The sequence below is a fragment of the Lasioglossum baleicum genome, chromosome 8 (assembly GCF_051020765.1).
Source record: "Lasioglossum baleicum chromosome 8, iyLasBale1, whole genome shotgun sequence".
NCBI lineage: Eukaryota > Metazoa > Arthropoda > Insecta > Hymenoptera > Halictidae > Lasioglossum > Lasioglossum baleicum.
In genome coordinates, this window is record NC_134936.1 from 14,783,216 (window position 1) to 14,927,394 (window position 144,179).

A 144,179-nucleotide genomic window follows, 5' to 3' on the forward strand; every position below is an offset into this window, starting at 1 on the left:
ATCTCTTCTTTTGCTGCCGGCTACCGTGACGGTGAACCAGGTAATCATTATGCTTTGCTAGTTTATTGGTAGTTACGTGTCTGCTTGGTCGTGTAACGCGACGTTCATGAGGGAATTTGTCGTTTAGAGGAGCCGTGATCGCGATTTGTTGCCGATAATTTGATCAAAATTAGGGCCTGAGAAATTCGGGTCACAGAAAATCGGATCTGGAGAAATTAGAACTCTAGTGAACCAGGATTTTGGAATGTAGGACCTTGTAGATTTAGCTCTCAACTTCGGTAGGTATTAAGTTGATATTAACTCTCAAATTAGGACGATATTGAAGCGGGAAATTTGAAATTAATTCTGTATCCCGATTTGTGGACTGAATTAGGACCTTGCAGAGTTATCGTCCTGAAAAATCATGCCGTCGACAAAATTGAACTCTACATAATTATCACGATATTCGAGCTCCGGATAGAATTCGAAATTCAATTTATTTTCAACGAACGCAACAACGTTTGTGCACAAGCAAATATCATCGCGAGCAATTAAATCGGGCGATTGGGTCGCATATATGTGCACCTCCGATATTTAATGTCAAAGCACACAAGGAATTCGATTAAAATGATTTGCTCAGTTCCGATTTCCAACAGATAAAGCTGAGCACACAATGTATTATTGTCGGTTGAAGCTGTTTATATTCGCGTTTCCACGCAGTCGTAAATAGACAAGTTTCTTGTTTAAACGTTCGCGAGTAGAATCACCGCGATATATAATCGCCGTTCAGATATCTACAATGAAAAACACTTCGCGGAAATTTTGGTATGCAGCAGATAACGGGAAGCCGTGATTTTTCGATCACTGGAGACTAGACGAACCGTGGTTATGCAATCGTTTAAACAGCAGTCTTCTCTCGCTCCTAAGCGTATCATGTAAACGCTCGAACACCGGGTAACGATCGATTTTAAGGAAAAAGAGAAACGCGGAAAGACGAGCGGGTCGAGCGATCGTCCAAGAGAGCGTTGTTTCGCGACGCTTCTTATCGCGTGAGAACACGTCGACTGGACTCGACCATTCACCATCGACGACACTAGCAGACACAACATTAAATGCATCTTCTAAACGATTTTCTCTGACCCTGCTTCTTAAAGTGCGACCTGAAAAATTAACTCTTTCTGCCTCTACATCGAGCCAGATTGATTTTCACATAAATAGTTATCATTAGACTGCGGACCTTTATGCAAAATAAAAATTGTCTACATTTTCTTTTATACCAGCTCTTTGTTTCCGTGAACGTAGAAGTCCGCCGTTTATTTTCCTGGAACACCGTATTCAACAGTATTTACGTAATCACAAATGATATATCTGCAGAACTGTCTCTTATTTTTTTAACTTCCACGGTCAAACGCAGTGGCAAGGCCGCTCATCGTCGACGTCTCCGTAAATTTCTCTTAAAATGTGCAAAAGTGAGGACAGAGTTTCGGTGTCATTGTTGCTTTCTGCTTTTTAAGCGTTCCCAAAACCGGCGAAGACGACGCTCTCGTGGCCGTATTTCGAGAAGCATGTTGAGTGAAGGGAGAGAAAGGTGGAATGTTTAAATTGGTGGATCTTGAATAGATAACGACTCTATCGTGTTCTAGAAAATCAGACCACGAAGCTGCCACACCGAATGTCGATCTATTCTTAACCTGCTATCTCGATAACACCGTGTACTTGACATTTTGTCGCGCAATTTGCGCAACGATTGCGTTTTTACGGCCGGTAGCCTCGATAACGGCGGCGTCAACGATCACGAAATAAAAATTTAATTGCACAGCATTCCTCTAGCGGAAGCGTCGGTCGATTATGTATGCAAATGCGATCTCGTTCTCGTATTATGGTCGAATCTTCTTCAAGAACCGTGATACATATCGGCGAGTGTGGAGGAACGAAATCGGAACAGAGTTCGCACAGTCAGGTCACGCGTGCTTTTGTAATTCTAATCGTCGGAATTTCTAAACCGTTTCATTCCGACCGATTTTACTTGCCAAGTCGGGCGACGCGACTCTGATCTCGAATCGCGATTCGCGATTCGCGTCTGGCCTAAATCGAGTCGAAACGTAATACGACGTAAGAGGAACTCGAGGGACGTTCAAACATCTGAAAGACATCCCCCTTTGCGCAACGTTTCTCCATCGAAAAGAGAAGCGTAGTTACCTATCGTGCCCGTTGATATGCGAATATTATAATCGGCGAATATGCATGCGAACTTATCGCTTCGAACGATGGACATTGTGCTGTCTGTTAAAATTCCGGACGCAGAGACCGGCCGGCCACTCGGTTCCCCATCGTTGTTTCTATTGTTTTGAAACCGTGCTCTCCCCGCAAGTGTTTCAACCGCGAACAGCTTCATTGCATAATCCGAATTGATACGCTCGACACCGAGTCGGATAACGACACAACTTTATCCGATATCACTGCGGTTTAAAAAAACCAGCTGACGAACTAATACAGACTGCTAATACAGACGAACTAATACAGATTGCTCTCTGTGATCCGTCAACAACCATTTGAAGAGCTACTCGAAAGACAATCCGGCTTCGAACGATCACGGTGTCGAAACCAAGTTACCCCCAATCTCTCTTAACAATGCAATGCAATTATTCCATAATGTTTAAAACCTATGATTCATAGCTGAAGATTTCCCAAGAAATTCTTGAAGAGCAGCAACCGTTTCAATCGAGTTGGCCCGAAGAACACCCGTTGTGTAAAACAAGATTTCCAAGTTGCCTTTTAGGCAAATGTGTAAAACGAATGTACAGATACCAAGAACAAATTCGTGTGGACATTTTCGTTGTTGCCATCAACGCGAACTCGAGCCTTGAACTCGCAGACACTTTATCGCATCAGTCATTCCCCGAGTCATGCTTCCGCGAAGACACCTCGCGTGCATTAACCGCTCATAGCATTAGCAAATTCAATCGGCAGGCATAATTAATCATCTGCGACGAGTCAACAGCAAGTACTTATCGCACAAAAATCTCAAAATCACCCAGATTTTTAACACATTCTTTTCCCTGGTGAATTGTTAAAGTGTGAAAGTGTTAATCCTTTGAGGAGGGGTGTCGTCACGCGAGCGAGATCAATTCCAAGAGTTTCGAACAAATAATTTAATCGTCACGGTAATAAAAGATTAGTATATATATATTTCAATGTTTTCACACAGAACCGAAGACTTTGATATAATAATCAACATCCCGAGGAAAATCTGAGGAAGATCTTTATCGCCTGCACTTGGAGATGTTGGGGAGTGGCTTGTTCTTGCAATTCTTCAGCCAGCCGTTCCAGGCCTTGAATCCCTCCCTCTCCATGATGGTTTTGGCGCAGACTATATCGTCCTGGATGTCATCGTCGGCGAAGCTCTCGCAGCGTTTGTTGCAGATGCCTCCTGCGTGTCCTCTGGAGCACCATTTCGCGCTGTTGATTTGGAAGACGCCGAAGCTGAAGCTGGAAGCTGTCTTCGGGCCAGTGATCAGTCTGGTGTTCATGCCGCTCTCGCTCTGCATCAGGCAGACCCAGGTGCTAACGAAGGTCCTGGAGATGCCAGCTCTTTGCAGCTCGTGCGTCGCTTCGCAATCCGTCAGGATCCTACCATGCACCTCTCCGAGAAACGACAGTGCTGCCATTGCAGTCGTGATCAGCCAAAACGTCTTCATTTTCTCTCGGACGGTTCTTCGTTGTCGATTGACACGGCGAGGCTTCGCGTCTTACTGTTGCGGCACACAATCGCGACGTGTGTTCACGATTATACATATGTGACGTTTTTCTTTGCCTCCTGGCGTCGTCGCACTGCACGCCGCGCGATAACCTCGAGTGGCTAATTATTATCGTTCTGCTTGGAGGAAGCACTGCCGCTTCGATATGGTCCCTCTTTTTCGACTGCAGCTTTCTGTAAGATCTTTCGAAGGTCGATCTTATCGCCGGACATCGTTCTCGGGATACTAGAAACAACGATTATCTCAAGAGCAGCGGTATCTCTCGAAAAATGATAATGATCTGTTGAAGAACGTGGGAGTGATTTTAGATGTTGCCTGTGGCTTGGGGCCGCTGCGGATCTTGAATTTTCGAGGGAGGAGAATTTGTATTGTTAATCGTTGATGCCTTAACTATGTTTTGCGATTGTTGAACTTACCTTGTCAGCTATGGTGTAGGAGGATGAGGAGTAACAAACGTCCTTGAATGAAATCGCGCCGATGGAGGATTTCTTTTGGCCGAGAAAACGTCCTACCAGATAGAATCAGATCAAATATAAATACTAATTTCCCAGCAGTAAAAAAACACCCTCCGCATCTCGAAAGAGAATTTAGCAGAACTCAATAAAATTTAGAGGATCATTCTGGTAAAAATAGGATATATTTTTATGTAAAAACATACGAAAATAGAAACTCATACATATGAATGCCATGGCTAAGAGAATCGTTTGCATAGAAATTCACAGTAACCGGGTGTAAAATCGCACCATCATCGTCGTGATCATCACCATCATCCGTGCTCGAGATCGCATTCCTATCGGAAACAGTTGGAAATATTAGGCAGGGGTTTGTTCTTGCATTTCTTCAGCCATCCGTTCCACGCTTTGAATCCCTCGCGAGCGTAGATCATCTTAGCGCAGGTGATATCGTCTTGGATATCATCGTTCGCAAAATCCTCGCAGCGTTTGTTGCAGATGCCTCCGGTGTGTCCTCTGGAGCACCATTTAGCGCTGTTGATCTGGAAGACTCCGTAACTATAGCTGGAGGCTGTGTATGGTCCGGTAACAAGCTGGGTGTTCAATCCGCTCTCGTTCTCCATCAGACAGATCCAGTTGCTGATCAGACTCCTCGAAATTCCGGCTCTTTGCAGTTCCCTGACAGCATCGCACTCTTCCAGGATTTTACCCTCGATCGGAGCTGTCGTTAAAAGGACCGTCAGCCCTAGCAGGACCAATAGAGGTCTCATTTTGTTCCTCTGCTAGATCTGTCACGCCAAAAATGAGAGACGCGAACGATTATCGAACAGAACACGCGTTCGCGTCGAATAGTTGCGAAATACGAGTTGTGACTTGCTTGGTCGGAGTCCGACACGATTGTGGCGAACGATATGCACCGACCTTGAGCTTGAGCGATAAATTATGACTTCCTACGAGTCGTAGTTGGTCACGGGTCTGACCATTCACGCCTCTCACGTTCCTTCGTTTGCTTCAATCGGAGCTTTGAACGTGCTGCGACGCGTTCAATAGAAAAGAAGCAAAGAGAAGCACGATGCTCTTCCCTTCAATGCCGATTGCAGCTAATCTCGGATCTACTCTCTTCGTGTCGGGGATTTTCCGAAAAGGAAAGAAAGAGGATCGACGTCGAGGAAAGATTCGCTGGAATATCGGTTAATTGCGATCATCGATTAATTGGCGAGTTTCGACACGATCCTTAAAGGGACCTTGAGCCAGGACCGTATAAGCTGAAGACACTTTCTACTGAGAGAAATATGGCGAACACTCGCACAGGTGGATTTATGAAGTGTGCCCATAAGAGTGTTCTGTTTAATACATGCTAATAGTGTTTGCTGGAAAACGGCCTGCTGGGACTGTTTTCGGCGAAAGAACAGCGAGGAAGATGGCGGCTCGAATCGGTTGATGAGCATTAGAGGACGCGTTTGTACCGAGACGCAGCAATTGACGCAACGCGATTATTCAATAGAGAAATTTTATTTGGAATTCGATGAAATGTCGAAGCATCTCGGCGAGCGAGAATTGCATAAACGATTATGCAAGTGGATGGTGCTCGAGCGCCGGATTTTCACAACTGGTCGCGTGTAGGTACAAATAGGTACGATAAAATAGGCAGTACATAAAATTCACAAATAAAAGTCTATACAAGGCACGATAATATCACATGTACTTACACAACTGATTCAGCGGAACGTTCTTAGAACGTATTGGCATCTCGAATCGTCTTGTTCGTGATTCTCTCGCGCAGAAACTTTTTTTTACCATTATGTTTTCCCTGGCAAAATCGGAAATACCGCGAGAGAGATGAACACGCGCGCGACTATAGTAATCGATAAAAATTAATAATGCACTTTTCATCGCGTGCACGAAGTGCACTATTCCTCGTGCGAATAATGCCGAAATCATTAACACACGGAAGATCAACGAAATCTTGTACGCTAACAGTCGCAGATTCGTAGCTTACAATTTTACAGTAACATAGTTTGCGGTCTGTTTGACCGGTACAGCTGGTTTCCATTACGAGCGTGATCACGTTCTTAAACTTCTACAGCAATGGCTTTGGTGAATTCATGTCACTCTTAAATATCCGGTACTCGAAGTACCACAATCACACTGTGTATGTACAAATGTTCCAAGTCTTCAAAAATGTTTATGCACTCGGAAATCGCAATTCCTTCCTTATCGACGGGAGTAACGACGGCCACTGTCAGCCATTTCCTCAACCGGCAGAATTCGTCAAATTCGCTCTTTTCGCTTTGGCGAATCGCAGGATGCCAGGATTCTGGTAGATCATTTTAGCTAGGGTCTCCATCCCTGCGTAAGTGTCAGCCTTGGTGCCCAAGCACATTAACAATTGCACGTCCGAAAGGTCCTTGCTGCATTCCACGTCGTGATACACGTGAACAAGTCCCCTGTCGGCAGCCCTGAAGATCTTGATGCTAGACTTCACGGTTTTCTCGAAGAAGTCCACGTCCTCCTTGCCCCAACCTCGAATGGACAGATCAAAGCCACCTACAGCTCGATAGTCCTGTTTGTACAGCGAGACTATACCAAAACCGAACTGCCTCCAGTAACCGAAAGTCTCGTCGATAGCAAACGCGTCTCGTCCCTGTCCACCTACGATTTTCGGATCGTACTGACTAAACACCACGGGGAAATAGATCTGTTTGCCTAAAAGAGTGTTCGTCTTTATCCTATACAGCGCGGGCTCGGTGAAAACGATATCTACATCAACGAAGAACATCAGATCGTCGTTATTCAACTTCGACGTTGCTAAATCGAGCGCTCTCGCCCTGGAAAACGATCCTGAAGCAGGCAGAATATCGATCCTTGTGCTCCTATACTTGTACTTGAGTTGCTCGATCATGTCTATCGTTTTATTGAAGGAGTTTTCGGTTTTGTGTTGATAGAGGACGACCAGCAGAGCTGTCCTCTGGTCGCTGGTCAAGCAGACGTCTTCGTAATTTTGTAGAAACCTTTGGAACACCTCGTACCTGCCGGCCAAGGGAAGAACGAAGTGGATCGGCTTGCTCCTGACCGGATCTTCCTCCTCGGAGTTGAAATTCAGGTTCAGGAAACCACCGCGGAATATGCTCTGCAGCGGCTTGTCGTTTTCTCGATGTCTCTTAGTCTCATCCACCTCCTCCCCGTCTACTGTTTCCCGTATTTCCAGTCCTGGAAGCGGAAAAAGAGAAATGAGAGTGTGTTATCGGTCGTTTCACAACGATTCGGAAACGATTTCTGCGAAGCAACAATTTCAGAGATTCAGGAAGTATGGTTTTGGTGTGAAATGGTACCGGTGAAGTGCTGGTGGAGGTAGACGTGTCTCCTGACTGGCAGCGTGACCTTTCGACCCCGGTACTTCCGGTACACCAGTAGAAGATCCAGTATCGTGTCAGCGCCATAAGAATCCACCCGTCTGTACCCGTATAGGGCCGACCTTTCCTCGACGACGCGGCCACGCTGCCGCGAGCACGCGTTTATGGAGGCCATTACTTCGCGCGTGATGTCCTCCAGACCCTCCTTTATGTCGCTGTGGATCCTCCTACGGGGATTCGAATCCGCTAAACTGTATTCCGACCGGGAGAGAAAATCCCAGGGAATTACGTCGCGGCTGGTCGACGGCTTGAACGATCGCAGGCCTGTCGGAACACCTGCGGCAATGCATTCTAATTATTTCCAGTGTCGATTTCGTCTTTAACACTACGTTTACGGAGCTTTAGAAATAACTATTTCACTTTATTTTATAAACATAACAAGAATGTGTCTACCCAAATTTTTAACCATTTTCCCAATAATGTATACCCCAAGAAACTAATTTGGTGAATAATTCCTCGGGGAAGGAATCTTTACGATCTTAATAATCGTAGATTAAGAATATTAGAAGCCGTCATTTTGGTAGGTCCCGTAAACCGAGTGTTAATATCGCGTCGCACTGGCTATAATACGCTAAGCACGCCAGTCAATTTGAAGACGATTCTATTGGACCAGCGAAACGATTTCTATTTGCCACGATAAAAGTTTGAATTCTCGACGATTTTTCTGAAGGGTGCCGGATCGCATTAGAAAATGTAGAGAACCGTGAAAGGATATAATATTCGACCGTTTCGCGACGGATATAACGCGGTGAACCACTTTATCCACTGATCGCGCTATTACATGTCAAGAGCGATCACGGTGTTAACTGCAGAAAATGGAAATGAGTCGAATCACGATCGAAATTCCGATCGTAACCGTTGATGGGCTGAAACGAATCGTCTCGTGTATGCGCGTCGTTTCAGCGCCGCTTAGTCGGTCCAGCTCGATCAATTCGCACGAGTTAATCATTTTAAGTGGCTCTATTAATAACGCACATCCACGGAAACGCGATTGTTCTTGAAACCGACGACGATGTCCCAGTGACATCCCACCGCAGACGTCTGCGTTATTTGACAGCGATTCGCAAGGACGAGATTAACCTGCTTTCTATCGATTCCGCTAATTCTTTTTTTTCCTGCTGGATAAAAGAGCGTATTAATTGCCAGCTATGCGAACAATTTTATGTAATTGGCTCACTCAATCTACAGAATTTGCTCAATCTACTGGCACCAATCGGCAGAACCGTTTCATTTTTTTCTTCAGTCTCTCTAGTATATTCTTAATAATCTCATTCAGTTGAAAGTAATCGCCTAAATGCGTAAAATCCACACAGTCTAATATAATTCCTGTGAATAGTGTCTTGCAAGTAGATTTCGAAAGAATAATTGTTAGAATGATTCTGCAGAACCAATTGACAATTACCCAATATTTCCGTATCCCCGGGGTACTCCATCGAATGAGGATCAACCGGAAACAGCGGCACGCTGTCAGCTATTTCAAAGCTTTTCAAGTTCTCGGTAGCCATGCCCAGCTGCTTCGCCATGGTGTAAATGTCTTTGTGGAGATTCAGCCTTTCCTGTTGCAAGTCCTGTATACGAAGAGCCTGCAATGGAAATATCACCTATTGCGCCACACCGATAGAAGTTGATTGCAGGTAATATTACGTCAAGTGGTTACCTACCCTCATGTAATTGTGCAGACGGTACATATGCGGCGGGCTTTTGACAGGATGCAAAGTAATAGCACGATGTACTTCTTTTTTCTTTAGGTTTCCGGTGAACGCCCGTGCCCCGCTGCTGTTGTGATAGAGAATGGACTGCATCTGCAACAGTGAAAGCATCCGATGCATGCTCGTATCGCCGGCATGCAATTAAGACTAAGAAGACGGACATTAATGACCATTAGATTGCGACATCCTCATCGAATCCGTTCCCCTGCGCGTATTTAATTAAAATGCAGTCTGATTCATATTCTTTATTAGGCTTCCAATTGCAGAAACGTTTCCCACCGTCGAATTAATTCGTTACGAACGAGTACAGCGAAATATTTATAGTTCTATCGAAAGCTTCCTCTATCTGTTATGTGCCTTCTCATTTCTCAATAATGCAAAGATGGGCGTTTACAAGGCGTAATTTGTAAACGTAGCTATTTTCATAAAGCTGCGACAGCTACGCGTTGCCGCTCGTAAACGCCTCGTAAACGTAAATATAGGATTTTTGAGGGCGATATTAGATTGATCTTTTATCTAGCGCTTTTGACTACTGAAAACCCCATCTTTGCATTATTGAGAAATTAGAAGGCGTATCCCGCATCCTTGCAATCCTGAAAACGAGTCTACCCCCTTTAAGCCTTAAACAGTTAGAAGCGCAGGTTGGTGCGACGTGACAGATTTAAATACGCGGGCTACACATCTGCATGGTATACGGGGTACGTTATCATCGAGTTAACCCGGAAGGTACAATGCACAGATGAGGATGTTAGTCGTTAAGTACAAGCGAATAGTACCCTGCTAACCCAATGACCAGGTCGAGTGATTCTTCTCCATCTTGACACTCGGCGTTCCGTGGTAGAACGGTTAGGCAGCAGCAATTTGCAGCACGAAGTGCATGAATCTACGTATAGACCTCCTTGGAATAATTTAATCGAACTGCACGCCGGTGTGCGCTCAATGTTGCGCGACGGTGCACGCTCGCTATTATGTCACATTGCCGGCGACGCGACGCGACGGCGTGGCCCGAAACACGATCCAATCAAAAGGATTGTTGTGGATTGAGGAAATCCTAATAAAACCGGGCCAGAACGATAAAAAAAAACGGAGAAAAAAAGTTGAGCCACGAATAGGCGAATCGTAGCCAAGGATTTCGTAGATAATGAGGAAAAGAGAGCGCGTCGATCGAACGTGAACGCCAAAAGTGAATGTGGTTGCACTTCGGTTGCACCGAAGTGTCTTGCACCGCGTGCATCCTATTGAAACGGCACCCGTTTGAAAGGTAAAACGCACGGCGGAGGATGTCACTCGTTAGATACGAACAAATCGTACCCTGCTAACCTACTGCCACTCCATTCATTCCCGTCTTGACACTCGACGTAAGGTCGAAACACTTAATAGCTACCGGTGCGACGCTCAACGTGGAACGCAACATAGAAATTATTGTAGTATTGTAGTGTTTGCTCGCGATTTTTCGCATACTTCCCGTGTATCGTCTGATCGTTCAACGTATCAGCTTTTACGATTCCCTTATCGGCTTGCGACATCGTGAATGCGTTCTACCGTGATCTAACCGCATGATGTTCACGAGATCGAGACGATCCGGTACGGAACACACGGACGAGCACCGCACGTTTTCGATTACAGACAGAGTAAATCGCAAAAAGAAACCGCCGCGCCGCGCCGCGCCGAGGGAAATGCTCGCATGGGATACGAGCAAGCGAGATGCAACGCTCCTGGAACGATTGTGTGTAACTGGAGAACACCACACCCACTTGGTCTCACGGCTTGATTAACACCCGTTCTGTCGGGGCCGGTGTTTCACCAAGATGCGTCTACGCGTTCCTGATAGCAATAATTATCGGACGTACGCGGGCAGGAAGTTCATACTTTAACCTTAACTCCGGTTCTGTTTGCGCCAATTGCCGTCTGTCAAGGCTCGCCTGGGTGTACCGCTCGCGAAATTTTCATAGTTCCACGCGACATTCCTTTATAGCGTCAGGTACGCTTTAGACAAATTCCTTGAAAAATCATAACGATCCTTGACAGAACAATTTTCCGGTCACTTTCCGTTCTAGCGGCTCGAACATGTCCCAGATTATTCGAATTAATAGTTCCACGAACCATGCACGGATTAGACTACAACACGGTGCTGCGAAAGGCATCTCTAGGTGCGGTTTAACAGGATCCCAGCTGTTTAATCGTGGAAATATCAAACAGCTTCAGCAGAAAGTTCAGGATGAGTCAGCAAACCACAGGAGCGTGTGGCGTGTTAATTAGCCAAACGGTTTTCGACTGACAATGAGCGTCTATTCATACGCGAGGCGTTAAACTCGAAAACATCCTCAGGAAAAAAATGAGCAAAACGATAGTAAGGAACGAAGATTGCTTATTTGTACGCGATGTATATGTAGTAGGATTCCTCGACGAGTCACCGTTACCCGGAACGGAGATTCCTCCGATGCATCGCTCATCAGGTAACTAGTACGTGTAGAAAGCGGTAACGCGTACGTGTTGCGTTCTGTGGGATAGCCCGGCGTTCTAATGAACCGTGAGCTTGTGTCGATCAACAAATTACACGTGCTGTGTAACTTACGCGACTGTGTGTGCACATGAAACGAAGAGAGACGAGAGAGAGAGAGAAAGAGAAAAACGGATGGGGAGAGAACGAGACGGTAAAGGAGGACGAGCGAAAATAGATTTAATGTTATGTGAACGGCAGCGGGACACGCGAAGCAGCTGGACAATGTAGGGACACGTCCGTGGAAAGAATAGATCTACGAAATAAGTTTGACGAGAGCGAATCTGAAAGAGTTTACTTCGGTACTCTCGTCTAATTTCCTCTCGTGTATTCTCATTCCCCTCTCATTCGTTTCTTTTTTAGTATTGATATCGAAAGCCTCATTCTTCGTGAACATTCCAAAGAAAATTTCATTAAAATATTTGAATAAGTATGGAAGTTGCAGAACTGAATGTAACCGAGTGCACCATCGAGCGAAGAATTCGAGATACGGTACTAGCACCACACCTGGATACACTATGTAAATACATATGAATACGAACTCATAAAAGGAAAGAAGAAACAAAGACGACAAAGATCACGTTGCAGCAAGAGTCCTGTATGGGCCAATAATTGTTTCACAGTCTTTTGCAGATGTTTTAAGTCATACATTTGTGCAAATCATACTGTAAAGTTGTTTATCTTGAATCTACACGTTTAAGCACAGCGTGCCATTGTGTTTAGCTACCTAAAAGCGACCATTAATTTTACCTATCCAAAGAATCGTGTAAAAATCGTTTAGAGATCCTCCGAGTCATATCCTGCGTACAGTAAAACATGACTTTGAAGTCTGTATATCTTGGAAAAACTACACTGTTAAACACAACGTGCCATTGTGTTTAGCAGTAACCATTGATCTCCCGCGCCTCCTGAACCCAGCAAAGCTAACATGCACTAATTGATAAGAGGGTGTTACCTCGTAGCTCCAGGTGCAAGGTATGCCAGCGTACTTCTGCACGCACCTCCCCAGCTCGACATCCTCGTGCGTGGTGTACAGATGTCTCAGGCAGTATTTGATGTGCGGCACAATCCTCCTCAAGGTCTCCCTGGAGAGAATAACGCCAGGCCCACCCATACAGAAATTCTCATCGTACTCCAAGGACAATAAACCGAATTCCTCCGAGTTCCCTCTGCCAGCTTGACCAATGTACATGGCTCTCCTCGAGTTGACGGATCGCAAAAGTTCCTCCAGACGATCTGTCCTCACGTAAACATCGTCGTCGGCCCTGAGGAACCACTCGAAACGATCGCCGAAATTGTTCCACATGTACTGGAGCATCATGAACGACTTCTTCTGGGGCGGATAGGTGTCGTCGACTCGCGGCAGGGCCACCAAAGGCAAATCAGGACAGTTCTCCGGAACCGTGGAGCTCTCCGACGAGAAAAAGGCGATTTTACCTGGAAGATCCTTACCCCACGTCTCGTACACGGCCTTGGCTCTCGTGTCGAGGTACTTGCTAGCTGTCATCACGCCCACGAATACCAGGCTCGACGATGAACTGTTTATCTGCTCCTCGTCCGTCAGCCTAAGAATGTTTCCCGTCGATGATGGCCTCGCGACGATACGTGGCCCAGCCATCGAAGATACGTAAACGTTGATCCGTTGCTGATGGCTGGACGACAGGATCCGGAAACTTTGGATCAGGAAACCTAGGAGAAGGCCCACTATCAGGCCCAGAACGGCGCTGGCCAATCCACGTCGTTTACGCATCACTGGGTGATACGTCACCTCCTCCATTGGTACTCTTCCGGGGTCCCTGGACCACCGGCTGGGTTCATCGCCATCTTTCTAACGATCGCCGCCGTCGTCTTTAACGATTCTATTGTGCTAATTCGCGAAATTCCCGGGAATTCGACCGGGCCCATTGCTCCCTCTGGAAATGAGCGCGGGCTCCGATTAGACCTGCAGACCAGAAACGTCGTGCTTTAATTATATTATTTCTCACTGGACGAAAAGGTGTTGGTACGAGAAGTTTTGTACCGGTCCAAAAATTAGGGAAATTATTCTCGTTTTATAACTATAGGTTTATTAGAATCAAATTGCTGAAGGTCTTCTAAACGCAACCATAAAAATGCTTGAACTGTTCCCGGCTAATATAATAGTACATCCATTGTGCAGATACCATAATGTCTTCTACTATACGTGGATCATAAAATATTCTCAATAAGCCATTGTGGTGCCACGGCTGGTGGCAAGCGAAAAGGCTCAGGAAAGTCGACTATTATTTTAAAGAGTTTCTTGGCTCGACAGAGAAGGTACACCGTCTTGACCGAGTTGGGTCCCCAAAGCGACGACTCCACTCAAGCCTCCACTGGACCTTGATCCAAGGTTGTTTGCCGTTTAAAATACAAACTTTGATTGTGTGTTTTTCGTCGTTCCTCGGCAAGACTACAAAGAGGATCGTTGTTTGTCCAGTCATTTGCGAGGGAGTTGACTGAATCGGACGAGTCCCGGTTGCGTTTTATCAGCGACAGATTTATATTTGCTTATGACGTAAAACAGGAATATTGATCGTGGCTAGAACTTACATCGAATCCTATCGGTAGTCCCGGCGACTGCATTCTGCGGAGCTTACTGGGAAACTGTCCGCGTATTTTCGAACAGCTGGCGTGTCTATCGTACATCTTAATCTGAAAGGAACACAGATAGTGTTTGATAATGAAGTAAGCTGACCGACGACAAAAATTATTACGATCAATATGTGTGAGTGGCTCCAGGAAAGGCTTAAGGTCGCACACGTGCTAAAAACTGAAAGTACGTCACCGATTAACATTCGGCGTGGATTTGTTCTTCGTCGACTCGTCGAACGTTTATTTCGCAATCGATAAATTGACGCGTCACGATTTGAATTCAACAGACGCATCCTCAGTGATGCGTATTGTTCAATTATCGATCGCGATGATCGAAATGTTCGCCATGTCGTACAATAAAACTGATTCAATTCAGGCTATTTAACAGCGTATCCACGTGGTTGTCATGCTTATTGACTCGACGTGCTTTTTATTTTCCATGCGGTTGATAATTAGACTGCCGATCTTTGTGCGAAATAATAATGTTCTGCACCGATTACAAAGAAATGAAATATCTATTAGTAGCATTAAATTCCTTTTATCTCTCGACTGTTTTATATGATATTTCACCTAATCATTTACACCAGTAATACTTCAAATCCGCAGTCTATCGATAACACGCACAAAGCCGCCTCAGAAAGTCTCAGGTTCGAAAGGCACAATGCTGTTTGTATGTACGTACATATGTACAATATTCGTAAGCAACAACCCAACACGCCGTTATAAGACGTTCTCGGTGAATTAAGCGTGCGGTTACTGTTACCTTCGCAAATTAGACGGAGGAATGCGTATAGTACACGTGCTGCTAACCAGGGGCATTACCCAATTGTTCCAAACTGTGTGCTGAGGCGCGCACAATGAACAATATTCTGTACCTTTCCTTCCAGATGCATTTATGCATCGTTCACACTAAATTACCGCTTTACACCTCTACGAGTTATTCTATAATTATATTATTAAATTTATAAAGACCCGTTCGTGGGAAGCGATTGAATATTGTTCAAGCTCGTATTGCGATCAAAAGATCGCAAAAGATCGCTCCGTTCTTGCTTTTACAATACATTCCAATATTGGAGCACATATTGTTGTAAAAATTCTTCAACATCTAAATTCACAAATACTTCCGTGGGAAATGAATGAACATATTAAATTACAAGAAAAAAAAACGGTAAAATATAAAGTACTGTTTAGTCTTCGATATTAGAAACTAAGCTCACCTTCGAAAAACAAATACAGGCAGCTAGAATGCAGCTGCTTACCGAATATTTTTCTGTGGGTCCTAGCTCGAGGCGATGTTTCATTAAGATTCCGCGCGTACTAATTCCTCGGCGACGCGACGTAATTAATTGAAGTGTACTCGCAAGCTCTCGAACGATACTTCGAATACTCGACGGTCGTTATCTCGTCCATTAGAGGAGCTACTTAAATTTTTTCCTCGTTCAAAGTTCTAACCGGGGAAACTCTTCTAGGAATTTTAGTGGAAGTCTCGTGGATGGTATCTGGCCGACAATAATGCAAGAAAAGGACTGTTCCCGAGTCCGAGGGATGTTCGGAGTCCTTTTGGGGCCGGTTGGCCGAATATTTATTCCCTAAATCGGCGTAGACAAAGGGACGGAATTGTCCCTTGGCGAAACCGGTTCTCTGCCGGCTGATGTACATATCCGAATGCGGGCAGTCATCGAATCTCGGGGCTGGCATAATTTATACAATCGCCGATTAAAAGAAACGATGCGCACAGATTTCAAGAATAAACTCAGACGCACCGGTAAAAGTTAATTGCAATAATTAGAAGGTTAACGCTCTCGTTAACTGTAAATTAATGATCGCGGCCGATTGTAAGACCTCTGATGGTCATCCATGATTGTTTCTAGCCGCAACACATACGCGCGTTTCCGTTCTCACAATCGCGGCAGGATTACGCGCTACAGAAAGAACCGGAGATTCCGTTAATACGATTTATCGTGGCCTCGAAGGAACGAAAGCATGTCGAAAGGCAATCCGTAAATATAGTGTTTCTTCGCGTCCACAATCTTATCGGTGCGGTAGAAAAGATTAGTCGGAAATATTATAGTATGTCGCGGAGAAGATAAATCACAGAAAAATACGAAACTACGCTCTCCTGGAAGTTCGATTTCGCTTGATGAAAATTGCAATACTATCGACCACATATATCCTTTGCAAAACTTTGTTCCGATACCGTTACAGACGCGTTCCGTGAATCGCTGTCGCTATCGGCGACCGGTGTCGTTGACGACAATCGCAATTACACGGCTCGAATCCACGAAATCTCTGTTGTTGATCCCGTTAAAGGATAGGATACGGAGTGACGCGCCACGGACGAGGACGTGGACGAAAGACGGGAGAACCGGTTTCAGCCGAAAGTCAGTTCCAGATCGCTAGTTCCCGCATTCACCGTCTAGTTCATTACTGTGAAGAAGACGGGAACGAGCTGGCGACAATGAGTCGCGATCCGAGTTCGTCGACTCATTGAACTCTATCGAAAATTCTGTTCACGCTCTGAACAACCTCTACAAATGGCCCCACGCTTCCCACAGTTATCTGTAGAACCCTGAAGAGCATTACTTTGGAAGGAGCATGAAGCTATATCGACCCTTACAATACCCATTTTGAAATTCTACGAGGAAACTTAGCATCACACAAAATTTCTATCCAAATGAATCACCAACGGATGACACGAGCCAGTGACAATGAGCTTGACTCTATTCGAGTTCGTTGACTCATTGAACCTCTTCCAAAAATTCTCTTCGAACCAAGAACTTTGACAATGATCTAACACTTCCCAGAACCTCTCAGACTAGTCTAACAAGCTGGAAAGACTGTGAATGAATTTCGGACAAGAATAAAATGACTTCAACCCATAGGCTAGCCATTTTGAAAATTTCACGAAGGACCTTACCATAAAATTGAAACAAAAGAGGCAAACAGAACTGTCACACCTGCCGGAACTTTACAGAGTAAACCTTTATTGATTTGTAGGAAGAGTCTGAATTTAAGATTCTCCGAAGGGTCCTACATTCGAAAAATTTGAATGCAGGAAACGACTCGGAAGAAAGCCTCTCTTTCCTCTCGCAATAACAAGCAGGTTCTTCGGGACCCATTGTGGTTATCGACAGGCATTAGCGAGTCGGACTGACCTGACCGGCAGAGACCCGGCCATTAGGAGCTGTTACGAGGAACGAGGTCCCCGCTAATTGTTCCCACAGACAGATCTAGGCAGGATCATCGTGGCCAATGGCACGTTAACGGGGCAGATTTGTCGCGGTCGTGACTCGACTCGAAGACAAATCTTGTTGTTCAATCAACCGGTAGGAATCTCGAGTCATCGACAACTTCTGGCTTGAACACGGTCTTATAAGCAACTCACGGGTTTAGACAAGGATAACTAACCAACCTCGTCGTGCAACGACTTAAACAATGTTTCCTTTGTGTGTCCACTGTATTCCCAATTTGAGCACTTACTTGGAACATAACAAATTTCAGGATCCACTGGATCACGCGTTGTTCACTAGTGGAAACCTCGCTGAATCCACCCACGAGATTCCGATCCGAAGGTCACTGTTCGCACAAGAACGGTGTTCCACTAACGACTTCGAATACACCGGTTTAATTAGCGAACGGCCGAGGTAGGTATGAAAAGGTGATTCAGCGAGTTGCAGACTCCGAGATTGCTTTTCGGGATTCCACGTGGTCTATCCGGCGCCGAAAAAAGCCCCGGCTAGGCCCAGCTGAGTCCCCCGCGGCATCACAGGCCCATCAGTTTAGAGGATCGCAGGTCCAGTTTAGAGGATCGGACGAGAGAAACGTGTAGAGGCTCCAAGCTACAGAATGGCACCGACCGCGGACGTGTTGCGAGCAGGATGTCGGGACAGCGACTGAACGAGAAGAGACCGAGACCGAGCTGAGCCGGCAGTCAGGCCTGCTAGTAGTCAGGCAGCCGAGCAAGCAGTCAGCCAGGCAGCCTGTGATCGGCTCGCCTGATCGGTCTATACTAAACTCCCTCGACACGTCCGCGTCCACGTCCACATCGGCCACGGGCACACGAATCCTCTCGGTCTCGTGTCCGAAGCCAACGGACACACGCGCATCCTACGTCCCTCTGCTCCTGACCTCGGCAACCTTCGACACCCTTAAACCTTTCCCTTCCCCTCCTTTTTGCTTCCCCATAAGGCCAAGGATTGGTTTTGACCACGCGGAGGTCGACAGATTCCTTGAGATTTCCAGATGCACGTGCGCACATCTACGAATAAGAAGAAAGCTTATGCAAGAACCTACGGTATCCCCTAACCGTGTTTCTTCATGGTCTTTCAGCGCGTCCGGAATCTCGACAGATGGGCAACTTGCTTATGCCAGCACGCACGATTAGCAGTGCCCATCGTAGCCTGAAATTATTAGGCTCGCCGCTGCGCTGAAGAGATCATCGTGGACGCTTCGGTGCTTGCTGGCTGGGATCCCCCGATTGTTTTTTTAATCAGTTTAATACTTGGTTTGCTGGAAATGTTTGTTTCCTACTATTATCTTCGTTGTTGGAATGTCTTATCAAGTGCATTTTCTCTTTTCTCAAGCATCACAGGAAAAGGTGAGACTCGTGCTATTATATCATAATCCGTGGAATCTGTTGATAAAATCACTGATCCCGTTCCTCGGTGACCAACAAATTAAATATACTCTAGCTATTCGAATACTACTTCCCCGAAGTCGAGATTCTATTTTTATTTCACTATAGATTATCGATACAGACCCGATTACCTAAATTTTGGAGCGGGACCCGCGATCGAACGTGCGCGAGGTCTAAGTTTAGAACTCGTGACCCTCTAAAAATATTCTTATCTTTCGGAACACTGTCGGGAGACTGGCGGAATAAGCGGCTGACTCCATTAAAATTCATTCATCTATCGTATAACTATAATATAAGAAGACGCCCTCGGACGCCGTCTTTGTCAATAGCAGATCATGCGGGAAACAACAGCCTCGCCTTCGAATGAGTTCCCGGTATTCTCTCCAGGCAATTGCTTCCGATATCGTGTCTATTCCGAATCGTTTTGCACGGATAGCACACAGCTGATCTCGCTACATTTCGTCTTCGTTCTCTCCGAGCTTTCTGTTTGTCGGTCGCGTGATATAGTCGGCGCACACGTGTTTACTCGAGCAAAAGCGAGAACGAAGCAAGATGTGTGTACCTACACGGGCAGATCTCTTGTTAGCGTGTTGTGTAACGCGTCGCGTGCAGTGAGCGTTCAAGAAACACCTACGGGAGATCGCGTGTGCTCTCTGCAAAATGTGCAACTGCATGTGCAAGGCGTAGGAGAGAATTCGCTCGTTGAACAAAACGGGCTGGTTGGTAAGAACAGCCGAAGCTGACACACTATAGCCCGGCGTCCGTAAAGCAGGAACTTCCGTCGAAACAGAAGTGAATTGAACTACCTTTACGCTTCGTGAATTTCATATTATCCCTCGTTCGACACGCTCGATCCTTGCCCGACCGGAACGATCGGATTAAGACGACCGGCGACGTAGGTGTGCTCGAAAACCATCGGAAAGATCTGAATCGTTGACCGTGGATCGAGACTTTACAGATTACTCGGTAAGCGGTCGAAGATCGTTGGAAACAGGCCAAATCTTCTTGGTTACAAATATTCAACTTGCCTGTGATTGGTGACTGAGATTTTTAGTCTATTAAATTTTTATAAATCATCCGATACCGTGGCAAAGTACGCGGATTTAGAGCAATTCCGTGGATCATTCACCTCCAGCTGGAGATTTTTCGCAATTTCCTGTAGTAGGATTGCAGGTCGATCGTACAGGAAGTCTTTTTTGGCCCGCTTACGCGTTGGTCCGACGAAATTGATTCATCTGGACGGCTGAATGACTCAAAGGGGGAAACGCGCTCATAACGGGCCTGGTTAAATGATTATATTTTTAGCCCACGTGGAAATCCAGCGGCCGGAAAGCCGCAGACGCAGACGAACCGATCCCTGGAATCCTACACATGTGATAGCTTAGGTTTTTGGGACATCTTTATGCACGATACCACGCGAACGGCTCGGCTCGGGTTTACAGCTTCCCGGGAACATGGTGATCCCTAACACATGGGGCAACAGACAGATAGAAGAGAATTGTCTGGACGTATGGTGCAGCGATTAGGAACAGTCCCTTGTTGTTTGTGCGTCGTTGTGTTCGTTGTGTTTTTAGAATCTAGAAATTCGGAAAGGTTTGTCGCGTCGGATCTTTGTTGCGTTTAGACTTTAGAGCATGGAATTCTATTGTTGTTGAACTTTTACGAATTTTGGAACACGACGTCGCACGTGTTCCGTAGAAATTCTGAAATTCGACGTCGAAAATGTTCACACATGCGGTATCGCATTATCTCGGCTTTATCAGATAAGAGAGCTGACCTCTGCGTAGCTCGAATATAAGAAAGCGAAAAACACGAGGGAAACGTTATGGCGTTAAAATTATCAGTTGTTTTTCTCGGTGCTTCGTCACGTTTCCTCTGTTATTGTTTAAAGTGTTTAATAGCGCAAGCATGACACACGCGTAACGTTTCACGCGATATTAGCGACGCTCCGGAACGTTGTTAATTAAATTTTTGCGACAAGAATGTATCAAATTACGCGGACTTTATGCTCGCATCGTTCTGCACGAGTGCCTTATGAAATTATTACCGGTAGAGAGACTAATGTATTGCACAATGCGGCGGTTCTTATGCATTATGCAACGGCTGCGAGATTGCGTTCCGTTCAAGAAGAAAATCGTTCCACTCTTAATAAAAAGAAAGATTAGCGAGAGGCGTGACACGCTTCTCACCTATCGTAAGATTATTTCTCGCATTATCGAGAAAATAATCATCTAATTGATGGTATGAGATTACACGGGATTCAAACATTGCCGCCAATCCGAGATCAAAATGGCGGGAATCAGCTATGTGACGACAGATCGTTGAACCCATATGCACTACTGCATTCAATTAATATATTAATTCTATCGTGTTCCCGATCATTTTCTCCATATTACGATTCAAAAATTATTGTCAACCATCTCAATAATCATTTATTTAAAGTTTCAGATCAATGAAAGTAGGTAATGTTATCCTCAGGGCCGTCTCAACGCGAGGCTTATTAATGATGCATCAAAAATCGAATCGTGTGAATTATGCATCTCGCTAGCCAATGAGTCGTTGGTCAAAATAAAGTTTCCAATTTTCCAGAATCTATACCATTCAAATAAAGATGAAACTAAATTCTGCAGTTCGTAGGCGGTATTAAAAACAAAACTGGGTAATATTTAATGCAATTAAAATGATTATATATTATTTAATTGGTATTGATCAATTGTGATTTGTTGCAATGAATTCTTTTATAACTCAGGCACCGATGAAGCCAGCAATTTACCGGCGAACGATGAATATTTTAAATTCAACTATCAGGGACTAAAGAAAAATAATAATTAAAATTATATATAGATTAAATGAATTGTGACTTTTTCCAATAAACTTACCAATGAAATTCTTATCAATGAATCAAGGAAATAGAAATACGAATCGGTGGATGCCGCGCCGGATTGCGATTAAAAATGACCATGAACTGATAGTTTCCGGCGCGGCGCGACAGTTCGTAGAGGGCGCATAGCTTCGGTAAGTTCGCACCTGAGGCGCGACAGTCGACGGTTGCTGATTTGACTCGGTGGTCTGGCGGAAGTGACGCGATTCGCTTCGTTACGTTTACATTCTGTTCTCGACGTCGCGTTCATTGTGGGGAGCCATTACCCTCGTCCGCGCTAAGCATCGTGCCATATTCCCGTTCGCGCCCTTATACTAACAACATTCTCGTAGTTTTAAGTGAAATATTATGAGAGTGAAGACCGAAATGGACGACGACGAAAAGGGGTGAGTAAGAAAACAAGAAAAACGGCGGCTTTTACGCGTGATACTGTTGGGATCGGGACGCGTACACGGCCCGACGGCTCATATTGCGTGGGATCTCCATTTGCGCGTCGCGCTCCGTACGCATCTCTTCTCCACAAACATTAATTCGCGATCGATCCTGTGCGAAATCATGGCTGTTTGACGACCGGAGACGTCATCGGGCTCTCGCGTTCCTCCCGAGGCATCCTCGAGGCCAACCTTTCTTCCCCCCGCTGACCGACAGAACAGTTTCGATGTTGGTAGTTTTTCTCGCGTCGGGGGGAATTATATCTCAGCATCGTGAATACTACCTTCCAACACTTTCAAAACCGGGCCTCCGCTTCAAACAATCGGAACCGCATTGTTAACAAACTCGATCCGCTCGAGAACGCCTCATAATTATATTCTTATACCTTATTATTTTAATAATAACAACTTCCGAACGGGATCAAGAGTTTTGGTCCAACGGTTCTTGCAGTTCTACATCTCCAACTAGAGCCCTCCTTTGGAAACCCCTCAAAACTAATTCACACTCCTAATTATTCACTGACGCCGGCTCCTCTCCTTTACCCGGCACGATTACTTTTTCTCATAGGCGAAACCGTACGTTTACAATTCACCTTCTGCTTAAATGCCATCTGTGATTTTTCCCACCTTCTAATTATCGAGTCTCTCTCTCGCTCTCTCTCCCTCCCCCCTCAAATTCTAATAGTAAACCCAAGCGAAGCTATCTACCCCTTGCACTCTGATTTTTCATGCATCCAAGATGCCTAGATCTTCGTAGAAAATAGAAAAGTAATCATATATACTGTATACAAAACAAAATGGCATTTTATTTCGATTCAAAGGAGATTGATAACCATTCACGAGGCTGAATTGGCATTATAGCGCGAGGGGTTGTAAAATCTTTAGGGGCGACTATAGCTGCGTTTAGTGTAAAGCGTTCGGCCGATGTTGGCAGACTATAGTCACTTGTACGAAGGCAAGGGTTAACTCAGCGTTATGTCGATGATTTCGCGGATTTTCCGTGTATCGTCGCTGCGCGAAAGTACACTGCCGCCTCGCGTTACATCCTTCGGTTCTAGATCCCCTATTTTTATGCTCTATATCCTGAACAACGTTTTCGTGTTCTCTCTCGTCGTTGTGCTTTTCCTCGCATACGCTCGGCTAACCAAGAATATTATGCGGCCTGCTGGGCTTTACCTCAGTCATTTTAACGGTACTCGAATAATAGATCGTTCCTATTAATTGGCGTTATTTTTTTTTATGCATTGGTAGCTCGAAATTAAATTATAAAATTAGACTTTTCACTTAGGTAGTAATTAGAATCAATGTTTGTATTTATGGTCACTGTGCGAATTTCATTTCTAAAGTAATACTAATTATGTAATCTCGTTGTTTCTCCTCTGTTGCTGCAGAAAGTTGTTCGTGGGTGGTTTGTCTTGGGAGACAACACAGGAAAATCTACAACGCTACTTTGGCCGTTACGGCGAAGTAATCGACTGCGTTGTTATGAAAAATAGCGAGTCCGGACGCAGTCGTGGCTTTGGTTTTGTAACATTCAGCGATCCGGCTAATGTCCCTTTGGTTCTCCAGAATGGACCTCATCAACTCGACGGGCGTACTGTGAGTATAGCTCTTGGTAGAAGGAAGTTTTCTAGCTTGTTTCATTTGGGATGTATATCGATGCATTGATTTGAATGATTTTGTTCGCAGATCGACCCAAAACCTTGTAACCCACGCACTCAACAGAAGCCAAAACGTAGCGGAGGCTTTCCAAAAGTCTTCCTTGGTGGTTTACCAAGTAACGTGACAGAGACGGATCTGAGATCTTTCTTTAATCGTTTTGGCAAGGTCATGGAAGTGGTGATAATGTATGACCAGGAGAAAAAGAAATCAAGAGGTGAGTAAGCTGCACTAATTATCTCTACATATTTATATTACTGCATTGTTTTGTGTAGTTCCTATACGAGTCGAATAAACAGGACATTAATCATTCTATATTATTTTTTGACTCTTGTGGAAGCTATAAAAAATAATGTGGCACAAAAATGGAAAGTAGTCTACTTTTATCATCTTGTTTATTGCGTGACCAAAATTACAGTCAGAATTCTTGAAATAAATTTTTTTATACAGATAACACTGTTATATATCGGTAAATAAATATGTATATTAAAAAAATATTCTGTGTATAAAATGAACGGTGGTGTTTTTGATAACGACAAATAAAAATCAAAAATTCTGACTTGAATGCAGCACACCCATTTGAAGTACAATCTCAAAATTTTGTCCAGTTCTTAATTAAAAAATAATGCATACATATAGGACTAGCAAATAATTACTTAAAAGTTAATCACAGTTCTATGCTTAAGCCAGTCAATAATAAACGGTCATTGAACTTCCCCTGCTTGATTACCCCTTACTCCTTTTTTTTTAATGACCCTGCTCTTGCTTCCTTTGATAATTATAATTAATACATCCTGATTCATACTTTTCTTAATTAATATTGTTTATTTTCGATATGTGTATATGCATATGTATATATACGCATATATATGTATATACATACACATATATTTACGAAATACTTTAAGCTCCTATCCACAAACTGAAACTTATATGCATTATACTTATATAGTTATTTATATAGTGTTTTTATCCTATTTTGCTACACTTAATAATTCGCCTTGTCTTACCTTAAAAAGAAGTTAAGATAATTATTTATGTTACATTAAATTACATTTAAATGTATTTACACATAATGTGATTTTGGCTAAGTTTTTATTAAGAATAGGTTATTAAGTACATAAGTTAAATGTACATAACATAAGTTGAAGTTAAGCTATTAGTAAGATACGTTGTACGTCCTATTTTTTATTAAATTATATCCACCTATATTTGACTTGTTCCACTGGATGATAAGATCAATTACTTATATTTATCATTAACCGGCATATGTTATATAAAGAATTAATCTTAAATATTAGTATACAATTTATAACTAAAATAAAACTTAGGGTATCATTAATTTCTATGGCTTTTTAGTATAGAATAATTTTTGCCTTAACATTGGTGTCCTTGTGGTTAAACAATTTAGTAAATACGAGATACACGATTATATATCTTTCTTTCTTCTTTAAATATTTACTCATTTTTGGTGGCTGCATTCAAGAAGTTAATGTGTTCTCATAGCTCAAGTGAATTTTCGTTTTTACGCATCTTATGATTTTTTTTAACAGTGTGGATTGCTTTGTATATTAATCTTTCACTACCATAACTAGAAAAAATATATTCTCTTCGGAGGATAAAAACATCGTCGAGACGACACACAGCTCGACAAAAATCTCTGCGATTTTCGATTTACGTACGATCGATCCTTTTAGTTTTAGCCAGAAAAAAATATACTCTATCAAAAAGAAAAGCTTCTTCAAAACAGCCATCATAAATTTTATAGATTAAGTACATTAAGCTTTATGTGCACATATAAGATGGATAGTATTGATAAGTATCTTGGAAACTTCTAGAGGATGCATGTTTTTAATCGATATTAAAATTGTAATATTAAATTATTTATACACTCAAAAATACTCCAAATTAAGTCTAGTCACACGTTATATCATTAACATAGCAGAAGTAATTAGATATAATGGACTAGTTGAAAACGGAATTGTACGAACAAGCTGTAATCTTCACAAAAAATTTCGAACGGGTACATAAAAATGAGAACAAAAGAGTAAAAAGATAAAAGGTGTATTTGTTGTGTAAATATATGGGGCAAATTTTTGATATACTATCACGTTTGGACGGCAGGATTTGGCTTTCTCAGCTTCGAGGATGAAGATGCTGTGGACCGGTGTGTCGCCGAGCATTTCGTCAACTTGAATGGAAAACAGGTATAGCATACCTACACACTAGCATATATTATATATTTATATATAAATAACTTCTACAATATAATATACATAATATCCCTAGAATAATGTAACGTAAAATAATAATAAGTACGATCGTTAGCATAATCTAATTTAATTACATACTCTTACATAGTCGTAACTATTAATCTTAGTTATAGTACTTATTTTATTTTACACTATATATATATATATATATACAATATTTTTTCGTACTATGTTAAACGCTAAACAACTGTACGCTTAGTTACTATGTAAGTATCAGTTAAACAAAAAGAAAAAGATCCAGAAAATCGATAAACCAAAAGAAAAAATTTACACGATGCGAAGAAAAACGATTCGAGAACTGAAAAATTTAGCATATACATATATCTAGCGTATTTATGTAAGACTTGGCGAGTTTTCTAAAAGAAAAAGCTTCGATCATTGTATATGAAATTAAGGCAACAGGTGGGATGATTTCGATTCTATCTGTTGCATTATCTCGGAGGCCTGTGTCAATTGGCGAGAAACGATTTTTATAATTCGGTTCGGGTTTTCTTCTGGTTGCAGGTTGAGATTAAGCGTGCGGAGCCGCGTGACTCTTCCAGTAAGATGAATGACAGTCATCAAGGACAATGGGGTCCGCCTCAACCAGGTGGACCTCCGATGGGAATGGCGGGAAATATGGGACCCATGGGCGGGCCCAATGGGCAAATGGGTGGACCGATGATGGGAGGCCCGATGGGACCACCGGGAAACATGATGCAGCAGTACCAGAGCTGGGGAACAAGTCCTCAGACGGGTGGATATGCCGGATATACCACTCAGTACAATTCTCAGGGCTGGGGCGCGCCTCCCGGACCTCCCCAGCAGCAACAGATTCCACCACCCCCTCATCATCAATGGGGTAGCAGTTACAACGTTCAGCCTGCAGCAGCTACTCAAGGTTACGGCAGCTATGGTGAGTTCCCCAAAGAATCTTCTCATCTAGCGAAGACATTTCAACTAAGTTCGACTCCATAGACGATTCAGACTATTCGACAGAATCGGAGGAATTAATTAACTACTTAATACCACGACATAGAACATCAAAGATGTTGAATAGAAATTTCTTGTACTGTCCGCGGCTGAGAAGAATAAAAGTCATTCGATTCATTGACATTGTCACCTCGACCGCTAGCTAAATTATGCGTATCTATTTCGGAATTTCCTACAACATCATATAATTCTAAATTTCATGGCTCACGAGTTTCTTCCAGCTGCCTTCTTTACAGCCACCGACAGTACATTACCATCGAGTTGCTCTCAAAAAGTTAGCGTTTCGCAACTCGTTGTTTCCGTTTTCGTTTGTTATTTAAGGACAACACACGATAAGGTCATAGTTATAAAGATTAACAATAACTTTGATCCTGTCCTCTCCCCCTCCATCCTCCTTGGAGATGTTAGGAGAAGAAAGAGAAAGATATGAACACGAGAAATGATTAAAAAGAAAAAAAGAAAACAAATGCCTATAGAACGCGAGATTAATTATCTTTATTTCGATGCCCCCTGGAGGTTACTCACCATGGAAAGAGAATACGTTAGGACAGTCATGAACGAATATCTTGGATTGATTGTGTCGGTTCGGATTCTCATTTAATTGCTTGTTGATACATGTACATATGTATGTATCTTTTCGCGTGTTCACCGTCGCGAATTGCGTTTCAACTTGTACCGTAATCATCTCCCATTATTAGCGGGATAGAACGAATTCGAGTCGACGCTTCCGAAACAATTCGACCTCGTGATCATGCTCTTTTTTCCTATACACAGTTTGCGCTCGATCCTCCTTCTCAGAGTATCAAGCCCAAACAAATTCGTGAGACAAAAAAAGATGTGAAATGAAAACGTGTAGGAACTAGAGATCGCGGTTTTGAACGTGCAGTAAAATACACGTGTACACGTGGTACGTGAACCGTGTATGTAGTACGAATTCAAGGATCCGTGAACACGGATCTGCGACTACGAATCCGTGTCAAAAACAATAACGCCTCGCAAGGAGACTGCCCTTGCCCTCACGGATTTAGTTGAGATTTTACAGAGTTCTAGATCTCGTTCCCCTGATTACGAAAATACCCCATTATAGGGGCAGACACTCGATAGTTTTCGAAATATTTGCAATTAAAGTTTCATAACCTGTAAAATATTAGTTTAGTTCAGTGTATTAGCAAGCAGTGGTGTGGCGTATCGGCAGCGAGCTGAACTTCTACGCCGTAAGCCTCGGGGTCGATCCCCTTCGTGGTAATGTAAACAAATTTTTTTTTACATGTCAAAATGCATAAAGAAAATACAAGAAAGTAAATGTTTCTGCAATGAAACTGTATTAATTCGATGCGCAAGATGCTTTTGTACATTATGTTTTCCTTGCTTTTACGATAAGTACCATTGTATTTGATTTCTATATTTATTCTACGTAACGTATATTTTTTAGGTATGATTTATTTATTTTTCAGGTATGATTATACAATTATACAAACTATGGGAAGCAAGATAGCAAGCCACATTAACAACCCCTCTGTTTACTACTTATTGAGCTTTTTCTATTATCTATTTTGTATTTTCGTATTTTGTATTTTTCTATCATATTTCTTGCATTTATTGTATTTTGTATTGTACATTTTATATTCATTGCATTCTATGTCAAGTATTTTGTATTTGTATTTATATATCTCGGTTGTTCATTCTGTTCTTAATTATTTTAATATTATTATTGTTTTATAAAAAATTACTATCTTTTCTGTATGCAGTAATAGATCTAGTGTCTCTTCTATAAAATAGTAAGTATCATTGTCAATTAGCCCTTTAGCGAATAAAAATATTATTAATAACAATATTATTTAAAATTTATTTAGCATTGAAAATGCATTTTGACATGTAAAAAGAAAAACTTTTTTAAAGTATTTTTCAGCTCGCTGCCGATACGCCACACCACTGCCTGCTAATAAACTGAACCAAACTAATATTTTACAGGTTATGAAACTTTAATTGCAAATATCTCGAAAACCATTGAGTGTCTGTCGTGATCAGGGGAACGAGATCTATAACTCTGTAAAATCTCAACTAAATCCGTGAGGGCAAGTCTGTGCAGCCTCCTTGTCACTTGTCGGACTCGAACGTGCCGACCGGATCCGTGTACACGGATTCGTATTCGCAGATCCGTATTCACGCGTTCGTGGATCCGTGTACACGGATTTGTGTTCTCGGATCCTTAAATTCTTACTACACAGTTCACGTACCACATGTAATTATATACACGTGAAATAGGGATCTCTAGTAGGAAGATTGCCATTAGCAAAATTAACCAAATTCAAGTGCCAAGACTGCAACGAGCGAGCAAGCTTTAGTTGTTCCTTTAAATTTTCGCCTTCATCACCCTTTATGAGAGAGCGAGAGCGAGAGCAAGAGAGTGAGAGAGAACCCGATATCATTCCATTATTGTATCGATTTTCACATTTTTTCAGAAGAGAAGAATCCGGGAGGTAAGTTCTCACCATTAGCGATCGAAAAAAGAAAACGCTTTGGAGTCTGTTGCTTAAAGTTCGCATCTTTTTTACAGCAATTAATTACGGTCGCCGACAGATTGTGGCGATCCGTTGGTATTTTGAGCATTTTCTTTGAAGTCTCATGATTCCATTAAAACACCGCTTATCGGTGCATGCTTGGCACTGAAGTGGTTGACCAAGTAGACTACGTTCGTTCTGCTGCCGGCGCCTCCGATTCGATCAGATTATTGGACACAGTGAAATTGCAACTGTTCGAGCCAATATGATGGCTAACTTTTATAGGATTTTTGTAGTTTGCCGAGGGTAGATTGTAGGTTCGTTAAGGAAGAGGGGAGTGCAGCAGAGTGAACGTAGCCTGAGAAAACTGCATAAGAAGACGTCGGTGGTCGGTGACACGTGTTTTGTGTGGTTGATGATCGCAGGTGGGCCGGCGGCGGCCGCTTCAGGGGGCTACGGGCCCACGGCGGGTACTGGCGGGGCTGCGGGGGGCGGGCCCGGGGGTTCCTGGAACTCCTGGAACATGCCACAGAATGGGCCACCTCCAGGGACCCAGCCACCACCTCAGCCCCCTCAGCCCAACTCCTCGCAGCCCAACTCCAACTCGAACCCCTCTGGCCCGCAGGGTGAGTCTTCAAGCTCAGTCAATCAACGTCTTTCCTCTTTCCACCCTTTCGCATCGTACAGCTCCAGTACCAACTATTTGACTATAGCTAAAGCCATCTACTGTTTCCTTTTCTATTTCTGTCTGTTTAGTTTAGTACGCTGACCCACCCTCAGGTTCTCCTCTTTTTCCTTCTCGACTGGAAAAAGACGACTGCCACCCTCCCTCTCTTTTCAATGTCGATCTCGAAGAACTCGGTCTTTTCTTTCCTTTTTGTCGTTGTTAACCATTTAACCGTTTTATACTTTAACCCTCTATGGCTCCGTGGAACTTCGGAGTCGTATACTGACATGTCAGTATTTTCGATTCTTATGTCTAGCTTCGGTGTGTGACAAGAGTGTCTTGTTCTTTTGTGTGTCTCCTTTTTAACCAATGGATCAATGTTATGCATCGCTGTTGTCGATACTTGTTTTGTACACGTTGTGTATTCGTTGTTTATTCATTTGTATATAGATAGATGATGATATTTGCTGTTTTCATGTTGCAGAAAGATGTTTATATTCGTGACAAAAATTCGGGGGTATAGGGGCTATAGAGGGTTAATGTTGAAACCGCGCGCACCCGTGTGCTCATTTTTAAACGTTGACGAGTTCACTCGACGAAATACATATATTTGCTGTGAAATTGAAAAAAGTAACAAAATGAAAGTAAGAAAATTCTTCTAGTCGGTGTATTGAATTTAAAAAAATTTTAATTTGGTTAATTCGTAAGATCGAAAGGGTTAATGCAACCTTTGCCAGTGTCAAGCCTCCCGGGTCGTGCCTAATCGTTTGTGTCTAATTGGGTTTGCGGAAACGCAAGAGCTTGTATGCATTGGGGTCGGAAGAACACGAAAGCATTGTACTGTGATCAACGAGTAAATTAATTAATTATTTATTTTTAAACGAATCAATTGTTCGATCCCTTGCGGCGATGTTATATCCCGTGATCCCGGAAGCTTCCCTCTGTTTCTCCATTTGTTTTTGTGGATTTGTTGGTTCGCTTTTTGGGCCGAAGGCATGCGTGATCGTGTACGAGCAGCCACGAAATATCGTAATCGAAATTAAAATGAGAGCGTTTATTAGAAAGACACGATATGATTGCGATGACCCTATAGACTACGTAATAGTGAACCCTTTGATTATTTTTAGAGCTACGCTTGTCCATAGTATTTACGCTTTTCTCATTGTTAGCCGGCAACAGTAGTAATCGTCCAAATTTATCGCACCTCCTCATTCATCATTTCACTGTTTAATTTTGATGTACTTGTTTCAACTCTTCCATTTTTTGTTTTGTGAACCAATACAAGTATTTTCTTTCTACTTATGTTGGTTGTTTGTTTTTACTCAAATATAGTACCTCCTAGATAGAAATAGTTGATTACTGATTGGCGCCTTATATAATTAGACATAGAGTAGTAGGTATTTGGAGAAACTAGTTTGGTATAATTACAATTTGTTTGTGTTGCTCGAATCGGACGATATATCTAAATTCCTCATTTTTTGTTCTCAATTGATTAGCGATTCGCAAGTAAAGTATGATGGAACAATCCTACTCTCGCTCCTTTCATTTCCTGTATTGCCTACCAAGCAGAGTTAGGCGACGGATTCATGTCTATTTTCTTTTTTAATAAACACATTCTACCGTTCTGATTTATTCATTCTACAAAAAACATGTTTCAACAATAGACATCGATTCGTGCGCCGTAGAATCCTGAGATCAGTATAACGTCTGCGCTCCACTTTCTCCGCGCGCGCGCGCGCGACTAGTTCTTTCTCTCGAACTCCTTTACGAAATTACATTTACAAGAATGGCGTCGGCTTTGTGAATGTCCATTTAATATACTCCACGCCAGAGAGCGAAAGCAGAACACGCTTGAAACGTGGTCTGTACTGGTCTCAAGGTTTTATATAAATACAACTACGCCATCTACAAAGAGACACTAACATATTCAACCGAATGATTGATGCCGGAGATACATTTTTAATTGCTATGTGATTGAACTCTCTGTTCGTGCGACAGCAACGTTCACTTCTCCGTATAATCATTCTGAATTAATATATATATATATATATATATATATATATATATATATATAAACTCACTGTACTAAAATTCTTAATTTTCTATTAATTCTATTGATTAGAGCAAATGCAAGCATAGTGACGGGGATAAGAGCTTTTAATTGCGGCTATTAATTATTCAGTGGTACAGTTTATACCGCATATTGATTTTTACAGTAAAGAATAACAAAAAAATTGACACCCAAAATTTTGTATTGGATGACATATTCAACAAGCTAGAGACAATATATCGACATTCTTAAATGCTTGAATCTTTCAATGAAATAAATTCATATAAAAATTGTCGGACGAAAAATTGCTGTTTCGCGTGCAGGGGCTGTTCAAATATACCAACTAAAGGATAACCTAGCCGATTAAGATGATCAAAACTGCCCTACGAAACTTTGGATCCTGAGGCGCATTTTAGAGAATTTTTTCAGATTTTTTTTGTTGCAAACTGTGGTCGTAAAAAATGAGAAAACAATAAAAAAACCGAACTTCTTGGGGTTCTTCATTTTTTGGAACCACAGTTTGCATAAGAAAATGTGACACGACATCGGCTAGGCCCTTTATAAGAAAACCGCGAGACGATAAATTGGTATGTCAATGTATAGAGGGACTGTTGCTATTGTTTGTTGCCGCCTGAGGTGCGTGGCGGGATAATTGTGAATGGGTAAATTGGTTAGTTGGCTCGCGAAAGACAATGAGAATGTATCTCCGATGGTCGCGTACAGTATTTCCCGCTTCTGAGTAAATGAGGCGCGTTAAGTGGTGACGGTTCGATAACTCTACGTTGAAAAATCAATGTTTCAGGTGACATGTATTCGCGACAGACCACCGGCTCTGGTGCACCTGGGTCCAGTAGCAGTTCCGCCAAGACACCGGATTATACTGGGTACTCCGCATACGGTAATTACGCTGACACCAGTTATCCACAGCGTTCATATCAGGGAGGAGAAAGCAACCAAGGTGGGTATGCCGCCAGCGCCCCTAAACCCCAGCAAGGCTTTGATTTCAAAGAGTGGCAAACCTCATGACCATTTTAATTGACCCGTGATGGAGAGATGCGCTGAATGGCTTGGCCTTGCTCGTGGGTTATTTCTTATTACATAAAAAAATATATATATTCAGGGAAAACAGACAAAAAAAAAGAGAGAAACAAAAGAAAAGAATATATACGCAACGTCTACAAATTGATCGTGATTCTGCGGACTCGGGGTCTGGGACATTCTTTGTAAAAACCGTTTTTGCACGAAAAACAAACAAACAAAGAACGATAACTTACATAGTAATAAATCGTTGGATAGACACTTGTTTGGTTCTCGAAACAATTAGCTAATAAATGTTTGCTGGCATCTTGAAAAAAACAAAAGAAATAAGCGTGTTTCCAGAGGGTGTTGTGTACTGCTGTTTTGTTTTAATATACACTTTGGTATTCGTTGCAGGATCACGTTGGAATTAAAAAGTATGTTCCATTGAATTTTGCCCTTCGGTTGCTGGGTGACACGATAGTTCGCATCGACAGGATCCGTTCTCACACGCAAAGAATGTCCCAGCCGAGACAGCATGTCGTTCGCGAGCGGTCGTATTCGCAGTTGATCCGACACGATTGTTTAACTAACATATCTTTTTTCTCGGAGTGATTGAGCCGTTTGAGATTGAGGGTTGAGAGAGAAAGAGTGAGGGTGAGAGAGAGAGAAAAAGAGAGAAAGAGAGAGAGAGAGTGCCCGAAAAAAGAAAAAAAAGTAAGAGAAAACGGCATCTGCCAAAAAAAAAAACAGTTTGTACAATCGGAAGAGTCACGGGAGAGAAGTGGGTGGTTAGGTTCGCCTTCGGTTGTTGTCAACGCATTGATTTAATTGATCGCTCGCGAGAACGGCCCATGATCTTGTCGGGTTTCGAAACGAAATGGAAATACGCAGTTTGAGACACACACATATTAACGGTTATCGTGCTCGTTCGAGGAAGAGGTAATTGATAATATCTATAAAGCTGACAAAAACAAAATCGTATAACGGCAGACAAGAATCGACGATTACCGAGAAAATAATAACAAACACACCCATGGTGCAAGCGAACTCCATTTTTTCTTTTGTGTATGGCACTGGGATAGAGGGTAGGAAGCGAAAAACATAGAAGTATTTTAAGAGTAAACTAGAATCGAGAGAGAGAGAGAGAAAGAGAGAGAAAGAGAGCGAGAGCGAGAGTTGAAATTAAGCGAACTATTTAACCGATGATCGCGAGAAAATCGTAAAACTAAACAAAGATGCAGTAAGAAGCGAGTGTAAAGAACAAAAACAAACACGCACGCACGTATACAGACACACACACGCTCACACAGACACACTGAGAATGCTGGAAATCATTAATTACTTACACAGCATTTACTAATCGATAGGGGGGGTGACCGTCGATGTCGCGAAGAGATTTTGAAAAGTCACTTTCTCATCCGAACGGCACAAATTTATATTCGACGCTCATTCACCTCTTTTTATTGATAATTAACAGATAGTGATCACTCTTCGGTAAATTCGAGACTAAGAATAATAATGTGTAACAAAAGAACGGAAGCTCTATTATTAATCAAATGGTCTCCGGTGGGAGATCGGCCAGCGAATTTGGCCGTCGAACATTCGAGACACCCGTCCCTCCACGATCTCGTATTTATTAAAAAAACAAAATAGTTGTTATGCTTGGTAACCGACGAATGAATTCAAGATGAATTTAAGAGAAAAAAAGATAGGGAGAAAGTATAATACATAATATGATGTACTACGTATAATCTATATTGACTATTTGACAACAAGGGAGGGTGCAGTTTGTTTAAGCATCTTCATTTACCATTTCTTAATTTTTTTTTTCCACACGTCATATATCACTGTAGTAGTCTCGTCTTTAGACTTTTATTGTCTATATTCCCCTTTTCTCTTCTTTTTTCGTGTTTATACTCTGTGTCGCCCTTTTTTACTTTATTTTGGTTTCGTCGTCTTTGTCCTTTTCCGCTTCCGACGCGTCGAACTGAAGTTCGGAAGGGAACAGAACGAGAACCAACACACACACATACACATACACAAGGACGTGTAATGATAACGATGAATTTTTTTGTTCTTTTTTTAACGATGAGAGGAAAAGAAAAAAGTACGTAAACGAATTGTATCATAAGAACTTCACGGCCGACAGACGGGTTTCTGTACCGGCTTGTATCGCATCAAATCATGTGAAAACTAGTTTATTTTTTACCTCGGATTTATAATAGTTAATTATTAGGCATGTTTAAGGCTACAATTATTGTTACTATTATTAATTACTTCTACGATATAATTATTACTATTATACTATTACCATTATAAAATGAAATGGAAAAAGAAAAACTATTTACAGCTATTAACCACTATTTACTGTTGCGACTGCTCTCCTACTGCAACCACTATGATTGCACTAACTATATTATTAAACGAATCATACATATACATGTACACGTACACGTACACACAGATAATTACACACGTACACGCCACACTATTATTACCGTCTACGATAATTACGAATATTGTACGATGATGCTTAATAAGTGTTTTTTAAATTTTAGATGATTAGAGAGATGAGAGATCACGGTATCTAAGGATGGAGGGAGGGGTAAATTATTTGTGTAAACAATTTGTGTGCGCTTTTCCTCGGCGGGGGGCGTCGATCTGAAAAGTCTACCTGATTAAATATATGACTTAATTGTATTTACTCTGTAGGATTTACCATAGTTCTAAACAAGAAAATATTTCGGAACGAATGCTCTCAAATAGTAAATATGCTCACGTTTGAGCGGGTCGCGTTGTGTCTTACTTTTGTCAATAAGGAATCGCAAGTATTACGCTCTAATGTAATTTTTAAATTTTTTACAAGGTCACAAGGTAATTAGTAGGGTTAACAAATAATAAACGGAACCAGCAATTTGTGTAAGCTTCCTCGTTATGATCTCAATACGATTAGTGTATTTCCTCGTAGCGACAATGTTTTCTTCTATACGTTGTCTTTCTTTTATTTTATTTTCTTTTCTTATTCTTCCCTTTAAATCGTATCGCAAATCACACGTTTATTATTACAATTTTCATTTCCCTTTATCCTTTTCATAGTTTTCCTTCTTTTTGTACACCTTGAAAAATCGATATACGTATAATACATAAATAATACTTTCTGTCGGTTTTGCCAATCAGTCAGCAAAGAACGAGAGTTTCGCCATTTGATCATAGCTGTCGAATCAATTTCTACATGCAGCACTAACATTTACACATAAACACACGCGTATACTGTATTTACTCTGTATATACCATTCATCGAACATCTCGCATTTCTCGATTCGGTAGAGGAATTTCTTGTTGACGTTTTTCTTGTTGTCAGTTTAGCACTCTAGATCATACTTATAAACGTGCTCGAAACATACATACAAACACACAGGTACACGAACATGGATAGTAATTCGCGAAGAGAAAGCACTAGCAAACGCGGCTCGTGGAAACTTCTGGGATCAACGCAATAAAACACACACACACGTTCACTCGACTAGGTAAACCTAAAATCCAAAGAGAGAGAGGGAGAGAGAGACGAGTTAAGGAGCTCAATCAAACGTTCGAAAACCATTTTTTCTAACTAATCGGTAACGGTAATTTACACGGGACGCATGCGTGAACGATACATACACGCCTTTATAATCACTCGACGAAAACATATGTACACAAGTATAAACACTTCGATACACGCATAAACGACGAAGTAGAGACGATGAACAGATGATTGTCACACGGGCCAACAAGTTGCATCATTCGACCGATTAAATAGTGAATTGAATAAGATGCTAAATAGAGTTAACGAGAATTTACACAAATATCGGTGACTTATTTGAATACATACTTGAAAGGCGATATGTAAAGATAGAAAGGGAGAGAAAGAGAGCGAGAGAGAGAGAGAGAGTTAGCGGGGGAGAGAAAGATCGCGGAGAATTAACATAGAAACGAGTTTTATCGCTACGGCTGTTTTTCAGAACTTATTTTGTAAAGTAATACATATAATGAACGAACGTAAACAAGAACCACTAGTAATATCGATTATGATTATAATTATTACTAAATAATTAATTGTATTCCGTATCTACTATATTGTCGATTTTTAAATAAAGTTAAAGCGTACGCATAAATTTTAAACCGTTTTTAAATGTATGGGTATATAAAAGCGCTCGCGGGAGGAAGCGATGAATATCGAGTAACAATTTTTTCATTTATAGAAGATCGTGTGTTCAACGATATAATAATACGTTTGTTGGAATCTGTAAAGCGAGGTAAATTAATTTTGTATTATAATTAACGAGTCTCGGAGGGATGATTAAATTTACTCTAAGCATGCTAAGAGAGAAAACGAGAAAGGTCTAGAGAGAAACGGTGAGAAAAGAGAGTCAAAGCGCGCGCGCGCGAGAGAGAGAGAGAAGGGATAAAAGAGACGATACAAAGCTTCAAAGATTATGGCTGCTTTGCCGCACTGTGTATATACGTATATTTTAGGGTACGGTTCGGAAGTATAGTATCGAGGATAACAAGCGAGAGTGGTAGCAATGGGATTTGATATGAAATAAAAAAGAATGGAATAAGTAAACACATAAATACATAACAAGGACAACACATTACGACAGTAAAGCGGTTAAACTAGCGCGGGAATATTCGAGAAACAATTGACGATTAAACTAATTGTAACAGATAATATATTTATATTTAACGCAATATTATTAGTATTTTTCAATACAGAGGATAACTGATCTAATTAAAGGTAAATACGTAGGCAAATAGGGAAATGATACTTTTGATTCTAACCGTTGTTACTACCTGTCGTGTGATTCGCGGGGGTTCTCTCGCGAATGATCGACTTGCTCTCAGGGTTGTTACTGTCTTTATTTCCTCTTTTTGTCCACCTTCTTCTGTGTTTCCCCATTCATATCCTATACTCGCACGCATATATGTAACTTCTTTTTTTTTCAAATTCCCGTTCTTATATTTCCAATATTCGTCTCGACATTTTTAACGTACACCTCTTTATTTCTTTCTTGTCATGTATTTATTATACTTTTAGGTCGATTGTTATTCGTTTCTCTTCTCTTTTTTTTCCTGTGGAGAAAAGACACATACACACATACACCCACACACCGGTGGCTCGATGGTGTTCAACGAGGACAACTCTTTACAACGTTCTCGCTGTCGCGTCGAGCCGGAATCCTTTAACGATAATTTAGTCTTGAATCGATATATAGGACTGACTCACTATAATTGTACATTTTAAGGATTTAAGTCTCGAAAACCGCAGACAGCTCGTAGATTTACTTCTTTCGTTATTTACTGTAAGACACTGCAACGGGGAGAGAAAAAAATGAAATGAAACAGCAAAAGCAAAGTACATAATATCGTTGACTAATGAATCGACTGTACGGGATAGCGATAACTTTTTACACTTTTTACATACGTTTAGCGATTACCATTCTTTCTACACAGGCACATACATAAACATATACAGGACACAGTGGTAGGGTCGAGTTCAATGCGACACCGTATCCCCGATATTTTTTCTTCGTGCATTTTTCGTGACGATTCTTCTCTTTACGATCATTGTCATTGTAATAGCGTTTCCCTGTTCTTCGTCCGATTTTTCCTTTCGTCGTTTATCTTCGTCTTTTCTTATTATTCTTTTTTTTTTGTACGCTAAATCGATTCCTTGAAGACGATTAATAATCCTACGTGTAATTAAACTAAGGTAGAGAGCATCATTGAGTAAATAACATTTTCGTTACTGTTTCGTTTTAATCGTACGAGTTTACGATACGTGTTTACGATACGTTATAGGTTTTGCGCGTCTAGACGTTTTTCCAATATTTAAAAAAAACCACGGAAAACGATTAAATATGTAATTATTATAATTCCGGGGGCGTTGCACGTCTGTTTTCAACGTAGAAAAACGCGCACGGTCGCGTCGTCCCGCTCACTGAAGACTGGTCATAATAATTAAAGCTAATTATACTTAAAATACTTAACTGTTCATATTGTAATCTACGACAAGAGAGAGAGTGAGAGAGAGAGACCGTTCTTTTTTTGTTTGTTCGTTCGTTCGTTCGTTCTACTTTCTTAATATTATGTATTTTTTCGTTGTTTTCTTTCTTTTTGTATCGACATGTTTAAATACCATTAAATATAACTGTAATTAGTTGCGTGTAAATCAACAACGACGTTTTCACATCGGCCACCGCATTCTCTGTATACGCAAGCTTTGTTCACGCCATCGTTTCGATTGGATTTTGTATTAGTCCTTGAGTACAACATTCGAAATTTCTTCCCTTTTGTTTGTTGTAGAACCAAGGGGTGGAAGCTCCGTAGAAAGTCAGGAACCAAACACAAATGGCGTGTGGGCATTTTTCCGAGGTGTATGGAATAACGTTTGGCCGTAGATTCCCGTCGGACGAGGGTAGAAACAATATTTCAACACCAATTTCATGAGAAACAGATGGGGCAGGGCGGGGGGAGTAAGGCAAAATCATAGAAGGGGAGGGAGAGAGAGATAGACGTTCATCGAAGCACAAAACTATTTCTTGATCGGCGACGAGTAACCACTGCCTCGATTATTTTTCTCATTTTTACAATCGGTTTTGATTAACACCCACGCTCGAAAAAATCTCACGATTTATTCACCTGTTGTTTGCCGAAAAAAAAGCAAAATCTTCTGTCGTTCAAAATTTTATGTTGACACATATAGGGACGTGCACACGCGCATAAAACACAGTAGACAGAGTATCCACGGAACACAGAGAACACACATACACGCACACAAACGACCCGAGGAATATTCTAAATTACGTTTACGTAGAAACAGTTAAGGAATTAAATTCTAATTGCAACGGGCAAAGTAATCGTGTTGTCTTAGATGGGGGAGATGAATAAAGGGGGATCGTAATATATTAGCGAGTGGGAAACTGTAGGGGTTTAAAACGCGCATAAAACTGCATCGTTATTCGTTTTAAGATCGCGAACGGGTAGGGGTGCAGTTCAATGCACGCAGCTTTACATAAGAAAGAAAATTCTAAATGTACGTTTACGAGAAGTGCCCTGCTATAGTTGCGAGTACAAAGGGGACTTGATACGGAATAGGGAAGGGCGTGTTGCGCGCAAAACAGACAAACGTTCCGAAATTTCATTCACACGGAGAAACTTCACACCGGAAACAGCTTCGCGTCGGGAGTAAAAAGTTGTAAGCGAAAAGGGGAGAAATAGGTTTTTTGGGGGGATCGGGTACGAAATGAAAAAACAACGGGAACGATCAGTCCGAGGTGTGAAAAATCGAGTCTCTCTGTAGTCCGACTTTGCTGGAGAACGGCTATGGAAAACCGATGATACCAAAAGGGAGGGATCCGATAGGGAAACGGAATATCTCGCGCGTTCGCCGAATGAAATTCCTACAGTTTGGAATGCTTTTGTGTCGCAAAAAACAATCGGAAACGAAACCCGCGGAGAAAGCGAGAGATAAAATGGAAGATATATATAGAGAGAGAGGGAATCCGATCGATCGATCTACTTTTTAATCAATATTTTTAGCGTCGAAGCGTATAAGGTAAAAATAAAGAAGAGTAAAAACTAAAAACGTAACGGGAGGGAAGCTGGTGAAAAAAGAAGGTGCCGACGAATTGTGTAAACGATAATAAAACGTGAAAAAATTGTTAACTGTAATAACATGACCTGTATACTTGTAACGTTTAGCATTATATTGGTAAGATCGCGCCCCCCATCCGACCGAGCCGAACGAGATTAGAGTTATATCGAATAGAGGGACGAATAGTTAAATGAGGAGCGAAGATTAACAGAAACTTAAACAAAACGGAGAACGTTGAATTACGATAGAAGTATAATTGCGTTAGTGAGATTCGGTCGCATCGGCCGTGGTTTCATTTCTGACCGATCTCGAGGATAATGAAAGAGACGTGGAGAAAATGAAGGTTTATAGAGATCGGTCAGGGCCGATATGCGACTTCGATGAAACCGAAAAGCGAAAAAACGTATCCATTGTTCATCGTGTTTTACCTCAGACATTAAGGGATACATTTAAGGAGTCTTTACGCTCGCACGCTTTCTGTCCGTCTTATTCCCAGTGCCCCGGTGATCATAGTAAACGAAAAACACACACACATACTCACACACAATCTGTGTAATGAGGGGGGGTGTCCGACTTTCCGACGACACAAAACGGGAAAAGTCTAGGGACGAGAGCAGATATATCTCGTCCCTGTTCGATTTCATGGGTCATAGATCACACACATGGGTCTGATCGCGTGAGAAACGAACCGGTGGAAATAAACTATCTGAAGGCTTTGTAATCCGTAGTGAGGCGACGATTCGAAGGAACAGTTCGAGGTTCGGGCCGAACAAAGTCGTACACCCCGCTGTCAGCACAGTAGCAGTAAAACGTGTACCAGGCCAGAGCGCATTGTCTCTGCTCTCTTTAAGGTTTTAACCCCTTAAGAAACAAAAGAGCTGTGTGGAGAGATTGAGAGAAAGATAGAGAGTGTGTATCGTGGAGATATATTGGTTTAGAAATAATAACGAAAAGGGAAAAAGAAACATTTTGGGAAAGGATATAACAAGTAATCAAGGGGAAGATATTCAGAGTGATATACACTATTTACAGACAGAAAGGTAGAGAGAGAGAGAGAGAGAGAGAGAGAGAGAGAGAGAGAGAGAGAGAGAGCGAGAGAGAGAGAGAGAGAGAGAAAGAGAGAGAGCGTGAGCGAGAGAGGATTTTTTGTCGCGATGAACACATTATAATATTATGCGCGTTAACTGATAGTAACGATTTAATGAACGATGATTATGATTATTATTATGATTAATATTATTATTATTACTATTATTATTATTATTATTATTATTATTATTATTACACACAGAGATAGGAGATGTTGAGAGAGAAACACATGTTTACATGCTACTCTATCATGTATCTATATTATTCATTGCAACATATATGTATGTACACGCACTCGTATGTCTGCTCGTGTAAATGTATACCTTTAACAAGAAAAAAAATGAAATGAAACGCAGAAGGAGAAAATATATCGATATAGGGGCGTACGTTATATTTTTTTTCTTTTTTTTGTTCGTTCGTTCGTTCGTTCAATTAACTCGATACCGAAGAAAAGGAAAATGTACACTTCGCGTGCACACGATGAATGATTGTGCACGCGTATAATATACGTCGACATATATGTATACGTATATATATACCACATATAGACACATTCTCCATACATACACCACCATTGTTTTCTTTTTTTTCTCTGTTTGAGAGAGGGACGTGGGGAAGACTTGCACGGGGCTGGAAAAATTGAAATCGATACGGGGTGTGTTTCGGGGGGTTGAGCGCGACCCCTTGCCCCCCATGGCGTTCGACCTAAATTCGATAAACTGTTACACCGATTCCTCTGAATTTTACAGCCGAATGGAACAAATCCGGAATCGATTTCTCTTCGAACAAATTACCGAGAATTAACAAATCGGGGCGAGGGGTCGATAAAACGACGAATGGACGTTAGGGGCGCGAAGGGGATGGGAAACGGGCGCAGGGAAATAAAGAAAACGAATTTCGACCGCGGACGAGGGTGGCTGGATCAGTTAGACGTTCCCGTCGATTAGGGAAACGGTAGAACGCGAGATCCTATCATCCGGAACAGAGGAGGGGTGAACGATGTAATAACCTTTGATCAATCGTATTTCGACTCTTAGCGATAGTCCTAGCCTTTAGTTGATTCGACACGTTGTTCCTTGGAGACTGAACCTAATCTAACACAGAATAGAGATTTCGATTGTTAACTATACGTGTACGTATACATGCGCGAGATATGTATTCAGTTCTGTTTTAAGAGTAAACTCATTCGACTGCGGATTTTATAGAATACGAAACAGTGAAAACATTTAAGGAATTTAGAAATACTATTGTATTATTTTCAACTCATTAGAATTGTTAACAAGAGAAGTAATTGTTAACGATGTTTAGAGCGAACGGAAAAGTTTTCAAATTCCCAATCGCTTCGGACTTTTCATGTTGTCATCTGCCACTTGTTTGTTCTCTGCAGTTGATACGCGCGACCCAATTTTATTACCATACTCGAGATTTATCAACGCAATTTATTATCACTTATCGCTGCCCTCTTCGAATTGTTGTTCATTACACCGCCGGGGCAGCTTCCAGTTTCTTGCTCCACCGCGCCATGCGCCCGCATAAAACGTGTTACGGCAGCGGCGGTGCCCGTCTACGAGAGCACACACTCGGCCATATATGCACTCCCGTTCATAAATCATCGGACTCTTACGTCGGCAAATAGTAGAGTAACGTCGCATCGATCTTACGAAATTCTGTTTTACCGTGCACGCGAAATACGAACCTTTCCGTGCATCTTTCACATCGTAATCTACAGTATTTATTTCATTCTGAATGCTACTGGTACTTTATATTTACAATTTCTCTGAGTGACGTTTCCCAGATTCGCGACAAAATATTTTTCACAATTGGTAATTATTTAGAAAGAGGCACCCCTCTCCGATTTTGATGAAATTTAAATATTTTATCCAGCTACACATTTTGAACAACTTTTTCCTTTTCACATATAGGGGGAGTCGCTTTTAGTTTTCGAGGTATTCGCAAAATACTGTCTTGCCACGGAGCGTGCAAGAATACGGAAAATTCAATACGGTATTAGCAACAGTTTTTTGTGAATATCTCGAAAACTGAAAGCGACCCCTTATATGTGAAAACGTAAAAGTTGCTCAAAATGACGAAATCTATAACATATTTAAATTTCATCAAAATCGGAGTACGATGACCCTTCCGCAATAATTACCTCACAATTTTATTTTATTTTATTCATAAACCAACCATTAACAAAGTGTTAATTGCTTTCGAATTAACGTGGGTCCATTGCGGAAAGTATCACACATCTTGAAACAAATCTGAGCGGTGTTCAATGTGTGTATAGGTGAAAAATTGCATTTTTTTTCTAGAAAAGCCAGGTGTCCGGTGGCTTGTGAATGACGTGCGTAAGGCACAAATTATACACGATGATAGTCGTCACATTTGCAGTCGCATAATTCGCGCGATCGACGCGTTCGTTCGAATCGGCACCGTTTACGTTGCTTACAAGCCAGCGATAAGTTTTGGCGGATAAGAGTAGTCTTATAATCCCGCGTCGGCGAGTTCGAGTTGTTAGCAGAGTTTCGTGGAAAAGCAAGTAGGGGTTCTGCGATCTGTTTTTACCAGGACACGTAGGATACACTTAGGATTTTAACAAAAAGGGAACGCGATATACAGATGTTTTTTAAAAAAAAAATCGGAAAAATTAGGAGAAAGACCGAAGAACGGAACGTTCGCAAGAAGCATTTCTCGAATAATATACCTCATCGGGATTGAAACGATTAATTGTAATCTAACACCGTGGCTATCGACAGCTGCTTCTCCTTTGTTCCTCGAGTTCCTAAAACAGGAGACGTCGGGCCCTTTCGTGATAACGATAAAGGATTTAACCGCTAAGGGATAACGTTACGAGTTTTCACGCAATACATATATAGTTAAGCACAGACGGGAGAAGAGAGAGGAAACGTGGACTCCGCCATTTCGATTGAATCGTCCGGGAGGTTCGTGATCGGGCTGCGAAACTGCGAATTCGCGTTTACTATATATACAGATCAACTCACGGAAACAACTGCTGGACAATTTTATTTTATTCTTCTTTTGAACGCTGTGCTCGGAGAATAGCGTGGAATTGTTGAACCTATCAATTTTTATGCGGTAGAAACGTGTAGATTCTCAATTTAGAATTTTAAAGATAATTTTATGGCAATTTTATCGATCACATCTACATGCAGTATTTTCATTTTATTCTTTATTGGTTTGTTCGGAAGACGCTAGTCGAAGTTCGACGCGAACTTTCCGGGCGAGGCAAGTTTGTGCGAGTTACTCGACAAATCAAAAGGAGCTCATAATAGCCTAGCCGTTGATCAAACGTTTTTTCCGTCGGTCAGACTGTCGTTCGGCACTTAACGTCCATTTTTCAGACCGACGCTTTCGTTTTCCTACCCCGTCGATTTTCACAAAAAAACAAGGAGGAACTTTCTGGAAGAGCGACGTTAGGGGTTGAGGTGAGGGTCGCCGCGACGGACGTGTTTCTATTCAGACTGAGACTTTTAAATGTTTAAGGAACAAGATAAAGCAAAACTTCCCTCTTAGCCCCCCCGCGCACGTTTTTAGAGCCTGATTTACAAAGGTATCGAGTAATTAAATGATTTATAAGACGACGCGCACGCGCGGCGCGTGGATATCCTCTCTAGTTAAAAAAAGAACAGAAACGAAAAACCAAAGTTGTCGAATAAGGAATACCGTATTCTTAGACCGTTCTCTCTTTAAGTAAGTCAGTCTACTAAGCAATTCGGGACCCGAAAGAAACGTTTTTCAATTAAGTACACCTAGTTAATTGTAAATCGTAAAACACGTAGAGATATATCGGGGATACGGGCGGTAAAAAGAGTACAAGGTGTGTGACGCATGTTTCGTAGGCCGTATTTATCGCGAATCTTTGGGGCGTTCGCGGGATTAATTAATGGGGAGGTGTGTGCGTCGGGCAGAATAATAATGGCGGACACGGGGGTTAGTAGGGTTTCGGGATAAGAAAGAACCATAAACGAGCCTTAAATCGATACTTTTACTCTTTGTATAGAATCTTAACTGGTTAAAATATATTAGACGGTACGTCCAGGATCCAAGAGAGAGGAAGATAACAGAGAGCGCGTGCACGAGAGATAGAGAGAGAGAGAGAGAGAGAGAGAGTGAGGGAGAGAGATAAACAAAACTTATTAGAGTCGTTATTAACGGATATTAATTAATTAAGGGATTTAAAGTAATGGTTAATTGCCGAATTAAAGACGAGAGACCGTTTTTACGGGGCCGCGGCAGCGTAACTTTTCCATTGAGACTACAGAATATGTAATAAGTTCAACCCCCCCTCCCCCCGCCCCCTTGCATTTTTGAAAAAAAGCGCCGACGAATGCGATGATCGCGCGATTTTCACACACACACACACTCCACGACTCCCCTCGCCCTGTAGATCCCCATAGCGGATCTATTCGCGATCGTTCCGAAGACTCGACGCAAATGTGACGACCACGCGATTTCCCTTTCGTTTTATTTCGGTTACATACTTCTTATTCATAGACACATAATAGGCCGCGAACGAAGGGAGAATAGAGTACATATTCGCGGGATTTGTACACAAGCCGTCGCTTGGAGAACTCAATTAGGAAACACCTTATTCTTATTAGAGACGTATGAAAATATAGTATATATAAATACATTTAACTGTACACTGTTCGAATTAACTCGGCATACACGATTTTGAAGATTCGACGGCACGTGATACTAGGCTTCATCGTCGATGATCGCAGATTCTGGGAACAACGTTTGCTTTTCCACTGTTTCTACAATGTATCAACACGATTTTACATTTTCAATTGTAACTGGTTAATTTTCCTTTTGAAAGAATTTTACATCTAGAAATCTTTTTCTGGATCGTCCTTTTTGTACTTTTATTATTATTCTTGTGTAACGTATCTCCAAGCAGCTCCATTTATCAATTTCCTTTATAGAGACGGTTCGAACGGAACGACTCTTCAATTCTTCATTTTTATCGAACATGGTTTTACTAATATTTTTAGCGCTTTTGTGCCAGAAAATTCGATTCTCGAATGAAAGATAACACACCTGCGGGGATCGAGAGATAGGTCAATGTTTATTCGAACTTTTCTATTGTACTTCGTTGTTGGGTTTTCCCCTGAAATTGCAATCAATGACTTTTGAAGATCATGCGCATGCACCTAATATTTACTATAGATAACTGTTTGTACTTTAACGTGTAATATTTAATGTTTCGATGTGCATCTATCAATATACGTACCGTAGAAAAAGAAGACACCGCGAGGAGAGGGATAGAGCTCGCGCGATATCGACGAGAAACCTATAAATATATCTATTATACATATTATAACAATATCAGGGTCGGCTGGTGGTTGGAACGAATTTTCAATGACCGTAGTCCGTGTTTAAGATTTCTTACTTTTTAATTTGCTAAGGCGTGTGTTAATTTAAATTACTTCACGACGACGCGATTTGTCCCGAGCCACACGACTGAATTTCGAGGGAGAACGCGCGTAAGAGAAAGAATGATAGTGATCGTGAAAAAAGAAACGAAACAAAGTCTGAGATCGAATTCACTTTGCTCATTCCAAGATGCGTCGAGTCCCTTGAAACGGTCCTAATAAGACTGACCTTGTTCTCGGATGAAATAAGAGGAATATACAAAATATATAACAAATAAAAAAACACACTAATACGTAAAAAAAAAGCAGTAATAAGCAAAACCGACGAAATACAAATTTGTACAGTAATTATATTGTTTGTAAATCGAATCCTACAGTAAGCTCTAATTTCGTAATTTATAAACCGTAATCTTAGCTTACGTTAATTGTTATGCGTACGTTCCGCGCGAGTAAAATACGTCCAACGACCACTGCCCTTCTAAGGAAAACTGATAAAGAAAATCGAAGAGAACGGTGAGATCGAACGAGGTAGTGACTCGGGGCCCTTTCCCGCGCAGGGTATCAAAACTATGGTTGGCCAGAAAGTCTTCTTGCATGGTTCAATATTTACAGACAAGTCCCTCTTGATTCGATATGTGCTTTATTATTAACACTTCACCTACCGGAAAGCTTTTTAACGAGTGAACTGCATGCGAAAGAAGCTCAACAATTTTCTTTGAAATCATTTCAGAAGATGTTACATTATATTAACCGTGCAATGGTATCCTGGGGTCTCCATATTGGTATTGTTTATTTTATTTCCTTTTGATACACCGTTGCGAATGATACCATCGATATGAAAGGAGGATGCAGAGAGGCTTTGTGGCCAGCCTGATGGATTGATCGGCGAACGATCAGTTAGGCGAGGGACCGGGCAGATCGAAAATGGGATTAGAGAAAAGCAAGTTGAATCACTGTACCTTAGACCGCGTTTTTCGGAAACGCCTCTGCTTTTTCTCCTGCGAACAAGAGCACGTTGAGCTGGAGATATTTGCCGCGACACTTTAGGCTTAGGGTTTATTAAAACGTGACAAACTGAACAAATAAAACGTTGATGGATAGATATGGTTAGACGACGTCGGTAGGCGTGGGAGGAGGAGGAAGAGGAAAACTATTAAAGATAAAATAAAAAGTGTCAAAATACTGCTACGAGTTTATCGAAACTATTTACTACTATTTACGACTAGTACCACTTAAACGAGAAACTCTACTGTTGTTGTTACTATTATTTTCTATTCTAACTAATTAATTAATTAATTAACGGTCACGGATTGACGAGCAAACGGCTTTACATCTCGATGATAAATCACTATATCTACAGATACTTCTCGTGAATACGGTATCGAGAGAGAGAGAGAGAGAAACAGTGAGAAAATGAGAATGATAGTGAGAGTGAGTGACAGAGAGAAACAGCGAGAAAATGAGAATGATAGTGAGAGTGAGTGAGTGAGTGAGTGAGAGCGCTATCAGAGAGAGAGAGAGAGAGAGAGAGAGAGAGAGAGAGAGAGAGAGAGAGAGAAAGAGAAAGAGAGCGCGGTGCTTAAGTTTATTAAGGAGAGACGTGTTAGCGTTTAATTAAATCGCGTTGTGGGGTTGAGTTGATAACGGAGGATTTGGGGTGGTTGCGGTGAAAGAGTGTGGGGGACAGTGGAAGGAGAGAAAGTTGCATGGAATTGTTTGATTCGGTGTACGCGAGGGAAAAAGTGATTGTTGATGGCAAAGAGAGCGAATGTTATGCGAGAGAGTATGTGAGCGGATGCGGGTATAAAAGCAATACGGGGGCTGCAGCTAAACGTAAGCGATTAGAGGAACGGACGGGTAGATAGATTAAGAAGCGTAGTAAACAATTTAACCAGAGAATTATTACATTTAATGCGCCGTGGCTTGACGGCCACGTCACAGGAAACACTCCTCAACTAATTAGAAGCGAATCGACGCCGTTTATTAAGGTTATTATCGACTATCGTGTTTATTAATTAAAGGGGTAAAATAGTTAAAGGCTATCTAACGTTTAAAACGGTCTAGTTTTACTCGGTGAAAATAGGGGAAACCGCGGGCGATAGAGAGACAGAGAGATAAAGGGGAAAACGTTGTTACCTCCGCCTAAGGATAGATCGTACGGATCGACGAATCGTAGCCGGTTAAGAGCGACTCGATTAACGGGGGAAACAAAGTAAACAAAACAAAATAAGCTTAAGTACTATGATACACAGATTTCACGGGAGCGGTCGGGGATAATATGATCAATAAATAATCGAAAGTACACCGAAAGTGCTACCAAGGGAGAAAAACACTAAATCGAATCGTTTTATTCGGTCGATAAGGAATCACATAGTGCTGTTAAGGGAGTGAAGCCTTTCATTTTCGCGCGGAAAATTTCTCGCAATTTTCATTTCGTCTTCGGAGTAATTTTTTAGTCGATTGTTAATACTGTTTTTACTTTTTTTTATATATATAAATCGTTCAATGCTGCTTTCGAATGTTTCGACGAAACGGCTGGCTCTTTGACTGTGTCTTAATACCGCGCGATTAGTAATCGTAAATGGGAAGTGAGATGCGTGATGGAGGGAGAAAGTGTGTGTGAGAGAGGAGAAAGAGAGAGTGAGAGAATGAGAGAAGAGTGTTGAGGGAGAGAGCGTGTGTAGTCAGTAACACATTTAGTTAATAAACAAATGGAACATAGTTTGTACGCGGTGTAGAAGTCGGCGCGTTTACCGTCGCGCCGGAAACCAGGTTTAAGGATTGCCAAATCTCTTTAATAAGTATCGAGACAAATGTAAAACTTTATTAAGCCGCATTATACGTGTGTATAGTGGATAGAGGAGGGAGTACTCGCGCAGTTAAACGAATCATAGCTAAACCGTTAGTGCTTAACGCGAAAAAAAAAAATAAGATACAAGATGTGATGAACAAAGTGCCGGCGTAATATCTTCAGCTCGAATCCACAGACGCACCCACACGAAACAACCCTCTCCCCCTAATTAACCACCTCGAGCTTTCGTTTGCAAATCTCTCGGGACCGATCAGAAGCTCCATAGAATTATTTCAATATTTTCAAATTAATTTTCAACCGAGAATCACCACCTTCGTCAAACCTCGGACACTGTTCCGGTTAATTTCTCTCGAAAGCAGACCTTCGATTTATATTTTGAAAAATTTAAAATACCGAAATTTCTCAAACGGTGAACTAAATTTTATTGAAAATTGAACATTGATTATAAGTCTGAATTTGAAGTTGGGACTCGATCGGGAACAGTTGTTCCGAATAGGGGTCGATTGTCCCGCGTGGAACAGTGATGCAAAATTGCAACATACAGCAAATTTACACAGCCACACTTACACACAGAGATACAGGCACACTGAACGATAAGGGAGAAAGGGACAGAAGCCCAAGTAGTTTAACTAGCGAGCTAACGATCGTTATCTAATTTTAGCGACATTAGTTTATCCGAGACGAGCGGGCCGGTAATCGGCGACGGAGAGGAGATCGATCGAGAAGGGGATCGAGAGCGATTATCGATTCGCGGGGCGGTTTCTTAAGCGAGTCACGAAAAGGGAGAGCCTTTGTAGATGTTAGTAGCTGCGAATTGTTTGGGGGGGGGGGAAGTATTACGGTTGCCGAGATAAATCCGGCGTTCAACGAGGAGAACAAGGAACAAGAGAAAACGCGAGGGTGGGAAGATCGGGGAACAAAACGAAACGGCGTTCGAATTGGGAACGGGTTTCGTCGTTTGTTCGCTGAAATTCGGGAAGGAAAATAGAGTGGAAAGAAAGAGGAACACGAGAACAGGGAGGCCGGGTAATGAGAGGGAGCGGCGATATAGAGTTCACGTGCGCGAACGACTGTTTTTCGTTGATGGGAAATGGAAAGCGCGAGCTCTCTCATTTCTTTTCGATAATTTTTCACGATTTTGTGAGAACGAAACCCGGACAGGAGAAAACGGGTTTAGCGGTGATGGGGGCTGTTTCGAGAGGAAAAACCCGGAGAAACGTCACAGAGATCGGGGAGGAGATTTTCTTGATCGTAAATCGTCTAATGTTTTTCGATACTTTTTGTTCTTTGATTTTTCTTTCTCGCTGGAAAACACTCCGAACTACAACAGTATAGAACCTTTGACTATCCTAATCTGCTCCCCTCACTCCCAAAATGACACGTGAAATACAGAAACAGTACTACTATTATTGCTACTGTACTATTACTACTACTACTGCTACGATTATAATATTACTGCTACTATTATTAATTATTATTAATTAATTACGATTAATTATTGTCATTATTATTATTACTATTATTACTCATCAAGTACCACACACGCATTCGACACATACACACGTACACACGAATATATATATAAAATATATATTAATATATATTAATATACTTAACGGTGTTTCTAGTGGATTAATTGATTAATTGATACTTAAGATATTATATTAATAATATTAATAATAACGATTATAAATGACGATGATATATATATATAATTATATATATATATATATATATATAAATATATATAATTTTTCCTATTTCTTCATATTTTTCATATTCTTGTTAGAAACTATTAAGTGGAATAGCATAAGTCTCGTAGAAATATCTGTGTAATCATGGTAAGTAACCAGAGCATGAGACCAGATAGATAAGACAATGTTGTTACACGGTCAGGAAACTATGAAAGATTATAATCTAGTGGAAAATTAATAATATAATATACACATCAGGACCTGGTAGTTCAATTTTCGTTCACGTGTGGACGCTGCGTGTCACTACAGTGGTGCATGGTCAAATTTTGCACGAGTCATTCACTCTCCTACCATCGTTCGGTACCTTGAGCTCGGCGAAGTCATCTCAGTGGACACAGATACGAAAAATGTAAATTTAACCGTGCACTACTGTATTAACGAGCTATCCGTTGCCCTCACCATCCGGATCATCCCTTGATATTGACTTGGATCATTTTTGACAACCACTCGACCTTCTTCTACGTATATAATAGCAATTAATTTTTAGTTCTCAATCCCTCCTTGAAATCGCATTTTTAAATATTTCTTTTCGACATCTACAAACCACGATTTTAAATGAAATCGTTTTCGACGCTTATGCGTTGAACGTGCTCCTTCATCCCCTATCAATCAACTGCAAGTTATTTACCACTTAAATCACAAGCCAACTCCCTCCCTTAGTCCACCGAATCAATCTGTTTGTGGTGTCCAATTTTTTATGGTTCGTGGTTCTTCACCCCTCGTACTACAATTTTTTTCAAGACTTTTTTTTAGAAGATTGCTTCTTTGGTAGAGCAGTTGGAGGGTCCGGGGAGGTCCTCAGCTACCTAATCTGCTCCTTTATTTCCCGCAGAAATGATCCCTATTCCAAAGTTCAAAACCGCTGAGGCTGATAGCCCAACTTTCATCCCTAACGGAGACGCAGCCCCAGGTCCCCAGCGATTCTCCCTGTCCCAGCACTTCAATTATCACCCTTACAGGCGTTAGTCCACGACCTGACCTACCAAAGTCACAGACTAACACCTCAGATTCCCATAAATCACGAGGATAGAGAAGAATATGATGCATAAGTGGGGATGTATGCCGATGGATGGCAGAGAAAGAGACGAAGCAAGCTGTTTGAAAAATTCATTCTGACGCTAAAAAAGAAAAGACCGAGGAAACAAATTGACTTTTTCGAGGTGTCATTCGTCACTCGAACAATAATGATCCTCTATAGACCGTAAGACGATTTATCGATTAAGGATTTATATAAGTTACGTGCAAGTGACGGCGTGTACGAGCTCTGCGTCCTTTTAAAAATTAAGATTAATTAAGACCGCTAATTTAGTTGTACGGGAACGATATCTATAGAACATTAAATTTTATTCGAGCTCAGAAGAACGTTATTTTGTAGCTGCTAAGCTAAATTTTTTTCGTCTTTATCTTTTTTTTTTAATCTATGTGTAGAATCATAGTGGACACGGAATCATGGAATATACATAGTGTAGTGTTTAGGATTGTTTGGTTGAGTAATAAGTCCGTTCGCATTTCTTTAGATTTTAGAGAAACGTTGCTATAATCTATTCCTTTTTGTAAAAATTACCTAGTCAACGATGCGTGCGTCATTTTTCCCATTTATTTTATAACCCGATCAATTTTTCCAACTATATTAATGTGTCGCTTCATTTTTAATCTACCAGGTTGAAATTTCCACTGTTAATTCACTTCTTCGTCAGTTTTCGTAATCGAAAAATGAATATTCTGTTCGCACATCTCTGAAGTACCTTAACCTCAAACAATATTTAAAGAGAACCGATTGATGTTTAGGAGAAGCATTTGTAGACTATTCTTAATTTGATACGTTTATCTATTCCAGTCGAAACGAGCAGTAGCTCAAGCGAACACTAACGAGCAGCGACTCTGCGCGAACCAACTTATTACTCAACCCATATGTTTAATGAGTAAGTGAACCGCGAGATCCGGAGTAATAAACCGAGGGTTCGGTCGTCGAAGCTTTCTCCTCTGACTCCGCGAAAACGTGTTTCTTCGCAGTCCGTTTGAATTTCATTAAAATCGAGATTCGTGTGCCGGGAAGCAGCTGGAACCGCACCGAGCAGTCCTAGTCCGCGAAACTTCTCAGTTTAACCTCGAAGTTCGTAAGAATCGCGACTCATAACATCAGCTACTTTTACCAGTAATTATTAAGGTCCTGATGTAAGACAGACGCTTTTTGTATATCGAAGATTGTAACATGGGGAACGTGTGAGAGTGAGAGGAAAAAGAGAGAGAGAGAGAAAGAGAGAGAGAGAGAGATATATATATGGTGGAGAGAAATATTGAAATAGTTTAAAAACAGTTGTCTTAATTTATATAAGTCGTCGGTCATCTTAACGATAAGCACATAAATTAAGGACGTAATGTAAGCCTCCCCCAACTTGCACGTCACGAGTATTCGGTTTTAGACAATTTTTTCTATTGTTGCACGGTCTTTGATGTTTATTATACATCGATCACGGAGAATAGTAACTTCGAGTGACTCTGGTACATAGAACGGACTTAGATTACATCGCTTTCTTTTTCTATTTGACAAAGAATGTTATGTACTCTCGGCACTCTGTAAGATAGATAGAACGATGTTGCTCCTATGTTCCGGATCCTTGATCTTCCCAGAAAGGACCTCCTGAAACTTTCTCCTTGATCGCGGCGTTGTCTTTCTACCTCCAGAACAAATCGACCGTACGAAGCTACGACGAGTCGGTCATCGAAGAGGCGCACAGCCTATTTAATTGGAATTTTCATTTCTGCGAGATTATCATAATTCAGGGAGTAGACTCGTTTTTCCAGAATTTGCAAGCGTGCGGAATGCGCGTTCTCATTTCTCGATAATACAAAGATGGGGTAGTTTTTCAGTAGTCGAAAACGCTAGATAAAAGAGCGATCTAGACCGCGATCGCCCTCAGAAGAGTTCTGTTTTGTCGTTGACGAGGCGTAATTTCCATTATTTGGAAGCATACAGCTGCGCATGTATTGGGCTGGCAAGAAAGTAATTTCGGAATTTTAAGGTGAAATAAAACCGAATTTCTTATTGTATATTCTTTTTGGCGGAAGGGAAAATATCTTATTCATTAAAGTTTATTACTTAAATAAAAAAGTGGGCTCTCTAGTTCGCCCTAAAATACCGAAATTACTTTCTTACCAACCCAATAGCTATTTTCATAAAGCTGCGACAGCTGCATGCTGTCGATTAATGAAAATTACGTCTCGTATACGTAAAAATAGTACTTCTGAGGGCGATCGCGGTCCCGATTGATCTCGAAAGCCCCAAGTTTGCATTATTGAGAAATTAGAACGCGCACCCTTGCAATCCTGGAAACAAGTATACCCCTTTAAACTAGGATCAGTCGGAGAAACGTTCCACGTTTTAAGTAATCAGATGACTATGTGGCTCGTCCTCCTCGATAACCGTCCGCACCGCGCAGTCCATGCTCTGTGGTCCGATTGCTCGCGCCGCTGCTCTCTTATGTCACTCTCTCCCTGACTGCGTCCACGTGGGGGCCGCGTGCTGGCACACAGTACTACGTTACTTTTATGCGATTCTAACAGGCACCGTATACGGATCGTCGAGACTAGAGAGCGTTCCTGCTGCCCCAGGAACCAACAGCAACTACAGCAGCAGTGGGCCCCAAAGGGGGTACACGGGACCCTCATCCAGCTCCAACAATTACCATCCCTACCGTCGCTCGAATGGATTTAGAGACAAAGTCGAGCACCCTGGCGCTTAGAGAGCGAGAGTTGTTGTCTCGCCTTCTTCTCCCCTCTTCTCTGTCATCGATAACGCAACCGCGTCGCAAACAAAAGAAAAGAAAAGAAAACACAGAGTAAACGCCCGTTGGCGATTTCTCTTCACCGTAACTTTTTGCACAGTAGTACCTCGAGAGAAAGAGACACACATCCAGAGACGCGTTTGTTCATTCTCCGCGTGAATTCTTGTACAGTTTAGTAAACGGGAACCATCCTCGATGGTTCGAGTAACAGCGCGAGCGATCGCACGACGTCGTTTCTCGCGGTCGGTTTGCATGCTGCCCTCTCACGGTCGTCTCGAAACTCGAAACAGAACCAAGAGGAGTTTACGGGGACGAAGACTATGGGACATGCGAATCGCTGGCCAACATGAAGATCAACGTGGACCAATTTTTCCGACGTGAGACACGCACGCCAGCCTCTTCAGGAGATCGTCCTGACTTGCGAGATTCGTCGATCGTCCCTTCGAAAAACTACACACCTTCTCAAAAAGGGTACCTCGATGTCACTCAAAAGATACGTCGACTTTAATATTTTCTAAAGAGAACTCTACTTCGTACGTTGAGACTAGTTTCTGGGCTTCGTTGTACCATATATCTCATTCTACTTGGAGAATATACGAACTTTGTGATAGATTGGTTTTACAGTAGACCGTTCTCTATTTGTAAAGCACACAAATAGGGCCTAGCCGATTAAGATGGTCAAGGAAACTAGCAAATCTGCTCGTAGACTAGATTTCTGATACAATACAACTCGAAAACGTCTTTTAATGTACGCCGCGTGCAGTTTCCATTGGAATAATCGCGAGGACCGGCATCTTTCGATCGACTTTCTCGTGAGTACCCTAATCGACCAGGCTGTGTTGATCGACCCTGTAGTGCTTTCCCAATCCGTGAACGTCTTTGTCGAGACGTTTAGGCTCCCGTGTCGCGACACGAGCTTCCAGCGATTTCGCTCGATTCGGTACATACATTGGCAATAGATTGACGCGCAAATCGCTTTAGGCTTAAGCGTTCGAACCAGAACAGTGTTAAGTCTCCGGTCAGAAAAGCACTTCGTTGCGTGACAACGATCCTCGCCCCCTATTCTGTTATTTTATCAATGTTTCTCCCGTTTTCAAACTCGTTTTCTTGCATCGGTTGACGCGAACACAAGTGCCAGGGGAGTAGATTAATGATTTTAATCAGCAATAGGACTACCGGGTACCTCACGCTCGCGAAAAATCGATCGTGTTCGGTATATAACTCGTGCTGCGATGCCTTTTGTCACCCCCTTTGAGTTCCACCTAATTTAGTAGTCACGACGACAAACAGTTCTGAACGTTGAAACGAAACCTAATTCTTTGTTTTCTTTCAATTTCTGCCGTAGGAAGTTTATTTCCTAGACGACCTGTTCATTTTTCTGACTGGATGGCGTGAGACTTGTGGAATACTTTCAGGTAAAGGGACAGGGTTAAAGCCGCGCGTTTAGCCCGCGATCGTTCACAGGGATTTCTCGGTTGTTTAATATAATCATTCGTTCTGTTCGTCCCTTTTCATTTGTTTTGTCGTTTGTCACGCTCACGATGTGCCTCTGTATTTAGTGTCGTGTCTGTTGTGTAACCAATTCGCGTTTTCCAGAGACCGCCTCGAGAACTTCAGTGATTTCTGAAGCTCTCGGCTGACATAATCATTGACACACGCGTGAAACTCGCTCTAAGGCACACCGACGATCAATCGTGCTCTTCCGGGTCGAACTTCTCGAGACACGATAGGAACGGTTGTGAACGATATCGGACATTTCACCATACACGATTATTGTACCTCGATTTGATTGAATCGAACCCTCGCTCGTACTCGTCGGTAATTATGGAATATTCTCGATGCGAACTTTTTTTTTCCACGGATCATGCAAACGAGTTGTTAGTCGAGCAGCGTGGGTCACCGATGACCCATCAGTCGCAGTGTGTAATCGTCCAACGACCCACGAGCATCGGAAAATAGCTTGTGGTTGCGTTTATTTTTGTAACGAGAGAGTTGAGCCTCTCTAGCGGATTTAGCGTGGGTCTCCGGTGACCCAGGGGTTCGGGGATCCTTGGAGAATCGTCTCGAGTATATTCCGAGTGAAGTGGGGACGTGGCTTAAGGTGGAAAGGCGCGATGATGAGCGTATCGTGTGTATCGTCCCGGCTGTTATCTCGAGTGCACATGCGAACGTTTTCCTGTGTGTGCGGCTAGAACACATACAGTGAACCACGAAAGTATCTGAACGCACTTTGAAACAGTATAACTTTTTTAGAATTGTACCAAACGACTTGATGTTTTGTAAGCAATTAGAAGCATTCGTTTACTAGATGATCTGCAAAAAAGATTGTCCAAAAATTACAGTTTACAAGGTTGCATGCAAAAATAAAAAAAATGCATCTAAAAAATTTTATTTTATTTGGACCCTTAATGAAAATTTAAAATATATGTTTTGTAGATCTATGTTAGCTGTACACATGCTAAAAATTTCATCAAAATCGTTTAACGTACCCAAGAGCTACAAGTGTTTAAATATGGTAAAAATCAGTTTTTCCCAATTTTTAGTTTCATCTTTCGATGCGTGTCGTTTTTTTCTGCGTCAACTGATATCGATGAAATTTTCAGCATGCGTATAACTAACATACGTTTACAAAACGCATATTTTAAATTTTCCCAAAGGGCTCTAATAAAAATGTTATAAATAGTGTCCCTTTTACTTTTTCATGTAATTCTTAGCAATTGCAATTTTTTCCAAATCTTCTATACATGTCATTTGGTAAATCAATTCTTCTAATTGCTCAAAAAAAGGTCAGGTCGTTTGGTCCGATCATAAAAAAGTTATACTGTTATAAAGTTCGTTCAAATACTTTCGTGGTTCACTGTACGTGCAATGCAGCTGCAGTGCTCGAACTTTCACGAGCGCAACAACAGAGTTCAAGTTCGAAATTAAGCTGTTTTAGCGGGAACGCGAATCGATACGCGGGACAGTGATATATTTATATACGTTTTAGAGAGATGCCCTCGTTGTATCGATGATCACGGTCGATTGATTCGTCGATAGTGTCGAATTGTATTTATTAAGGGTTAAGAGTTTCGTCGCGAGAACGAACCCTATAGTACAGTTTCGTACGATCGCTATCTCCACCGATAGAGAGAAAGAGAGAGAGAGAGAGAGAGAGTGAGTGAGAGAGAGAGAGAAAGAGAGAGAGAGAGTGATCCTGCCGTTGACGGCACTTGGACACCGTTTCCTACTATCGCCGCAGATCAATCATCTTTAGAAGTATGTTCACACGATTTGACCGATCATTACGTTCATAATGTTTTGTTTATGCATATATAGATATATATATATACGTATTACACACATGGCGAGGGTGGAAGCAGCAGAAATGCATTCTTTTATAGCATAGAAACAAATCAATATTCCGTACGGATTAATAAACATTCACATTTTAATAAAACTCGATGTGCGTAGGTTTGTGAAAACCCACCTAATCTTGAGACCTTTCCTAGCATCCCTTGATATTGTTACCTTTGATGATGATGGAGAGGTCTATAGCGAGGTAAGTGTAACTTTTTGATAGTTCGGTGATAAATTCTCTGCGGATATTTCAGTTACATCTTTATTGAATTGTACACTTTTTCTGGATATGTAGAGATTGTCTTCCTCGAATTGCGCAACTGTTTCGCACGATACGAAATAAATCTACTCGTTTTATCACATCTAAAGCCCTGCAAGCTGAGCCCTCGCCCCAAGGTACGTATTCTACGCGTTCTACGAGTCCGGATCCGATGGAACAGACTCGAACAGACTCTTCCGCGTATACGCGATCGTCAATCCGAGAGAATAAAACAACGCAGGACGGTTCGCTTTTTGTAGCACGCGCGTGTTCGTCGATCGATTAACACGAAGGCGAAACGAATACATTCTTCGGGACCCGCCAGAGCAATCTCGTCTCGCCAAAAAAATTTTACAAACCTTCTCATTGCAACGTTTCTGGCTTAATCTACGTAAAACCTCGAGGCTGTAAACTTTGTTTAGGTTTACACTGTTCGAAAGCGATTCGTTGACTCGAACAACACGTTTCGTTGATTCTTCGGTTTCTCTCGTTCTTCTTTTATTGGACTATACAATAGATTTCGCTATGAACTGCGCGTCTTTATATATAATACTATATAGAATCGTCACACCGTAAAAAAGTTCGGCAACTATACAGATATGTGGCAAACGCGATGATCACCGTCGGGATTCGTCGACGACTATAATTCGTTCTCGCGAATCGTTTGAAATGATGCGATCGGTAGAATTAGGTGATGGAACATTTGTGACATCGCTGCTTGTTAGACTTCGTCTTGCCCTCTTTCTCTTGCTCCAAATTCTTACGAACGGACTCTGTAACCACAGGTTCCTACTAGTTACTACTGCCTTTGTTGTTTTATAATGATTAGACTGCAGATACAGGAAAGCTGTAAATACACGAGATCCACAGTCTAGCGATCGCACTAGTTTTCTGAGAAGATACGTACCAGCAGCAGCCCTCTTGTCTACGGCGATCAAAGCATCGCACAGCTCCACTCCAATAGAGATCTCGGGGCTCAATCCTGACGCCCAGATCGTCAGCATCCGGAAGCCGTGTTCCTTATAACTCGAAGAACCTGTGAGAGGAGCTTTATCGTCCTTTTCATGAGGCTGTCCTTGGTTTAAGGGTGGATCATCGAGGTGCAAAAAGCTTTCTAATCGACGACGCTCTTCACATTTTTCCGACAACTATTTTTATCGCAAGTGTTTCGTAAATTTTGCACCTCGATAACTTAGGATTAATTTTACTGTTCCTCGAGAAAGAGCCACGATCACTGTCGTAGAAAACATAGAATCATGATTGTTTACCAGTGTACTGGTGCTCGATCGCGACGATCTGTTCCTGCGTGAAGGCCCAATGAAGCGCCAGTTTCTTCCAGTCTTCAGGACCCAGGTGTTTGTACGCTAGTTTCCAAAGAACGGATCGAGTGTGTTCCGAGAAGCCGCAGTTGTTGCTAGAGATGCTACCGCCTCTGGATTCTTCGCGCCATCTTCTTCTAGCTGGAGTTAGATCGCGGATTTCTCTGTCGGACGTCGAGGCTTCCTGCAAAACGATACGATCACTCGGATCCGCGACATTCTGGGGCCATTACGTGCTTGATAAAGTGCTTCTCGAAACTGTTACGGTGTTCTACTACATAGGAAGGATAATCGTTGCGGTTGCTATTTAGGAAGCAGCACGGTTTTGGCCCCTAAGTTCAATGATCCATTATAGACGAGCTTGAGCCACCTACCGGCGCGGGATAGTCGAGCCTGGCGGTTTTAATAATCATGTCGACGATGGCCGTGAAGCTGCCCCTCGCCGCGATGTACAACGGCGTCCTGCCGCTCTACGAACATCCGGATAACTTTGTGTTTAATGTCGTTTACAAAGCTCTGGGAACGTTCCCATGGGGGATAGTCGCTGCTCGTCGCGTCGCGTTGTGCCGAATCGACGGCGATCTAAGCAAAGACTGGACACGCCCACTTGGGCAAACTTTGCTCGAAACCTTTGGCCGGACCGTGTTAGCTATTTAGTCGGGATACCGTGTCGAACTAAGGTTAACATATCCGGGACAAAGAGACGCCTACTTTGATTGCGTTTAATCTAGTTCCTCCGAGGAAGAGGAGGATCCTGTAACGGTTCAACGAAGGTAGTGGAAGGATTCGAGGCAGTAGAATTCTTCAACTGACAGGTGTCCAGAGGACGCTCTAATCAGTAACTAATTGCTAAGAACTATAAAATATCTGGCCGACGAGCTGGCTTCGTGTCAACCAGGAAAATATACAGATTGTTTTCATTTTTTACGAGCACAAGTTCGCAACAAAAAAATTTTAGAACGCATCAGAGACCGGGAAATGCACGGAAAAGCGCAAAATCTAATTTACCCTGTAACTACCCTCGAGGGCAAACTGGAGGGCTGAAATTTTAGTCGGAAGGGTTTTCTTGGTCAGCTTTCGAATAGTTCGATAGCCATTGAAAAAGTTCTAGGGGCAGTTTTGACCATCTTAATGGGGTAGGCCCATTAAATCCAACAAAGATATTCAGGTGTCCTGTTTCTTCCGACTCATCCTGTATAATGATGTAATTGTCTTTGAATTTTGATGGATTCGATAGGGTTTGGGTTCTTATCGATAATTTTAAAAAGGTACAGAGAGGGTATGCAATTCACCTGTTCCCTCTGCTCGATATTCGCACCTGCCGCAAGCAACAGCTCGCATATGTCTGTGTGACCCATCTCGGCAGCGATGTGGATAGGTGATTGTAGCCTCTGGAACAGTTAACTGGAATCTATTAGTTCACTCCGTTACGAGTGGATCGATTTAACGAACAGTGTCCGCCCGGCTAGTTCGTCAATGAACACGCACCAAGTTTAAGCAGTTCAGGTCGATGCCTTTACTAAGTAATATCTCGACCGTTTCGACTTTGTTGTTCTGACAGGCCAGGTGTAGCGGCGTGTTCCCGTACTGCAATTTAATTAACAAAGACAACGTATCGTTATTCGATTCCACTTAACATGCATGTCAATTGAACGCCGCGGTACCTTGCACTGTTTGTTGAGAGCCGCGCCGTGTTGAATCATCGAGTCTAATATCCCTTTGCAGCCTTGACTGGCTGCGACGTGGAGCGGAGTAAAACCCACCTGGCAAATAGAGAATTCAGCCGATCTCAATAGCTGCGCTAATGAGTTGCCCATTATTTTCGAAACCTGATCGTGCACGCTAGACGTAAAGCACTCCGATTTCTTTGCTCGAAACAGAAACTGCGCCACTTAAAACGCACCGAAGTTGAGATTTTCTAGCAGTATCGAATGCAGAAAGGGAGCCGAGTATCGACTTACTTGATCCGTAATCTCGGTGTCAGCTCCAGCTCTTAATAGTAATTGAGCGATGGCGGTGTGTCTCGTCTTCGTGGCCACGTGAAGAGGCGTGTTCCCTTCACAATCCTGAGCATCGACGTTCGCGCTTAATCCTATCAGGACCTCGACTGCCGCCATGTTTTCTTTCTCACAAGCATAGTGCATGGGTGACTGTCCTTTCTAAAACTCAGCGCGAAATCCACAGACAGTGTCCATCATCTGTATTCCATTCGAACACTGCTTTCCCTCTAACCCTAATTAACTAACATAAGCTGTCCGTGGTGAACGTACCGGCGTTCAACATTCGTGAAAATCTAACTGTGAAACGAAGAGTCTGAAATCCGTCGCGTCGCGTCGTTTCGACGCGCCCGGTAGCGTTAAGCGGTCTTTTAGCGCGAAAGGATCGTTATCAAGGATGAGTTCCAAGTTCGCACGAGCAGAAATCGGGTTGTATGTGGGTTAGAGAGATTACGGTACATCGACGAGACGCAAATATTCTGTGACTGCGAGTGAAGAGCCGGAAGCGGCGTCGTAACGGCACCAGTTCCATAAAATTCCCCGAGAGGACTGCAGTTAGATTCGCGCAGCTACAGCCCGCGCTCTCTCCTTCGGGGATTTCACTTGTCTTCGCGATAAGAAGGCAATATAGCTAATGCCGGAGACCTAGTTTCGCCGGTATCTGAATCGAGAGGAAACAGCATGGACCAGTTTCCGCATAAATTGAAGTTTCTTGCCGTTACATCCACAGGAGTGCGGATGTATTTGCATGTTCGCGGCAATTAGAAACAGATTAATGTGCTAGGATATCCCGGCCCTCAATACCAACGCGAAATTGCTCTCCCGGTTTTCGCGAGAAAAAGATTTTGATTACAGATGCTTCTCCCTTGGGGAGGAGACGCAAGAAACTTGCTTCTTTAACATTTTAATCCACTGACGCGACGACGTTCTCTTTTTCCTGGAAAATTGATTTCGCGCTCGATAACCTCCGGGAGAGAGATTCGCACGCGAATTTCAATGAATTTCAAGTTGAATAAAGAGCGTGGGCGGAAAAGTTTTCACTACGACTCGTCGTACCCGCGCGATTTTCGCAGTCTGTTAATCCCCGGCACAGCCTGTAAATATTTGAAACCGAGAACTCCCCGGGCCAACACAAATTCCCGGTTCTGTGGTAGTCTCCCTCTCTCTCTCTCTTTCTCTCTCATTTCGAATGCTTGATCATCCGGCTACGAAGCCATCAAGTTACACAATTTCGAGTCACAACCGTTCTGCCTTGATGTGTACAACAGACACAAACAATCAATTTTTCTTTGAAAAGATAATGAAATTACAACTTGTGCGGTGTGAGCAAGATTCTACGTATTCTGAACTAGATATTCATGCTTTCGACAATGGTTCCACGGGCTGGGAGCGTCTGCGTCACGGCAGGAAGTTGATCCTGGATTGTAGATGAATGCTTAGCTCGATGGAGCGGCTCCTTCATGAATAAAGTGCAGCCGGCTTTTCCGAGGCGAAAGAAATACCCGGGCGTATATAAAAAAAAGGGATCACGCGGAGTACGTGTATGCAATTTGGCGGAATTTATGCTGTGGAACTCTTTCTCCTTGCCCTGGAAATTGTAAATCCTTTGAAACGCTCGCTGCGACATTATCGCTGGCCAGTTCTCGGCAGCGTAACTGAGCTTAGCGCTCGTAGGAAATGCTGTCCGCCCAGAATAAATGGCTGCGACGCTGGAATTTTTCTTTTCCAATTTGTTTTTGTTGCCCACTAAATTCCGGATATCCTTGCGCATCGTGTCACGCGACACGCGGTTCGCGAATTACGACGATTCCCCCGGGAAATATTAATCGATAGCGTCTCTGATAGAGCGGCGAGAGATCCTTGAAAATTAACAAAATTCTGGTGTACCTTGTCGGTGGCGTTCAGTTCGATCCTAGATATTTTCGAGAGCGCAGTGATCACAGTTGGATGACCGTCACTAGCTGCATGATGAAGTGCAGTCGCGCCGGTGCAATCGGTTGCAGCACCGTTCAGCGACTCGACAGTTTCTGCGAGGTATTCGACGACGTCAACGTTGGTGCCTCGGGCGGCGCACATTAAAAGGGTGTATTGTTTCTGCGGCAAACAGAGTGCATTATGGATCCCGTGTCACGCAGATCCTTTCTGGTCCTGCTCTCGGAAATTGCATTAAGACAGGAGCCCGATGTAAGTTGCTCCGGAGAAACTGATCTTTAAGAATTTATTTTTCAGTACCTAATCAAATCTTCAATTTTTCAATTTATAGAAAAACACGTCAATTCTTCGGACGACTACACCAGGGTCTTTTAAAGTTTCTCCCGATGCTCAGACATTCGTTTTGCCAATCTTTAATTGGCGAACTTTCCACGAGTCGTGAAATTTTTCAACGTTATTCTCGAGAGACTTAGCGATGAAATTGGAAATTTTGTCGAGTTACAATTCCGATGAAAGACGTGCTGCCAGGTGGAGAGCACGTTTCAAGTTCGTTTTTATCGCGGCGGACGATCCCAAGAAAGCTCGTGACTCGAGTTTATGATTCTCCGCGTTTGTTCTGCGATTGACTTCGATCCTACCACGGACCCAGGTGCACGAGATTCTTATGAAGCAGAAGAGGCTGCTCGAGTACCGTGGCCTCTCTCTCTCTCTCTCCTCTTTCAACATGCTGAGAATCGGGAGAAAGTTATGAATATTTGCTTCCGCAATTAAGAGGAATACCTTGTTGACAGCAGATACATTCGCCCCGGCGTTGATTAACATCTTGACGGCGTCTCGGTGCCCGTACCAAGCCGCCATGTGCAACGGCCGCATACCAAACTTCAAATATTACGGACAGAATTTAATTACGACACGTCTAATTCGTGCAAACCGTCAGCGAGATCTTATTAGCATTCTTCGAGAGCGCGCATGAAAGTTATTTCTCAAATATACTTTCTACTCTAGTACGCAAATGATTCTGAATTAATACGTATCATGTTACATAATTCGTACAAGTCCACCAGCAAGATAGCAGTTGCGAAACAATGTCTCCGTAAACAGTGAATGCCGCGAATGTCGAAACATTTCCCGAGTATCGCGTATTCTCTCGGTAATGCGTTACGAATGAGTTATCTCTTTTGTGTGCTCTGCGAATGGCGTTCCGCTCGAGCGATTTTATTGAAAATAAATCAGAGAAATATTACCCTGTCTCTGGCCTCGATGTCGCATTTCGCCTGTATCAACATTTCAATGATCTCCGTGTTTCCCCTGGACGCGGCCCAATGGATCGGCGCTCGACCATACTGAACAAATCATTTACGGTTACGGCAACTTTGCGTTGCGCAAAATAACGAACGTACGGGCCGGGCCAGGTCGGATCACGTGTATTTACTTATGTCTCCACTTTTAGAACTGGTTCTACCGTGGATTTCAAGATTGATATCTTCAATTCTAGAAATTATTGTACATACTGTGAAAAGGAAAGAAGCGTCCAGTATAATTATAAGATATAATGACAAACAATATCTTTATTGTTTAAGTTATTGCATTTAAAATATTAGATAATCCGAAATAATACATAATATTGTATTTTCAGAACTATTCAATTAAACAGCGGAATCCTTTTTCAAAAGTTGCTGTATTCTTATTTTATTTTTTACGCTTTTATATTAAACATGGCCGGGTGCTTCTTTCTTTTGCACAGTAGTGTATGCGCACATTTCCGCGCTTCTTTGTCACAGAGCCACTTGATTAGCGTAGTTTCGGTTCGGATGAAGAATCGCGAAGTCTCGAGTGAATTATTCCGTCTGTGGTCGGGCGTAGCGGCGAGTAAGAATTATAGTTGAGTTCCAGTAGAACACAGCCTCGCTTTAGTCGGCGGAAAGCTGGCGCGTTCTAAAAGACGTTAAAGTTTCAGCAGCTGCGAGCGTGCTCGCCGAGTGGAATATTCCGCGTTTAGTCAGATAAAGAAGGTTCCCCGGAAAAATTAGAAGGTCGTAACGTCGGCCGCGAGCTTGGTAAGTGGAATATTCTAGCTGTAGTCAGACGAACGAGACTGTTACACAAGGTATTCAAACTTCCTCGGGCGTAATGAGACTGTAAGTGGAATATCCTGCATTGTATCGGACAAAAGATTCAGCCCGTTGGAATTATGCATCGTACGATATCTTGGCAGACGCGGCGAAACACCGCTGAATTCTGTACTGGCAAAAACTTTGTAACTTCGGTTGCACCGTAAGTAGAACGTTCCGTGTACGATCGGATGAGAGTTACACGAGGTTAAAGTGTTCCGGCGCGGCGCGGGGGTTCGGCTAATGCCGTGAGTTGAACATCTAGCAAGTTACAAGCTCAAAGGTACACACGGAGCTTCGTAGTCTTGAAGTAGTCTGTTACAATTAGGGATGGAGCTTGGAGGAATTATATCCGCCATAATCTATCGATGCCGGATTCAACTTCGCAGTGGAATATCCCAACTGTGATCAGCCACAATATCTGGCAGCCGGATTTGCACCGGCAAAAACTTCGTAACTCTGGTTAAACCGTAAGTAGAACGTTCCGTGTACGATCAGACGGGAATTACACGAGGTTACAGCGTTGCGGCGGAATTTAACATCCTGCAGCTTAAAAGCTCGAAGACAGTCGCGTTAGCAGAGCCTGGTGGTTTTATCAGCGTAGCGGCCGATGAAAAATTTCGCAGTTAAAATATCCCCACTTTTATCGAGCCGAAGATACACGTTCGAGAGTTTACGACAAAGTTCCGCGCGCTTGCTCAGCGTATTTCCCGTTCCGCTTTCAGTCCGACAAAGGTCCTGTTAAAAGCAAAATGCCGAACGATTTAGCAGCCGTGACATCGAGTGAAACGTCCCGTTTTTAGTCAGACAAACGCACCGCTATTTCCATCGGTGGACCGCGCGTTATCTCGCGCCCCGAACCGTGTAACGCGTTCCCTGTACAGAGGTTAACGAAGTGGCGTCAAGTGAAAGATTCCATTTTCTAGTGGCTCCGCTTCCTGTTTGCCTTCATAGGATACTTTTCAAATCGCAAAAATTCTGCAATCTTCCTGTCACGATGCTCTTCGCGATTAGTTTCAGGGAACTTGTTCGATTGTGCAGACACGTGGAGAAGGTTCATCGGCCCGACCCGTTAGTTTACGTGCTTTTTTTCCAACTTACGTTGTTCCTGGAGTCGACGTCGACCGTCTCTTTGAGCACTTTGCGAACCGTGTCCGCCTCGTTTTTTATCGTAGCCTCGTGCAGCAGGAGATCGTTCTTAAGTACTGCCAAAGAGAAAAGAGCCTCGGTCAGGAGAAGCGATCCCAGCGATTATGCCATCTCGTAATTTTATTTCCGCGATTTACTCAATTGGCTACTGTAGGTGGCAACGTGAATGAAACAGTTGAAAACTTTTGCACACACTTAACAATATATCGACATGCTTGAACCCGTTTACTTGTTTCCTGTTTCAAATGTTCCCCACCTGTTCTTGCTATAAATGCACGAAACCCGCAGTCTATTATTATTTCATGAAACAGATGGTTGGTTCAGGAACATCTTGCGCCACCAAATGGATAAGCATTAAAATAGAAGATGGCTTCCCGAACGGAGCACGGTTTTCCAGCGCGTATTTTTCTAAAGATTTGTACCATCGGGAAATCTGCATGCTCTGTCGAGAGATTTTTATGTTTTCCATACGTCCCGGTAATTGAGGGATTTCTCTTCTACCGTAAATAATATAGAATTTCCGGCTCGTATAGAAACTTTTTCGTGCTGTTCGACTTCACCGGGAATAAGCTGAGGTTTCGTGGACGGTTAAAGATTAAAGCTAGGGAAGTGCACGAGATACTCACTTCTAGCAGTCTTTCGAGTCAACACCTCCGCTTCGATCGCCTCGTTGATGTTCACCGGCGACGGTGTCTTCTCCAATTCACCTTTGTCCACCATCTTTCCTTATGTTCATCGGGGCCGCATGTTTCTCTTGTATTTACCGGACCTGAAAATTGAATCGTTTACCAAACGCATGGGTTCATGGTCGGTTAACTTCGCGCCCTAAATTGAGCATCTCGTTGACCCCGATACGGAAATGATTCCGCGGAATTTCTCGAGCGGCTCGTAATTTCGAACGCATAATATGTATAACGAAATTACACGCTGGAAATTAGGCGATCTTTTGGAATTTTTATTCGCGCGGAACTGCACCACCAATTCGTTTAAAATCTTCAAGCTGTTTTGTCACGTTATTCAAATTTTTGTTCACAGAAAAATATACAATTTTCATGAAATTTTTTTATTACATTCCTCCATAATATTGAAGTACCAAATAAAATTTTGATTGACTTAAAAAAAGTGTATATTATCGAAACTATCGCAGATTAAAGTATACACGTGTTATTGGAAGCTAGAACTCTATTGCTGTGTGCTTTGAAACTAGCGCCAGCGAATTAAATCATTTTGGAAAAATTGATCTCTTATCTGGTACATGAGTTTCCGCCCTTGAAACGTGAACAAAGCGCGTAGCCGATGTTCCTGTTCCCCTTATCCCCGCGTCCTGTTTCCGCGAGCTTTTTAATCCGTTCGGTGGTTGCAATTATTCATGCGTAAACCCGCCGGGGAACGAGCGTGTGCCGGAATTGTTGCTGCCGGATTTAATTGCCATTATTCGAACTAGCCGCGTTGTATTATTTATCGTTTATTAATTCGCTTTTGTGCCGCCGCACCGCGGAGACGGCGGAGAATCGGTCTCCGGCGTGATTTCGAGTGGTCCAGGCCCGTTCAATAATCCCGTGCACTTTGCTGGCTTCCCGGAATGCTCCGATGCATAATCCGTGCGATTCGTGTTTCGCTTGAAAATTACCCGGGCACAATTAACAATACCCCAGAGCCTCCGTTACGGATTCGAAACCAGGACGTAGCCGCGAGGTGCTTCGCGTACCGCAAATTAAATAATTATAACGCGTATTTCTGGCCAACCCCGTGTAAACGTGCCTCCCTACCAGACACGCCAGCTTTCCATTCAAGCAATTTGTCCCTGATCAAGCTTCGTTTTGCTGCTACTCCACGAATTACATCACCAATTCCTAAGCTTCAATTTCTACATTACCAGCCGTATATAGCTCGACGTTCGACAGGTGTGCTCGCCTAAATGCTTCACTTTCAAGAGCCACGTTCCCAGAAACGATGCACCGATTCGAATGATAGCTTTCAGACTCCGACAGCTGATAAAATAGTAGCACGTTGCGGACGCATTCTAGCTAATTAGAGCTTTCGAGGGGTGATACTGGGTCGAGATAATGTGCTAGAATATTGCCGAATAATTTGTGTCATGCGGAATGTATCGATCATTAACACAATTTACGATTATTGAGTTCGTAAAGATGCATCTTTAAGGTGCACCGAGCACAAAGAATGTTCCATTCCGATGTCCCGTTTCCGGAGACATTATTTAAATTAGCCTCGACGTTTCTTGACGGATAACAGGGACCTTCCCGAAGCGTTCGCAGAATTCTCAAAAAATATAATATCTCGTTTTTTCCTCGAAGGCGAGAGAAAGTACCGTCTCGGAAAAACGAGAGAGAGAGAGAGAGAACGCGAGCCGGCTCTTTGAATACGCATAAATATGAAACATTCCTCGCAGTTGAACACGGGTGTTGGCCGGTCTCAAAGACGAGTATCGGATTATTTTCAAAGGGAACGGCGCTCGAGGAAAATGGACAAACAAGCTTTTTTTATTTCCACGAGGTTTCGTCAAATAATAAAACAGGGTCCGCGAAGACGAATTAAACGAAACGCTCGCGGCGAAACGCTCGTCGACGGTTTAACAAGCGACATCCGAATTCCGTCGACGGAATTTCGCGGTGACGCGACGGGCTGGAAAGTTTCGATAAGGACCATCCCCGTTGCCGGCGTTTTCCGCTGGCGCGCGGTATTTTTACAATTCGATTCAATTGGAGCCATTTGCAATTCCAGCGGACGAGTACGGCCACAAAAAAATGTTCCTCACGGCGGCAATCGGGTCGGGAAGAATTCGCACGGCCTGCGGATTGCCTAGCAATGGTCCCTCATTATCGTTCCGGTGAACTTTTCCTTCCGGCCCGTGTTCCCGCGTGGGCTCGTTCCGAACGATCGAGCGAGAACTGCGATGTGAAACTTCTTTCGCAAACATCGAAGACGACGATTCGCAGCGCCTATGGACCGAGGGACTCCTCCAAAGATCTTAGGATCCGCCCGTTAACGTTATTTAGTGCTCGCCATAAAGGTGTAATAGTTCCAAGCTGAAATTCCTGACCCGAGGCACAGGTCGTTGCCCGGAACCACGGCTCAATGGAATTCTGGTAAACGTTGGTCGTGACGGTGCTCCCATTGCGATCATTGATTACATTTACAGCTAGCATTGTCCAAATTCAATTGTACGCTGCCGCTATATCGCACCGATACGAGCATACAATCTGGGTAGAATGCGCCGGGCTAGTTAGCCCCGATGCAACTTGCCAAGGAAAGTCTAGGGCCTCAAGGTAATCAGTTAATTAAAGTAGACTTCTTAGTACAGTAGAATTGTTTTAGTTTCGTAGGGTGTGCGTTGCCGTGAGTAGTAGTCGTCTTTTTAAATTTCTTTAAGGCTGGATTTATAGTGGAGCTGCGAGCATCGATGATAGCGGCGCGGTGAAAAGAAACCAACATTCGTGACAACATTTCGACACATACTAATGAAAAAGTACATATGTATTTTCTTTGTTTTTCTTTTTTTTTCACCGCACAGCTCACCTCGCTGCTCCACTATAAATTGGAATGGAATGGAAGCGGTGCGCCACGCCGCCGGACAGTTTCTTAGTGTAAGTAGAATGAGACGTTCTTGGTCAGACGTACAAACGAATTACATTCTTCAGCGGAATCGAGTTCACGTAGTTGCGCAATGTATTGTAGAAAACGAGCAGGTGTGATCAGACACTAGGAACTCCTCAGAATTTCCACAATTGTAAGCATTTATTTAATCGCTCGGTTTTTAAATGAAGATACAGAGATGATCGACAAGCGCGAATGGCCAGTTCGCTTAAAATCGATCACATAGAAGTTTACGCGTTGGCGAACCTTGTAATAAGTTTCCGAACAATTCTATTTCGATAACAGTGGCCCCGCGATTATTCTTGCACATCGAACGTGAATCAGAGCAAACCTGGCTGAATCTTCGATTGACCTACAAATAACTGAAATGAACGTCGGGAACATGTCGTATCGACAGGCTAATCCGCCCGAACGACGCATTTTTTTTAAACTTTCCCGTTGATCCGTCCCATTAAGGCGTCGCAGTGCTGCACGTGGCGTGGTATAATCACGCCGGATCATCTGCATCTGAAAGCTCGAGCAGAATAAACAAACAAGCGAAGCAATTTCGAACATAAATACCGCTCAGAAACGATATCTAGTTTATTATCGATACGAGAATGTGTTACAAATGAAATCCATTCCAATGCAGTTTGGTTATAATCCCTTTAATCAGCTCGGATATTCTAAAACAAAAATATTAATACGTCCCGGCGATATATGTATCACAATATTATACACCGTGCTACAGAGCGCTGACACATTTAAATCAATTCAACATCAAATGTTTTTTTTCAATTTAAAACGGAAATGCTTCGAACAAAAGAGCTTTGCGAATAATATTTCATTCGATACACTCCCCTGGTTCGCAATTTCTTGCGCTGTCACTTGACAAAACCGCAGGTTCACAGCAGATTCTGTCCTGTCCGGAATTTCCTGCACTGTCTGACCGCTAGCTGGTGTTACTACTTGACACTTCACGGTTCTCCGGGATCCCTGTGCGCCTCCGAAATCAATTTTCCGCGGCTCCATCGACGCGCGATAAGTGGCAGGTTTAATTGAGAGTCGCGTGTCCGCGATTCGTCGATCGTTGACGCGTATCGTCGACGTTCATCAATTAATTCCGTCGACTTCGGGTCGATCCGCAGCGCGAAATTCCGCGACAATTGATCATTTATCCTTCGAACCGATCGATTGAATATCTCGAGTCGTAGTTCCGGTGCATATTGGGGATGTGAAAATACGGGCCACCAATCGCAAAAACCGCAGTGTTTCAATAGCTGGTCGCGGGTTCCCCTCGAGCGAATCAATGAAGCTGTGTAAATAGAGTGGCGATCGTTCAACTGGCGATTCCGCGGTGAGAAGTCGAGTAATTAGCGGTAACCGTACCCTGTTTGCCTTTCTTTCCGCCGCTCACGGCAACGACGAAGCGCCTGGCGCGCGAAAAATGGCGGACAGGGGTCGCCGAGTGTTGGGGGGAATGAAGAATGATCGCCCTGTCACGTTGCGCCACCCCTCCCCGCCACACCTTCGTTTCGAGGGACAAGCACACGACCCTCGGCGGCTTTTGTGCCAGAAATAAAGCCGTGGATCATCGTACCGCGTCGCGTCGGTGAGAATCATCCGATCGTTTCCCCTTTCAGAGACACGAAAACATCGAGATGACAAAAGTCATGATCGTGCATTATTTTTATCCCGGAGGAATACCCCTTTGATTAAGCCTAGTTCCAACGCATCGGCGTTTTTCTAACGGAGTTCCAAGCGTTCGTTCGACCTGTGCACGCACGCTACAACATTTCCGGGGCAGGCTAAAAATAAACAGAACGTGCAACGACGCCGCAGGATGCAGGCCATCCGTCCCCTCGCGCGTTCGTTTCTCTATCCGCGTTCTCCCATATTCCTCTGGCAAAAGAATTCTCCCTGCTATCTCGGCAGCGATATTTCTGCTGGTCCGATCGACTTGTCGCTGCTGCTCCACTTCCCCGCGAGCTTTATCGGCCAAGTTTTTTGACGCGTCACGCAATGAGTTGTTATCTTTATGTATACTTTTAATTTTATGGATCGCGCTCTTGTGGAAACGAGGGTTGGAAATTTAGCTTGTCGACCAAGAGATTTTCGTTGAGAGATACAAGTACAGCACACTGGGGTGATGTTTATGTTTTTCACGTAGGTTTTAGCACCAGCCTTATGCAGGAAGATTCGTTTCATCGATTACGTGTCTCGTTGCGACAAAATGTTTCAGCGTTGCCGAAGAGTTTACTGTTGTCGTAAATCATTCGATTAATAAATTAGATACGGTGACGTAATGAAATAAATTGTAAAGCGACGTTGTTTTGTAAAATTGGTAGATCGAGGCTCAAGTACGCCGGAGATTGACAGTTCAGGGTGATTAAGTATTTCAGGAGATCGCGATCGCGTCGGCACTGCTTTGACGTTATCATCAACAAGCCGACGGAGCTTTGCGGGTCTCGCACAAAGCCCGCGCGTGTTGAAAATAAACGGTGACCCGTGTCACACAGATGAGCCGTCAAATTCGTCCTTATTCTTCGCGGTGGATGGCAACAATGTGCCCGCGGTTCTGCGGCAATTCGACGCTGACCAAGTGAAAAATACAACTGGCTGACGTCAACAACTCTTCCGCTCAGACTACGAATAAAAGGGAATGTATCCTTTGTCGTTGGGCGCCATTCCGTATTGGCGGCGATCATAATGCGTCTTTTATCTTGGTTTATCGGATGAGTCATCAACAAAAAGAAATCCACGCAGTGAGGCTTGCGTAGTACAGAATTTCATAGGTTGTCTGACCAGTCCGGTCTGTTTCTACTGAACACATGTAAGGGTGGATTTATAGTGGAGCTGCGAGCATCGATGATAGCGGCGCGGTGAAAAGAAACCAGCATTCGCGACAACATTTCGACACATACTAATGAAAAAGTACATATATATTTTCTTTGTTTTTCTTTTTTTTCACCGCACAGCTCACCTCGCTGCTCTACTATAAATCCACCCTAAGACGCCGCGCCGCGCCGACAGTTTTAATTCTGCCAGTGATCGTAATGGATCGGTTATCCGTGCATTGGTTTAAAAATCGAACGCACACGCCGTTGCACGCGCACGAACCTTTTAACTGGAACGTTTGCGCCTTTAATTAAAGCGGAATCTGCTCGGGATCCGATTCGATGCACTCGGTAATGGAGGTACTACATTATTCTTCTAGGAACCGGTGTTTGATCAGGGATTACTGCTCTTCCGGATCGATTCGCAGGAAGAGAATTGTTGGTTTTCTCTCGCCAGAGGGTTTCGATTTTCCTTTCTTGACCAACAGCCGTTCAATTTGGAGCGTGGGTCGCTTTCGCGCGAGAACCCGAGAGCTCGCAGCAGGTCTCCATAGAGGAATTTAATGGGTGAATGGCACTTTGCTAGTAAGGGTGTCGTGCATCGAGATAGCTGATAATTTCTGGCTCCCATACGCAATTAATTACAAGCCTTTGCTCGGTCTTTTATCCACGGGATCAGCTTCTCTATAGAGAACCGTGAGCGCGCTCCCGGAGCTCTATCGTCCCTTCAAATAATTCCAGCAGGATTTCCTGGAGACACATACATGCACACACACAGACACGGGGTATATACATATCATCCATTCGGCGAACTCTGATATTGGCATAGTCATATATCGCGTATACAAAAATGTCCCGTACTTCGATTATCGATTGAAACTTCCAATAAGCGAGGGTGTGATTCCGACCGTGCCTTGGGAACAGTTTTCAACAAGCATTCGCTGCCTACACGTACTCGCGGACCTCCAAGGAGTGCCGCAGTTTAATATAACGAAAATGTTGCATTAAGAGGTCAGCCGAACTGGGTCATCGATTGATTAATTTGATTGTTAGAAAACTCGGGTGGAGATTCGATGTGTGTTCAAGGTTCAATCTGTGCGAAAATATACGTGAATAATTCGTAAGTGACAAAGGGTCACGAATGGAGGTGCACCCCGAATAATTAGCCTCTAATGCGATCAAAGAAAGCAGACAATACCGCTGAAACAAGACTGGCTTTGTCTCTGTTCAGAATTCGTCGGAACAATGGCGGGGGTTAAATAGCGACACGGCTAAGACTTTGATCGGGGTGATTTAAGGGAGTAGATTCGTTTTTCCAGGATTGGGAATATAAAAACAAAAATAGGATTTTTCAGTAGTGAAACGCGCTAGATAAAACATCAATCGAGGTCGCGAACGATCTCAAAAGTTCTATTTTCTTTTTACGTTCACGAGGCGTAATTTGCATTACTCGGAAGCATACAGCTACTTTCATAAAGCCGCGAGAGCTGCATGCTGTGAAATAATGCAATTTACGCCTCGTAAACGTAAAAACAGGACTTTTCAGGGCGATTGCGGCCATCTTTGTATCGTTATTCGTTATTCGCTATCGAGTAATGAGAAGGTGCATCCCGCACCCTTGCAATTCCAGTAACGAGGCTACCACCTTAAGAATTTAATTTAATAATGTAACGAACAGATTCCGACGATAGAATTAGTGCAATCATCAAGCTCGTTCTTCATCCGGCTAAATAAAAAAGGGAAGCAATGTCACAGGATTCCGGGTGATTAATAATGAGTGAGATAAGTCCGGGCCACTTGTTCAAGCAGCGGCTATTAACCTAGATATCGGTGAATTCGGATTTCGGTGGCTGGCATTGAATGGCCATTGATGCGCGGGTTTGACTGTGCGGGAGACGCGCGAAACCAGTCGGATATGCACCCCCTCCCCCCTTTCTTTCTATACCGATCCTCGTTTTTCGTTTTTCGTTTCGCGTCGGAACACCTGACACCTCGCTCGTTAGGACACAGACGGGAAAAAATTGAAGCGGCAGGCGAATTAACCGAGTCATTTATCACCCTGCTGTACAGTGGCATCCGATAAGTCAGCGTAAACCTCACGCTACAACCGGGAACGACGAAACACGGTTCAGAAAACTGATCCGATCTCGCGTCAACTCTAATAATCACCGTCGGACTTAATGATTTTTTTCCCTGTCGAGTGTAATCGATCTGCGGAGACTAAAGCTTACATAAAATATCGTCCTACATTTTCGGTTGGGAGGTTTCGCGTAATGCTTTCTTCTCTCGAGAGACGTAATGGGTCTCGGTTAATTGTGAAACTGAAAGGATATACGATAATTAAAAATTAAGAGACAACAGTCGCGAAAACGGGCAGGATAATTTCGCGCAAGAGGTTCATTAAGTCGTCGGAGAACGGTGGTTTTTAACCGAGCGTGGCCGCAAAACAGGCCGCAACGCGAAGCAAAACTTTCTTATTATTCCAACGCGCGAAACTCGCGCACGTGAAACATTCAACGCTCGGGAACGTCGAAAGAAACGTTGAATAATTTCGCGGACCGTATCCCGTTGAAATCCGCGAGGGTTGTTCCACGGGAGAGCGCCCGGGGGCTGTTTACTTAGCGTGGTTTTCGCGAACACGAGAAACAATGTCCGTCGTGGCTAGTCCACAGGAATGAAAGTTGCGTGGACGGTGTCGCGTGGAAATTCGAACGAAAAAGAAATTCCCGCCCATTGCTAGAACCATGGGGTTGTTTGGGGTGCGACGGGGTGAGTGTCGGGGTTGCATGTCCCGCTCGGCGATTCGAATTCGAGACGGATGGCGCACATGCATTATATTTCTCGGGGAAATTGCAGCGACAGCACGCGCCGCGCTTCGTCACTGTCTAATTACCCTTTAGAGCAACCCTATGTGCAATTAACGTCTACCCAGTAATGCATTCAGACCACGTTTCAACGTTAACGTTCCCTCCGGAGTTCTCGGCTGGGTTCAAAGGACCAAAAAAATCATGTTCTCTTACCTGTACTCGCTTTCGGTGAACCGTTCTTGGAGGCTTCTCTTCTTATTTGGATGTGTTGTTCGTTGTCAAGGGTTAAAACTGGGTAAGACGAGATTCCACTCGAGAGAACGATATACATGTACTGTGGGTTTCCAGTTTTTGGTGGGATCGCGTTCCACGACGTTCACGGCACGAAGGGCGGCATGCTACTGCCAGAATCATCCCCGTTTCACCCCCGACTCTCCCCATTATTAGGTCGACGGTAGCGCAGCTACGTGGTGAATTCGACGACTATGACATGCGCTCACAGCGGTCAAAATTCGTAGTCTCCTCTGCCCTTTCTTCTTTCTACTGCTACGACTTTCCCTGGTTCAAGCACTTCGCCCCGAGATCAACCCTTCGATCAACCCCTTATTCCACTCTCGAGAGATGAAGATTCGAGAGTGACCTCGTCGCGGCACCATTCATTCCAGGCACGACTTTTCAACTGACGTTCTCAGCCAAATTAAAAACGGACCTTCTAAGTTAATCTTGAAAGCAGCGGCAAGAATTAGTGATTTTTCAGAAAAAATGTTTCTCTGCTGCTGCGTACCAAAAGAAGCATAAATTGAAATAGACCTTTGTCTAAGCAGACCTGTCCAGCATAACCAGGGCGTGATTTTTAATTTATTATTCATGTTAGCTGAATATAGAGAGGCTACTTTAGAGCGAATTCTCTATCCGAAGGATATAATCATTTATACATCGATCGCGGAGCTTGTTCGTCTTAAAATTCTCGGAAAGTCAAAGATTACCAATAGCATTGCCGTGAAATCTGTATTAGATTAGGTTTCGCGGTGAATTATTCAAGGAGAACGGCGATTGGATGCTCCTCGGAACGCACTGCTCGCGTTCTCCGGTAGATTTTTCCATTGAGAATCTTGTTTCGGTATCACGGAAGAGCGAGGTAATCTACGGGGCAGTTACGATTTCCATATTTCCCGGGGAATAAATATCCGCAATCGGCGATATCGACGTAACGACCAGGACTTGTTATAGCCCGTTTTAACCCGTTTGTTTTCCCAGGATCGCAGGCATCAATTGTTGATTCGATTTCTGAAATCGTTATCGTTTCTCCACGGTCCCGTGCAATTAGATCGCGCCAATTTCCTCGAGGCTTGTCAATCGATAAAGCTAACAGTCTTTAATAACCGGGAGAACACGTTCCGTGTCGCTGCTCGATTAATTCCGATTTCAATTAAACCCGCTCGCAAGAAACTTTCAGTTCTCGGATTTCAAGGAGCTGGTTCTTCGGCCATTGTCCTGCTGCCATGCCGCGAGGTTTGCGCATCTATCGAAAAGCAAATCGCAACGGGGCACCGCGTGTTTGCATTATCATCGTGCCAGCCGTTGTTTGGCCGAGAGACTGAAATTGAATTTCTGGTCGCGAAACGCGTTGCTTTGTGCCGGTTGCTCGCTGCCCGGCGAAATTGGAAAATAAATCCCGAAAATATTAGGTTTACCGTTGCAGCAGCTCTTTGTCCACGATCTCCAGCGGCTGGGAGTAACGCAGAACGCGACTAAGAATGTCCCCTTCAATTTTCCCGGCCACCGTGCAAGACAGTTTCGCGGACACCAGCCGGAATCTCATTCTGCACTCGCCTTCGAGTGGAACGCCTGGCGAGCCACGCTAATAGTTCTCGCCATATTTCAACGAGAACGTACGCTGGTTATCCATTACCGGGGAATATTCCAGGTTGCATTTTTACGCCGTAATACCAGTGATTTAGCACCACGAGCCAATAGCTGCTCCCTAGATCATGGTTTCGACCGCTTATTACCCACACATTTCATAATATCTGGTCTGGTTACACGGTGATCCATTCCTGGCGACCCGAGCCGAGGATTTTCTACTTTCGTGCAATTTCTGCCGAATCGGATCGTGCTTTACATCACCTTACCATCTACAAATTTTTAAAACATTGTGGTCTTCTATATTCTATAGGATGGAGATATTCGAGGAGAGAGAGTATTGTGATTATTACGATTCCGGTGCTCTCAGGACGGTATTTAACGGTAAATGAAAAAGATATTTAATGCTCGCCTAATGGAGCTCGTCTTACATAGAACGTGACCGACTCTTCAGGTGTTTTTTCTCTCTTCGGGAAACGCAATTAAGGTTCCTTAAAATGCTACGAGCCAAACGGAACGGGAGAGACGAGACGCTTACGTTCTCAGTCGCTCGTGCGAAATATCACAATTCTTGAGAGCAATTTTCTAGAAACATTCACGCGTTCTGTACGAATGCGTGAGTGAGTGGCATCTGTTAAATCAGCATAGAGCACACACAACACCAAATTCCTATCCTCCGTAGCCTCGTAATTATAGAATTTAATGAGCTCCGCATGTAAAATTTCAACGGCTCCGCGTCGGATAATGGAGTTTCCTTCTTTAAAAAGAGAACAGAAACTGTATACTTGTGTTTGAAAACAATTTGCTAATTGTGCTGTTCCGCATGAAAAAACAAATGGTAAACGCGGAATAATATTCTTTGACAGACATTACGGAGCGCGGGGAATTATCAGCACGCATATATGTACGTACGGTTTTTATGAAAACACAATAGAGTGCTAGATAATATTTTACAGTATTTTTTTAATATACTCGTTTAGTTTGGAATTATTAAAGTATTATTTCGGAACGGGAACATGTGAAATGAAATTTGTTAATGACTCCCGTTACCGATGGGATTCGATTGAAATTTTGGTCTAAGTGACATTTGAGCGCGCTTGGTTCACTGGTCTGCTCGCTAATTGCCGTTTCCACTTACAGCAAACGCACACGGTAGTTTACTGATCAATTTTCCCGAACTTGGAGCAACAACATCTCGTACACGATAATATTATTCTCTATTTCGATTTATTCTTCATCTGACAGGGCAGCAAGTTTCTGGTAAAATTCGATCGTTCGGACGCCATAAGTGCTAAGAACAATGTTCCCATAGGCAGTCCGATCGCTGCAAACGATCGGCGGGCCAACAAGTCCGCCGCAAGGAAAACAGCAATCGTCTTACGTGACCGAAGCGCTGCGAACTCTCCTCGGCAAACACGGAGAAATTTGCTCAAGGATCTCAGATTACTTTAGACTTAATTCGCCATGAAATACAGACTGGTGTTCCGACGGGCGCGGCGCGCGCCTTCTGGTATTTCGGGTTTGTTTGCGTAAGTCGCGACAAAGGATACTAGCTCCGCGAACAACGGGAACTGTTGCTCGAAAATGTTGTTCCAGCCTTAACGCTTCGTGGAGGAGGCGTTTCCGGTCGAACAACACAACTTTGAAATCCAATACGCTACCCAACGCACATCCGGGTAACAAAATACAAAACCGTTCTATCAAAATGGTTCAACGTTTAGCGAAAACAATTCTGAGTACTGATAATCGTTATCGGCTGTTCGTGGCTACAGAATAAATCAACTAACAATTTGCTTGGTAACGAAACTTCGCTATAATCTTTAAATTAGTTTAACGTCCAGAACAATCGTGGTGTCCTCTCGCAAATTGCATTTCTTCGGAATCAAATAGCTTTTGTGTTATTAACATTTTGATAATCCCCTCCGAAATTCCCAAACGAATTAACTCCGCAGACATTTTGCAAGCTCGGTCGTAGGATTTATCGGTTCCGCGGCCGCAGTATAAATTGCGCTACAATTTGCTCGGCCACGGGACTCGATAGTAATCCCTCGCGAGTTCCTCGAGCCAACGTTTGTCATAAACATCGTTCCCATCTGGAGGTGGATAGTCGAGGCTCTCATGTTTCTCATTGAACGCGAAATCCGCCGTGGGGTTCATGCCAGGATATTCATTCTGCAAGGAAAGACACATTCAATTCTTCCTCGACGCACGTACAAGTCTTTATTGCAGTTCGGTGACTTAATTGCGTTCGTTCCCGCGGGAATAATCTACTTGCCGTGTCTCGGAGCCGATTGTACTCGCGATCGTACACTCTTGGCCCGTTTTTGCGATAGTTCGGAATCTCGGTCGTCCCGTGCAGAACCAATAAGAACGATCCCATCGTGCCGTTATTCTCTTTCGGGCCGATCTGTCGAGAAGACAATTTTATAATTCGAAGTCGAACAGCGAGGCTGAAAGGAATCGATCGTTGCCGCTTTTTTTATGTTAATCACCTCGTCCACGATGTCCAGTAGCCAGCTGCCGCTCGGATCCTCGCCCCACGTTGCCACCGACATAAATTTCCATCTCTTGAACCCGTCCGATGAGTCGTCCAACTTTCTCGGCTTCAAAAGTTGCACGGTCGTCCCTTGAAAATTAGGCGACAGAAAAATATATTTATATTACAAACGTATATACGTATCACAAAGAATTTTTCGGAATCTTAAAAATTGTTGGTTTTACAGACGCGTAAAATAAAGCGTCAACATTTTTTTCCATTAAATTATAATATTGTAGCTGAACTAGCAAACCGAGGAAAATGAGTTTTTAGGAGCTTATAGTGAAAACATAAGAGTATCTATTCAAAACATTTATTCATTTCTACCGAACATTTATTCTTCATATTATGAATATTTCAAGAAATACAGAGAAATGTGTAACCAAAGACATCGGTGATTTAAATCATCTGAAAAATTACTGAATGAACAAATGAACAATTTTTAATTTTATTTTAAGACTACTGAATTTAAAGAATTAATTAGAAAATGATTCGAAAAAATATATGTATTACGTAATCATCAGAAGATAGGAATAATTTTTTAATGAATTTAAGTGGAAATTTCATCTCGATATCTCTTATGGTTGAAGAGTTATAGTAAAATGTTACGATCCAGCCCACCGTGTCCTTCGGCCGTCTGAGATTGTGTATCGCAGTGCAGCGTTCACTTCAAATAATTTTAATTTCGTCATTTTTTTCAAATGTCCGTCTTTTTAAAAGGAGGTCCGCAAAGAGGGGACACTTGGTGCTATCTCCCCACTTTTTTCAATTTTTTAAAAATTAGCCCACTATGAAAACACGGCATTGTTTAAAACAATTGCAAAATAAATGGTGAAAAAAACATTTTTTTCAAATGGCAACATTTTCTCACTATAAACTCCTAAAAACTCGTTTCTATCGGTTTGTCAGTTTCAGTTTTACAATTTAATGGAAAAAGGTTGACACGTTTTTTACAACTCTGTAAAATCAACAATTTGATGAAATATTTTATTTCCTGGATCAATTTGTTGAAAGAGAAATATTTTACTTTGATGTGTCAGATTGTTCAAATAGAAATATTTCATTTTCGAAATTGTATATTAAATAATGCCCAACACCTCTGGTACATTATATGAAAGTAAGTTTACAGTAAATGTACAAATGTTGTTTTTTAAAACAATTTTTGATCGCGTTATACGAGAGTCTATCCTATTAAGAAACAATATAATGAACCATTAATTTGACCAATTTCGACCAGAATCCGCCTACGGTCGGATAACAAAGGTCAGAAAATTGCTTGTCCCCGTTATCTTGCGACGCACGCGTCGAAACGTGGTTTTTGCGAATATTCCCTGACGCGTCAACGCGCGCAACATCGACTATTAATATAACTATGTAGTAGCCGTGGGCGTGCACGGAATTGCACACGCGTAGCTGCACAGTGCACGAGAATCTCCCGAGTTTCGAATTAGGGTCGATTCAGTTAAAACGGAAACCTGTCCCACTAATCCATCGTTTCCAAATGATTTTTTCTAGCTGCGAGCCTCGATGGTCGCATATGGCGAATCGTCTAATCGATAGACAAGTGGAAGTAGAAGAAGAGAGAGAAGAGGTGTGCACAGAGTTAAGTGCAGCTGCATAGAAAGAACGAAGTTACATTTCCCGCGGAAACTCTCCGAGCTCGCGAGCCCGTTTCCCCTCGATTTTCCTTGGGGTATAACCAACTCTATTAATGTCCCATTACGCGGAAATTTCCCGAGCAATGGAGACGTCGCAGATACACAAGCGAGATCTCATTTCCCTCATCGAGTTAACACGATGACTGTGCGTCGCGCGGAAAGCAACATTCTCTGGGTAATTTTTTAAACTAATTTACGCTCTGCCCCAGGTTATTCAACCTGTACGGTTGTACTATCGTCTGTGAAAATGACTATGCCGAACAGGAAGAAATTAATGAATTAACGAAGCGAGGGTTAAAGCGAAACAACAAAAGCGAGTAATACATACGGGAAAGTTGCTGGGAGGACATAACGTTCGGAGATAATCGTGCAGGGTCGATAGAGAAGTTAGGCCATTTGTAAAAGCTGTGGGTTCGCCCGCAGGAGAGAATCGCCGGAGCCACGCCACGCCGCGCCGCGCCGGGTTAAATTGCAGTTCGGAAAACCGGCAGATTTATGATTCCGCATCGAGCGGGCCGCTTCCGGGCGGTTGACACGACGCGAAATCGATTTGAACGGACACGCTTTTCTACGGCCGCATCTGTGTTTGTCGTAAAAATGTTAGGTTCCAAGACGGCCTGCGCTGTAAAATCCGTTCCACGCCGAGATAAGTACGTGACAGAGAGGAACAGATATTCCCAGGCGCCTTCGCACGGCGTCCGACTAGGAGCTTGCGGCTGTTTTACAAGCTGTTTCATACGGTGACGTCTCTTGGTGTTAGCTCACACAGTTTAGCCTCGGATTATAAAGAATGGAAGTAAAATCTGAGCGCGCAAAAAATTAGGGCGAATAAACTCTGACCTACTTTCACAGCGAACCTCCCGAAACCACCTCCTAAGAATTCAAATATTCGCTCTTCGACAAACAGGAACCATCACATCGAAACTTCTTTCTTCCTTTATTGAATATAAAATACATCCTAGTTTCTAGAATAATGTATGAGAAATTCTGGAATTTTTAATTTATTCTGCGCGCGTATCGCAATGGTCAAAACTGTCCTTAGAGATTCCGAATGGTTCGACAGTTTTGACCATCTTAATCGGCTAGGCCCGATTTAAGAGTTAGATCAAGGAGGTCCGCTCGCTATTCCAATTGTTTTCCGCAGCGTTAATTAATGCGTCGTCTTTTTCCGCGTCCGTTTCCCCAGTGGTTCATGCCTCGCGATACGTTTATAGGCAACGAGCAACATCAAAGACCGTCGAGCCCGTTTCAAATGAAAAGTGCATACCTGAAGGTGCGGTGAGCTGCATCTGGAGTGCGCCGCGAAGACTGTACTCGAGGCTGACCTCGATCTCCGCGTGTTCCAAAAATGCTATTCCGTTCCGGGAGGATCGACACTCGTCGCCAGCCTCGAATCGCAACCTCTTCGAATTTCCATACGCCAGCCTCTTGTCGATTCTAAACCGAACACCCGTGAACATGTATTTCCGGTCCGCGCGCGTGCACAGAGTAATCTTGTCGATGAGGCTACTTGAAATTTCCTGGAAATACTGACTGCGATATCGAGCGACATGCCAACATGACGACCAGCCTCGTCGAATCGTTCAGCTGTTGCACTCGGGGATCTCTCGGCCGAAGCAGTTTAGGTGAAAACGATTCAAAATGTTTTTCCGAAAAAAAGAGATAAATAGAAAACTGGTGAAACGGCTAACCGATGCGAGAAATACGAGATGCTCCAGTTTTTCGACGGCCTTTCTTCTCACGCCACGGTAACGAATGAGTCGAGTGCCTCCGCCAGCCACGCTGCATTCAACCGGTGCATTGCTGCGCTTTCTAAAGGGACAAGGACAGCTAAAGGGCCACCGGTGGCTCTGATTGCGCGAAACTGGTCGCGTCTCTTACCGCCGTGCCGATCCGCGCAAATTGTTCCCTTCATGCTTTCCTCGACAGGGAAACGGACCTTTGTTGCTAAAAGACGCCAGACGCTTCTTCAGGATTGCGAAACGTAATCTTCTCGCGTGCCATTTCGAGGATTAAAATGTTACAGGTCGTCCAGAAGATTATTTAAATGATGGAAACGTTTGCGACAAGAGAATTTTGGAAATTCTTCTCGCTGGGACGTTTGTTGAAACGCGGACCTTGGCGTATATTTCAAGAGACGCGGAACCTTTTCACATTTTTCAAACGTGATTTACTCTGCTTGAAATGTCGTGGGTGTCCAAAAGAACCGAAAGAGAGAGAGGGAGAGATGAAATCAGCATGGTTAAATATCCGACGTTCAAAGTGCCGCGCGATATAGCGCTCGAGCGTAGTAATCTAAATGGACCGCGAAAGGTAGAAACTCGCGTGTATTTTGTGTTCAAATAGACCGAGCTATGTTAATATTATCGATTTGGGAAGCTTGATAAATTCTTCATTCGTACAGGAATTTGTGGTCGCGGGTCGGAATGCTTGACACGCAGCTAAAACTAAAAAATGTACCCGGTTACCTCGACAAAGCGAGAGAGAATTTGATTGTGCTTTCGAACCTCCGCTGGCGCATTCTGAATACTCTCGTTTGTTTTATACTCTTTTTCTCGAAAAATGGGTACTGACAAATTGGCGGGTTGGAGAACCCGGCATTTAGTTTTACGCTTTTGAGAATTTTTAATTGTTTTCGAACGCACGGAAAACCTATCTATAACAGAATATTCGAGTTTACTATCGAGGGGAATCGCGCAGGCTGATAAAAAATTGTGAAAAATACAGGATAAATACGTTGTCTTGTCGCTCGATTACGTTGTTCGATCGCGATTTAGTCGTTGCCCACTTACATTCTGACGACGTCCACTTTACAAATGGTCTTCTCCGGGACGGTTGTCCAATTGGAACTCGCGGCGACTAGCGCGAAAGCGTTCATAAGCCCGAAGCCGAAACGTGAGTTGAACCAGAATCCGGCGGAGTTTCGGAACCACCCTGGATTCTCCCTGAAAGTTGATGCAATTACTGGGCTGGCTCGCAAGGAAGAATGACTGCCGTAAAATGAAACAGCCGAGCCGAGGAATAAATCCTTTTCTCGCTGTATAGCACGGGAAGCTTCCAATCGCCGAGCCACGGTTAATTTCACATCGTCTCTTCCTTTTAAGAACGTACCAAGTTTATATTTCGCGTCCGGAAGGACTGAATCTATACTAGAATACTGTGAAAGCCGGTGGCCTCGGCCAGGCAACTTCATCGAGCCGATGTCGACGCCGGATAGAAGCATTGTTCGCGGGATCTCTGATTGAGTGCCACACACAATCGCGCAATCGAGTTAGTGAATTCGGCCTATCACGCGGAACCTCGCGCCGTGAATGGACCTTCAGATTTTTAATAAATCCGATTGTTTTTGTCAATCTTGCGTTCGCTTTGCAGAAATTCTCCAAGAAAAACGTTCGATCAAAGAAACCCTTTCATGTCCACCGCGATTACAATCTTCGGGAATAATCGCATTCCAAAGCGATCACGCCAAATTGATGTAATTACAAAGTTATCTATCCTCCCATTACCCAGACCGCTTTACACCGGATATAACTTGAGTTGTTAAACGAATTTGTTTGGAACGTTCCTAGGTAGAATGTCTTGTTTAATCTGCTGACGGAGAGAGAGAGAGAGACGATAAGCGACAGATTACAGTGAATAAACCCGGTGCGGCGAGGAACAAAAGCGGGAAAGGTAAGGTTTGTTTTGTGTCTGGTTGGAGGAACGTTGTGACCCTGGGATTACGATTGGGCGCGCTAAACCAAGACGACCGAGTATTATTTTTACCAGGGTAAAGATCCTTGTTTCCTGTTTGCCTCGGCTCAATTACTGGCTCAACGTTGAAACGACACGACCTACATTCCCGTCCGGCCACGGACCGAATAAGAATGTCACGACACTTTAATCCAAGCTCTCGAATCCGCGATGCCTCACCGAGAAGAATGCGACCGACTCTCGTGTCCCCGAAGGTTTCCGCCCATCAGAATGAATGGAGCAAGAGATTCACCCGAGAAGACAATCTGTCAGATCGTCGCGATGGGATTCCTTTGATAGACCGGGACCGTTGTCCGACCGAACGCCGTTGCATAACGATGTCGATGCATCGCATCGAGTATCGGAAAATCTCTGTCCGACGCGACGCGTCGGATGATTGTGTTCGGCTCGCGACTTCATTTAGATTTAGGGAAATGCACGGACGTCCCCGAAAATATACTGGGAGGATATCTTCGCAAAGACAAACCAAATTCCGAAGTCCCTTCTCTCTACCGACTTTAGAATTCCGCGAAACTCCCGAACAGTGTTTCAGAATGGCGGACGTTTAAATTCCGCGTAATTAGATTCGGATTTCCTGCAAGTTCAACAAGAGAATTATAACATATTTATGTATTGTACATAATGGTTAATGTTAATTGACATATCGTTGCTAATGAATATTAATAGCCCATTAAAATTAATTAGACGTAAAATTCTCATGTAAATTTATACGTTTGCGGGCTAATGTTGCAAGACTGGAATAATAGAGGAACGGTTTTATACGTGATTTTATCGGAGCGTATGTAGAATGGAGATTTAACGATGCTACGATACGGTCTCCATTGATTCTGGACGATTTAAGAATACTGCTCTCGGAGCTAATAGCTTCTTTTGAAATGCAGTTCCATCGCATTGCGATGCGGATTCTTTGTACAGTGGAAAGCTTAATAGGATGCCTCGGATCTCTTTAGGATTCCCCGAAGAAATTGATGAGGTATCGTAATAAACAACTGTAGAAGCCATCTGCTCACCTGAGGGGGCTGTACTCGGAGGTCCAGATGATCAGATGCTGCACGTCTCGCCAGGTCAGATCCTTGCTTCAAGAAGAACATCCGGATTAAACCGGGGACTAAACATTGCGAAATATTCGTTCCATTGCTATGCGGGACCGACGCGGTGCGGAAAATTTCGTAATCATGTTTGAACATTGCGGAGGAGCATCAACAAAACTCGGGCCCGTTAATAACTTGGAACAACTTCGACGTAACGGCGTCGCTCAAGTTTCGCAATCTTGCGCGCACGACGTCTGAAATATTCGCCGAACTCCGTGGACATGGAGAGAACGATAACTTTTTCACTTCGAGTAGAACCTTATGCTAATTCCGGCCCGGGGATGGATTTATCTTTAATGCGTTTCCTGTGTCGAGTCGTGTTTCCGCGGGGGAGAAGGAAAAACCAACAAGCGAGCCGAAAACTCGTGTTCCTTTTTCTCGATAGAAAATTCGCCCGGAAGTATCTGAAAGCTCGGCAATGAACCGTGACGCGAATAGATTTGCGGACGCAGCAGATAAATCTACACCGCCAATTGTGCGGGCTCCGTCGCGACGCGACAGAACGAACGATAAGGGTAAAGTTTCAACAGAGAGACTCGAAAAATCGGTCGAAGGACTTCGTACTTTACTTGAAGAGCCAGCGCCAGGATCCCAGCGGCTAATGGAGCCGAGGCTGATGTACCTGTGTGTCTTGTCGTGCAGGTGTTCCGCAGATCCGTTGTCGCCTGGAAAGGTGGAAAAGAAGTCCATTAAATTATCCCCTGCCGTTCTCTCTCTCTCTCTCTTTCTGAATCTTTCTGGCACTCACTATCATCTGATCATGATAAGCACCGCTGCTATAGGTCGTGGCCATGGTAGCCGAGCAACTTTCCCCGTACCAAGGGAACCTTCCTGTCTGACTGGCCGATCCAACGGCGACCGTGTAAATGCTTCCCACGTAGCCATCGCAGCCGCAATCGTCCGATTTCGAGCCCCCGTTTCCGGAAGCCCACACGTAAATGCTCCCCCGGCCTTCTCTCCCCTGCACAGTCCACCAACAAAATCGATAACGTAATCGCATCGCGCGGCAGAGTGTTTGTAAATATTAACTCTGGCTGGATATTTTTCAGAATGCATCCGGCGAAACAACGGCGCCTCATACCAGGATAAATATGCACCCACGATATAAATATGCAACGGGAGCTGCTCCTCGACCTCGCGCGCGATTTATTCTTCATCCATATTTAATCTTTCACGGTAACGCTCGAGATTTCAAGCTTGCATCGCCGAAAGCTCGTTGACTTACCTGGAAAAGAACAATCCCTCGGCGAAAATTCGGCTAATTGAAACGTTGATGCCAACACCGAGCAACTTTAATTTTTATTATGCGTACATTTTAATGTGCTGATTGTTCGGTGTAGGAATTAAACATCTTCGCAATCTCGTTCCATTCCGATTTTTTTCAAGTAGAATTCCAATAATGTTTATAATTATCACAACTTCTGAATACCTACCACGGCAATTCCACGCTCGAGGGCCTCTGTTGCGAGTCTCCCAGGAGCCTCCAAACTTCTTCCATCGTCCGCAGGTCCCCAAGAGGCGGTGTAAATGTCCACAGCTTCCGGTTTGTAACCGAGAGCCTCTCCCTCGACGCGATCGTTCACCAAGCCATCGAGCAGCTTGATCCCCCCGACAGAAGCCTCGAAAGCGACGCCTACGCCACACTTCCGGTTGTTAGCCTCCATCGCGATTTCACCCGCACATCTTGTCCCGTGCCCGTTCATCCCTAAGTGTTGGATACGATCCAACGTGCGAAAATGTAGTGCCTCGCTGCTTCAACTTACTACAATTTACTACTAAATTTCTAAGGGGTTAATGTGTAAATGTTGTATATTCACATCAGTGCAAATATTTATAGAAATTTCCTTTTCCCCATAAATTAATTTTTTTGTGTAGTATAGGTGTTTTAGTGCTATTTACCTGACAATTCATAGCGTGGAAGGGGATCGTCGTCACCCTCGTTCACATCGTAGCTAATCTCCGGATCCTAGCTCAATAAGGTCAGAATAAAACAGTATCCAGATTAATTGATCACTTTTAGAGTATCTAGAGGGCATCTTCACCCTAAAATAACATCCCCTGTCATCTGTGAGACAGCAGGGATAGCTCCGACCCAAACTTCTTCAAACTCACATAGTTATTTCTCAGATCATCGTGTGTATACTCCAACCCATCGTCCAGAACAGCAATCCTAACGCCGCGACCAGTTACCCCCAGTCGATACAGGGGTAGTACATTCAAATCGAGCTTCGGGAGAGCTTTATTCGACCTCGTGTCTTGCTACAACAGTTGATAAAACAGCTCTCTCTTATCAGAACACCGATAAACCAACGGTCGGAAATTTTACCATCAACTCTCCCAGTTACCGATTCTCAGCCCCATCGATTAGCGAACCCCTGGCGCACGTTCTAAATTTTCAGATAATAAGTTCATTACCAGGTACCACTCTTGGCCCCAGAGTTCGTCGTTGAACATCAGGCCATGGTCTGCTGAATTGAAATAATCTCGGAACCCCTGATCGTCCTCGACATCGTTCAATCGATACTGATCCAACTCCAGTCTTTTCTCTCTTATCAGAGGTTTCTCCGACTCGAGGTTGGCCAGAGGTACGTAACCCCGTTTGTGTCGCTCGATCGTCCTCTGCTGATCCGCCCAAATGATCTTTCCAACGAAGAGGAAGTCTCGTCAGAGAAGATAATCGAAACGCGGTTCTCGATACATGGAAATATGTAATATAGGTACCTTGGCGCTCGAGTTCAGAGCTTTCGGCGAACGAAATCCTCCGCGCTTCTCGTGAACGGATCTGTCGTCCTTCAGCCACACATACGTATTCTTGAATCCCAGAACCTGTGTCAACAGACGCCACATACAGACCGTAGAAGTAATATCAAACTGCAAAGCTGCCCCCGTCATGTTTACAACGGGCTGAATCGCGGAACACAAACATCCCTCGAACAAGATTTTAATGAACGCGGGATGTATTAATATGCTCTTTGCGATTCCCGATTCCCGATTCCTCGCCTTTTTGCGGCTCTAAATGCTCCGAATAGTGACTGGGAGCTGCACTTTTCCGTTTTCTTTCTATGGAATGATTAAGCAGAAAAAAAATGTTGATCAGCGTGACTGCTAAAAAATGTCAAGGTTACGTTAACGGTGAAATTCAATTCCTCTGGAAGTAATTGTATGCATCGAAGAAGCGGTGCACAGCAATCGGCGACGAAAATATCAACGCCTCGGTGGTTTAATGTTGAGAATATTCAGCGAAATTTTGGCGGTGAAAACAGAAAGGCCGAAAGCTTGCGAAAATTCCGGGATTCCACCTTCAAGAGACTCTGCTAGGGAAGGGTACAGGAATTTCGACAATTCGAGACTCGATTGTTGCGGGGTTAGTTTGTCCCCTCGAATCGAGCACCCTCACTACTCGAGCGTCGGGGGTGAGACACGTCGACGCCAGGTTTCAGCCCTTCAAACGATCGAAAGGGACGCTTCGATCAGGAGACTACGAGGAGACAGTTGGTGCACCAACGTCGGTGGAGTACGAGAGAGACAGAGAGGGAGAGAGTGGGAAAAGGAAACGCGCGCACGTGTTCCAGGAAAGAGAGAGAGAGAGATGGGAGATGGCTTTGGGGGACCATCGAACGTCTGAAATGGAGTATCGTAACGTTATTATTATCCGGCGCCGCGTGGCGACCGCGTTTTTGTATGGCATCCGCATGTGTCGCCCGTTTTCTATGGGAGGGGGGACCACCTGGTCGGAGTCACTCATGGGAGAAGCCACGATATTTCCGTAACGACCGGCTCTCTCGGCCCTTGTGCCTTTTATTTCGATCCACCTCCTGACACTCGGCTTTTCCGACTGGCCTGCTCCTGATAGTCTATCGATCCCGCCACTCTGATTGACGATTGCGCGCGTGCATGTGCGTGTGTGCGTCGCATATATACCGCCGTTCAAATGTATGCGAACCATCTATGTACTACTTTCTTAATTGCGATCACCTAAAAATAGTTACGATCGTTGTATCTCGACGGTTGCGTCGGCAACGAATCAAACAATTATAAAATGATTTTAGATTGGCTTGCATAAGAACATCGTTTGAAAAAATGACAACTGCTCGCATACGTTTACATCGCAGTAAAGATAATATTTGTTCATGTTAAAAGATTCATTTGTTCTAGTCTCGCCATTTCTTTGGCAATTTTCGCGCATAAATTTCGCCGGAGATGTGGTAATAACGGGTCGCAGTAGCTCACGCGAGTTTTAATTAAGGTTCAACAAATTTGTATATAAAATTCTTCTTCCAGAGGAGAAGTACGAGTCGCTATTTCATTTCGGCAGCTCAGAAAGAGATACAAAATTTTCATTTGCGTAAAGATATACCCAGTCCCGTCGAGTGTTTATTTTTTATTTCTGTTGCACGACGCGTAACATGGCGCGGCGCGGCGCGGTTGCGTTTTTCTGCGAGCGACTTTATTTTTTTTATATATCTGCCCGCAAAATGGAGGAGACGGGGCGTGTCAAAGTAATTTTTTGCCGCAGTTGAGCACTTCTCCGGCTATCTTTGTTGGACACCCAGTGTATGTCACAGTCGTCCGTACATTACCAGCAGCACGTAAAGCGTAATGCTGCTGTCTCTGTGCAACCCGATGCATATCTCCTCTCCGTCTGCGTAACGCGATATCCCGTTCTATCCCTTTGGATCAATTCTACGTTTACGCCGCTGCACCGTGGAATACGGATCGTAAAAATGATTCGGTTCGCTGGTTACCGCGAATTCTATTTCTTTCATAGTACACGCGTATTAACAATATCGTGTCGATTCTATTCTATTCGATTTTCGTACGATTATTTCTGCTGCTGTATTTCCCTTGCTTCCCACACGTTCCGCTTTTATTGCACTTCTTCTCTCTTTCCTCTTTTCCTTTATCTTTTTCGGATATTAGCATTCCGAAGAAGATACTACATATGTATATGTATATTAATATTAATGGTACATGTATCATTTATATCGAATCTGTCGGCAGTGTGTTCTGCGCCAATATTTATTCAACAACGGTATTAAGTTCCCCGTACACAAACAAGTTAAATCAAACGGTTATCGAGAAACTTTCTATTCTCTCAAGCACCCTATCATGCAACATAATGCACCTTCACGGAAACTTTTCTGCTGAAAATTGAATCCACGACTATACCCTAAGTCTGCGCTGTCCAACTTTTACTAGCTAGTAAATTGAACCTTCTTACTCCTCTTCCGCTGTTCAGAAGACCAAGACAGCGTGATGCCGTCGACTGTCATCAACGAGAGCCTCTCAATTCTTCGTCTTTTATTGCTGCAGTTGTTCTTCATAGTACTCTGCCTTCTAAAAGAGCAGCACCGACGTATTACAACGCTCATAATATTCCCCAATGAGACAATAAACGACGTTCTTTTTTATTTCTCTCTTCAAATATGTTTGACTTACAGACTGCTCGATCTTCGAAAAAAACAAAATCGTGTTCCGCATTCGCTCGGCCGCGATAACGCACGGCTGGTTACGGGGCCGATGTAATCGTCGGAAAGCGTGCAAAACGGTGCAAACCGGAGTGTGCAGATCGGCGCAGTGCGAATCGGAGAAGCGTCGCGTCGTCGATTGCGATGCTCGCGCGTTAATACGGGGAATATCGCATGGCCGGCCGATAGGCTCAAGAGTGACCTCAATTTTCACCCGAATCACATCAACGCGGAAAACAAAGGCCGGAGAAATCCGCGGCGGCCGTTATGAAACAATAATCCCGCATCTGCCGTTTCCCCCCGGTCTCGCTCTCGCGAAACAAAAACCCTATAATCCGGTATCCATTATATTTGCAATGTATTCAGCCAGGGGGAATGAATTCGATCGCCGCGCCGTCGAACCGAGCGATAAACGACTGAATATCCTCGCCTCCGATACAACAGCCTTCCCTCCCCCTGTGTGTGTGTTTTTTTGTTCACCTTGCTTCCTCCCCCCGTTTTGCTATTTCGTTTTGTCGTTCTATTTTGCCGACCCCATTCCCCCGTCGTTTTTCCAACCCGTTTTTCGACAAACGATCGACAGGACGGACGCGTAAGCAGCTACCGATTTTTGTATCCCGGCGCCGCCCGATTTTATCGCGACATCACCCCCGGGGGACGCACCAGGAAGTCGATCTCGCGATGTACATCCGTGACGTTCGGCCCGGCAAATAATTTCGCCGACATGTAAGGAGATTTATGGGTCGGGCTTTGTTCTACGGTTTGACGCGGTTGTAACGGATGCGCCGCTGCGTTTCTATTTTAATGGTGGGCAGCATGCGTCCGTTAATCGGCTTTATTTTGTCCTCGTCCTTTTAGTTGCGTCATCGATGCGCTTTTCCGATCGACTTTGTGCAAATTGTTCGTCGAATGTTGGTTCTACTTCGAGGGGAGTTCACGTTGAAGAAACACAAATTTTTTTTCATAGAAACAAACGTGAAAATATTAGTTTTACGCGAGAAACCCTGTCAAGATACTTGTGACGGGTTCAGAGAGTGAATAGAACCCCCTAAGACCGATCCCCCATCAAAGTCTCCTGTTTGCTACTTCGGGAAGGGGTCACGTTGTCGTGGCTCGTCTTAAATTCGACGCGGGAACACTTGAAACTAGAATCCGTCTGTTACGTGATAATGGCTCCATTCCCTTCGTCCCGGTGGCAATCGTGTGGCTCCACTGTCCAGAACTACCCTCGAGACGAGCTCTCTCTCCCCTGTTTGTTAACCGCTCCCAGTCGGTAACTGCGGCGTACGTGAGAACGGGGCTTTCAGATAGGGAACGCGAGAAATCACGGGGCTGCTCATTACTTCGCAATCAGCGGGCCCCGTCTTATCAGAACGCTGCCCTACTCTCGCGATCCCCTCTCATTCTCTTTTACCACTGGAAAAAGTATGCGCGACCTGGGGCCACCCAACTGCGGTTTGTAACAGTCGAACGATTGGTCGGGATGCCACAGGGAGGGAGAGAGAGACGGAGAGAGAGAGGGAGAGGGGAAGGGCTGAGTATTTTCGCAGTCCATTTGTTTTGATCGGATTTTCAACTGTCTCTCGTAATCCCGCGGCAGTAAGCTCCCGCAGGCGTCGTCAGATTCCAATGAAAATCCTAACGTCTACATTCTATGCGACACAAAGGCACGTTTCCACGTGTTCGTGCCTGGTTGCCCTCAGCCCCATGGAATGAGCTTCGCGCCATAGAATCGATCCTGAATAGCTTCGCAACTGAAACAGTATCCAATTTTTGCCTCTCCCGTTACTCGGCGTCTTCCAAGCTTCCGAGCTTTTGAATACTTGATAGTCCCTCTTTAATGGTACACAGTAGCATTAAAACGATACCAGGATTCATCTGGCTTTAGACGTCGAATCAGCAAATTCGAAGTCCGTAATTTGATGGTGAGTTAGACTTTTTGATGTTTCTCACAGCCGTGTGTCAATGAAATTGGACGATTTCATCTGGAACAGATTATTTCCACGTGCTGTACGCTCTCGGCGAAATTTTGTGGGAATAATTCGCACGTATTGAAACATTCTCAGACAGGAAGCCGACATGCACGCGTAACTCGAACGCAGCGGGAGTTAGTATCCTTAAAACTTGGCTGGAGGCGGATTACAGGTTTTACTGCTCTTCCAGAAATTTTTTAAGAGCGGTTTTATCTCCGTTTACTCGCAAATTCCGACTCTCGGTAAAATCTTCCTCTAACCAGGCGCAATTTTTTCGACATCCGCGGTACACCTGGCATTATTTGCTCTCACGCGTTTCTGGATCCGTTTCCATCCAGTAAATTGTTTTTCGCACATCTGCAGAGTGTTATTATCATTCTTCTCTGTTGCGGATCGAGGAGTGGAATGGTGTCGGTTGTTTTGCGAATCGATCGTGCTCTGCGATCTTTTGTCAGTGGACGAGAGCAGAGTGGTACGATGTGCTCTCGGTGTATATGTATAATTGAATTCGCAGTCCGCAAGTGGCAGGCGACGCGTAATCTCGTGCAACACGCACCTCGCCGCTGCTCGCCGGAGCGTTTCCAGTCGGGAACCGCAACGACATTAAACGATACACAACCGATTATCGCACGGGAGAGACTAATCACACGACCCCTGTGCAGGCTCTATGAAATTTCTGGAATTTCCCGCGTCTCTCGCGAGGCTAGCGTTCCTCGGCCCGTGAAAGGGATGCGAGCGAGCGAACCAGCTAAAGATCATTACTCGAAACCGCTGAATTTACATTTCACACAGCTTTTCAGTTACGAGAAGATTGGAACTTCTTCCATCGATATTACGCGATCACTATTAATTCCCGAAACTTTGAAATCCGTTGAACCATGCGCGAAACCACGATTAAATCACCTCCTGATCGAGGACATTATGTTTTACGGTGTACGCTAGTAGTTTCCATTAAGGGTCGTCGATACCGTTAATTAGTTATTATTGGAAAGGTATTGTCACTTTATTGCACCTGTTCGGAACAGGTATCGGTATCAAATGGTATGCTTTTGACGTACCGTTGTTTGCACAGTGAGCGCACACAGCGGACGTGTAATGTGCCGAAAATTGAATCAGTAGGGCCAATCTTTGGAACTATGCCACGTCAAGCCCGAACGTCAAAGTCTAAGTTTTAATTGAAATCAACGCCGTAACCAACGTCACGTGAATTTGGTCAAAGAGAGGGGGGCCCTCCCTCCTCTCTCTCTCTCCCTCCCTCGCTCCCACCCTCCTCGACTAGTTTCATGCACTCGATCTCACTTAACTCTTGAACCTATTAGTGTTGCATCGATTATGTTATGTACCGGAATTATGTGGCTGACACGCGGCGCTACTCGTAAGTGTGCGCGTAAACTAGTACCTGATTTCGCGGCAATATCGTTCGGGGAAACTCGCGGAGTCAATGATAACGTCGTCACGTATCAATCTTCCGAAAACCGGCGCTACGGAAATAAATCGGTAAACCGAACCGTTAATAACATTCCGGGACACGAAATAAAATTGCCGCGCCGGGATACGCGTTCCGAATCAAATACACAATTTATTACCGATCATTGGACACGTCGAATTAAAGCCCTCATAACTGCGAAAAAATATTAACTCGCCAAAGTAAAAATTACGCACCGTCCGCCGCTGAAATATCACCGTAATCCTTCCCGCTAACCGTGTGCTCAACACTGACCAGTTTCCCATATTTTTACTCTGGCATTACGGACCAATAAATTCATTTATCCTCCTCTCACAATTTTCATTGAAAATTAATCTTAATAAAGAGACTCTGGCACAAAGGAGAACAATATGTATACAGTGAAATCATCCGTGATTTTTCGTTTCGAGGTAAATGCGGTAACATCGTATTGGAAAAACCACAATTTTCTTGAAGTTGTGCAAGTTTAACGAATTCTTTCAAGGTTAAAAAACGTTCGCACCACAAACTCCATAATTATCCCATATTTTGCAAAGTTTCAGCTTTTATTTAAAAAAAATAAGGCTCGGGCTCGTCGACGGCGTCACCTACCGCGGTCACCACCAGATGGCCAACGCGACGTAGCGCTTATTACGAACGCGGATATTCACCAATATTGGCTCATATTGTAACAGTAACTGCCATTACTGTTTATCTCGCAACATTTTTGCGAATGAAATTAATTTTACTTATTAGATTACAGAACATTGTAATCTATCCATGTAATCGGCAACCTCATTGTTTTCCATTTCAAATTGTTCCATAACAACCTTTTTATTATGTTCTGTAATCTAATAAGTAACAGATGAATAAACAATTAACGTACCCCAAGTATATTTTCCGGGCATCCGGTTGACCAGGAAGTTGCAGAAACTCCGTTAGCACCGCAGGTAACCATGACTTTGACACTTTCAGCGTCTTCCCGACGAACGGCGGCCATTAATGATGTTCGTAAATGATCGAGGCCGTGGTCTGCCGATTCAGCTTTACCGTTTGGCAGTAATTGAAATAAATGACGTGGCGCCCTGCTGAACGCCATAATGAACTTGCCCCGTTACGGGGGTTGACAGATGTCACAGCGACCTGCTGCTTGCCTGCCTGCCTGCCCGACTACCTCTCGCCTTCGTTAGCTGGCCGACCTTCGAAAAGGTTTAATCTTGGTCAGAGCAAACCTCGATATCCGATTTCCAGACCCTCCGACGTAAAGCTTCGATATTTCATACGGTCTATCCGTAAAAGCGATTTTCATTACACTGCTTTGACAATTGTTTATTGGAAACTCGAGTATTCTTCACGGATTTCAAAGATAAATACCATTCACCTCGTGTAAACGTTTGACATGTTTCACTCGAGTATTTTCACATTGCGGATCGTTGCGCACTGAATTTCTTTAAATTGTCTAGTCAGCTAACATTCGTTACCTGTATTCGTTCACTGCATTTTTGCGGCACGGAAATAATTTATTCTTTCTTTGCATAGGCGAGATATTGTCTTCAGAGGATTTCCAACGGGGACGCGTCGCTAACAAAGCTTGCGCCAGCTTGTTGTCGATGCAAATGTTTGCAAAGGCTCGGAAAAATGTTCCTACAATGCAAATTCGTGACTCGCCGTACAAATTTTCGATCCGGGTCACGGTTCTAGTTTTTCGTTTCGTCGATTGCGATCTTTGCGGACAGTTATTCATGAATATTCGTGCGCGCGTGTCTTTAACAGCACGAACTATCGTACAATGGTGCAGTCGGGGACATCATATGTCACGTTAAGAAGATCAGAGAATCGTCTCTTCGGCATCTGCGCTCGTATTAAGGGCGCAGTTACATTGTCCGCTTCGTGAATAAAAGATGAGCGAACGTTCTCAATGCGGCCATGAATATGGATGTAGAAATTTTGATGAAATTTGTTTATTGTCGTGCCTCTGGTTCACCTACTTCTCTCTGTCTCTCTCTCTCTCTTTTTCTTTCTCTTTCCACCTTGGTTTCAACCGTAGCCAATTTCCTTGTAAATAAATAGATTCCGGATTAAATATTAATAAAGCTCGGAGCCAATTTTTCGCGTTAGTTCCGGCAAAGTTGTTCGCGTTCCTCGAGCGCGGAAAACTCGTTAGGGCTGATTTAATGCCAATAGTATTCCCTCTTTATACGATTCCCTCGGTGCTATATCTCGCTCTATATACGTAGCGGAGGAATAAAGAAAACACAGCGCGACCCGCCGCGCCGCTCAGGAAATTAATGCTGGGAAATTCATTCGAACAGTTTCGTAACAGGTTCTCGATAACTGGATTTCAATTTGCCCAGGGGGGCCAAGCTTGATTGAGCAATCTCGTGCCTTTATAATATAGGGCCACACGCCAAGATATATGATAAACCGGAGCAACCCAGACGTTCAGAAGTTTCACTACGGGTAATCAGCTTGCTTATCGGATTTTCTGCGCGCCGAGCCGCGCCGTGCCGCTCCCATCCGCCACCCCCGCGCGCCCTTAAATAAACGCCGGATTACTCGGAACTCTGAAAAACCCGGCGCCCATTCAACGGGATCGTCTTTACAGATTGCTCCTCTAACGCGCCGGTATCGCGGCACTAATCCTCCAGTGGTTAACTCTTTAACGGATATTAATATTTCGTCCCTCTAAACTACCGATTAATACCAACACTTATGTCACCACGTACCCTTTTCGAGTCTCGAGTGACTCTCAACTTGAACGAGATTCCATTCGGAACTAATTCTGTGTCAGCATGATTCTAGAAAGAGGTTTCAGGATCCGAAGTTGGCACTGTTACTATTTTCTCGACTGTGCTTGCATTTTTATATTATTATGTTCGTTCACAAAACGCTTCCTTCTCGCGATCTAATAGCAAACGAATTGAAATGTTCACCGAGATCAACAGTCCGATGATAGCATTGCTCGAATCGCTGGATTCGATAAATCACGCCACAGGAAATGCACCGATCATAACAATATTAATCACAAGTGGGACGTGCAGCCGCGATACACGATTTGGCAAGGCCGGTAAGAGTCCGTTCAGAAAATGTTTCCGGATTGAGTTATCTTCCCGACTCATCCCCGTTTCAATTCGCGAGACCTATTAGCTGTAATTTACGACCGCTAGCTGGAGAGATATAGTAGTACCTGACGCTTATGATTCTCTGCCAAATCGACGCTCTCAGAGAGTGTCCTCTTTCTTTTTGTTTAATCACGGTACCTTGTCACGAATGATATGTTATGAACATTTTGATATTGTCGGCGTTTATAGATAACAGTTATCAATGGTCGTACTTTTACGTAGGGAGCTCACCGAGCGATAAAACGGCAGAGGTGTTGCCGGGAAGGGCGTAGACGCCCTTGCAGACCGGCTACGCGAGCTTAATTACACGAAATAATTACACGAGCTGACTGGGAAATATACGATCGAGCGTAGGGCCTGGAGAATCGCGCTCGGCGCGGATTGCGGTCGGCCGCGAGGTTCCCTGTGCAGCTGGAACTGCGTCAGTCGGCTGCAGCTGCAGGGGAATGCAGTTTCGCGGCCGTAGAGCCACGGTGCTCGACTGCGGGGGCGGCCAGGTGAAACGTTTGAAAAAGGAGAGCCACTCGGCGAGCGTAATTATGCCGCGCTGCCCGATCCCACTATGCCTCGGCTGATGTTCTGAAAACACGCGTCACTTCTGCACGCACCACAGCGATTACGGCAATTCCGGCCATAAAGTTTGCTGCGTTCAACTATATTCGCATAGTGCGAAGTCCTCGAGGACGCTTCTTTCCTTCCGGACTATGCTCTCAGACCATCTTTCTCGAATGCAAAGGGCCTAGTCCTAGCCGATTCAGATGGTCAAAACTGCCCTTAGAGGTTTTTCAATGGCTATCGAACCATTCGAAAGCTATCCAAGAAAAACCCCTCAAGGGTAGTTACACCGTAAATTAGATTTCGCACTTTTCGGTCTCCGATGCGTTCTAAAATTATGAAAAAAATGTGACATATTTTCGATCCTCAGGCGCATTTTACAGAATTTTTTCCGAATTTTTTGTTGTAAACTCTGCTCCGCTCTGTGACCTCGTGAAACTGCTCGATGGAAAGGGGTCCCCATTCGGGATTCTTCGCCCCTTCGTTCTCTCTTTTGAACGCGCGAGGTATATTCTTCTAAGGCCACCGGTCCCGGTCCCGGGTTCGGCTCGGTAAATCTGCGCGAGAGCGTAAACGTATCTAAAGCATTCGGGGGAAAGATCCGGTGGGACGCGCATGTACCGGGGAACCGTCGAAAAAGTGCGGCCAAATCGTTTCCTCCGGGGCGCACGGATCGCTGCAAAGAGATTATCTCGGTAAGCAAGCCTCACGAACCATTTGATCGCTCGTTCCAGCCATTCTCTCCCTCCGTTTCCAACCCCGGGATTCACCTTAGACATCGGCCGGATCTCTCTTGGCTCGTGCACTTTGCAAAACGAGTTCCGCCTTGAGATCAAGTCGCGCGAGAGAAAACGCCCGTCGACCAAAGATATCAAACCTCCCCGGCCTCGTCCTACCCTCTTTGCTACCCTTGCTTCTCGACGCGATGATGTTTTAGCCAATCGTTTCGTCGTTCCCATCCCCTGCATCCCTGTTGTCCGATCCTGATGTAATTGATCGAGCGAAAACTTTTATTTTCGGTCGTAAAGAAGCCGACGTGTTGTTACACGCGATTCTCTTAGATTGAACGTCTTAATTCTTCGCCAATACACGCAACATTTCCAGAATTTTCGCGAAGAATATTTATCGATCTCGGTGGTATTGTCCATGTTACAATCGGTGGGTAATGAAATTTGTGCGAAACAAAAGGTTAGTCGATTGCAAGTGACATTTTCCACGGGAAGTATGTAACGCGGACTTACGCAACCGCGGATTCGTGACCGTCGGGCAGTTGCGGCGATTGTTTTTTGCGAGGGCGGTACGGTTTTTCATGCCGCGTGCCCCGCAGCTGGTGTTGGTACAGGGATTCGTAGCGTTCCATGGTAACAGGGCGCTTCGCAGCTCTCGGCGATCAGTGTTTGCGTCACGGCTGAAATCGACCGGACGCTTTCCCCCGGCTTGTTTAACGAACACTTGAGATTAGAGTGACTCGTCGTGGATTATCAGACATGGAAACACCTCGTCGGGCATCGCATCTGGTGTCCGACAAGTCTCTTATTAAAATGTTAATGGAACACGTCCGACATTCAAATTTTAATCCTGTCCCCTGACGCTTCACTTATTCGGTGATTCGTGCCTCGAATGCCGCCGGATCCACGCCACCGCACCGGTTTCAACGAGGATACGAACGCGTTCTCCACGTGGAAAATAGGAGCGGGTCCTGGCGTCGATGTTTCGCGAAATAATTTTCCTTCTGTTTGCGATAAATTTTCCTTTCGCTCGGCTCCCTGGCGTCGGCGAACTTCACTTCGTTCGCCTCCGCTTCTGTCTGAGATAAACACGAAAGTTAAGTCGCGATACCGTGAATGCTCCGGCCAGAGTTAAACTGGAATTGGACGTTGCACAAGTGGCTAACAATAAGTTATTAAGCAGTTGTTCAAGTTTTAATTGCGTCTCGCGGTGCTTCTGTTCGCGGAGCTGTGTGCTACGTTGACAAACTTATTCCATGGGTTACCGTTACCGGAGACCGTTCCGCTCCGAAAGAACGGCAATTTTTTCAGCGAAGTGTCGTCTGAAACTGTCGGTTAAAAAACTCAAAAAGTATCGCGTCTACGCGGAACAATGAGTTGCAGACACCGAAAGAAATTCGAGACTTGAATTTTGGCAAGGAGATTCGATGGGAGTTGGCTGACGCGTGTCTGTTCGTTATTTACCGTTTCCACTTAGTCAGCATTAGATACATTTTTCGCGGAAATTCATTCAACAATATCTGGAACGTATTCCGCACGCTCTTGTATTAGTGTTCTTGTCTGTTCGTGGCTGTCCGAATTCCTTTAAAATAGAGGTACAGTTTCGGTTGTGGATTTACGAAATTTGCGGAATTGAAATTGTACCAGCAGTTCGGTGATTCCTTCTATTCACTGTACGTCTGGCCATGGCCGTCGGAATTCCCTTAAAAATACAGACGTATTTTGATCTCGAATTTACTAAATTTTCGAAGCTAAATTGCACCGTCGGTTCAGTGACCCTTTGCGTTCGCTGGGTGTCTGACCGTAACTGACTGAATTCCCTTAAAAATAGCGACACCATTTCAACAGCGGATTCGGTAAATCCAGGATAGAAAATTGCAATCACAATTCAATGACTCCTTGCTCCACACAACGATGAGATTGAATCGCGAACCTAGATAATTTTCAAATTAAAATCCTCTTGAAAATTCTCGCGAGTTTAATCATTTCATTGAAATAAAAATTGCATTTACCACGTTTACGACAAATACGAGGGAACACCTACCGGTCCAAGATGTCTGTACCCAGACTGCAGGGCCAAAAGCGATGAAACTCTAGACCCGCCTTCAAGCCTGACGACCCATTCTTCTCGATGATCGCGTTGATGTCTCGTATCGATGACCATGAATCCGTTCACGAGGATCCAGGCAACAACGAGCCGGAAATGTGCACTGTGAACAAGAATCCACTTCACGTGTAAAACGAACTCTTCGCCTTCCTCGCGCGTTCCACCTACCAACGCATCGCCACGGTTCGACAGATCCGATTCGACCAGGTGAGCAACGCAATTAACAGCTACTACACGAATTGTCCACTGTCGATGCCCGGTTTTTCTATTCGAGGTTCGGTTGAACGCGATGTCTTCGCTACGTGATTGGAAGGACGATCCCTTGGATGGAGCTCGCGCTGTGACTATTGGATCCCGAGTGACAAGTGATCGGCCAGCGTGTGACAATTAGCTGCCGAGGCTCCTTTTTGCCCGTAGAGGCGTTCACGCCGTCCTCACCGTCCCCACCGTGCCGCCTTCGACACTGGGAGTGGGGTCGCTCACGCGGATAATGTCAACGAGACGCTGCCACTATGAAGATTGATGTTCCCCTTGTTCCTTCGTCACTGTCGCGCCAGATTTTTTTACCTAAAGTCCACGAATTATCGCGTTCGCTAACGCGTCAACCGTGTGTGCAATTAATTCCACAGATTGAAAATATCGGCATTTTTCACCTCTAGATAAGTACCAAGATAAGTAATCTTGAATTTGCATAAAGATCTCCAGTGTATTCGTGATCCAGTACGTTCCCAGAATTCCTCGGTTTGATTTAATGAACAAGCTGAACGGATGATTTCTTGGTGCAAGTGTAGGCAACGATTAGAGTAAATCTGTGCGTAGACTAATTCCAGGCCTCTGTTTGAACCGCAGCGCTCCACGTCGATGCCCCAAGCAACTCGCGATTAATTCCAACCATGTTTGCTCGGCAAAGCGTCCGATTACCATCCTGGAATCTGGAGAGAATATAACGGAATGCATCCGCGTCCCGCTATTATTTCGCATCTCAATTACAACGGCGCGGCGCTCGAGTCAATCTCGCGAGAAATCGCTCGGAATAATTTCTCTATTCTAGCGGATGTCGTTTATGCCCTCGTCGCCGTACCGTGGGGGTTCGAGACCCAGTCTGACGCCATCGACAAACATTTTAGAAGGCTTTTATAGCTGATCGAGCTTTCTACCGATGGGCTTCGGATCCTCGAAGCACGCGGAAAGAACACGAAACAGTCGAGGCTTATGGGACACTTGATTTTATTGCGATTTTATTCCTCTCTCGCTTGCCGTACTAAACTCGGATTGATCGGGCCAATTAGGACACCAATCTGGACAAATTTTCCATGGACGCTGCGGGAACACATTATGAAATTGCATTAACAACAGTTTCCGTCGTTCGCAACAAAATGATCGTTTATTTATCGAATCCGAAGGAATCACCTCACCCTACAGGTGGCAACACCGAGAAAGCTAGCTCGTAATCCAGCCAGGTATCTCCAGAGCCCGTATCGCAGTTGCTTATCGAATGTCAACCACATTATCTCTCGTTCGTCCGATCCGAGAGCTGTCGTGGTCGTTCGTTTCTCTCGTGTTTCTCCATTATTCCTCGAAACGAATTAGTCGTTAGTCGAGGGTGACTGGGAGTAGCGTTCCAGGTGTATAATTGATGGACGCGAGTAACACGGACAGGTAAAGAGGATTTCGCAGTTCTCGGCGCTTTGTCCGCCCCGAGGGGCCACAGCCGCTTATAAATAAATTCAGGCTCTCGTGCCGGTTGTCTGCCGAATAAATACACGCTATGCGCAAGGAAGGACCTCTCGATAAAAGCTGAAACAGGGCGGCTGGCCGTTGTCGTAAAGTTCGCGGACGAAAGCCGGTTGGCTCGGCGGATGTCTGTCGATAAAAGGGACTCGTTTCGCTTCCGTTCACGTCGAATTCTGGATAAACCCGACGCCGAGCCGCACCGGCTCTTATTTACCCGAATCTCTCGGATCTACGGCGAAATCAGGACGTAGCCGATGCTCTTTAGCGACGCTTTTACAAGGATACGTTCCCTCGCGATAAGAAGGGTCGAATTTCACGGCTCTTTTCGCGTGTGAGACCGTTACATAGATTTGACGCGCTCTTCGGAAACTCTTCTACGGGTTTAATTAAATTGTCAGCAAGTACTCCGTGATCTCTCCCTTTCGACAAAGTCTAACAGATTCCCGTTTTAATTAACCCTTCACGGATTATACGCTGTTTCACATATGTTCTTCAAATTCCGCATTACCGAGCCCTTTCTCCCAGCAAGTAATAATAATTGAGGGCTCGCAGAAAATGTAATCCGAAACTGAAATTATTTTAGTTTTGATGAAAATGCTCTCGTTCCAGTTTTCCACTGAACTTCTCCATTATCACAGCAACTACGCGAATATATTAATGCTCTCGTGTCGACACCACCGAACAAGCTCGTCCCTCGGTTTCACAGGCCCAGTAAACCGCTCTTCAAATTCCGTAACATCGAAGAAATTGAATTTGTTACATTTACATATTTATTTAAGTATTTCTTTGACGGTATAACGAAGCCATTATCGGCGGTGAAGGCACGCAATCCATTAAGCATATATTTCGGAGTGTACACCAATTTCTCCAATAACAGCGCGAGCATTAAAGGTAGAAATTAATTGGAAACGTTCATCGATTCGGTACCATGCAGCGTGCCGTATGCCGGTCCGAATCCGCGATCGTTCGAAGAGGGTTTGCTCGATTTTACGCCGAGCACGGAGAGGTCCGACGATCCCCCGTCCATTTTCGGTACTTTCCCATTGTGCCCGGACGAGTTTCAACTATTCCGCATCCAGGCCATCGTTTATGGCACCCGGTAAAACACGTAATGCACCGAAACGTGCATTACTTTCGTGTTAACACCGGGAAAGCCCCGTGTGTGCCTCGCGACCTCTCCCCGTATCCCTACCCTCTTCGCCACCGACAGTTTTCAGATAATTTCGTTACAATAGTTAACGGAAGTTTGTATTCCATTACGGGAGTACGTATTTTGCGTACACCCGTTTCCCTCCGCCTGCCATGCGTCACGTTCAGCTCGCGCCAACGCAACGGGGTGCGGTTAAACTTCGATAAACGAGAAGAACGAAATGAACTTCGGTCTGCACACCACGTCGATCGAGCAGAAAAATCATTTTCCAGACGCGAACCTGTCAGACGAACCTCCGGATACGAAACTCTCCATTTGGTTAGAAAATTGAACACAACTAGAGTCAACTACCACCGGCAGACTAGTAGAAAAGAGTGGAACGGGTAATCCGATTTTTTTGTTGCACACCGTTCTACATTTTATTTACTCGTTTTTGAGCACCGAGGAGAAATTGGTTTCACACGGAGGGTACTCGGGGCGCACTTTGTACACTTCGTGGAGGATTTCACCGGTTCGTGCACAGGAAAAAAAGATCCCGGATCGCGCGGTAAGAAGGCATAATCAGGGGGTTGACGTTTATTAAGCGTCGAGTCTCGCGCGCGCGGGCTTCTCCGTCGCAAATTCTTCGTCGGGACGGGCCGAGCTGGTCGAAATAGAACGCGAAAGTAACCGTAGAAAATTGGAAAGTTTCCGCGCGATAAAATCGGACTTAATTTTCAATAAATTCCCACCCTCTCGTGCCTCCACCATTCCCCGTACGTGGCGGCGACCGAGCGAAAGGGGTGGAAAAGATTCGTTTGGAAGGAGGAAGAAGGGTCGCCGAGAGGTCCGGAGGAAAGGTAATTTACTTGGTAATTATAAAGTTACCGGCTCCGGCGACGCGCATAGTTGTGAATATTCAAATGCGATTACATCTATGATCGCATAAATTATGCGACGCGTCCCCGCGCTTGTCGGCCATCCCTCAGCTCGCGCGATTTCGGAGAACGCTCTCTCCGCGCTTAACACCCCCGGAAAACTTCGGCTGCTTTGCTCCGATTCCTCCACCCTCCTTTTTTTTGCGGCCGTCATCCCTTAAATTGGAGCAATTTTTCTTAAATTTTCATATCTCGCGGCGTCCATTCGTCATCCCCTACCGGGACCCTCGCGGAGTTTCTTCATCCACGCGACAATCCCTCGCGAATCCATGAAAATGGACCGAGCGGTAATCAGGACAAACCTTTTCAACATTCCAGCAAGCAGCTCAAGAGGTTCACTCCAGCCCTCCAATTTCGCTGAAAATATGAAAAATCTCGAGCTAATTCGATTCGCATTTCCTCTCCCAAAATAGTTTTCCCAACTGCTAAGCTCTCCACAAGCTGTCCCAACCGGTACCGGAACTAGATATCCAACCGCTGACATTTCAGTTTAACGTAGACGAATAACCGACGTACTTCATAAATTTTGTTTAGGGCAAGGGGTTACCGGAACGTCTACCAGAGTAACCTGCGCCGGTTCAGCGAATTCGTTTCGGTCTATTCGAGTTTTCTCGCGACGCGACGACGTAGCGCCGCCGCCTTTGTCTGCATTTATTTTTCATTACAGGACGTACCATTCGTTAAGGGAACGCGAAAAAATTTCGCCCAGGTACGGGCGGAGATTCTTGAGACATCCCGAATGCCCGGCATTACGAGCGTCGGCGGCGAATATCAAGCGAGATAAGAGAGTTCTTCGGCTCTTATCATTCTCTTTTTAGCCTCGTGAACGCGGGACAACAAGGGAGCTGTCCGCGAAACAATATTTCCCGTCTTCCACTCCTTTTTTCCGCTTCGTTCCTCTTCCTCTTCCTCTTCTTCTGTTGCTCCTCTCTCCGCCACTCCGCGCCACTTTTTTTTTTTGCAAGACTCCGACGAGGAAGATCTCGTTAACCGTTAAAAATGACCGTCGTGCATTACCACCTAGTCTCGGCAGATAAGCGCCGCGCCGCGCGAACAACAAGCGGTAACCGTGTTATCTTCATCGAATAATTAAGAATTGTTTAATTGTCCGCGGAGCTGCTTATCGCGCGTTGGAAAAAGGAGTTCCGTGCCCATGGTAAATCGAGCTCGGCCAGCGACCAACCTGAAATTTCTTTCGATAGAAATTGTTTCATGGAAATGATCGGTCTACAATATTCGCGTTTACACATATATTACGGGGATTATTAAATCATTGCTTCGAATAATTCTATGTATTTGCAGTTCACGATCGATAAATTTACTTTCGCGTGTTCGGGTAATTGCTGGTTTAATGACCTGTTGTTTCGATTCGATTGAAATCGGCTGCACGAGGGATGGAAATTAACTCGGTTTGTGTAATATTAAATTTGTTTATGTGAACGGGAAATCCTGTTGCCCGTTCACTTAATCCTCTGCAATGCATTGTAGGCATATGTGAAATTTGTATTTTGCTTGATTTCATTTTTGCATCCTGGATTATAACTTGTATGTACAAGATGAGATACGAGTGAAATCCCGACGGCGAAATTTGTCCGCAACGATTAAATAGAAATTTGTATGGATGTAATGTCTTACGAACGGAGTGCTTATCTCGGATGCTAGTAGATCAACTGACCATAAACCACACGCGGTCGGTGTGGATCGCACGTGTCAAGGGGTTGCTTATACTCCTCGTATGTACAGCTGACTGGTGTTTATACAGAGCCAGGAAATATATAAACCCATGTCAGTGGGTGGTTGAAATGGCGCATACTACTCTCGCTACTACTCTCGCTACTCCAATCCTGACGTGGACGTCGGACACATCCACAGATTATACACATCTTAGCCGAATTATTGTTTACGGATCTATCATCTCTTCGGCTCGTTTCAATAATGTATAGACCGAAATGCAAATCATGAATGCAACGGTGGATCGAATCAGCCACAGCATTTCCCGAAAACGTGGTACAAAACTACTGCACCGTTCGACACGGGAACTTAATCTATTTTTCAGAGGGATGAACTCTCCGCGTCGCGACTCGGACCCCATAAAAGAAGTCAGGGCTCGTTCAAAGGCCAGAGGAGAGAGTCGGCGAAGGTTCGCCTTGAGCGTCTCCCAGGATTCCACGGAGGATCGATCGTGGAGGCTGCGATCTTGCGCTCGTAAACGAGGAGTCCGGATGATTGATCTGAGAGCGAGAGACGGGTTCCGGGTCAACTTGCAGGAGAAAGGTCGTCGGGTGGGTGAACGTTGCCCCATAAAATGCACCCTCGAGCTACATTCATGGCGACGGGAGCGGAGCGTTTCGGTTTCCCTGCGGGCTATTTAGCGCATCTGCCTCCAAGCCTGCGCGCGTTTCGAGATGAGGGTAAGAGCGGTGCGGTGTAGAATCGCGAGAGGAAAACCCGACCGAGCTGATGGAAACGGAGGTCGGGAAGGTGGATGCGAGAGGAAGCGTCTACGTGACCGAAAAACCGTCCAGTCGGCCCGGGCCACGATTGTTTGGATTCCCGGCCAAGTGCTTTTAATTAATTTGCTAATTCGCTTCGGGGCCCCCTGTGTCCGTCGAATCGTAACGGCAATTACGTCCGCGTTGTTTTGCAAGGCCGTCCTCCGCTGTTCTCGATTCTGAGATCGATCCGGCGAGTGAGCGCACCCGGCGAAGTAAATTTCATTAACTCGACGGACCCCCGTTCATCGAACGAAAAACAAACCTGTCCGTTACGGCCGCCTTACGGTGAACTCGGGGTGGCAACGTTCGTGGCAATCCGGTTCTTTAAAATAGTGGTCTGTGGTTCTTTATGCGGCTCTGGAAAATCGAGAGAGCTCGGGGAGTTGGTGGAAATTATTTTGCGAAGGCAGAGAAATCTACAGCGACAAAAAAACTCCGTGTAATATCGAATCTCCAACGACGAGCGTCACGCAGCGACGCGACGCGCAGTGAACGCGCCAGCGACGAACGGCAGAATTATGGCGTCCACTTCGAGAAAGGATTAAATGACCTTTAATTATCCTTTCTTTACAGGGTGGAGTCGTAGCTCAAGCGATTTCAATCTCGCCGGGTTCGGTTATAACGTCGGACGTTTCGCTGGGTTTCCCTGAAGATCCGAGGGAAGTTAACTCGGAAGAATCGTAATTCTCCGGCATTGTAATAAATCTAGAGGAAGTTCGATGCATTTAATTCTGCCGTGCGCGGGATTCGCCGAAGTTAACCGAGATTTAGCTGGTGCACCAACGCGGGTCTGCAAGACCGAAAGCGAAAGAGAGAGAGAGAGAGAGAGATTGCTAGAGACAGAGAAGTAAACCTTCGAGATAAACATTTGTCAATTTATCTGACGGTGCATTTCCCTTCGTTTTACCGCGGCCGCTCTAAACTCGTTCGGAGGTAATTGATAAAAGAAGAAACAAGACACCGAGACCGGGGTTCTCCGGGAGCCGGTCGCCTCGTTCCAGCGTACGTGACCAACGAACGCGACCGAAACCGCAATTGTTCAGCTTCTATCCCGGGCGCTTTTAATTCATTTGTTAATTTATCGCGCGGACCATTGTCCCGCGAAGTCGTAACACTAATACCATCCGGCTCTCTGGCCAGTGTTGGTGCCCGAACACGCGCAGAACCAAGAAGAATGTAGCCATGGGATACGCTGGTTTATCTCGCGGAAGATTACGGTCGCCCCGTTGGATAAGAGACCCGACATTTGTATATCCTCCCCTCCCCTCGTCTTGTTCGTTGCTGTGTCTGCATCAGGTCGGTAGCTTTCGCAATTTCTGCAAACGTTTGTGCGGCGACGGGCACCGGCTGATAGCTATGCGAACGAAAAACGGCATCGGGGATATGATTGCGAGCGCTCAAAGGCAACCAGACCACCTCCCTCGACCGCTGTCAGCTTCGTTTTGTCCTTTCCGCGAACGTCATACGGAGGAATATGAGATTCAAGGAAACGGGATCTTTCGATGAAGATAATTGACAATTTATGCGTCGGGACCGAGACGTCTACCTCGATTATAGAATGTTGTGTCTCCGACGTTGCACTGCAAGCTTGTTAAAAAGTGTCTTGACTACGGAAATCGCAGGGTTTCTCAAATATGAATCTGTCAAGCTGGAAGACTCGAGAATAGGCACTAGTCTTCTGGATTATAGTCTCGAAAAATAGCATTGATTAGCATCCGTTAGCGCGTCGATGTCACCATGTTTAAATCTCGAATCAAAATTGAATGTTGTATATTTGAAAGCACCCGCACAGCCCCCGAGAAATCCGAAAATATTCCAACCCAGTTTTCTCGTTATGAATCGGAAAACGTGAAAACGGGAAAACAAAAATGCACGTATCAATTTTAAATAACGTTGGTATTTTATTGACATTCTGCCGAGTCTTTGAGAATTAGTTTATACATTATTCACTGCACGGCGCCTATGTGGAAACGCGAATACAATACCGAAAAAGAGTATTATACCGGGTAACTTATTCATACGCTGACACGTGTGTGCTGGCGGCCATAAAAGTGAAATCGTGTGATGGTATCAGGTCCGAGTGGTACATTGTGGCCCCGCTAAATAGGAATATTCTCAGAATCGGGGGGCGGTAAATGAACTCGACTTAGTCTGCCCTTAAGCGATTCAAGAAGCTATGGTCGTAAACTAGATCGCCGGTCGCCGTGTATGTTTGGGGGAAGATATTCCAGGAGAAGCGAACGACGTTGCGCATTTATACGATTAATAACAGCGGCCCGGCATCAAATTCAACCTTCCTGGAATCCTTTTACCTATCAATTCCCGAATCGAATAGCCGATTACCCGCGTCAGGTCGGGACAATGGCGCTGTATCTTCGAGTTTCCCAATGAATTCCGCGCGGTCCTTTGTAAACGAGAGGCATAAGGTATTAGCGGTGCGCCGATTTCCTACGTATCACATTTCAAAATCCCCGGGAATTAGAGCCCGCCGGTGCGCGGTGGTCGGACAAGAGCCTATTTGCGAGAGTCCGGCTATTGGACTGGCCGGAAGGGAGCTAGAAACGATGGAATTGCGAGCACCCTCAGGATCGTAGCGGCTCTCCGACTAACTAAGCGGCCTGGAGGAAGGGCGAAGAGGGCGCATTTACTTTCGAATACGAATCTCCAGCGTGTCGGGTACGTCTGTCGAGGAAATGGAACCAGATTGCTGGCCCACGGAAGTCGCACCGATGGTAGACCAGATTATCGGACCTGTCCTTATGCAAAGCCCATCGACCTCGAGGACGTTCCATTGATTCGCAATATTCTTCACTATCCATGTTCTACGAGTTCTATCTCTGCTTCTCAAGTCTGAGTAACAATTCCCTGAAAAGTGACAACCGATAGACTTGATCTTTTGGTATCAGATCCTCTTACACCATGGATTCTTTCCAAATGCGTCAATGTATGCATTCAAATTCAATCTTCTTAACCCCATTGTCTCACAATTCAACTCTTGGAGCTCGAACGGCGACTCCTGGGCGACATTAAATATAGCTATATCATTATTATATACTACTAAGCATTTCTGTCTTGTATCAGGTACTATATCTGTGTCACATGTCTTGACGAGAGTTCAGCTCACAAGACTCGGAACCAGACAGAATCACCCCTTCATAAGAGTTCCTATAAATCGCATTATAGATTGTTCAGGGGTAGTTTGTCGACCCCAGGGCCTCTTTGACGCCACGTGCCCTCTCATGGATACTCCGGGAACTCAAGGATCGATTGTTCATCGCGTAAAGCAGATTCCTGCCTGATCGCGGGGCAATAAAAGTTAGAAGTAAAATGCAAGCAGACTGCAAGCCCCAGCGGTCACTGGGTTAAATTAGGGCCGAGGAACCACACTCTCCCGAGTGAAACGACGCGAACTACTTTCCTCTGGACGATCGAATTCGATCGTACTTATTGTTAGTGAAAAAATTTCGAATAATCACCATCGAAAATGTCCCCGTTCTCGGTACTACCAAGGACAAGCAGAAAATTGCCGTAGGGTGAAATTGCAGATGGAGGAATCTACGACGCTCGTAGTTCGACAACAAAATATGCCCTGTCTAGATTTTTTCGACGCGGACAAGGCAAGCGAGGAGTGGCCGCAGTATATAACGCGAAGTGAAAAGGATCATTTCGTACCATCTGCGCGGAAGAAAATCGCGAATTCTATGCTGCCCGGGATCTTTATATCTCCTTCAAGCGTCGGCTGCAGCGCTCCCGGGCACTCCACTCCACGCGGAAACAAACGATATATCCGGCCCCCGGCCCGTCCGTTTTCTGAGTATTATTTTTTAAATCCATTTCGACGAGAGAGGCGACGCCTCTGCGAGAACTGCGATTCCAGCGAAAACGGCGTCGTCGTAGTCGTTCTCCGATCCCCCCAGTCCGAGTGAAACCATTTGCGTTTTATCGGGTCGGTTTGCGTTCCAGTTGCCTGCCAGAAACGTGTCGGAAAAGAAATATAATAGCGGCCTCGGCGAGACAGGAAACCCGTTTAATTGAATTCTGGAATTGAATTAACACCGCTCGTCGCTTCGATCTTCTTCGCTCACGGTATTTCCACCGACCGCGTCCAAACACTTCTTGCCGACGACGGTGCTTCCGGAAAATTCGAGCGGACAATGTTGGAAAAATTAGAAACATTCGAGTCGACCGGCACTTTAGACGCAACGAAGTTTCAGTCTTGTTACCTAGTTTCTCCTCGACGAAGTAATTTTTATTTACCGCTCGAGGATGGTACGATTGTCGAGGGAAACGTTTCGTAAGCCGTGATAGAATGAGCGTGGTGTAAGCGGGTTGGTTTACGGTATCGAGGGGAGCCAGCACTTTTAAACACAGAGTCCATACATATTCTCGGAGCGGCTACACCTGCACCGGATTTACATTAACCTGGCTCTCGTTAGAACGCAGCCTTATTTACGTGAATATTCATCAGCCAGGTTGAAACATATTCCCCCGGAATTGGTGCGTGTGTGCACGTGTACCGCATATCCGTTTCCAGTTCCGTTGCGTTCCGTTCCGTTTCGCGTTGGTACGCGTGCGAGAGCTACGTCTCGCAGACGGTGGCACTCTCTCGTGTCTCGCTCGCTCTCTCTTTCTTTTTTCTCTCCGTCCTTCCCGTTCCGCCTGTTGTCGAGGGAGAAAGGCGAACGGCCGCGTAAACAAGGGCACACGAATGGCTGCGAACTCAAAAATGGAACAACAGCCGCATCCGCCGACTATTATTTGCCGCGGAGGTGAGTCCTGCGGGCAACGCCGACCGTTGTACCATTCCCGAAGAGAGAACGCGACAGAGAAACGGGCTGAGAGAGAAAGCTCGATCCTCTCTCTATTTTATACCGCCTTCCATTTTCCATTCTACAACCCTCATTTCCATTTTGTTGCCGGCACAATTTAAATCTCCGCCGCCCCGATGACACTCGGGAAACGTACATCCACCGATGTGCGCCACTCTTCTCTCTCTCTCTCTCTCCCCCTCTCTCCCTGTCCTTCTCCCTTTCATCCACATCGTCCGCACTACAATCTCTTTGATCCCCTTTCTCTATTCCGCTTCTAACTTTCCCCCTCTCTTCTTAGATAATTCTAGTTTATCTTACCCTTCGCGCGCCGCCACTGTCGGCGGACCTCTGTTTCTCCATTCCCTCCGCATTCTCAATTCGTTCGTTCTCCCGCATCTCTCTTTCTCTCCCTATCTTACCCCTTCTCGTCTTTTTCTTTTTCTCTTATTCCATTGTTTTTTCTCTCGGTGTTTCTTTTGTTTCTCAGCGCTCTTTGTACAGTGTCCCGTTCCTCTCGTCCGCGACGTTCCGGCATTTTTCTGTTCCCATCCTCCAAGCGAAATTCACCGAACGCCACTGTTTTCACCAACGCCGAACGCGCGTACTCATAATTTAATCAGCACTGCAGTCGGCGTAATGAGAAAATGAAATACCGGTAATGGCACGAAATTAAAATGGTCCCGGATAAACTGCACAGAGGCAAATCCTGTTTACGATCGCGCAGCTAATTGCGCACGAGCGTTGATCAAATATCGTGTTTAGTAGCCGCGCTCGAGATCCGCCATTTTCGGCAAATTACTTTTTACAGTCGCCGGAGTTTCAGCGACTTGCTATTCCGCGCTGTTATCACACCGCGGCGCGGGCGCGGTCGTTCGGCAGAATATTTACTGAATACTGCAAATGGGAGATTTTTGGAACAGTGACCCAAATAGATTCGATTACATTCGAGTGGAAACAACGCGATATGCAATGCTCTGGTTTAAATAGGTACATTCGTTGTCCTAACCGGTCTCCAACTTAATCAAACCCACTCCGAACTGTCTAAACACTAACCAGGATTGTTCTATAGACCTAAGACAAGTCTAAAATATCTGGGTAGTTATGCTAGAGCAAATGATTGGAGATCTTTCTGCACTGTCTGCAGGTGCGAAGGCGCCATCTCAGCGAATTAGCGGTACAATGACGAAGGTATCTCCGAGTGTCTCGCGTTTAATGCGATTTATTGGCCGGGCTTAGGCAAGAAGTAAGAGCGGAAGGACGGTCCTTATCGTCCGGTCGTGGGTGAAATACTTATTCGATGGGAGTATCTTATCCCGAAGGTTATCGCGGCCGACCCTGTGGGACTTAAACAAAGTTGCCGGCGGTGGATAGTGGGCGGGGTTCGGGGACAGGGATGGTGGACAGAGTACTCCTTATTGAATCATGGATCCAACGACGAGACCAGACACTAGATCCCAGAACGGATATCGGGTTACTCGTTAGTCGAGCGCCGTTCCGCCAAGATTTATACGATTAGACCGAATTTCCTTAAAGTAATCCAAGGCCGTTTTTATCATTCCCCTTGGCTCCCCGTACTTCCGCGAGGAAGACGAGGAACGTGAACAAGAAGGAATGTTTACTAATGGGTCCGTGAATATTTCGCTAGTGAAATTTTGTCGCGCCTCCTAACGACGATCTTCGATCCTCTTGGCTGATAGTTGGACGATCGAGACTGCTGCGTCTCGAATTCTTGCGATCGTTTGTAGAATCTGATAGATCGGTGATTCGATCAGGCTGCGGTCAACGTTTCCCAGACTCCGAGGTTCTCCTGCTTCTCGAAGCCTGGAACGTTTATGCAAAGCCGACCAGTCCGACGCAGGGTTCGAGTCTTTCACCGGCTGAATCGATTTGCTTACAAAAGTTCGCGACAAAGCCGGCCCGCCATAAAGGAGTGTCATCGATCGGACCAATGAGCCGGCAACTTCATTCGATTCCTCCGAGCCGTGAAGCAATAAAAATCATTGGCCGTGAAAACTCACCCCGCCTCTCGTCCCATTGACGAGTGTCATTCACGGATAAAATATGTAATCGTTAATTTCGCCGTTCCGCCGACTCTGATATTCTCGCGTGCAATATCGACTCGCTCATCAAACAAATGAATTGTTTAATAAATACCCTTTGAAGCATCGCTCACCGGATTCAATATTCAAATGTCACGACATTATCTTTCTACGGTACAATTCGCGTTAGCTCTAGACTAATTTAGCTTATAATAATAACAATAATAATATTTTACTGTGAGTATCTCGTACAAGTGAGCAAAATCTCGCCTAGGCTCAACGCTGTATGTCGAACGTATTTCCGAGCGTTCGACATACAGCGTTGAGCTAATTTAGCTTATATAATAATAATAATAATAATATTTTACTGTGAGTATTTCGTACAAGTGAGCAAAATCTCGCCTATGCTCAACGCTGTATGCCGAACGTATTTCCGAGCGTTCGACTGGCCCCGCACACTGCGCCGCGCCGGGTTGAAATAAAAAGAGGACGACCATCTGTCGATTCCACTTTAACCGTGATTCGGGAAATCACTCTTCGAGGAAGGAAATGAAAATCGTAACACCTTCGCTCTTTAACTTTTGCTACTCGTCGAAATCCCGTCTTTTCACCTTCCAAACTGGTAGCTCATTTATTTCACTTGGTCTGATCGTAGACCATCCTATTCCACTTGGTGCGACCATGGCTCGTTCTGCTCGTCTGTGGCTAGCCATAGATCTATACTACTTGGACAGACCGTACACTTTGTCTGGGATGTAGGACGTTCTGTTTTATTCGGGCTCGCTATACATATGTATGTATATAGTGCTACTCTACTTGATCGAACTACACAGCGTTCTATTCCACTTGGCGAGAACATAGGTAGTTCTATTCTATTGTACTTAGTTCTATGATAGAAGTGTCCATTTGTTCATGGTTTTATCAAAATCTAGTGACCCATACAGTTTAGGTGGAAACTGGTCGGTCGAAGGAAGAATATACCTTGCACGATGAAAACAAGATGGAAAATCCTCCGCGAATTACATGGAGGAAGAAGTACATCGAGGATACAAAGGACTGGTCGAGAAAGAATGTAGGAGAATGGCAGAGCTGACGAAAAATCCGAGTTGAGGCGGAAAATGAGGCAACGATACAACGCGGATGAAAGGGTTGAAAGGAGGTGTATAGTTGATGGCGGAAGCGTTCTCCTCCCGGCGGGCTCGCGGTGAAACTCGGTGGCCGTAACGGGGAATCGTTAAATAAGAGGGATGGAGTCTCATAAAAATGTAATTAACCTCATGTAAGATGAAAGACAAGATGTAGATGGGGGCCTCGGAAGTTGGGGCACGGTCCTGGCGTCGTGCAGAAGGAAGACGGCGGAAGAAATTAAGACGGCCGCCCACCGACCGTTACTTACTGGCCGCACGGTCTCCGCGGATTTCCTCTTCATTTCGCCAAGAATTATTATGTCGGTTGCGCGCGGGTGATGAACCAAGTTCCTCGGGCCGCGGCTTCCTCTCGGCCGGCATAATCAAACTTCCCTTAATGAGGAAAGTAGAATATTTAATTAGTTATTTTGGAATTCTCTCGGAGTGAAAGCCAGAGAGAAAGGATGAGAGAGCGAGAGAAAGGGAGATGGAGACGTTGTCGTGGAGGAGGTTGACGATGAGTTTGCGTCTTTGACGCGGCGCTTATTGGAATTTCCGTTTCTGTTCAGTGAGGTGGCGCAGCGCGGCGTCCAAACTACCATGTTTTGCCTTGATGCCTTCATGCACGACGCCATCGTTGCGCCGCCGACACCGTGAATGACCGTTCAATGAAGTTTCGATCAACAGTTAGACAGCGGCATTGCGAGGCAGCCGGTCGTGGAAGAATGTGAGCGGACCATCGCGGCGTTTCCATTAGGATCATTCGTGCAGATGTCGTCGCTGGACGGATATAATGCAGCTGGAGGAACAATCACAGAGCCAGGCAACATTTAGTCAGGCTCCAGACGCTAGCCACCAATCAGCATACACCATTAAGGTCGATCAAGTATCGATCGGTGGACGGTGCGGTAACTGAAACGCGTCTCGAGCCCGAACGCAGCCTGTCTGCAGGGTATTGTAGCCCCTCTGGTAACTTCGACTGCTTGGGTTAGGTCAAGTGTCGGGCCCGGGCCAGTTGTCGTCTTCGAGGCCGAGTAGCCTCGTTCCTCGTCCGATCGCTATCGCTGGTCTCCGCTACGTGACGAAGATCGAATCTCTTCAGGGTTAGAAGGGGATCCGGTCGGCGACGTTTGATCGACTCGTCACACCCCGAAGGGTCGGCCTCTCTCTCTCTCTCTCTCTCTCTCTCTCTCAGTTGGCTCTGTTTTAGACGCCCACGACTGTCAGGGCGCGAACGCGCAGAAATTATCGACACGCCGGAGAACCTACACGCGTGTTTACACCGCTGATTGATGTAATGGGCCGCGGACTGTCGAAATTCTGGATCAGTTCCTTGGACCGCTGACAACCGGCGTCGTACATCATCGTCTGACCCATTAGTTATGGACGCGTACCGTTGGCTACACGGTTCAGTCTACCACCGTTGCGGTCGGAATAACTCTCCTCCTCTTGTCAAGAAGATAAGGCAGTCTGACAAAGCATGTGCTCATTCTACTTATTCCAGATCCATAGATAAGCTACTTGCCCGACCAAAGAGGCTGGCGTTCCTCTTGTCCGTTCAGCGAAGCACCCATTCTACTAACTCGACAGACGTCAGTTTTTGTCGGGGGCTCGTCTGTCCAAAGGTTATCTTGTTCTACTTGTTTGAACAGGTACTCTAGCGCAAGTGCAACGATCGTCATTTGGTGTTCTGTTTGCGAGATAATTTGGTTTCCCGCGACATGTCTGTACAGATCATTTTCCACCTGTACCCGTATATATTACTCGCTTCTACCAACCGAATGTCAATGGAGGATTCATTCCGTATTTTATGCAATCGAGTCGACTCTCGGTCAACATTATTTCTTCGTCCGACCAAAGGTGATCTCGTTCCAACTGATCCAACAAACACACCGATTGCCTTTTGATGATACTGTGGCATCCTGTTGAACAGAAACCCGTCTTTTTCTACTTGTCCGATCCAACGTCAGAACCCTCTTTTTACAATATCGCTGACCCGCGTACAAAGCTCGGAAAGAATAGGGGATAGCGTACGATAGGGACTCGGTGGATGGAATAAGGTGCCGGTGGAAAATTGTTACGTGGAATTGCGAGATGGCCGAGAGAGCGGGGACAGTATGTTTCGCGCCGGAACAAAGGCATCTCGGATGACAAATGTCAAACGTGCACGCGGTCAACCGGATCCGCGGGCAAAGAGTTGGCGTGGGCTGGTGGCACGAGGAAGATTGGACGCGGGAGGGTGGAGGCTGGAGGGTGGAGGGTGGAGACTGAGGGTCGAGCGTGGAGCGTACAAAGAACTACCCATGAAAAATAATACCCAGCTGGCCTGGATATCCTGGCCACCGCGAATTACCTCACCGGTTTTTGCTCGGACCACCGCAACGATCTCCATGCCCGAGCGCCGCGCGCATGTATACACGCGACTCGCTGGAATCTATCGGTAATGAAGTTGCTCGTTGTATACGGCCAACATTGACTTGCTGCCGTAGTCACGTACCGTTGATAAGTCTCGAAAACCGTTGATTATTTTCGTTGGAACCGTCTGCCAGCTCGCGGACTGATGTCCAGAGAGCTTACCGGAGCTAACGACTCGCTTTTCAGCGGTCGCTTTCGCCCGACGTCAAAGGAAAATACCTGACCGCTTCGTTTCCAAGGGATCAATGCGCATCGCTTTCGTTATACATCGATCCGGCGCGGCGTACACCACCACGTACACAGAAATCCATGTTTTTCGACAGCTCCCAACAGGGAAACCGTAAACTTGGTATTATCGTTCGCTCGTAGATTAGAAACGGATCCACGAGCTGCGTTTGACAGATCCGATGACAGGGATCACTGGAAACGAACCTAATTCCCACTCGTCCGGTGTGTACAACTTCCCTCGTTCGTGGAATTTAAGCGGTGTGAAATTGAAGTGTCGCGGATTAATCGAGCTTTGAATGGGCCAAGTTTCGCGCGTGGGGAGGGACGAATTTTCGTAACGATTCGCGCGCGCCGCTCGCGTTCATTTTCGGCTTGTTGTTAGCGAACTTGCGCCATAGTTTGCCCCGCCATTAACTCGATGGGACAGTCAAGTGCCGCTGATAAGTCTCCGGGCAAAGTTGATTACTTCTATCTCCGCGTTGCTGTTTCCCCAGTTTCTCTCCCTCTAAATAGATTTCGAGCGGTCCGACCGCGATCATCGTTCCGACCGCGTTCGCGAATCGTTGATAAACTGGCCGAACCATTAGCCCGCGCGAATCAAGAACTTTAAAAGCACGCGGTACGCTTGTCCGACCAAGTACGTGCTTATTCCACTTGTTAGTTCGAAGCGGCGCGCGTATCGTTAATTGGGTGCGTGTTATACAAAAGTGGTATACACGGTGACGTAGAAGGTAGTCCAGCGATGGAATCATTCAGACACATAATACGAAACATGTACCGTTACGGCGGGATCGGATTTTATGCATTCGTGACAGAACGAATGGTTTTCATTTTAAGAATAGTTTTCAGGTTACTAAAATTCTTAAAGGAAGAAACGAAATTGTATCTGAATTTTCTGCAGGTTCCCGGACAAATAGATGACCGTGGATCGAGCAAGCACGAGCGGCGCGGCGCGGCGGGTGGCGCGCTCCCGTGGAAATGATTTCAGGATCCATAAGCGACACAAAGGGTGCGGTTCTCGCTCGAGATAACGCTGAAATTGTCCGCGGGAAATTTTGATTCGTCTGTGTGGGGGATGGAGGGGGTGGGCGCCGACTACGGCCATTATATTTCCTCTTTCTCACGTGCGTCCGAAGGGTCGCAAACCTCTCAGGAGCGGCAGGGTCCGCGCGAAACTTCGTAAAAGAAACATCTCTCGGCCCCCGAGCCGATGGAACACGTTTCGGATATTATGTCCGAGCTACGATCGTAATGAAGTATCGACGGAACGTAGCGGATGGGTGTGTGGGCGGCAGAAGAAGAGGAAGAAGGATCCCGTGGGCGATGGACGATGGGCGATGGGCGAGAGCGTTCTATTCGTGCCGCCTGGGGTCCATGCCGAACGTGAACCGAATCATATTTCTCCGGCAAACTTTTTTCGGTGAATTTACCGGACAAGTGCCGACTCGGTTCCCGGACTTTCGAACAGAAGAAGTGGCTGGAATCACGGCGAAACGGAAAACCGCCGTCGCGCCAGATGGTTAGTAGCCGGACCGAGGTCAGCGTTTCTCAAACTTTCGGACGTAGCTGGCTGCTGGATGCGAGATCATGCTCGCGATCGGCAACGAGCCAGCGAAATTAGGCTAGCCCCGAAGTTTGCCCCGTCCCACTATCACCGATGACGGCAGCACCGTTCCGGATTCGCGAACTTGACACACACACACACGCGGAAACAGAGAGCGGGCCGATAAAGAGAACAGAGAATCTTCCCAACTTCTCCAACAGCGCAGCGGTGGAAGAATGGCGGAAAAAAAGCCAATGATCGTTTTACCACTTCCTTTGCCACGGTTTTGCGCTACGGTCGATTGTGAAATATTCAGAGAACAGGCTCGTAACTATTGGCACCGGGGCCGCGGGGTTTCACGAGGATCGTAGACCGACAAGCACCCTACAAAACCGAACCAATAAATCCTCGTGTATCGGGAGCCTCGTAAAAGTATTCCGAGAGCTTTCGATGAGGAACTCAGGTGGTTTCCGGCCTCGTCGAATCGGATTGAGAAACGCTGCTCCCGCCTATAAAGACGTACAGACACCGGCACCCGAAATTCCCGTGCACGTGCACCCAGGCTGTACACACGTCCCAGGATTCTGTATAGAGGCCGAACGGACCACCTGGCGTCCGCTTAAACGGGATATTTTCCATCCACCTGATCGCGCGACACTACACTGCGGAAGATTGGATCGTACCAAAATATTGTCGTTACGCCGGTTGCCGCGTGTTCGAAATCGCGATACTTTCGCGGCGACCACGCGGCTCCGCTCGCGAAAACCGACTGCAATTTCCGCTATAGCGAATTACAAAAGCTGCTTGTGGAATCCGGTGGTTCGAATCGTCGTATTTATGAATGAGACTCCGTTCCGGCGTCGGGATCGGAGACTTTAATGTCCGCCGGGTTCTAATCAGCGCGTTTCATCCCCTTTAAAGCATTCCGCGCTTATCTGGCCGGGCACATGCCGAAAGATGTTCGCCGCCCTCGCGGCGTGGCGTCCGGATAAAGGATCGCTTTCATTAAACCGAGTATCTCATTCACATGCACGAAAGTGGTCGTGAAAAGGCGCGAACTTTTCGCGTTCTTATCGGGCGAGCAAGGCGCGGCGCGGCGTGGTGGCCGAGCATAACGGATGCACTTCTGTGCACGATACTGCACTCGGCCCTCGGTGTGCAGTGGCCCGATGCATGCGCACCGGCCGTATCGCGTCTCCTGGGCATGATAACGACGCCGTATTAACTGAATTAGCTGCGATATAAAGGCTCGATCTCGCTCCCTCTCTCTCTCTCGCGGTTTAATCTCGACCGCATCGCGGAAACGCGGTCGGTCTCCGCAGAGCCGCAGCGATTCCGCAGTCAGCCCCGGCTAATTTTTCATCGACCGCCCCGCGGAATTCAATATCCCATTCGATATTAAAGAATAATATTCCCGGGGCCTCGCTCTATCATTTGCATCGGCTCAGCCGTCGGCTTTCCCCCCACGACACTACCCGCTTCGGACGTTTACATCCGAACCGGTTGGCAAATATCTTCTCGCGAAAATATTATTTCGCCTTTGAAAAAACAGCCAGAGCCGCGGGGCACCGTGCACGCGACGCTCGGCCAACGCGTTAATTGAATCGCGAGATTTCTCGGCTTCTTGAAACTGCTTCGAAAAATCTGAATCTTCGGAACGCTGTGTCGAACTCTTTGGAAAATGAAAGCTTTGTCCCCTAGTTAATCCCCTATCTAAATAAATTCATTCTTGTCATTCTTAGGAAGAAATACGCGAGTCACTTTTTATGCTCGGTAGGTCAAGCGTTAAGCCGAGAAGATCCCTCGAGGTGTCGACTAAAAACTAAAGGACTCCCAGATATCTTTGATCTCGGATGTTTGTATGTTTCAAAACTATGGATTAACGATCTCTGAATCCAGTTCGGTAGTGAGAGTTCCCAGTAGAACGTCCCAGAGTCGGAGGCGAGCGTTTCCTCGGTGCCGGGCAAACGACAACGCCGCGAAAGGGACAAAGCCACAATTCTCCGTGGCGGAGGAGCGGAGGAAACGGAAGAAGTCGTTGACGGCCGGCTACTAACACCTTTATTTACAGCCCCGCCATCATCCGCCGGTCCCGCTAACTCGGCTACAGCGCAGGATCCACGTCCAACTCAGTTTTCCTCGGGACTTCGTTATGTATTCATAAATGGAACGCAGCCGGAATATAGGCGACGGGTAGAACACGCGGAATTCGTAATGTCGATCTCGTCGCTTCCTCTCTTCTCTAGCCCGGTGCTATCCGCCGCGACCCTTGCACACCACGTCCACACTCCCTCGCAAAACCCTGCTCTAGCAACCCCCACACGCCCCTTTCTCTCGCCCTCTTCGTCGAACATCCGGCGTGCATGCACGCGATTTTGCCGCGTTTACGCGCGCACAACCCTTATCCACTGTCGCCTCGCAACGAAAGGAGGACACCGATGATGCTGGTTTCCAACCAGCGACGGCCTGGATCCGATCAGACGATCTGAAAAATCTCGTGCGTGGCTGCAATTTAACACTAAACCTACCGATCATCAAAAGTGACTCTGATGTGTACAGTATTATAAAAATAACAAGATTAAATTTATTTATGTTCTGTGCCATTTTTACTATAATATATACTGGAGTGGAAAAATATATTCAATAAATTCCCATCAAAACACCTTTACAATTCGAATAATTGTCAAATAAAAAATGTAAAATGGGTCATTTGACCCAGAGTTGGGCATTAATCGATTAAAATTTTAATCATGATTGATTGATTAATGTATACGATTAAAAAAAGAAATCGTCGAAAAATCGGCGATTGATTCAATCGATTGATTTAATCGTCAATCGTTGATTAAAAACAGGAATCATCGAAAAAAACCTTAAAAGCACGTAAACAGAATTTGTATTATGGACCAAATAACAATACACCTAAACTCAGTTTACATTTTTTTCAGTATTCATACAGTTCTGATTACGTATTTCATTTCGAAATTTCAGCAGTTAATCATTAATCAATTATCTGATTGACGATTAATAATCTTTAATCGCAATTGGACGATTAATAAGTATTTAATCGTTAACCACAATTAACGACTAAGCGAGGAGATTAATTGTTAATCGCGATTAACGATTGAAGTAGAAATTTAGTTGTCAATCGTTGATTAAATTTTTGCCCAACTCTGATTTGACACTTTGTGGTAGGTTTAGTGTTAAAACACTAGAAAGGTTAATATACCAATTTCATTATCCTCGGCTTGTTTTCTCTTCGAATAGAATAAAGTGGCTCACGCGAGAAAATGTTGCTACGATTAACGCTTTAGCTGTCGGACGAAGGAATTTTAGATTGAAAATGCGAGGGTTTAGCGAAACGATATCTGGTTTCGTGTACGGCTTCGTTCGTGCCCATCGCTGCGAATGGTCCCAGAGAAGGAGACCTTCGTTAGCGAAGCGTTCGTACGTCGCATCATTCCGATATTATGTGTACTGTACTCGAGCCACTGGGAACGTGTGCGTAGTACAACACCAGCGGTAGCCTCTCGCAGCTTATGCAGGTGTACATAGTGTCCCGGTACGATGTCACATCAGGCGGGATCAGATATCACGCAGGAAAGCAGCTGAAGTAGACGCCGTTTGAAATACGATGAGCTAATCGAGATCGTTTCCAAGCGAATATTATCGCGTGAAAAACGTCGCTCTGAACCTTCAACTATCCTTTAAAAAAACATATATACATACCATATATGCTAAATCTTAAATAAACTGTTAAACGTGTAATGAATTTATGCTTGAGCGTAGCTAAAACGTATTCTTACAATGCTGAAAATGTGTTTGCGTTGTAAGAGGATGTAGAACTAGTGAAATTAACCAGCATTAGCCAGACTCGCGATCCAAGTAACTGTATGGGTCAGAGGCATTACAAGAACATTAGGTAGAATTACTTAAAAAACCAAGTAACCACTGTAAAATTAGATTTGGATTAATAACGATGCTTTTAACAACGAAACTGTTATTATACAAACGTTTTATCTTACTGTTACAAGTCTCGACTATCGTATCCGCGGCACAAAGATGACCTCATTATAACGAGTATGGATCTCGGTTGTTCGAGTCTGATAGTACAAACTGAGGATATGGTAATAAGGTACCCGGTGCAGTAAGAACAAAAGGTGCGTTATCAAAGAGACGTTGCGCCCGATGTCGGGCCACTGGCACGTTAATTTTGCATCGATCTCGACTCACCATCGGCACGAGATGCGAAATCGAGGTTGTGCGAATTTCTTAAGTATCTTAACCCTTTGCACTCGAAGCTATGTATTTTAACTCGAAAATGAAACATTTCTTCCTAACTAGAATAATACCATTCTATATGATTTCTTTCTTTTTATAGATATGAAATTAAATAGTATACAATACTTAAATATTTATTAATTGATTAGATATCAACATATTTAATATTTTGAATAATGGTACAGCAATTTTTGGCGACTCGAGTGCTAAGGGTTAAACTTGAAAAATTCACGTTTGGCCAGTTTTTGACAGTTCGCAGGCACACTGTGGGACGTTGCAAGCGTGCATCCCAGCTAAGGGCGAATCGATCCGGATACGGTATCGTCGAGAAGTTAATCAAATCGTTTCCATCAATTTGTGAACGCTCCGAGAACGAGCCACGCATTCGAATTTTGGGCGCACACGACCAGCGAATAATTACTTTTTGTCGATCGAACATCTCGAATCGTGTTCGCGCGCGATGAGAAATTCGAGGGCTTCGGCATCGCGTTGTCGGCTCGCCTACTGAAACGAGAGGGTTCGTTCACCCCTCATTTGCGGACAGAAGATCCACAGCCTCGTGGAACTCCATTAAACGCACAATTAACAGCGTTACGGGACTCCAGGTGTAAGTTGTGTCGCTGTGAAAGAGGATTCCGACGCGACGCGACGCGTCGTTGACGTTACGCGCGGATACATCGAACGCTCCCGGGCTCACTCGCTCGTCGATCTATAAATCGACTGCGAGACCAGGATATACACGCTACCGATTGAAAATACGGACCCTCCTTTCTGCCTCTGGATAAATGGAATTCGTTCAGATACCTGCACTTTGTTCGCGGAAAATATATTTTTCTAATGTCCTCTGCCTTTCAAGTGAAACCATTATTGCGCCCGTCTCAGAAATAGTCGCTGAACGGATCCCCCGGTGTTACATCACCCATTCTGCTTTGCAATATCATTGTGGCAACGGTGTTGCAGTCATAATTCCATACCCATCCATTTTATTCTTTGAATCAAGCAGAATTTTGTCTCTTTCTGTTCGGATAAAACAGAATCGACATATTTCAGCTGACGATTATACTCGTAGCCTTAGAGTTAGAAGAAAGTTAATCTCGAGAAATTCTCTTGTCGGACGTTCAGAACGAAGCTCAACTTGAACTTGAGTATGTATCGCGGGGAATCCTACAGAGTCAGAAAAGCTGTCGAAGGGAGTACACTCTTGGCGAACAGCAGTTTTATTCTTTTAAATCTGGTGGACTTTGCGGTGCTCGCGAAAGAAACTTCGGTGTTATCTTTTCGCCGAGTTCGGCAATGTTCACGGGGAAAAGTAAGTCAACCCTCGGGAGTCCAATTGCAGCCTTAACTTGGTTTACATTAGAGATTTCGTGCGGTATAAGTTTCGCGAGGGTGGGTCGCGAGGAGCAAAGGACATTTCGGTGGGCGGTTTCCTTAGAAGGTATTTAAATTCGGCAACGCGGCGGGACTGGCACCAGTCGAGAGATCGATCCGAGTCAATGTCACCGGTTCCGACTAATTGGAATTCCTCGACAAAATTCTCGAATGCTATGACCACATCACAGGGCGAACGCAATTTTGTCGCATATCGCGGACCGAAAGGGTTCCACCGAATTCCGATATCCGCATTATAACCGCGCTTGCAACCACGATATTGCTCCTGGCCGATATTAAATGTAAATTCGCCGGGGGACGGATCGCGTCCACGCTGAAAAATCCGGGCGTCTTCGTCAGTAACGATCGAATCTCAATAATTGACAAGATGGATCCGCGGGTAAACGAGATTTCACGGATGCCGAGCCCTTTTTCTCCGGGAAACCTGTCCCCGAGGGACGAGAGTGCTTTATTATCAACTTCGAAAAATAATGCGAGGAAATTCGCGTCGGAAACTTTGTAAACCTCGAGCGTTTACGGAATCTCGAAAAAGTAGCGGCAAAGCGAATTTTCAGACCATTCTTCGAATACTAATCTCTCCAGCGAGATTAATTTCATTTTCCTCAGACCGAGGGATTATATTTGAATTCCTTGGTCAGACGCACAGTTTTCGGAAATTATTCACGGAAATAGTGCACCTCCAATTCCGACAGATATGACCAGCTCAACTGCTAATAGGTCATATATGCCCCATTAGACTGAATTTATGGGAGTTGCTTTACGATTATGGTCGGCTGAATGATATGTCGTGTTGGAATCAACGTGTTGGTTAACAATTGAAATTGTTGTTACCGCCGAAGGATTTATAGCATTTTACTAATTTCTTTCGAGGCAGAAGTGTAAAAAACACGGAGACTCGCTCGCGTATACGAGCATGAAAATATGCGAAACATGTATTCAAAGCGCCTCGGAAGCAACAAGCCAGATTATTCAAGCTGCCCAGGGCTGTAGAGCATCTCCGCAGCTAATGAACCACGACAGGAAGTTGAAAACTTGGAATATTTAAAGCGCGATGAAAGGGTTCAGTTTATTCCGTATAATGCGAGGACATCTTGAAGGAAGCTAGGAAGTAAGTGGAGGAAAGGAGAGATTGGGAAGGTTATATGAAAAGGATGACCCGGGGTTGCGTACAATGCAGAGGGTTTGATTTATGGCTCCGCTGTTCTCTACGAATTTATCGCGACGGAGATTTCTCAAGCAGACGCGGGTTTCAATATTTTTTCCGTCGTATCCGCGCGTTTTGCCCGCTCGTTCGCATTCCTAATTAAGACTTAGGACCCTCGGGTTCAACCGTGAAACCGTACGGCCAATTTTCCCGTACGACTGCTCTCGGACAGAGGTTGCGATAAGGGACGTGTAGGAAGGGACAGGACGCGGTCGAAAGTGATATAAAATATATCCGTATTTTCGCAAGGGATTCGCGGGTCCCACGGCCGATCCTGGATTTCGTTTTGATGAGTTTCCCCGTCCCCGACGAAAGCCCTCGGTTCAATCGCGGCCATTGAATACCAATGTAAACGCTCCTGCGGATTTTTTCCACACGCATCGGACGGGAGACGCTTTATCCCGCCCTTCGACCTACGACCAAGGGATATTTGTTTCGCGCATTCCCGAAAAAAGGGAACGGGGATTGCGTATTTGAAGGCACCCACCGAATTCTAGAATCGCTGGATTACGAGATCCGAAGGTGATTCCCGTCGTTTCCACGAATAGGGGAATAAATTCTAGAGTTTCGGACGAATTCGGGAAATGTGACTGTTCGGGGTAAAGTAAGTGGAAATTATTGTTTCGGGCACGCTCGAGGTAGTATAGGGCTCTCTGCGATATTATTTTATCGATACTCTTTTCCTCGAACTTGATCTGCATCGTTATTTTTGATACTCCAGTACGTTTTTCTCTTTCGCGAATGATCGCAGTGAAGGAATTAGTGGCGTCAGTGCGGATTCGATTGTCGGAGGCGCGGAAAGAGCGGTTATCAAAAGAATTAAGAGTAGCCGGTGCAAAGAGCCCGAAAAAGGAGAGGACAGAGAGCTGGCGCGGGAATCGATAGGCGACAGTCAATCTCGACACTCTAAATAGAAAGCGCTGGGACACGAAACAACCCTGGGATCGGGTGGGTTTCGCAACGCGAGCCACTCGATGGCACAAAGAGGACACGTCCTCGCGATGGAACGGCGCATTCACGGCGGCCGCCGCGCCGTGTGTTGCCGCCGCGCTGGGGAACGTTTCCATGAAAGAATCACCGCGGGAACCCGGCATTAATATGCAGCAGCGCTGGCGTTGACGATTTTTAATGAAATCGCTGGAGACACAGGGGGCCGCATCGTGAATCGGCGTGTCCCCCGCCTCAGAAACGATGATAACGTCGCCGGGGTAATACGAATCACGATAATGCACCTTCGAGTACACAGAAGCACGTCGACCATTTTTTTTACACACTCTCTCTCTCCACTCCCTTCGGTTTCGTTCGTTCGTTCGCGGGGAAACCTCGACACTTTCGCCGGAACAAGGTCGGGCCTTGGTTATTGCGTTAATCGTCACGAGAGCTGTTCTGAAGGTGAATCAATTGAGGCATAGCAGAAAAGCGACGCAGTGTTGGCCGAACCGAGTGGATTCAAGAGACTCGTTTCTCTCTCTCTCTCTTCTCTCTGAGCTATTTAAACTAGATCGTCCCTTTTCTTTCCGAACTGGCAATCCGAGAACACGTGATTTCGTCGAGGAATCGAAGAGGAAGCGCGCGAGGGATTCTGCGAAGACGTCGACGCCAGATATAGGAGACACAATCGATGACGGAATCACGTGTCGAGAGCTCGAGAGATTCAGAAATCGCGGGGCGATGACTTGTAGGAGGGCGGGACTCGCGAGGAGGAATGCGGCACGATTCGACTTAAACGGACCTGGCTGATCGCCTGACACCGTTCGGTGATCCCGGATCGATGGATCCACGCTTGTCAACCGAGCTCTATCCCAGCCAGACGTGTTCCGTGTACGTACATATGTATGTTGACGCAGGATCCGCGCGACAGCCGGAATTATAGAGACCGGGAGAGATTCACGCGGGTGAATGTTGTCACACGGATGAGCTCACGGTGATTTCCAATCAAATATGGATACACCCTTGGACACTGTCTAAGCAATGTTTCCTACGCGTCTGTTAGATTTTTGGGACTCGAGTGATGTACTACTTGAACTATTCTGTATTCGCCGGTGCTCTAACAATCTGCTCTCGTTTCGGGACGGTAAATCGCCTCGAGAATCAAGCGATCCGAAAGATAGATCAAAGCGCCGGCAACGACGCGAAGCGCCGCGCAGTTTCATCCTTCACTGTCGCTGTTATCGGCGTTATCGCGCGGGCATTATCGTCGCGGGTAACAGCGTCAGCGTTATCCCCGGCGACATTACGAATCACGCGTTCTATTCACATGTTATTACGCGTGCACAATGGGAAGGAGCACGCCCGGCGAAACCGACGAAACCGGCGAGCAGTTTCTTACAGGCATCTGACGAGGCACGGACCTATTCCACTGTCTGCATCTAGCCAACGCGTATCTCGGTCGCCGCCGCGGTCCGCATCGGATATGGCGGACGATCGTGTCAATTTAAAATTCTAATGCAGTCGAACAACTTTGCTCTTCTTCTTCTTCGACTTCTTTCGGCTTTTCTTCTCCCGTGGCATACACGGATACGGGACGGCAACCAGAAAATGGGTTAGCTTCTTCCTGACGGAGCGTGCTGGCCTTGCTTCCATCGTTTCTGGCCTTTGTCCCCACCCATGCCTCCGTCCCCTTTTCTTTCGCCGAGTCTCTTTTGGCCCTCGTTTCCCGGTAGATATTCCCAGCTAGGTAGAAGGAGGGGTCCCAGGGCGAGGCTAACCGACTCTCCCGGAATCGGACCCGGAGTCAAAGGGTTATGCAACGCGACCAAGCCCGCCTAAATGTCATGCAAACTCGATTCCACGGCGCGGCGCGGCGGCGTGATCCTTCGCAGCACCGAGCGTCGTCTCGCGCTTTGTCTTCCGGTCTCCGGACTTCTTCCGAACCGGAACGGATAAACTCGTTTCAGCCCTCGAGACAGAACCTCTCGGGCCCTTTCTTGCAATTTTTCTACCGCCGGTGCCGATGACGAGGCGGCGCGAAATAAATGTGCATACATCTCGATTGAACCCTGTCGCGGGGATAGCGCATCGTCTTGCTCGGCTCCCTTTCGAGTGCTAATGCCTCTCGGTCCCGAGTCCACGGCTAGAGTAACTTCCAGCCATTTCAGAAAGACAGAAGTTTCTTGGCGAGTCTTTTGAATACAAGGATACGGAAAGATGATATTCCCGCGAATAAGAAGCGAAAACCCAGGTCGGGCTTTCCTAATTAGAACGCCGTTGCAAAGAGACAGCTTTTCAGCAGCGAAATACGCATTCTGCGCTTAACAAGGATGTTAATTAACCGAGCCCTCGAACGATTCTTACGAATGCCTTTGAGGACACGCGCCCGCGCACCAGCCGAGACTGTACCGCTCGTTTGAATAATGAATTTCCCGAGGTCTCGTGGCTTTTTTGAAAATATTCTAACGAATCTGCCAAGAAGAGAACAACTACTCGGTAGAATGTTTGGAATATTTGGAGCCCGGCGAAATGCTTCGAACTGGAAATACTGTTTCTAAAGCAAGGGACGAACGCGGACGATTAAAATGTTCGGGGTAAGTCGCCGTGAAACGAAAAATATCTGGCCGGGACCGCGACAGACAAAGGTTCCACAGAGGATTTCGGGAAAGAGCAGCGATCTCTGCAACCTTTCGCGACCCACATTTCAAATCGACTAAACAAAATAGGTCGCTCTGTATGCAACGCGACGATCCGGAAATCCTTTCTCTTTTCGACGCTGATCCTCGCGTCGCAGCGGAACGGCAGCTACGAGCCGTCCTGTGTGCTTCAGCTTCAACGTCAATCTTTTCCTTGTACTTCGCATTTCCCAGGATTTAACGTTCGATATCTCCCGGAACTTGCGTCAGCTCCACTTCCCGTTTCACCTTTCCCCCGAACAGATGCTTCATCTGCATAAAACATAACACGTGCCTCTAATCCTGCTAACACTTTACCCAGTTCTAGCTAAATTCGGGAGAATTTTACCAGGAACCTCTTTCAACTCGACGAACGCTTCAAAGAAGTTCCATTGTCGCTCACACAATATCCTACTTGTACGTTAGGGGACACCTAACGTACACCTCGTCCAAACACAACTTGGAGAGACTTAACAGAAATCCACATCAGGTTTCGCTTCAATTTGAGCCGAGATCTAACAGAGATTCAACGCGAACTCAACGCAGTCTAATTCTTAGATCACGATCGAGCGAGGATCCGACTCAAATGTAATTCGAGCACGGTAAAGATCTGACCCAGACCAGGTAGTGATCAACCACAGAGTCTCCAGACACCTAACATAAATTTAGACTTACCCTGGCTGTGGTCTAACTTAAATTTAATCCGAGCTAACCTTGATCTTAATTAAGACCCAACCCAGACTGCGGTAATTGATTTTCTACCGAAGCACCGTGGCTTTTCTTGAACATTACGAGAACACTCGACAGCCGGGAATAATCTCGAGCATTCTTGATCGTCTTCGATCATCTCGACAGTTTTAACTGCTTTTCTCCAGAAGCTGTTAAATCCTCGGGGAATTCGGAATTTTCATCGACTCGAGGAGCAAGTATCGAGAAACGATAAAAGCCGTGTTATTGCGAGACAATGGTGGGAAAAAATGTTTACTGCGATCAATTTCGTAGCCGGAGTAAAAACTGCCGTCTGCCGCGATGATTTACGCACCGGGTCGAACTTTATTTCCTCGCTCGTCTCGGCAGCCTGCGAGGCGTCATCGACCTGTTTACTGGATCGAGTATCGGCGCGCCCGTTCCAGTAACACTCTGCTAATCCGATCATGTTTCCATTTCCCGTTCGTGGAGCCGCGCAACGCGCAACCGCGTTCTCTCCTCTGCGCCTCTCTCTCTGCCTCTCACTCTGCCTCTCGTCGGTAATAGCTGAAACTATAACAAGTTCGCTGATGCGAGTACTCCGTTGCCAAATTGCTGCGATTCCGGGGACAACGGCGTGAGCGGCGTTAGCGTCCCAGCTACCGAATGGAATTTCTTAGAATAAATCCGATGATACCCGGTCCGGCGATAAGCGAGCGCGTTTCTGCTCACTTCGCGCGCCGCTCGTGATCATCTTTGTGCTCGCGAAGAGCGTTCCGGCTCGTTACGTCGATGACGACCGGTGGGCCATTAACAATCAACGTTTGCCAGCTATTTAAGAGGCCAGAACGGCCCACTAAAACCCCCGCGGTACGCGCCGATCGGGATTCAATTGCATGGAATTTTTATTCCGAGCCGGTCTCGAATACCGAGTGAAAACTTCATTTTCTTCGATTACATCGAACGCGATAGATAAAATATTTTCGATGGAATACGCAGTCGGCCGCCCTCCCCCGCCCCTGATAGAACCATCGGCCGTGGAATCAATTATCGTCGATCGGAAACATTCGATGACCCCTGCAAGCTCTCGCGGAATGTAGCCGGGGCCCCTCTTCATACTAAAATGCGAGGAATTAGCGTCGAATTGCCCGGATGGAAATTGCGCCTCGTTCCGGAGCCGTGCAACCTGTCAAAGGTGCATGATAAAAGGACGAGGCCGCGTTTGCCGGCAAGGATCGGCGGAAAGGCGGGCTCGATCCGCGAGGCAAGAATTTAATCAGCGGGGAAAATTGTGCGTGAACAACGGAGCTCCATTCGAACATCATTATATTGTTCTTCCATGCCGATATTAATTTATGTTGATCCACTCGCGTCGATCGTATCGTCTCGTATTTACGAATGGTACAACGGCCGCCGCGCCGTTTCCGTGAATTATAACGGGACTCTCCGGAGAACGGGCGAGTTACACTGCGGCGAGAAGTTCAGCTGCAGATTTCGCAAACTTTGCGTCGCAACGTATTCCTCGTAACAAAATACTCCCCGTTCTTGCAGTTTCTCTTTGTTAACCCGCTTCTTGCTTTAACTCGCGAGCTCCCGTACGTTGTTTGTTTCGTGGCACTGACAATTATATTTTGCTGGCACGCTCTTCTCGATGAAATACTGTATTCTCGAAGCCCCTAAATCGCTAGATTTTAGAGGTGTGCGAGAATCCGAAAATTTTATTCTCAACAAATCCCGATAAATATTCGAGAATCCATGTCTCGTCGCGACCCTCGGATTCTCGCGCATCTCTAGATAACCGCACATCGCAAGGCAAAGTTCTTTCACGATTTCGTTCGCCTATAGCAGTTTTATTTATATAGCGCAGCGCAGGGACGGCTGTGATACATAAGTAACGAGCCAGTTTGCGGTCGCATAGGAAAGAAGCTCGTTATATTCGCGGCGGTATCCGCCGCTCCCGGCCAATAATGGAAAGCCTCGAATAAATACGATTCATTTCGAACTGTTTACCGGGGCGAGATTGAGGCGTTCCGGCCGCGAGGGTGTGTTTACAGATGGATGATTCCCTATCACGGTATTTTATATTAAATTCTTTCCGTCGACCGATCGTGGCACCGACGGCTTTCCATTATTCCCTCTCCCTCCTCGGCCCAAAACAAATACCGGGGCGGCTTCCTTCTTCCGCGGTTCAATTTCCAGCTTAGATCTTCATTTATCTTTCCACTGTCACATTCCCTATAATCCTAGCACCGGCTCGTTCCCCGACTCTTTCCAATATTTGCTTTCTTCTAAACGTAATTTCCAACGCGATTTCTATGGAAGATCGAATCGAGTCGAATCGAATCGGAATCGATTCACCGGTTAAATCTTTACAAAGATAGAGAAAGAGAGAGAAAGGGGACAAAAAAGAGAGGACAGAGGGTGAGAGAACGGGACATCCGAGGATTCGAGCAAAACAACGGGGGTTGGAAATCGTCGCGCTTCTCTCTCTCTCTCTCTCTCTCTCTCTCTCTCTCGAGCGCGCCTCTCGCTCCCAGTAATGCAGTTCGTGAGCTCCGGATGCACGAGCGCCGATGCAGCTGTCAATGCTGTCTTTGAGATCGCGATTTCCTCACACACTCGCAACACGCACGTTTCACCGCGCCGGGAATAACCTTCTGACAAATGCGAGTTCCAGCCTCGTCGACGAGAGTCAGTCGTGTTCTTCGCAGAACGAGCTCGTGTCTTGTTCTCCGGGCACGTGGAACGGTTATAGCGTGTTGCGTAAGCGGGTTTGCGTCGTCAAACACGAAATATGTATCGCGTCGAGCCCTGGAATTCGTTGGATTGCTTATAACGCGCGACAAGGGACCAGAAATACACGGCGAACGAACAATCGTGGCCCGACTCATCGTTTTCACTTGCCAGGCGCACCTTGTTTCAGATGTGCAACTTTGTCCTTTCTTATTTCCAGGTTTCTGTGTCAGTCGTATCATTAAGTCACACGTATAACATTCACAAAACACAACGAACATCGCATGGATAATATCCTAACGAGACACAAGCATTGGAAATAGTAGACTCGTCGAAAAACAATTCGCATATATGATCCTTGACGAAGTGATTTCCGCGTTGGATCCGCGGCTCGCGTTTCCATGGAATTATTTGCGAACATTCAAGTCGAATTACTTTCCGGGATCCGGAAGCGGCATCATCATCAGTACTCGAATGAAATTCGCTGTTAGAGGATGTTCGCGGAAGCTGCGAGGCCCTTAGCGAACCTAATGGATTACGTAACCGCGTTTCCCGGAGGGTATTAACAAATAAGACGCGTCCGTGTGCACTCAAAGCGTCTCTCTTTTCCTCGAAGTCGGGCTAATTGGCCGCAATTAGTGTACCTAAGCGAGGACGAGGCGAAGCGGGGAGCTTGGACCCCGTCCGGCCGCAGGTCCGGTAGCTTTGGTCGTTGCGCGAGTCCGGTAGGGTAGATCGGCAAAAACGCGGGTCCGCCGTCAAAGAGAGGCGGGTCTGTGCCGTGGACAAAGAAGAGAACGGCTGGCGTTGGGATAAGAAAGAAGACGCGGCTGCGAATTAGAGGAGAAGACACCGCGACGGAGCGAGGTCTGGTAAAAAGAACAGGTTCGAGTAAAGAGGGTCTAACGGCGCGGCGCGGCGGCAGAAGAGGAGGTGTAGGAAGCGCTGCGGAAGAAGAAGAAGAAGCGGAAGAAGAAGAAGATCGAGCAAGTGAATGTAATTGGCTTGGGCCGGCGCTATCTTGCTGGCCGAGCAGTTTCTCAGTTCGGTTGCTATCAGCGCGAATATAAATTCAGCCCGTTTTATTTCACCGTCGCGTCCGTCCCGCTGTCTTTTTTCCGTTCGAGACGGCCGGTTCCTCGGGCTCGGTGTCTCTGTTTCGCGGTGCCCTAGGACCGCCTAGGGGAATTAACGGCGTTAATTTGTTTTAAGTACACCGGGCAAAAGTTTCGAGAGCCCGGTATCGATGGCTACAACCGTTGACCGTCGATACGACGACGGTCCGGAACCGCTCCGGTCCCGCGGCGTCGTTTGATTTCTTCAACGACTACAGCACCGTTACCAGCTTCTCTCTCGCAAGTTCCTCGGTAACGCGTTAACGTTTCCGTCGGTTTTATTTCGTCCCGGCCCGCTCTCTGCCGTTAATATGTTAATCGATATGCAAATCGAGCCAGTCCCCCCCTGCAACCCCGTCGAGCTTGCTCCGCATCGACGCGACGGGATCGTTCGATACACTCGTGAACGCCGGAATTCATTGTTACCGGCACCAGTTTTTCCTCGAGGAGCGGCCGTTAACTCGGTAATGGTATTGTTTCGTTAACGTTTGCCGGTGTTACGACGATGCTCGTTACTTAACTGGTCGATCAGGGGGCTAAAAATGCCGGTACTTAACTCTTCCCGGTGTGTATTCCTTGCTCCCTTTTTCCGCTGCCGCTCCCAGAGACGACGGGGCTGATCAGTGGCGAGCCGTTTCCACTTAGCGCCGCTGCTCGATATTGTGCTCCCTTCGTCACTGTCTTTTACGGCGTGCTGCCTCTCGTTCTGTACACTGTCGCTGATCGATACTCCGTATTTCTTCTTGTGTCGTCTACGATTTTCATTTTGGTCGGATTTATTTATCGTTGATTCGTACTACCAATTATACCTAAAAACTGTGTTTTCCCTCTCGCGTTTTGCGATATCTTTTGATAGAATGTGTTGCTTGTCACTGTATGTAAAAACATGTCCGGCATGTACCATGCGTGTTATCGATAATTTCAATGATAAGAACGACCGACCGATTCGTGCTGTTGAATATCTCTAATAGTTGCAATCTCCTCCTCGGCTGCTAATCATTTGCTTTCATCGGGATGTTTTCATCGGAAGCTTCGGCAATTAAAACCAGTTTTCGTTTCGATTCATTTATTCGTACAGAAGTAAAGCTGGATTATTTAAAGAGCCGAGAGAGCCACGTTTGTGTGCTCTCTTCTGTATCCCTATTTTTCCAAGTCGATATCCGCAGTCGCACGGAAACGGCAATATTAAAGAGACACTCGGCGTTAAATTGGATCATCCCTCTTTATCTTGTTCTCTTTTCTCACGGCTCGCGAACTTTCGAAGCGTGAATGTACAATTTCTCTCGATCCCTCCCAACCGAGAGACTTTTCGATGTCATTATCCATCGGATAAGGGGAAAATAAACAATCGGCGATCCCGATAATGACAGACACGCGCGGAAATATAATTGGAAGTTTCTCGACCCAGTTTCTCGAGTGTGACGCGCTCGTTCGACCGGCAAAATCAAAGAAACGACATTCTTCGCCGAAGATTATCCACTCAGCCATTACAGCGGAGTGTGTGCAACGACGTGTTGGGTCTTAACGAACGTGACGTCAATGCGCTGTAATCGTTCACGCCAATATTGCGGTCGGAAAGTTTTGTGCTGCGTCGTGACCAAGACCCCCGTGGGACCCGATAAGAGTCCTACCGAAGAAGCTGCGATTAATTGTGCCCCGTCCTCCTCTTATCTCCCCCTTCTATCCTTCTCAAACCGGTCGATATCATGCGAAGGACACTTTTGTCGCACTTGCGTGAACCCGAAGTTCAATAGAAGCCACGCTCGAACGCGATAATCGAGAGAAACTGCGAAAACACTTGCCTTGGTCTTCGTCTCGTTCTACTTTGCTGCGGTGGAGACATAAAGAAATATTTATAGAGTCCACATCATCCTCGGTTCTCACTTTTATTAGCTGGAAATGATTCCGATAGAATTCTTGTTTCACCAAGCCTTACCGTCCACTAGTCGTATCATCTTTAATTCCGATTTTTACGAGCTAGAAGTGATTGTAATGGAATACTCTTGCTTCACCAAGCTTTTCTATATACTTTTTGTTACGCGTTTATAATAAAAATGGGTTGATGCGTTCTAAAACGAGAGGAAAGTTAATTATCTCTAGCAATTGATGTAGAACATTTTGTTAAATAGTGGTAAATATTCTTCCTGGATCTTACGAGAATAATTTCTCCGAGAATGATATCAAGATCTAAGAAGAACACGTACTTCTACGTCGAGGACGGCATCGCACGTGGTTGCCGGCTGATTCATTAAGTCCACTTAATAATTTCAACCAATTAATTCCGCCAGGCTCCATCGCGGTCGGTTTAATTTCTCAGGCGAGCCTCGATGTGTGTAAAAACACGTGTAATTATACGACTTGTTGGCGGACGACGCGACGTCTCCGACCCTAATATTTTACTCATTTCAGCCGAGGAAATCTTGGGAAGCGGTTCGCGCGCCGTGCGCGCGGTAATTATTCATAGCAATTACGCTGTTTCCCGACTCGCACAAAGACGCCGCCCTTTTTACGAGTGCTGTCGGCCGAGAAGCGGAGCCGCCCTAGGATATTGTTAAAAATAATATCGCTCCGTTTAACGCGGAGTGGTTGTCGTAAAGCGGCGGGTCGTTGGTCGTTTCAAATTTTACAACCTGTCCTCGGCGCGAAACCGTGAATTCCCACGAACGATCTGCTTACGGGGGAAATTCTCGGTCAAAGAGAAAGAGAGAAACGGGAGGACCTAGAGCCAATTCCCTAGGCGGACGGTCCTTCTCGGTTGAAAAAGCCGCGAGCGTGATCGTGATGGAGCCTCTCTCGCGAGAGCAGACGCGCGAGAGTGAAACGTATCAAAAATTTTAATCCGTTCCCGTTCCGGTTGGAACAGGAGATCGGGAGAGTTACCTTTTATCCCGAGACACGGCGTATAACTCAAATTTCCATTCAACGGGGCCACTTTCAAATCGAGCGGAAACTCCTCGAATCGTTCGGCTCGCAAGATAAAGTTCTGGTCCAATATCCCGGCGATCGTTGCATCGAGTTTTGGTTCCAGCGCGCTTCGATCCCTTTCCAGAGGTTCTCGCGTAGGTGCGGACCCGTTGGAAAATGGAACGAGCGCACAAAAAGAAAGAGAAAGAGGAAAAGAGTGGGGGGAAGAGTGCAGAGAAGAGATCGTGGGTTGAGAGAGAGAGAGAGAGAGAGAAAGAGAAAGGGCGCGAGGGAGAGCGAGTGGGACCCAGAGAGAAGACTTTTCTAACGATCCAGGCGGTGATACAAAAGACGCGGTATAAAATGGACCCGGTTTCTCGCTCGCATTCACGGTCCAGCGAACTTTCGCGTAAAAGCGCGTTTAAGCCGAAGGCCCCGGTCGAAAATCGACGCTCGTCGAAATCGCTCGTTAGCCGGGAGAAAAGTCGTTCTCGAGACGGTATCTTCCACGCCGGGCGGTGTGAAACGGGGGCGTGAAAAGGGGTTGCTTCCACGGATCTCCTAAGTTTTATTCCCGCCGCTCTTTGGAACGATTTAATGCCTGTAAATTTTTTGGGGAAGGGGAGAGGAAACTTTGAGCGATATTAGCAGCGATGGGAAAAGAGAAAGAGAAAGGGAAAGAGAGAGAGAGAGAGAGAGTTAGCAGGGGGTTGGCAGAGGGTTGGGAGCGTGGACTGGCTCGGTAAAATTGTTCGATATTCGAAGGACGTCGCGGGGGTGGCACGCGAATGGGCGGCCGGTCTCGAACTTCTATTTATCTGGCCTCGACGAGTTCGGTTATCGGCGAACGCTGCGAGAAAAGGGTCTCTTTCTCTCTCTCTCTCGCTCTATCTCTCTATCTCTCTAGTTTCAACCCCTCCCCGGGTAGAGAGAAAAGTTTACCCGTGGCTGGCATTCAGTCTCTGTTCGTTATTCACCTTGTTCTGCTTTTTGCCTCGATGCGAAATCGCTCTTTCTTTTCGGTGTGCTTTATTTGACGCCCCCCTCTCCGCACCATCCCGATTCAACAAGGATATTGGATCAATGCTGGAGCGATATTAATAAGGAAATACTTTGACTGGCTCGAGCGCATGTTCCGCCGTGATTGGAGCAATAATTGCGGAATCGCCTGGGAAAGATGAATGGAGTTTCGATATCGGCGCAAAGTATTACGTTCAGTTATAAGTCGATTCGCATTTCTTTGCGGAGACGATGCCATGCACCACTTTCAACTGAAACTCATCTAATCTGCGATACAATCACCCTGTTTACACAAAGTGTTCGTATTCTTTTAGTAAGCTACTTGAAGCGATTTGACGATTATGTGACCCCGAATTATAAAGCTACCGAGATTTCGATGTAATTTCAGCGTGTAGTTTAGCTGGAAAAATATGAAAGGGGTGAAAATAGTTCCGAGCTTGGCGAATAAATACTGTGCACGTACGCGATCATTCAGCTTTAACATCAAGCTAAAATTAAATGTACACACACGTGCACGGGGACGGGGATCCTTGAAGAGGATGAATGTGTAGCCTGCGGGAAGTGGCGCGGTTACCCAAGAATACTTCAGTGACGTTTCATTTTACACACCGCCGTATAAACTTGACAATCTCGCGGCGTTGTAAAACACCGCGGTACCGGGGTGTTCCCTCGCACATGTTACCTTTTCATTTAAAAGAATTACTGGTAGAGAGGGACAGTCCGTCGAGGAAGCGCAATAAAAAAGAAAACGACGAGCAATCCTCCGGTGGATCGTACATTTGGTAAGTCCGGGAGGGGGGACGGGATTCATATTTCAAGGGACGAAATAAAGTTCGACGTCCGACGTCCAGGGGAACATTCCCGTGTATCCACTGCCATCCCGCAGCCTCGAATTAATCTCTCGTAATCTTTCGTTTCCTACCGCCGCGCCGCGCGCCGTGCCGTCTAATTAGATCGTTAATCACCTTGTCATACACTTCCGCGTGGCCCTCGCTAGATTTAACGCCGCAACGACGTAATAAACGAGCAATCTATCTGTGTGAGCTGCCGCGGCACGTGAATGTTGAGGTGACGTCGCGAAACGGTTGGTGGGACAGGGTGCGGTGCAGCTGGATAGGGAACGCTAATGCGTGGGAGTGAGACGAGGGACGCATAAAAAACGTTCGCCACGGCGGCGCGCGTTCGGTCGTTCCGCCTTTCATGACTATCTGATGTACGTTGCCGACGTGATAGATGTTTATGCCTCGCGCGACACTCCATTTGCCCTTATTTTCCGGACGTACCCTCGCACCCCCGCTGGTCACCTCGTCGTTTGTACAGGCTGTCTTAAACTATAGGACACCAGCTCACAATGTGAAAACGAAAGCAAAACATGAAAACACACGCACACACGCAGAATTGTTTTTCGAGGGTCTAGACAAGAGTACCGCCTTGGTGTACTGTGTTTACGCGTGCGAAGGGATCGTAGACGGAATAATTCAGCGAACATTACCAGGATGGACGTCGCTCGCAACGTTCTCGGCTGAAAGTCGCTGTGCCACGCGGATAACCGGCCGGACCAGTCCAAGATTAACGCGGACGCAGAGCAAGCGTCACGCGATAAGCTCTTTTCCAATTTATTCCTCGTTCGGACGCGAAGCCAAAGACTAATGTCGATGCTGGCGTTAATCCAAATCGAACGTAGACCCGGGCACCGGTGTCGGTTCCTATTACTCGGCGAACCCCTTTCCACTCGGCCAGCATGACAAAAGAACTCGCGCGAGAGAAAAATACCAGCCTCGACGCGACCCTTTCTCGATCGCGCAGCTTCGAGGTGTTGTTTGGCCCCAGCACTCGTCGAACTGCATGCTCGCGAGCCACCGTTCTGTGGTCGGATGCCGAAACGAGATACGGTCAGTCACGAAACCCTGTGCACATCTGCCAAATTTTGAGTATTCCGAACCAAACGGCGCGGGTACTCGAATATAATCGATACTGTGTCGGGTCAACCCATAAGTAACTTTTAACAAAAGAATCGCACAATTTCTGTACAGGAACATGCACGAAATTTTCATGTGCAGATTGAGTCGTTAAATGTTAGAACGTATGAAGGCTATTATCGGAATAACGCCGACAACCGCAACCAGAGACCCGAAGAATTTTAATGCGTCCCTACAGGCCGTATACTAAATTTGCTGATTCCACGTGTTTGATTTGTTTACGTTTTCATGCAACGGCTTTACCGTAACATGAGGAATAATATATCTCCGGGGGGCGAGCGGTCACGTGCTGCTGAAAATTACGTCCCTATGTAAATTTTAAGCTTTAAACTATAGCCGGCATTTGCATGGCATCATAAATCTACCGTTCAAACGGAAACCGACTGGTTCCGCACTCGAAATTTTCGTTAAGTTTTAATGCAAACACTCGTCGGTCGTCAGCGACCGCGATAAATGAAACCGAAAAAACGAAACAAAACGCTATTTAGCCGCGTCTCTGGCTGGAAAATCCATCACAACGCGATATTATTTCTGCCATTCCGGAGCTTCGAAAATAATTTCTAAACTCGTTTCAACTCTGTGGGAAAATTTACATTATTCGATCCCTCGAGCTAAAAACAACTTTTGAATATAGAAAAGATCCTAATTAAACTACGGTGTTCCATGCAAAATAAAAATGTTTCACATCTGTTGCAAGAAATAGGAACCGCTAAGCGTTTAGAAATTTCTTTAATTCTGTAATTTCTGGGGTCTGAGAAGTAATGTCTTGTAACTCTTTCCGATTCCTCTAACCACTCCACTGTTCCAAATTAAAGGCACTCAGCATATTTGCAACATTGAAGCCGGTTCATTGTCAATTTAACGTGTTGCACGGGAATGAATATAAAGGGGTCAGTACCAACAAGGAAAGTTAAAACGATACTCGGTGCGGTTTCCTCTGAAGCATGTAAATATAATAGTCTCTGAATGAATGAAACCCACGGTTTTTCCGGGAGAGGCGAGGCTGGGTCCTTGTTCTGTTAAATAAATTCTCGAGTTGGAACGCAAGGGCGATTCACGAAACGCGCCGGAATTCTTAGAGAAACTTCTCCGTTTTTCTTTTCCGACGAGGATCATTCACGGACCGACGAAATATCCGTAATTCCGTTCTCGTTTCCGTGCTCTCCCGACGACGCCGA

At 45.0% G+C, this 144,179-nt stretch overlaps 5 protein-coding genes across 14 annotated transcripts; 1 reads left to right on the forward strand and 4 right to left on the reverse strand.

Moving 5' to 3' along the window:
- Nucleotides 1-3,147: 3,147 nt before the first annotated feature.
- LOC143211149 (uncharacterized) lies at nt 3,148-4,965 on the reverse strand. The gene is given in 3 exon segments (XM_076428610.1): nt 3,148-3,719; nt 4,154-4,245; nt 4,533-4,965. Coding segments are annotated over 3 exon segments (1,059 nt in total). The 5' UTR covers nt 4,960-4,965; the 3' UTR covers nt 3,148-3,179.
- Nucleotides 4,966-6,443: 1,478 nt separating this feature from the next.
- On the reverse strand, nt 6,444-18,433 carry Chsy (Chondroitin sulfate synthase). Of its 3 annotated transcripts, XM_076428930.1 has the most exons (8): nt 17,902-18,433; nt 14,380-14,481; nt 13,580-13,753; nt 12,767-13,500; nt 9,264-9,404; nt 9,005-9,185; nt 7,522-7,878; nt 6,444-7,399 (listed from the first exon to the last, which is right to left on the reverse strand). In XM_076428930.1, the coding sequence occupies exons 4-8, from the start codon at nt 13,427-13,429 to the stop codon at nt 6,444-6,446; spliced, it is 2,298 nt and encodes a 765-aa protein (XP_076285045.1). In that variant the 5' UTR covers nt 13,430-13,500; nt 13,580-13,753; nt 14,380-14,481; nt 17,902-18,433. The 3 variants fall into 3 exon arrangements, with proteins under 3 accessions (XP_076285045.1, XP_076285043.1, XP_076285044.1); XM_076428928.1 differs by having other exon boundaries at nt 12,767-13,753; XM_076428929.1 differs by lacking the exon at nt 17,902-18,433 and adding an exon at nt 15,681-17,884 and having other exon boundaries at nt 12,767-13,753.
- Nucleotides 18,434-22,147: 3,714 nt separating this feature from the next.
- Nucleotides 22,148-57,523, forward strand: Hrb27c (Heterogeneous nuclear ribonucleoprotein at 27C). Of its 3 annotated transcripts, none has more exons than XM_076428951.1 (8): nt 22,148-22,324; nt 23,761-23,968; nt 24,059-24,245; nt 26,153-26,235; nt 26,806-27,196; nt 30,200-30,400; nt 33,294-33,449; nt 55,763-57,523. In XM_076428951.1, the coding sequence occupies exons 1-8, from the start codon at nt 22,287-22,289 to the stop codon at nt 55,939-55,941; spliced, it is 1,443 nt and encodes a 480-aa protein (XP_076285066.1). In that variant the 5' UTR covers nt 22,148-22,286; the 3' UTR covers nt 55,942-57,523. The 3 variants fall into 3 exon arrangements, with proteins under 3 accessions (XP_076285066.1, XP_076285068.1, XP_076285067.1); XM_076428952.1 differs by lacking the exon at nt 55,763-57,523 and adding an exon at nt 33,926-34,191 and having other exon boundaries at nt 22,152-22,324; XM_076428953.1 differs by lacking the exon at nt 30,200-30,400 and having other exon boundaries at nt 22,149-22,324.
- A 2,043-nt stretch (nt 57,524-59,566) lies between these two features.
- Nucleotides 59,567-77,731, reverse strand: LOC143211353 (uncharacterized). Of its 4 annotated transcripts, none has more exons than XM_076428936.1 (14): nt 77,541-77,731; nt 68,716-68,858; nt 68,042-68,145; nt 66,074-66,172; nt 65,610-65,708; nt 64,785-64,991; nt 62,862-63,059; nt 62,565-62,663; nt 62,389-62,487; nt 62,193-62,291; nt 61,275-61,370; nt 60,850-61,084; nt 60,489-60,617; nt 59,567-60,428 (listed from the first exon to the last, which is right to left on the reverse strand). In XM_076428936.1, exons 2-14 carry the CDS (start codon nt 68,807-68,809, stop codon nt 60,199-60,201), a joined length of 1,788 nt encoding a protein of 595 aa, XP_076285051.1. In that variant the 5' UTR covers nt 68,810-68,858; nt 77,541-77,731; the 3' UTR covers nt 59,567-60,198. The 4 variants fall into 4 exon arrangements, with proteins under 4 accessions (XP_076285051.1, XP_076285049.1, XP_076285053.1 ...); XM_076428934.1 differs by having other exon boundaries at nt 60,489-60,629; XM_076428938.1 differs by having other exon boundaries at nt 59,567-60,354; nt 77,541-77,729.
- A 190-nt stretch (nt 77,732-77,921) lies between these two features.
- LOC143211352 (neuroendocrine convertase 1) lies at nt 77,922-104,012 on the reverse strand. 3 transcript variants are annotated; one of them, XM_076428932.1, is made up of 15 exons: nt 103,794-104,012; nt 103,563-103,728; nt 90,950-91,054; nt 90,644-90,868; nt 90,341-90,487; nt 90,128-90,194; nt 89,662-89,933; nt 88,977-89,189; nt 88,793-88,893; nt 88,148-88,213; nt 86,177-86,329; nt 84,652-84,821; nt 81,683-81,816; nt 81,466-81,597; nt 77,922-81,362 (listed from the first exon to the last, which is right to left on the reverse strand). In XM_076428932.1, the coding sequence occupies exons 1-15, from the start codon at nt 103,799-103,801 to the stop codon at nt 81,201-81,203; spliced, it is 2,121 nt and encodes a 706-aa protein (XP_076285047.1). In that variant the 5' UTR covers nt 103,802-104,012; the 3' UTR covers nt 77,922-81,200. The 3 variants fall into 3 exon arrangements, with proteins under 3 accessions (XP_076285047.1, XP_076285048.1, XP_076285046.1); XM_076428933.1 differs by having other exon boundaries at nt 103,563-104,012; XM_076428931.1 differs by lacking the exons at nt 103,563-103,728; nt 103,794-104,012 and adding an exon at nt 98,000-103,538.
- Between the last annotated feature and the right edge of the window lie 40,167 nt (nt 104,013-144,179).

Excerpts from the sequence above, each read along its gene's own strand:
- LOC143211352 (XM_076428931.1), bottom strand. The coding sequence starts at position 98,212 with ATGGCGTTCAGCAGGGCGCCACGTCATTTATTTCAATTACTGCCAAAC. Across the intron at positions 88,894-88,976 it reads CTTATCATGATCAGATGATA|GCGACAACGGATCTGCGGAA; the intron begins GTGAGTGCCAGA and ends CCACCTTTCCAG. Across the intron at positions 86,330-88,147 it reads TCCGAGTACAGCCCCCTCAG|GGAGAATCCAGGGTGGTTCC; the intron begins GTGAGCAGATGG and ends ATCAACTTTCAG.
- Chsy (XM_076428928.1), bottom strand. The coding sequence starts at position 13,588 with ATGGAGGAGGTGACGTATCACCCAGTGATGCGTAAACGACGTGGATTG. Across the intron at positions 9,186-9,263 it reads GTCTGCACAATTACATGAGG|GCTCTTCGTATACAGGACTT; the intron begins GTAGGTAACCAC and ends TTTCCATTGCAG. Across the intron at positions 7,879-9,004 it reads CGGGGATACGGAAATATTGG|GTGTTCCGACAGGCCTGCGA; the intron begins GTAATTGTCAAT and ends GCATTGCCGCAG.
- LOC143211353 (XM_076428934.1), bottom strand. The coding sequence starts at position 68,809 with ATGGTGGACAAAGGTGAATTGGAGAAGACACCGTCGCCGGTGAACATC. Across the intron at positions 64,992-65,609 it reads ATGTATCTGCTGTCAACAAG|AAACAATACACCCTTTTAAT; the intron begins GTATTCCTCTTA and ends TGTTTGCCGCAG. Across the intron at positions 60,630-60,849 it reads GATCGAGCACCAGTACACTG|CTCCTCTCACAGGTTCTTCG; the intron begins GTAAACAATCAT and ends AGGACGATAAAG.
- Hrb27c (XM_076428951.1), top strand. The coding sequence starts at position 22,287 with ATGAGAGTGAAGACCGAAATGGACGACGACGAAAAGGG. Across the intron at positions 26,236-26,805 it reads TCAACTTGAATGGAAAACAG|GTTGAGATTAAGCGTGCGGA; the intron begins GTATAGCATACC and ends TTCTGGTTGCAG. Across the intron at positions 33,450-55,762 it reads GGGAGGAGAAAGCAACCAAG|GCACCGTATACGGATCGTCG; the intron begins GTGGGTATGCCG and ends CGATTCTAACAG.